A 144,179-nucleotide genomic window follows, 5' to 3' on the forward strand; every position below is an offset into this window, starting at 1 on the left:
ATCTGACTAATAGCAAGTCAGACATTGAGTGGAGCTCCTGTAAAGACCCTAATTTGGTGCTCTCAGAGTGAGTGTTAATGAATTCTGTCACAGAATTACAAGTTACCAACCTAGAGCATTTATTCAGAGATTTAAGTATTCATGGAGATAAAGTTGTTTAGCAAACAAGCTCTTACTTCCCAGCTCCCTAGGCAGCTGGAAGTCATCAGGTCAACTAAATGTTTACTCTTCAGAGTGATGATATAGGTTTGGGGCCCCTGGGAAAGACATGTGAGCAATTATACCCATAGATTGTTTCAAAGCATCTGTGGCTTCCAGTCCTAAACAACCCTTGTAATAAATAAAGAAGAGATATAATGCACACTCTCTATTTGTTTGTGATTCATAGCCTCACTCAGGTTGCAGTCCAGATAAGTGGATGTTGGAGACAAGCAAAAACGGCTAAGATAGGATGAAGTTTGATAATGATATGGGCATTTGACTAAAAGACAGTTGTCATTAGTAACTAGATAGGGAGGTGGCTTTGCCCAAGGTATTAGAGGCAGGAGAGTGTACTGATATGGAATTCAGCTCTTAACTGACATTCTGAGCATTGGACACATTTCCTTTTTGACCTACCCTGCATCTCTTCTACCCTCCTTTATTATCTCCCTGGGGCTGCAGCTTCATTGCTTCCATCCAACACTAATTCCTTGTGGGATTTTTTTGTTAATCATCTTTGGCTTAGTATTATTCTCAAACTTTTATAAAGAATACATGGATGCACTTCTAAGTTTAGGGCTCCTCAAAAGATTTGGAATTACAATCATTTGCAGTGGAATATGAATGTATCTATGCTGCTTTCTGGGCTTGCGGAAGGAGAAGAGATAACATTTCCTCAGTTTCCAGATGCTACCCCAGACTATGACAATCCACAGCAAAACATTAAAAACAATTACTTCAGAGCAAGTATTTTTTTTTTTGCCAGTTCTGGGTCTTGAACTCAGGGTATGGGCACTGTCCTTGGGCTTTCTCAAGACTAGAGCTCTACCACTTGAGACATATAGTACCATTTCTGGCTTTTTATTATGTATGTGGTATTGGGAATCAAATCCGGGTTTTTGTGCATGCTAGGCAAGCACTCTACCACTAGGCTAAACTCCTGCCCCCAGAGCAAATTTTGAAAATAATTCTATTTTAAACGACATGGATGTCCATCAATGCCTAGTTTAGAAAACAAACAGTTGTTCACATTCCTTGTACAGACACTTCCATCTTTTGCGATCAATGATGCTTTATCTAAAATTAACATTTTTTGAACAAATGTAAATATCATACCAATGAGGATTCTCTTACTCTATGAGCAGTACTTTCTTGGTGCTCTTACTACAGAGCACTTTTTTTCTGACCCATAGATACTAGAGTTTTTATTAGCATCTTGGCTAATTTCCTACTGTGAAGTTTTGCCCTGGCACTGCAATCTCAATGACACAAACCCTATGCACAACCGGTCTATTTTAATGTTCAGTCTTTCCTTCTGCTCATCTTACGTGTCATCTCAGATGTGACATTGAAACCTGAAATGGTATAAACAAACCAGTTTCCAATCCCCTAACTAACACAGTTCATCAGATAAAATCCCTTTCTAGCAACTACCTTGGCTACCCACACAGGTAGGGTGTCAGAGATGAGTATGTATAAATGTACTTTTTAAGGAAGTGGAATTTCAGAACAGTTGTTCAACAGGAGCATTTGGGCTATCTCAGATTAAAAGCTATGCTTTATCACTCACTTCGTTGGGTCAAGTTATGAACATCCTCTGAATATTTGTCTCCTTGACTGTAAAACCAATGATACAGTAGTATTTATGTCATCTTGCTGGTGTGGGAATTAAAGAGGTTTAGTTACAAAAAATAGTGAAAACTGTGCTTGACAAAAATATGCACATAAGAATATTATCTACTGTGTAACCTGTTTTCCATGAAATTGTAAAACTCAGAGAAGTGAGGAGATTTTATTAATATGTATATCTTGTCCACTACTATTCTAGAAAAACTTAGTGCCTTCAATCTGTTGTTCAGTGGACATTTAAGGAATGACTAGGACACACTGGTTATAGTTTTGTGATTGATGTGAGTGGAGAATTTCACATACACACAATATTGTTCTAAACAATTTTGAAATTCAAATATGCTTTTTGAAACTTAAGGATTTGCATAGAATTATGTATATAATCCTTTAATGCACAACTGCAACACTCATTAAGTATGATTTAATTAGGTTATTTTCTAAATGTATATAACAAAATTAATTAAAAGCTTCAGAATGACAGTATGAATTAATAATCTATCACGCAAACACACTATATCTCACAGATACAGACTTTCTTGAAAATTTAAAGAACATTCTTGTCTTAAAGAAAAGTTTCAAAGAAAGGATACCAAAAGGCTCAGCATCCAGTTAAAACAGATTGTTCTGTGGAGATCAGTCAGGCTGTGTCAGCACACAGCAAAATATTTAAAACAGAGTGATTAAGAGAATAATTCAAGAGGAAAGATTCTGGTGGGTCCCAGTGTGAGTGACAGGCACTTAACCAATCAGAAAACACACTGTTATTTCAGAAGGTAGGAAGTTTTTGAAGGTCCTCATCTCACTCACTGTGATTTTCTCCTACCATGAATGTTAGTAGGGGCTATAGAAATTTTTAAATCTAATATAAACAGCTTGGTCACATCTAATCCTCATACTAAGCAAGTTAAGGCCTGCCACAAGATGTTTTCTCCAAATGGAGAATTTCTTATACAATTGTATAATTTTCCTCCTGAATGCATTGGAGCATATTAAAAGCATATTTTCTATTGAGCTTCAAAATGTATTCTTTTTCTCAGTATGCATGAAAGGAGTCAGAATGGCAACTTTGTCTCATGTTCATAACTTCTGGGGGGAGATTGAGAGTCACTTGACAGTAGATCTGATACTTCTTAGCTAGTTACCTTTTATACCCCAAGAACAATTGTTTTGACCTATCAGCACTAGTTAACCTTGAAATATTTTCCTGGGTCAGGATTGTTTGATCAGGTACTGTGTGAACTTCTTTTCTCTACCCTTGGGTTGGTGTTGAATGCTTTGTGGCTAATACTTCCAGGCCTTGCCTTTTTCTAAAGCACACCCTTTTGGCTCAACGTTATACTTGGCTCCATGAAACAGGAACCAGTTTCTTATCTATAAACAGAGAACAATTGTTATTTTGAAGACATTTATGAAATTGGTTTATTTTCAGTAAATACCAGGAAATTTGAATTGGACATCCTCCTATAATGAAAAAAATAATAAACAATTGGTTCTACAAGAGGCTAAATCATGACTCCCAGGTGTTAGTCATTCAGATAGCTTATTAGGATACATCTCAAGAACTCAGGGTTTCCACAGTTAATATACAATTAAAGACTGCCTACTATAAATCTTGGCTAGTTTGAGAAGACTGTTTAGTTGCTTGAACTAATCTATAAGGTCGGTTTGAAATATGTTGTAGGATACTGCATTCAATAGCCAGATAGGTCACCTACATTTTTCTTGGAAGGAAATGTCATAAATTTTGTATGGCAGAAGTTTTGCATCTCTGTGGTATACTTCTATCACCAGGAAATCATTTTGTGTGGTAGGGTAAGGACCAGGTAAGTGATTAAATACGAAAAGGAATGATTCTGTTCACATAGTTAAAGGCATTATTTATTCAGGTTGAGATATTTGTAGAAGAAAAAAGGAAATACTGGAGGAAAGATAATTTATTTGAAGATTGTTATTGGAGATTTATATGCAAGTATTGTTGATCAGATGTTCCTAATAACAGGTAGATGAACTAGCTTGAATTCATGTAGAGAACTGTGATGTTTTCATCCTTTTGGGGGAAGCACCACTGGTTCTGCAAATAGCATTTTTCAAGTGTGACAAAATGCATGATTTATAAGTGATCATTAAAAAGTGGTTTGACTGGCAGACCTTGCTATTTCCAGATGCTAACCAGGTACAGTCACAAGCTAAGAAGAAGAAACAAAGTAATGGCCTTCTTGATGAATCTGCAGTCAATTAACTGGATAATGAATTAGAACTTGTTTATGTGCAACTGATTCCAGAGGCAATGTATGAAAAACTATAAATCCCTCATAATGTGAATTTTAAACATTAGCTTAAGAGGGTGCACATATCCAAATGGTGTGATGTTTCCTTAAAGAGAATTGTTCTGAAAGATAAAGGTTAAAGGGAGTCTAAGGACCTATTTCCTAGGATCTCAAGACATCGGGGCCTCTGGCCTTCATCTCTGTCCACTGAGTTGAACAGCACTGAGCATACAGTAGGTTCATCATTGAATAGCCTTTGCTGGTGACCTGTCATGGAAAACTCATGAGTTTCTCTTGGGCACATGGTGTGAATTGTAACAACAACAAAAAAACCCCAGGCAGTGGATCTGTGTATTCCAGCTGTATCAGGAAAGAGCTGGTTGTGGAAATTGTCAGTTCTATTGTCTGGGGGAAATTGCTATCCCCAATTGCATTCCTGCTGGTGTAGTATTTTGAGCCAGAAGTCCTGCTTTCATTTTCAGGGATGATGACACTGATTCCTGAGGTTATTCTTTTGTCACTGACTGACTCAGGAGTTGTCTGTGACACGTATGCTCACCAACTCATTTATGCTCACCAACTATACAGAACCTAGCAGGAATGAAAAGCAGATGGAATCATCTGATTAGGGGTGCTCAACTAGGGTTTTGGATTCCACTGTTTAGATGTTTGTATGCTTCTGCTCACATTTTTCCCCACAAATGGATGACACACAAATTGGTTAATAATATCCATATTTATTAATGTAAAAATGTTTGTAGAAAGAATAGATACTCTAAAAGAAAATTTAACTGAGAATATGGAATTGGAGGATATGTTCTCAAGAGATCTAGTAGAAGATCCTCACATTATGTATTGAATCCAACTTGCTGCTAAAGTCCAGGGAATCCTGTGAAGTCTCTGCTCTCTAGGAGATTTATTTGCTTCCTAAAATAACTGATATCATAATTGTTAATATTTCTTCAAAGCCATGCATGATGATTTTTAAAGGGTAGATATTTAGCACTAGAATTAGAATTTAGTAAAAGAACACGGACTGCAAAGAAATTCATACAATATAAAGATATACTATAAATCTATGAGATAACATTTAAAAAAATATAAAAGCTGACACACTGAAAACTTTACAGGAAGGAATAGGAGATACACTAGGCCTCCTTGGCACAGGTCAAAACTTTCTTAATAAGGACCAAGAATCACAACAAATCAGAGAAAGGCTGGATAAGTGGGACTGCATTAAACTGCAGAGCTTTTGTATGGCAAAGGACATAGCTAGTAAATTAATTAGGAAGCGTACAGAGTGGGAGAAGATCTTCAACAACCAAACAACGGACAAAGGTCTCATATCTAAAAATATATCAACAACTCAAAAAATTGAATCACTCCCAAACTAATCTCCAAAGTAACAACCATCCCATTAAAAAATGGGCCAAAGGCTTAAAGAGAATCTTCTCTGAAGAAGAAACAAAAATGGCCTATAGGCACATGAAGAAATGCTCAACATCTCTGGTCATAAAAGAAATGCAAATCAAAACAACTCTAAGATTCCACCTCACTCCAGTTAGAATGGCCAGGATCAGGAAAACGAATAATAACAGATGCTGGAGGGGATGTGGCCAGGAGGGATCAGTACTACACTGTTGGTGGGAGTGCAAACTCGTTCAACCACTATGGAAAGCAGTATGGCAGTGCCTCAAAAGGCTAAACATAGAACTCCCCTATGACCCAGCAATTCCACTACTTGGCATTTACCCAACCATCCAGAAACAAGGGCATACTAAATCCACTAGCACAACAATATGTTCATTGCAGCACTATTCACCATAGCAAAGATATGGAACCAACCTAGATGTCCCTCAGTTGATGAGTGGATCAACAAGTTGTGGTATTTGTACACAATGGAATTCTATGCTACTGTCAGAAAGAATGACATCACCCCATTTGTTAGGAAAGGGAAAGACTTAGAAAAAATCATATTAAGTGAAGTAAGCCAGACTCAAAGGAACTTAGGCTCAATGGTTTCCCTCAATCGTCATAATCAGTAGAAACCTTGGGCTCTACTAGCAGAGATCTGCAATAGAGCAAAATCTTGATACATAAGGCCATATAGTATGAAGCTAATTGAAAGGACTTCTAGGATATTGAAACAAAAGCCATATAATGAATGATTCTTGTCCTTACTGTACTATGTTATCTCTCATCTCTTTTGCTGTCCCTTGGCTATCGCATATGGTTACAGTATCTCACTTTGTTATCTGATATAATGGATATATTTGTATTTGGTTATTTGAAATTGGATAGGGAAGGGGGGAAAACCAAGATGGGGGGGTGGGGGAGAGGGTAATGGGTACCAAGACATGCGAAAGGGTATCAATGTATGTGAATTAATGCACCTTCTATCTGGCAAATATCATGTAACCCTTTTACTAATTACAATAAAAAATGCAAAAAAAAATATATGTGCTAGCATAAATACCAGCCTGGCTATGTTTGCTTACCTATCCTAAATCTGGCAATTGGTCTCTTCTTTCTTTCTCCCTCCCTCCCTCCCTCCCTCCCTCCCTCCCTTCTTTCCTTCCTTCCTTCCTTCCTTCCTTCCTTCCTTCCTTCCTTCCTTCCTTTTTTTATTCTGCAGTTTCAAGGCTTTCAAATAGGGCATAGAAAACAAAAGGTGAAATGGGATAAAGGTTTTAGAAAGTTTTTTAATTTAAAATACTTTCTTCTTCATTCACATTTTGAAAATAATAATTTTAAGTAGTTTACATGCAAGTATTTGCTGGTTAAGATCATGCAAACATTGTCACTAGAAATCCCAGAGGCACAGAAATGAAATAAGGTATTGCTTGTCTATAGAAATCATATGCATTTTACTACTAACAGGTCAAAGCTCATATGGAAATATTTCCTTTTGGTACTGTTTGTAGTGTAATTATTATCAATATTTAAATTTTGGTTACTATTATTTGTGTTATCATTATTATTATTATTACTTTTTAATGTTTTTGCCAGTAATGAGGCTTGATCTCTGGGCCTGGGTGCTATCCCTGAGCTCTTCAGCTCAAAGCTTCTTCCCTTACCCCTTGAGCCACTGCTCCACTTCCTAAGTTTTCATCAAGAGCTTTCTCAATCTAAATGGCAGCTATGAAGTATCTGCTAACAATTATGGAAACTGGAGTGGTTCCATATAGTGATTGATTTACTTTTGTTGTAGGTTTCACCAGGTTTATATGTGTTCTGGGTTACAAAACTTCTTTTAAATAAAATAATGGGTAAATGCCAAGTAGTGGAATTGCTGGGTCATAGGGAAACTTATGTTTAGTCTTTTGAGGAACGGCCATACTGCTTTCCATAGTAGTTGAACGAGTTTGCACTCCCACCAACAGTGTAGTAGTGATCCCTCCTGGCCATATCCCCTCCAGCATCTGTTGTTATTAGATTTCTTGATCCTGGCCATTCTAACTGGAGTGAGGTGGAATCTTATAGTTGTTTTAATTTGCATTTCTTTTATGGCCAAAGATGTCGAACTATAGTTGTTTAAGTATTTTAATATACACAACAAACCTATCTTGATTTATGATCTACAGTACAAACGCCTAATACACAAACGGATGCAAAGTCATCCTTACTCTATGGGGCAGGTCATATTTATCTACCCGTATCTCATCTTATTTGTTATATGCATATTTCTAGTGCTCAATACAATGTTATCTATTGTTTATCAATAAATTGATTAAAAATACATCTAACTTCTGACTGTTAAAATCAGTCTGAATGTCTATAGTAGTGACATGGAGCAACGGTTCACATCAGCCTTTTGATATTTGATCTTGTGGAAAGGTAATAAAATAATTCATGCAATGAAACCTCATCTATTTTCACCATTAGACTGTAATTATTGAAAGTATGTTCTACATTGATGAAGGCATTAAAATTGACATAGAGAAAGCAAGTGAAGAGCTGGAAAGATTAGATTACTATAGTTCAAGTTTAAAACAAAGATTGCTTTCTTCATTAGCAATTTCTAATGTTTCATTTTCAGGGGAATAGCAGAACAGAGAGTCCAGGACAAACTCAATTACTTATAGACAAATACAATGCACTTGTGTTCTATTCTCTCTAGTAGATTGTGAGAATAAGAATATATGTTTAAGACATTGACACTGAAATAACAATAAGTAAATCACTGAAATGGAGAATATTCTCCATTTAGCACATTATTTGTCCCTAGAGCTTAACCAATTGTCACAGCATCTGTAAAAGGAAGACCATCTTAGTGGTCCACAGAAAGGTCTGAGAAGCTGCCAGGGTTTCAAATACATTTATCAGTGTTGTCCTTGAAAAAGATCATATGTAGTTCTCCACAACTAGATTAAAAGTAGTGAGAACATGTTTGTGGATCTAGTTGAAACAATCACAGTAAGGAACAAATAACAGGTCTAAAATTATATCAAATATTAAGTGTACCTGCTAGGAAGTAAATGAGGGATAATCCAAGAGATATGTATAAGCAATTAAATTCAATATAAATTTTGGAATCTAGGAACAGATGGGAGAATGGAGATGAAGGGAAGTATACTCAGAAGTCGTTGAATTTTTCTGTAATCATCAGTAATTTTAAAATTGGACAGTTGTTGATGACCATTCTGACCTAGTGTATTTTCTGCTCAGGGCAGATGAAATGTGCACAGACAGTGAAAAGAGAATCACAGTTTTGTTGTCTTATTGAAAGGACAATCCCACTATGGTCTGGTCTTCTCACATCTATTTAGCCAGGTTTCTCACACTCATGCTCATTCTCTAATTCTCTAGGCCATGGCAGCAACCTGAGCTTTTACCTGGGCAGCAAGAACACAGTACACATATTAACATATTTGTGGTTGCATGTGTAGAAAGTCTATCCCTATAATAAGTTTATAGGTGCATCCTTTTAGAAGACATCAGAAGAATGACAAAGGACTCAGGAAAATTTGGCTATCAAGGTTAGATTCTTAGTTCTGTGGTAGAGTATTTGCCAACACGTGTGACTTCCTGGGTTCCATCCCCAGCACTGGAAAAGGAAGAGAAATTGATCTGAACAAGATTAAAATTTAAGATGCAAATCATAAAATTACCTTCAAAGTAAAAATGTCTAATTTTTTACAACTGTGAATATATAAGGGCTTAGGGGCAAATTGAACTTAATAACCAAATCATTTATTTTGGTATATTGAATTCTGATTGTGAATTCTAATCCTACTCCCTGTATTCACAGATATGTGCATACAAATTCACCAAATTTATTTTCTAAAATTTATATTGGTAATAATCCAAGTAAAATTTACTTTGTATTAGATACCTTTACTCACATGTAATTTATTGACAATATACATGTATGAAATTTATAGGTATAAAAAGTTACATGTGACTCTTACAAGTACAAATAGAACAAAAATGGGATAAAAACTGGCTGGGGGTTGAGAATCAAATCTCAATCAATTGAGGTAGCACAGCTCATAAATGTCACTGAAACTTTAAAACATTTGACTCATAATCCATTAGATTCTATTTGGATCCATTTGTAACCTACTCTCATCTGTGCTTTGTTGTTTCTTGGCTGTTCTTTTACCAACTCGTTCTTTCATTTTGATAATCTATTTAAGGAAGGGTTGTAAGTTTCAGTGATAAATAGCATTTGTGTATAAGTTGCCAGGGAAGCTACAAAACACACAGAGACAAGCCAGCATTGGAAATCATCAAGCAAAGACAGCCACTAATAGCTCAAGGTGTAGGTAAATGTCATCCCGAATGCTTGTGGACAACTGTCACTGCTTCTGTGATCCTCTGCTGATAATTTAAAATGTGTCCCAAGGTTTCTTTTGTTTTCTATCTAGGATTTTGCTTATGAGAATGGATTATTTAACCTGTATATTGATGAGTGTTCCTATCATGGCTATACTTCCCAAGTTTCAGTGACACTCATCTCTAGACTATTCTGTGTCAGTGAGTAGGGAATCAAAATCCAGGACTTTGGCAGTTACTTTTGTGCTTTCTATGTTTCATATTTTAACATTTGGCGGATCCAGATAAATAGATAGCTTTGGTCCTCTCAAAAGAAATAACAATGTCAACTTCACCCTCACTTTATGATGGAAAATCTTTTGCCATCAGAATTTTCAGGTGAAAGATATATTTGCCACTTCTCAAATGTCAAGTATAATAGAAAGGGGATATAAATGATGGATTTCTTTGTAGTCATCAGCCCTTTGAGGTTATGACATAATGTGGCACACATATTTGTCATGATAAAGCAAGCATTTGTACTGATTTCTTGAAGTTTGTTTTAAATGTTTCCAAGTTCTATACATAGTTTAAGTTTATTCTTTTTAAAAACCTAAAAGCAGTTGTTTGTTTTCATGATACGATAAAAATCACATCAGAAAGAAAAGATATTATATGGTAGTCTTTTTCTACCTTTAATACATTTGTTTTATTTATTATTTATTTGAGTCTAGTGTATTTTATTTGCTAATCAGGTACTCTCATTTTTGGAGCCCTGCTTCCAGTCCAGACTTATTTTGAAAACTGTAAAGCAAACACACAAGTTAAGAGAGCAGAGATTCCATAACATTAAGTTTTCCACTATTTAAAATGCACCTTTACTTGAAATGATTTCTGAAATTAATCTTATCCCTCATCCTTTGAGTCAATGCTCCTACAGGGTTTTACCAAATCCCCAACTGCCTACTAGCAAGCACATATTTTTCCATAAGAAAAGTCTACAACATAAATGCCATCATGGGGACGGGAGCACATCCTAGTGGTAGAGTGCTCAATGTCCTAGGTTCGATTCCTTGGTACCACATATTCAGAAAAAAAAGCCAGAAGTAGAGCTGTGGCTCAAGTGGCAAAGCACTATCATTGAACAAAAGTGTCCAAGGACAGTGCTCAGGCACTGAATTCAAGCCCCAGCACCTTCCTCAAATAATTAAATGTATGTGAGGCTGTAAGTACTTATGGAACTGAAGTCACTCTTCTGCAATTGTAGCTCAAGGTAATTCCATCTCCAGAGGAGCAGGAAATCACCCTCCCCTGAGGGTTCCCTTCACAATGACCAATGGCTAGCTGGCTTGCTTTAAGGAAGTAGCACCGCAGTGCTTAGAAATTCGTTAGAAAAAGATGTTCTGTTGAACAGATTGAGCTCTATTGACAGATTGACCTTTGTATTATATGAATGCATGTCAAAATACATAGCTGTCAATCGTCTATCAGTAAATATACCTGAATTTTATAGTATATGTAGACATAATAAATACCATTTAATATAAATAAGATTAGACATAATCATATTGAAGTCTACTTTAAAAATTCCGCTGGGTGCATGTGGCTCACATCTATAATCGTAGCTACTCAAGAGGCTGAGATCTAAGGACTGGTGCTCAAAGCCAGTCCCAGCGAGAAAGACTATGAAAGTCTTACATTCAATTAAGCACATAAAACCAGAAGTGCAGCTGCGGTTCAAGTGACAGAGTGCTAGTCTTGAGCTAAATAGCTCAAGGCCAGGACCCGCCATCTTTGAGTCATGATCCATTTGTAGAGAAATGTATTATATCTGTTCTTTCTATTTTCTAATTGGTTTTAATTTGAAAATAATTTACTACTAGGGTTTTCAATACTTTTAGTTTCTATTATCTTTAAGAAGTTGTATGAAGGAGCTTCAAGTCAACATGCCAGCTTACAAGAATAGTGCACCTTGATGAATGTCATCCCTCCATTATCCTGCACTTATATCCAGCATTGTGTTCTCACTGATTTGCCCTTAGTGAACCAGTGTGTATCAATTCATGAAAGATCCAAATTTTAGTAACAATATCAGCCAAAGAAGAATCTAATGGTTATATATTTTGAAATCCTAAGTCTTAATTTTCTGTAATCACTTTTTATAATAATTCCAAGTATGAAACATTACATTTGCCCCAAAGTAATAATCATTTTTATTGAGCATCTTTATGAGATGCTAGGACTTATATATTTCAACCCGTACCCTAATGTCCAAAGTAGAATATTATCACCTGCACACAAATGGGCTGTAGAACTAATATATGATTGAAATCTATGACATACCAGTCAGAGTTTGTACTGAGAACAGAGGCTCCAGCTGAGTGCCTCTTTATTTCCCAGTATGGCAAAATGTGATACAGTTCATAATCATGAGAGGTTATCATTCATCAAAGATCAGTTCAAAGGCCATGAAATGGAGACTTTGCTTGTCTTATGTTAACATTTATTGTCTTCTGGGACTCAGATGAATTTCATTTCTATTCTGTCCAAATCTGCATCATTCTCTCACATGAATATGACTTGTGCTATAATTATGGTGTTTCCCCCAACAATGCTATTTTAAAGCTATATTTTACTTGTGTTAATTTGCCTATTATGTGGAAAACTGTGGCCCTTCTGTCAAGTGCAAGATTTTAAGTCAGCTTAGACAATTAAAATGTCTTAAAATAGACTTTGATTTATGTTTGTCTTTTATATCTGCATATCAGTGAGATTATAAAAATGAAAATAGATACAAATTATTGCTATTCATTCTATCTCTGTATCACACAGTAATAATAAAGGCAAGTTTTATCTCAGAGATCTTCCTCTCAATATTGGAACTTCAATTATTATGCAAGATACATAAGCCTAGAATATATTTTTTTAAATCTGGGCATCTGGATATAGCTACTTTTTTGTTTATGGAGTTAAGAGTGGATTTATATGTTTAAAAATCTCTGACAAATGTTGGCCACCATAGAAAACTTGCACTTATTTCCATGTGTAAATATTCTTGGTAACAGTTTTCTTGTAGTTTAATTTCCATAGCAAGTGTTATAAGCAGATGGTAGAAAATATTTTTTCTCTGAATTCTCATGCTATATATCTCTGTGGTGTGCCAAAATCTATGAGAGCTTTTTGATCCTCAAAAATCAGATGTTAATTTGAATATATAAAAACTAATAAATACTTGAAGTTCACAGCACTATTTAAAGTTACTGTTAATGAATATGACTTCCTCAATTATTTGATTAAGAATGACACCATGGCTATGTATAGTTACATAAACTGCTTTTTAAAATCAAAATCATTTAAACTTGTAGATATTTCTCCCTTTCTTCAGTACTGCCTGACACCCATAATCTCAGGTAAGTTAGCCAATTCAGCCCCCATCCAAAGGGAGGAGGTGAGAGTTGTCTCCACATATCATTCATCATGTTCACAAGTTTTCTCAGGTCTTCCTGCCTTAAAGGTTCTCTATCAGCTGACAGATGTGGGGAGAATGGAGCTGTACAATAAACAAGTAACTTCAGAGTATCCCAGCAAGGCAGGAGTGCAGGTAGGTAGAGAAAAGGAAAATGTCAGAGAGGAAAGAAGCAAGCTCAGGGAGCCTCTGGCATGCTGGGATTGTGGAGACTGAATCTGGGTTGGTACAAGTGGGTGGTCTTTGGTCTCCCATGGTTGAAAAATCTGTAGAAGAAAAGGAGGCCCACTATGGAGTTTACTTTCCTTGCTCTGAGGTAAATTCAGTGCAAGTCTTCAAACATTCAGCAGAGCTCTGGAATACTTCATTAATATCTGTCTTTGGTGCTGCCTATTGTTTATTGTTTATTGTATAGAATCAGGACATGCATTCCAGTGCCATGACTATAGTCCTGTGAAACAAAAATGTGCATGTGCAGAGGACTAAAGTGATCCAGGCTTCATGACCACAAAAACAGATGCTCCAAAAAATGTCCTCAGGAATGTGAGCAGGTCTTTGAGCCTTTATGGGTCTTGAGAGGGAAATTGAGCTAGTATTTTCTAGATATGATAAATATGGCATATCTGTGCCCTTTTATTAAGGTGGAATATGACTCAGTATAGAAATCAAATGCCAAAAGATGCAATATGTCTTTCCTGGAATCTGTTTCTTAACATTCACATGCAGCTACAGGTGACAAACCTCAGTGCTTAGAAAACTGAGGCCCATAGGACACACAGAAATCATTCTGCAGACATGAGAAGCACTATTGGAGTCTACTCTGTCAACTTTAGATATCCATAAATACAATTAAATATCATAAAGTATAGACTGCAAACAGTAACAATCAAAACTACCTGCCTCCTTTGAAGATATCATAGAAGGGGAGACAAAAATTAGAAAATGAACATGTAATCCACAGTAATTCTCTACTACTACATTTGTAATGTTTTTGTTAATTTAGGTATTGTAAAATGAGTAGCTTCTTAACAGACATTGACTCTGTTGTATATATTGTCTTAAATGTAATATTGCAATTCTTTATAACTCTCTGCTTTCCTATCTAGGAAATTGTTCTACACCTCCCCACCCCAAGTAGATAAAAGAAAAACATACAGAAACTAATTTCCAAACACAGTAAACTTCTGAACAAATTAAATTCACAGCAGTCCTCACTGATTGAGGCTCCTTAAGCCTACCCAGTCCCAGGTTTAATTTCCCCACCTCTTGAGTTGGTTATTGGTCTCAATTACTCATCTTTGCTCATTTTTATTTCATTGTTACATGCATGACATGTTCATCAACTAACAGAGGGATCCTGCTGGGCTGAGAGACCTAAACTTATGAGTATCCAGTGATTTCCGAGTTAAATAGTAGATTGGTAAAATGTCAGTGGGCGCCTAATTGATTATGCAAATGTTCATATACTTGTTCAGAGTAGTTTTTGTTTCTCCTTTATTAATCTATAAAATTATTTTCCCAGTGCTTCATTATGAGAAATATAGACTGTGCTTTATGCTTGAAAATCCATGATTAGGGGTCTATGTTAAGTGTGGCATGTTTTCCTTAAGTTGGTTGTCCTCTGCCTTAGGAACACTATGGAAAAGTCACAGACCAGTAGCTCATGCCTGTAATCTTAGCTATGCAGAAGGCTGAGATCTGAGGATGTAGTTAGAAGTTAACCAACCCAGGCAGGAATATTTTAGTGTGTGGTTTCTAATTAGCAAGGCTAGTATTGGAAATGGAGATTTGGTTCAAGTGTTAGCGTACCAGCCTTTAGCAAAAAAGGCTAAGAATAAGTGTCCTGGCTTAGAGTCTAACCTCCAATAATTGCATCAAACAAACCGAAACAAAATAAAACAAAACAAAAAGCCACCCCCCCAAAAAAAACCCAAAAAAACTAGGGCTAAAGATTGTGGCTTGCCTGCTTAAAGCCCCAAATTTGATTCTTCAGTACGACATAAACAGCAAAAGCTAAATCTGATGCTGTGGCACAAATGGTAGAGTGGTAGCCTTGAGAAAGAAGAAGCTCAGGGACAGGGCCCAGGTCCAGAGTTCAAGCCCCCAAACTGGCAACAACGACAACAACAACAACAAACACAGAAATTGAGTTGTGTCCTTCATTTTCTTTACTCAATGAACCAAAGTGATACACATCACTTAAGCACTGTCCATTAGGGGACACCTCTTCCCTTACAACTGTTGGGAAAGATCATTCCTCTGTTCATCTGATGAAATGCCAAGTTCCCAAGGAGGAAGTAATCTAAACTTATATTGACCTCCAACATTCACTTCAGCCCAGCTGGTTTTCCTAGACCAGTGGCAGAGATCTGGATGCCAGGGTTTCCCGTATGGCATGGCAATCTCTGCTAACACTATTTATTATTATTATTATTATTATTATTATTGTTGTTGTTGTTGTTGTTATTATTATTGTTATTGCCAGATCTCCATGTTGAGCCCAGGGCCTGGGCACTACCCTTGACCTTTTGCTCTCAAGGCTAGATAGAACTGCAGCTTTACTTCTTGCTTTTTGGTTGTTCCTTGGAGATAACAATCTCAAAGAATTTCCTTTCTGGGTTGGCTTGGAACCATGGTACTCAGATGTCATCCTCCTGAGAAGCTAATAGGAGAGGTTTGAGTCATTGGTTCCTGGCTGACACAATTTCATTTGATCCATTTTACACACATGCAACTGTCAGACCCTTGCAACTTAAGGGTTTCAATAAGCTCCCCTCAAATATAACAGTTTAAAGTAGCAAGATAATAAGTGCACTGAAAATTTGTAGCCACCGAATTCAGGATATATTCAGAGAAGATTGTTTCAGTTTTTTCATCGGTTTGTGGCATCATATTGACAGAGGAACATGGTGATTTTAGTTAATTATGTGCCTGAATTAGCTTGTATTGGATGAGCAGAAAAGACTATCTTAATTTCTGGAACTTGTTTTAATTAAAATATTTATTACATGAATGATCATGGGTTATTTAAATGGAAAAACTCCAGCATCTCATGAGTTTTAGAAAGGAGAGGAAAGAGAGGTTTGATTTTTATATTTCAAGATATGATATGATTGATAAATCAGTATGCTCCTTACCTACTCAAATAGAGAACCTTAAAGATTTTTTTCTCACATAAAAGAATGGCATGCTTAGAAAATACAGTCAAATGCATCTTCAATGGCAGAATAAATAAGTAGCTTCACTAAGGACATAAGCTGCCTAAGATGACAGCATTCATGTGATTTTCTAATGAGGAACTGAAAACAGAAATGATTAGAATTGTAGCAAAATGTTAAACAAGTGACCACTTATAGACAACGAAGCCTGATTTACAACAATTTTTGGTCAAGTTGGTTTTGTTTTTATCATGTTCAATCTATTAAATGATTATTTAACTTCTTGAGTTTTCCCGGTAAGACAATTATAGTATACAAATCTATTACTTTTTTCATTTCTTTGTGATAGTCATAATCCCATCATTACTCATTGAAAATGTCATCTTCCAGCACTACTTAAAATCATAATGATGTTAGCATTATTAGGGAGTGCAACAATTTTAAAAAGCATTTTCTCCAAGGTTTTGCCATTGAAAACAAGAGCTCTTATTCCTTGCTATGAAAAGAAACTTCATGGAGTCCTACCACTGAAAGATTTTTGCACTGTTTTCTCGGTATAAATTTCCTAGTCCTGAAGATTGAAATCAGGGCTTTGGTATTCTTTCAGAATTTTTTGTACTCAAAGCTAATACTCTACCACTTAAATCACAGTTCTACTTTCAGCATTTTGTTAGTTAATTGGAGATAAAAGTGTCAGGTATTTTCTTGCATGGGCTGGCTTTGAACTGCAATTCTCCAATCCCAAGCTCATGAGTAGCTAGGTTTACAAGTGTGAGCCACAGATACCCAGCCAGAGAACATTTAATTGATAGAATAAGACAGTGAAATAATCAATGAAAATATACTGATTGTTTGGATGTATTATAGAGAGTCCCAAATACATCATTAGTTTGTACTCTTGGCCTGAGTCCCATTTAATACTAGTAGATCATTTTAATATAACATTAATTTAATTTTCTTGCATTTTAATACAGTGATTTTTTATAACTGTAATCCTTAATTGGGATTGATTCACAAGGGTTTACAATCAGGATTAGTATATTATTAATGTAAAGCAAAAGCCAGAATCTAAAATTACATTCTGCCTCAAGTGCACCAGTTTTCAATTTCCTTAATATTTCCTAAATTTAATATCAGGAAACAGAATATCATACTCCTATTTAGACTTGTACCATATGAAAACCTGCTTGGTCCTGAATAGTTATACATCAGCCATATCAACAAATTTATTTTTTGGATGTTTGGATGACTTTTAAAGTAGATAAAGCTCATAGAGAAAGTAATATACATTCCGATTTTCTTTTCTTCTCCTGTGAAGATTTTCACTGTTCTCAAGAGACAACACTGTTTTTGATAGTCTTGTTTCTCCATGGCACTAGGAAAGTATTTTCCCACTCTCTTGGAAACTCTTAATTCCTCTTCCTTGCATCATCTTATTGGATGAGCTTGTTTTTTTGTAGATGTGATCACCCATATGGGCTGGGATATGAGTGAGCCATGATCACAATATCATAGAATGTGATGATTTGTTGATTCATTTTTTATTATCTCTAAGTAGTTGTACAAAGGAGTTGTCATTCAACAAAGCAATTTATGAATATAGCATTAAATGAACTCACCATTCTCACACCATATAAGCCTGTTTGTCATAAAAATGAGCACCTCCTGGTTAAGTGGAAACCAGACTTGTTACTGGAGTTGTGAATCAGAAGGTTAATGCATTGTTCTTTGTGACTTGGAACTCCAGCCAGAGGTCTCACAAGCTAAGGCTTCAGAAATACAGCAGCAAAAGTTGGCAGCTTGCAGGAATCAGTGAGCTACTTGACAGAGGCAAATTCTAAAACAAGCTGACACTCTGACAGCAGAAAGAACAGCAAACAGTGCTGCTCATTTCGACTACATCTGCAGGTAACCTGCCAACTCAGAGAAGCCTGGTCGTTACAGGAGGCAAAGAATTGGCCTTTTGCTAAAGTCACTATAAGCAAACGCAGAGAAGTAGAATGGTAGGGAAAGGATTGAGGGTGGTGAATGAAGTCTCACCATTGTCACACCCTTGTATTCTTCCATGCCCAGGCAAAGACCTTGAAATTGAGGTATCTTGGCCTGTTAATGGTAACTGGTTCCTGGTTATATCTTTCTAGATGGAAATACTCCTATATTTTTTAGTTTTTACCAGTGCAATAGACTAAGAAATAAATTAAATAATTGAGAAATTGGTGATTCATGCCACCAGCTTTCTGTTTGCTCAATTATAGATCATCAATTCAGAGGCTTCAAATGGTATAGACCATGATTTGACTAACATCATTTTTTATTCTTATAAATTACAAAGGAAACAAACATGGTTTCAGCATCCTGTTGCCAGAAAAAGAAATCCTACTCCTAGCAGAGCTGAACTTATGCTTGTAAAGCTCCCAGATGATTAGTGTGTCTCAGAGGCAACAATAGTTCGTTGTCGGTGAAGTGCATCCCTTGCTCCCTGAATTACTGACCTCTCTTTGCTATCTATCATCTATTGATTTGGACTTTCTTTTTCACACTACTAAATTTGTTCGTGTAGTTGCTGGTCTGATTTTATGTATCTGTATACTATATAGCATATATACTATATATATATATACTTTATACATGTATATGTGTACAATAGAAATACATACTATAAATGTACATTATATAGTATATATAGCATACATATTTACTCACAAAAGGCTCTTTTGATTCATGTTGGTTCATCCACATACTATGTACTTATATGTATACATGTACATATATGAAGTATATGCAGTATGTATATGTATATGTGCTATATAGTATATATGCTATATCTAATTCATGTGCATTTAAATATAATATTTTCCCACTTTATCTTGGCTACAGCCCATGAAGTGAATACTATATTATCTTTACTATCTCACTTCTTGAGGCCAGAAAGCAGAGATGATAAACAACTGGCTCAAAATTCAAACTGCCTGAAAGTTTTGGGCCCATGGAGATTAAGACTTCAGAGTGAAGACAGAAGCAACTCCCCATCTCTTATCCATGTAACTATACAGGAGAAGAGCCAGTTTAGTCAGCCTGATGCTCAGTTACCATATTCACAGGCAGTAAATATCTAAGGAGTAAAGAAATATGTAAATCCATAAATCATATCTGTAATTACCATTAGTTATTATTAGGATGGATATGACAGCAATGATAGAACCAATGTAATCATTATATTTATTCAGAATAGGTCCCTGTTAGCAGTCATTACAAAGGCAGAGCCCCCAAACTGCATATCTATAAATTGATGGGCAAGACCTATGATAAAGATTTATCAGCTCTGCTTCCTTCTGTAACACACACACACACACACACACACACACACACACACACACACAGTAACTGAGAAACTTCAAATTTCCACACATCTGAAAGGAGAAAGTAAAGGGAGATGTGAGAATGGGAGTGCAGGATAGAATGAGAGGTAAACTTGCTTGAAATAACACAGTGAAAGAAGGAAGAGAAGGCCTCCCACAGGAAGGCTTGCAGGGTTCTGCGTACTACATCAATATAAAGTGTCAGAAAAACAGTCAGTGAAGACAGGAGGAACCAGTCCTGCCGAGTTCCAATGGGACTCCATTAATCAGCACAGCAGATTTAGGAGGTGTGTACCAGATCTCCTGGAAGGCCAGCATCTGGCCAGAGGATGGAAATTCTAAAAGTTGTGTAAGTACATGTTTAGTTTGCTGGAAATTGCTAGGTTTATAAAGATTTTTCCCCAGGAAAAGTTGCAAAAGTATCCCTATTATAGCCAGGAAGAAAATTAACTTTAAATACTTGGATTCTGACAACATCTTTGAACTGAAATTATAGAATTATAAAAAGCAAATTAATTTGTTGTGATTCTTGGTCCTTATTAAGAAAGTTTCTACCTGTGCCAAGGAGGCCTAGTGTATCTCCTATTCCTTCTTGTAAAGTTTTCAGTGCGTCGGCTTTTACCTTGAGGTCTTTGATCCATTTGGAGTTAATTCTAGTGCAGGGTGACAAAGAAGAATGCAACTCTAGTTTTCTTCAGGTGCTTAACCAGTTCTGCCAGCACCACTTGTTGAAGAGGCTATCCTTCTTCCATTCTATTTTTTTGGCTACCTTGTCTAAGATTAGGTGGCCATAGGTCTATGGTTTAATATCTGCGTCCTCAGTTTCTTAATAAGGACCAAGAATCACAACAAATCAGAGAAAGGCTGGATAAGTGGGACTGCATTAAACTGCAGAGCTTTTGTATGGCAAAGGACATAGCTAGTAAACTAATTAGAAAGCCTACAGAATGGGAGAAGATCTTTACCAACCATACAACGGACAAAGGCCTCATATCTAAAATATATCAACAGCTCAAAAAATTGAATCACTCCAAAACTCATCTCCAAAGAATCAACAATCCCATTAAAAGATGGGCCAAAGGCTTAAAGAGAATCTTCTCTGAAGAAGAAACAAAAATGGCCTATAGACACATGAAGAAATGCTCAACATCTCTGGTCATAAAAGAAATGCAAATCAAAACAACTCTGAGATTCCACCTCACTCCAGTTAGAATGGCCAGAATCGAGAAAACTAATAACAGACGCTGGAGGGGATGTGGCCAGGAGGGATCACTACTACACTGTTAGTGGGAGTGCAAACTCATTCAAAAGTTCCTCAAAAGACTAAACAGAGCTCCCCTATGACCCAGCAATTCCAATACTTGGCATTTACCCAATTGTCCAGAAAAAAGGACATACTAAATCCACTAGCACAACGATGTTTCTTGCAACACTATTTACCATAGCAAAGATATGGAACCAACCCAGATGTCCCTCAGTTGATGAGTGGATCAACAAGATGTGGTATTTATACACAATGGAAATCTATGATGCTATCAGAAACAATGACATCACCCCATTTGTAAGGAAATGGAAAGACTTAGGAAAAAATCATATTAAGTGAAGTAAGCCAGACTCAAAGGAACATAGGCTCAGTGGTTTCCCTCATTTGTCATAATCAGTAGAAACCTTGGGATCTCCTAACAGAGATTTGCAATAGAGCAAAACCTAGATACATAAGGCCATACATGAAAGGACCTCTAGGCTATAGAAACAAAAGCCTTAATGTACTATGTTATCTCTCATCTCTTTTGCTGTCCCTTGGTTATCTCATATTGTTACAGTATTTCACTTTGTTATTTGATATATTGGATATATTTGTATTTGGTTGTTTGAAATTGGTTAGGGAAGGGGGGAAAACAAGATGAGGGGTGGCGGGGCGGAGAAATGGGGACCAAGACGTGAGAACGGGTTATGCACCTTCTATCTGGCGAATATAATGTAACCCTTCTATTAATTACAATAAAAATATATGAAAAAAGCAAATTAAAAAACCTGACATTTCAAGAAAATACACCATACGTGTTTGTGTATCAAGGCTTTATTCATCATTCATATATGTATGTATGCATACATGAATGCATGTTTGAGTACTAGCGCTTAAACTCATAGCTTAGATGTAACTAAGATGTTTGCTCAAAAGTGGCTCAAATGGTACCTCTATCACTTGAGTCACAGCTCCACTTGAATCTTTTTGATAGTTAACTGGAGATATAAGTCTCACAGAATTTGCTGCATGTGCTGACTTCACACTGCTTCTCCATCCTCAAATTTAAGGCTCCTGAATAAGTAGGCTACAGGTGTGAGTGATCAGCGCCCAACTCTCCTGTTTATTTTAGTGAACAAATATCATGTCAAAAATGTGATAAACATACATAAAAAATATAAAATCCTATAAAACATAAAAGTCCATACTTGGGAATATGATTTTACACTATGAATTAAGAACATAAATTTCTAAGCGCTTAAGTTGTAGTGAAAGCTGATATGTAGCTTTACAACTTCGGAAATATTCCTGAGACCATGAAATGCCCAATTGATCTGTGTCTTAGTAGCCAGCCCTTGATGAATACGTGTTTCTTCCAAGGATAAAATGTTGGTATGGCTCATGGCTTCCGAAGCTTTTAATCCATGGTCATTTGTGCATATTGATTTGATCCCATGGCGAGGAGAGAGGAGGAACAGCAGAGCTAGTTATTTCCTTGTGGGTGGTAAGAAAATGGTGGAGATGGAGACAGAAGGAGTGAGAGAAGAAGGAAAAGAGCTTGAGGTCCCAATATCTCATTCAAGGGCAAATCTCCAACAACATAACTTTCTTCCACCAAGCCATAGCACCTTAACCTTTGAACCATCTCCAGGTACAGGCATGGTCTTGGGATGCAGCCTTAAAGTCTTATATTTAATGAATATACCCTAAAGAGTGAGGAATCCATAGTGCCCTGGGGAAAGTCCAAGCTGTACCATGGAAGACACAGAGCCTTATTTTAATCATGAAGGTCTGACAAGAACACTGGATAAAAGACAAAGACTGAATTTAAGAAGAACAGTACTTTTTTCTTTTGCCAGTAGTCCTGGGCTTGAGCTCCGAGCCTAAGCACTGTCCTAGGGCTTTCTCAAGGATAGAGCTCTACCACTTGCGGCTTTTTCTGTGTATATGGTATAGAGGAATCGAACTTGGGTCTTCATGCATGCTAGGCAAGCAATCTACCCCTAGGCCAAACTCCCAGCCCTAGAAACGTACTTCTGAAAAAATAAAAAAAGTTAGCATTTTCAGAAAGGGCTGGTGAGGAGAGAAAGGATTGGAGATCTTGACGAGTCAGGGCAGATGTTATGGTTTTCATAGATGTTATTGCACTGGGTTCACTTTGCAACATGTATCACACTATATACTAAATAATAGTAGTTACATAGGTTTCTCAAATAAAATCGAGTTTAAAAATTATCGGCCATATTGGCCAGGCATGCTTCAGGAATCTGAGATAGAAGGCTTATGTGTTGGAGTGTAACTTGGGCTACAGAAAAAGATTCTGCATAAAAAACAAAATAAAAGAAAAAGTTAACAAAGAATGAACTGCATAATTAGAGGAAGATGGTGGTGATTTCACATAGGCAGGCGATAGATATGAGAACCAGCTCAGGCCAGTCAGTGAGACTTTATCTCACAGCAAGTTGAACATGGTGATACAAGCCTATAATAGCAGCTACACAGTAATAAGAAGATCACAGTCTAAGGCTGGCACTTGCCCAAAATGCAAGATCATATCTGCAAAACATCCATGTTTATGTCTGCATTATTCACTCTAGACAAGTTACAGAGATAGCCTGCATGCCCTACAAGAGATGAATGAGTCAGAAAATGTGATATATATCACATATGTAAATAAGTAATAATTCATTATGAGGCATATAATTTTATGATTATATAATACACACATATACATATACACATGTATATGTATATTTACATATAATTAAAATATTATAATACCTATACATACGTATTTAAAGCACAGATATATGATCTATTATATGGTACATGCAAATATATATACCATATATATGATGCATATATGTGATGTAAATTTATGTGATTATATACTTATATATTAGGAAGAGTAATATGTTTGCAGGAAAATGGATGAAACTGGCAAAATTATGTTTAGTAGAGTAAGTAAAGTTCAGAGAGTCTAAGGTGACATATTTTCTCTTATTGTAGAAATAAATACAGAATGATATCACTTAAATGACTAAAGGGTGGTATATATATATGAGAATTCTAGTAGTGTAACTCCTTTGAGTTATACTAACAACTAATTTACAGGTCAACAAGATGAACACTAGGAAATACCACTTGAAATCTGTGTTCTGAGGGAGTGAGATGAAGGGAAAGGGAGAAGATGATTGCAGAGAGAAGGAGTTGCTATAAATGCAGTCATAATGTTCAATGTAGGGAAACTGAGGGGATGAGTTCAGCTGGAAGAGATGGGGAATATGGTGGAAAGACAGACATTGGTCAAGATGCATTGTACTCACAAATTGACAGTGATTGTACTCTGTTACAGCTATTTGATAATTTTAACAATAGACAAAGCAAAACCATTTGTAGAGGTAGTTCAAGTGGATAATATTTGACTAGTAAGCAGAAGACCCCACTTTACCAATTTTAACTAAATGAAATAAATTAAATGGAATTTACTGGGAGAGAGTAGAGTTGCCTATTTGGAGCAGAGGGCAGAAAAGAACAATATAAATAAGAAGGTAATACTGGCTTGAGGAAAAAGAAAGGGAGAAAACACCTACCCTTTCCTTCATCCCCAAGCAACATGCAGATTAAAAGAATTTATACCTGAAACAAAGGTATTAAATGTAAATGCATATCCAGAATGTTATAAGCATGCCTTCAAGCATTTGATGCATCTTCCTGTAGGTTAAAAAAATCTTTAATAAAACCACATATAAATAATTGCTTAAAAGCACACATTTTAAATGGCTTTAACTATCTTAGCTATATTTGAAATAAAAATATAGAAATACAATAAGCATGTTCTGTATAGTTTGAAGTCATAGTTGAAACTTCTTCAATTTGAGGTGAATCAGGCTATGTCTGGCATTCCACAAATGTAAAAATTTGAAATGAGATCATTTGACATTGAGAATATTCAGAATAAGTAGCCAAAGTGAAATTGCTCTTACTTTCTATTTTTATCTAATAATAGAAAAAGATAGAACATATGTTTTTCACTAGTTACACTTTAGCTTGTATATAATAAAGTTATATACTTTAGAATAAAATTACTTCCTTTATGTGTTATGTTCATGTTTCATTGGATTATTTTAGATTTTCCTTCATTGTCTCGTCATTCAACTGACAGAGTATTTTCAAATTATTCTTAGTACGTAACTAATTCTTTTTAAACGTAATTGAGATATTCTGTCTGGTACAAAGAAAGTTAAATCTTCCACAATTATTTTTTAATATTTAAATTTGAACTCAGGGCCTCATGATCAATAAATTGGTACTCTACCACTAGTGCCAGACTCCAGTCTGGTTTTTGCTGGATATATTGAAGATAGAATCTTATATACCTCTTCTACTTCAATCCTCCTGATCTCAGCCTCCTGATTAGCTAGCAATATAGATGTGAGCCACCAGCATCCAGCTTTATTTTCTTTGAACTCAATTTTCCTTCTCTCCTTTGAAATTAACTTTGAATCTATCCTTCATATTTGAATGCATATACACATAATTTTAAAACAAATATTAGCACATTATAAAATATGATTTGGAAATAGGGTCATCTTTATATTTTCTTGTACCAAAGATAGTAAGCCTATAAAATATCAGTATTAAATATGGTTCATAATGTTAATGTGTTCAAATCTTAATTAATTGGCATATTATATTATTTACATTTATTGTTCTACTATTGTCTATTGCCTTGAAAAGGTGGAAGTGTAGTTCCATATAAACAATTGAGATCAGTCACATCTTTGTTCATCTGCACATACATACATACATGTAATGTAAGATACATAAATGTGATACATGTGATTGAACTGAAGACCTCCCATTTGCTTGATATGGCCTTTACCACTTGAGCTACACACACACCATTCTTTTTCTTTATATTGGCTTATTTGTAATTTGATCCTCCTAAATCCATCAATTTAGTTGCTGGGATTACAGGCATGTGTCAATATACCCAGACATATATTTGTATCTTTAGTATAGGTTGAGTTACCTGACATTGGAGCAAGTAACAAATAGCTTAGGTCAACATTCAAAATGAACAAAAGAATTATGGAGGAGCCATGAGTTTGGCCCAGTGGTATAATGCTTGCCTAGCATATATGAAGACTCTCGGTACCACATACATTGAAAAAGCTGGAAGTGGTGCTGTGGCTCAAGTAGTAGGGTTCTAGCCTTGAGAAAACCCAAGGACATTGCTCAGGCCCTGAGGTCAAGCCCAGGACTGGCAAGATAGAGAGAGGGAGAGAGGAGAGAGAGAGAGAGAGAGAGAGAGAGAGAGAGAGAGAGAGAGAGAGAGAGAGAGAGAGAGAGAGAGATATGAATCATGCCAGATATGGTGTGCACTGTACCTGACTTTGCCTTACAGAAGTAGAAGTATTGTTGTAGCCCCACCGTGCTGATATCAGATGAAGAGGGAACCTTTCTTGACCACTGAAACAATGCTATCAACACTGAGAGGTAAAAATGCTTCTGCTAAGTTCCCCAGTTTTCTTCTGCTAGTTTGATTTTAGAGAAGGCTCCTGATGAGATAGAATGTCAAGATTAAATTTATCTCCACAGAAGAAAATTGTCCTGGAGTCATTCAAACTCTATCTAGATTTAGTATGGGGAAGAAGTGAACATTTGTGTGCCTTAATGGTCTGAGTGTGCAAAGCTCTTCAGTACTCCAGATCAAGAGAAGTAGCTTTAGGGTTTCTTTTTTCAAGAAATAACATAAGTGTTTGGACTGCTGGTTTGAGCAGACACGCTTTTTCATATATTTAAATCAGTTTGTACACAGAATCACCCACACACTCTTTTGAATCTTGTTTATTTATCTGCATAAATATGTGTGACTCTTAAGAGTGGCTTGGTCCATCTGGACATTCTATCAATGAAGAAGGCTGGTTTGGAATGAACTAATGACTCAAAATAATTTTCATTCCTATTATTTTGGTTTATGCTTAGCAGAAATGTGTAGAAGTAGAAGAAAATTGGCTCTGGAGGCAAAATATGCATGTTTCAAGTTTTGGCCACAAAATGAAACACTAAGGTTTTCCACAAGCCATCAGTATTCCCATACTCAAATACACTTTTCAATGTTGTGGTACTAGGGAAACTACCACATGCTGGTTCTGTTTTAAGGATGGGAAGTTTATTTTGATTCACAATTTTCTTTTTTTTTAATATTTTTATTGTAATTAATAAAAGGTTTACATGATATTTGCCAGATAGAAGGTGCATTAATTCACATACATTGATATCCTTTCACATGTCTTGGTCCCCATTACCCTCTCCCCCACCCCCCCATCTTGGTTTTCCCCCCTTCCCTATCCAATTTCAAATAACCAAATACAAATATATCCAATATATCAGATAACAAAGTGAGATACTGTAACCATATGCGATAACCAAGGGACAGCAAAAGAGATGAGAGATAACATAGTACAGTAAGGACAAGAATCATTCATTATATGGCTTTTGTTTCAATATCCTAGAGGTCCTTTCAATTAGCTCCATACTATATGGCCTTATGTATCAAGGTTTTGCTCTATTGCAAATCTCTGCTAGGAGAGCGCAAGGTGTCTACTGATTATGATAAATGAGGGAAACCATTGAGCCTAAGTTCCTTTGAGTCTGGCTTACTTCACTTAATATGATTTTTTCTAAGTCTTTCCATTTCCTAACAAATGGGTCGATGTCATTTTTTCTTACAGCAGCATAGAATTCCATTGTGTACAAATGCCACATCTTGTTGATCCATTCATCAACTGAGGGTCATCTAGGTTGGTTCCATATCTTTACTATGGTAAATAGTGCTGCAATGAACATTGTTGTGCTAGTGGATTTAGAATGCCCTAGATTTTGGATGGTTGGGTAAATGCCAAGTAGTGGGATTGCTGGGTCATAGGGGAGTTCTATGTTTAGCCTTTTGAGGCACTGCCACACTGCTTTCCATAGTGGTTGAACGAGTTTACACTCCCACCAACAGTGTAGTAGTGATCCCTACTGGCCACATCCCCTCCAGCATCTGTTGTTATTAGATTTCTTGATCCTGGCCATTCTAACTGGAGTGAGGTGGAATCTTAGAGTTGTTTTGATTTGCATTTCTTTTATGACCAGAGATGTTGAGCATTTCTTCATGTGTCTATAGGCCATTTTTGTTTCTTCTTCAGAGAAGTCTCTCTTTAAATCTTTGGCCCATTTTTTAATGGGATGGTTGTTACTTTGGAGATGAGTTTTGGAGTGATTCAATTGTTTGAGCTGTTGATATATTTTAGACATGAGACCTTTGTCCATTGTATGGTTGGTGAAGATCTTCTCCCACTCTGTAGGCTTCCTAATTAATGAACTAGCTCACAGTTTTCTAGGTGAATAGTAGGACCACCCTTTGAATGCCACTTTCACTGGCAGTCTCACAATGCTGGGGCAAAACAAGAGATCAATTACACACATTGTGCCTGTGCACCCCTCTTCTGCATCAGTGCTCAGACTCTAGGTATTCAGTCTGGTGACTTCATGAAATCCCAGACAGTTCCTGAGGCCCCATATCTGAACATGAGATTTGACCTAGTGCTCCCCCTTTAATCCATCACAAAAGCTTCCTAGGAGATTAACTGTGGTACAGAATCGTTAACCATGTTTTATATAAAATCAGGAGACTGTTTTTAAGCTTTGATAAATGATTTTTCTTCATTTAATGTGAAGTTATCCTTCAAGGTTTATATTTCAAATTGCAAGTTGAACGTGTGACATCAATTGCTCCTGAATGTATTCTGAGGCACTTAGACATTGTCCAGTGTCATTTTTCAGGGCCCTCGATCATGACAAACAAAACTGTGAATGCTGAAGAGCCATTCCTGTTGCCCGCTGTGCATGTGCATTCCTACCTAGGATATGAGTTATATAGGATGGGAATTAAAGTCTCAGCCCTTCTAGAGTTCAGTCTGTTATGACAAGCATTAATTAGGTAAGGAAAACTTTTGAACTGGAATAGTGGAAAGTGTTTATTCTGATATCTTATACTGAATAAAATGTTGGATCTTTGACTCACAAATAATTTCTCTATACCTGCTGAAGTGTAGTAACACTGAATGTATTATTTATATAGATACATGTACATATGCATATACATGATAGATATGCTGGCTTGCTCCTTTTACTTTCAGCATTTTTGTAAATATTTCACATAAATTTAGATCACTTTCTTTAGTAAAATGAGTTAAATTTAAGATTAAATCAATAAACTAAGTATATTTTAATATTTCAGTTAGGATTTTCTTTTAAAAGTTATATTCTTTTCACCTTCCTTCCTTCTTTCCTTCATTCCTTCGTTCCTTCCTTCGTTCCTTCCTTCTTTCCTTCCTTCCTTTCTTTCTACCTCCTCCTTCCTCTCTACCTTCTCCTTCCTCTCTCACTCTTGCTTTTCTCCTCTCTCCTTCCCTCCTCTCTCCTCTTGTCTTCTTCAATTGCTTTCTCTCTTTTTGGTTATACTGGGGCTTAAAATTCAAAGCCATGACCTAGTTACACTTGCATTCTACCTCCTGAACTGCACCCAGGTCTTTCTCCTCCAGTTTTTTGTTAAGATGGATGTTCTATTTTTTTTTGTTTGGACCATCATGGATCTCAGTGCTCCCAATTACATCTCCTGTATAATGGGAAAGACAGGTACCTGACATCTTGCCAGCTTTTGGTTCAGATAGGATCTCACTATCTTGCTGCATAGGCAGCCTCAAACTATACCCAACCCTTCAGATATTACCACCTAATTCACTGGTATTACACACATGAACAATTAGCCACTTTTGCCAGGCCATTTTTGAGTTTTAAATTCTCATCTAATCATACTGAAAACTCTATGTAATCTTCATAAAAATTTACAAAATTTTGGCTTTGAAATATTTGCTATTATGTTTAATTAATGTGGAATTTCATTCAGTGCAAATATTTTCATATAATTTACACAATACACATATGAAATTATAATTTCTCTAAGAAGCATTTCAACATAAAGCCTCTTTTTCATCAGATAGAGATGTAATAAAACAATCAGATACTAATTTGTTTTGTTACATTGTGGTTTGAACTCAGGGCATCGTGATAATTGGGCAGATGTACTATACTTGAGACACATCTTCAACTTTAAAGCTCACCTTTCTTATCAATATTTCATTGTTTATGTATTTTCTTAATAATGTAAATTCTTCAATTATATTTTATATAAGTATTATAATAATATAATATAAATATAACTTTATATAATGATATATAAGTATCATATAATATATAAGTAAACAAAAATAGAAGTATAAATAAAATATAAAAGTATTATAATAATAAAAGTATTATAATAATATAATCAATTTACCTTTTTGTATTTTTAATACCATTGGACATGCATTTTTCTTACTAATCAATGTTTTTGTAATATTTTCTAGTGTTTTGTCTATTAATTTACTTTTACTCTGTATTAATTATCATACATCATTTGCACAAGGAAGTTTCATGGTGACAATCAATACATGCATTTATCTTTCAGTATCCTTAATAAAAAGCAAGTGATGTTTTCATCTGCAGGTTTTCCTTAAATGCTCATCCGTTGGTTTAAGTTATAGTTAGTCATTAGTTTGAAAATGATTGTAATGCAGAAATGTCTTCCCTCCATACTTTTATTACATGAAATGATCTCTGTAGCAAAAGACAAATTAGCAAGAAATGGAAACTTTTGATTACAGCTTGTACCTGACTCACATAGGCAATGTTGATTTGCAAGAAGATAAAGGACTTTGCATCTCTAAGGTGTTATCTTGAATAATGAATGCAAATGAGAGTTAAAAGCTAGACCTTACCAGTCAAAGGAAATGTTTGGATGTTATATTTTAGGATAAATCAAGAAACTTTCCAGAGTTTATCCCATTCTCATATTCCTTTAACTCGACTATTCTCAGGCCATAGAGAGCTTTTTTTTGCAGTGGGATATTCTGGTTTCCATCAGTACACAGAGCATAGATTATTTTACATATTCAATTTCTTCCTCAGTATTTTCTTTGTTGTTATAAATTTCAAAATACCTTCTAACTTCCTTCTACATTATTGCTCTTGTTGCTATCCACGTGCTTTATTGAAAGGTATTACGATCACCTAAATAAAAGATTTGGGGGTACTTGAAATGATTATTTTGCTATAAGTTTCTGTATGAATTAAGTGTTATTAGAGAAATGCCTTATTGTTTTAATTTCTTAAATTCATTGTGACTTTATAACCTCGATTATGGGGAAAACTACCTCTTGTATCTTCTTAAGAACAATGTCTATTTTGTCATCACTGGAATGTCAGACCTAGCAGTTGGGCCATATCTTGAAAAAAGTTACATCATTCTCATCTTCATGTTTTGTCCATTTACTTGTCTTTTAGTGAGATACATATTAATCTTCCCTAGTACTGAACTAGGGAAGGAGAATACAGAGATCAAAGGAACATACCACACAGAGTACAGTCGATCTGTTTGTAAGAGAGAATAGAAAGCAGAGAGTAAAACAGCTAAGAAAGCTCTGCTATGGTCAAAAAAAAAAATCAGAGTGCTTTGAAATCTATTTCTTCCCAAGAACTAGAATTGCGTTGGATTCATTTGTAGAAGGATTTATTCCCGCAGAGTATTGTCGAAAACACTAGAGTAACTGGTCTGAGGTTAACAGAATTTAGCAGCTGTGTGTAATGGGAAAATAATAGAAACTAGTGTTCAACTCACCTTGTCATCCCAACAAAACAATGAGAATGTCCAAACTACCTTTGAGAAAAGATATCACACTGCAGCTCTTTCCTGGGAATATGTAATTCAATAAGCCATGCTACAAACAGTAAATGCACTAATAATAATGTGTGGTGACTGAAAGTTTTACTCCCTCAAATTTCTATTTATTATCTAAGACACTCCATTTCCAACAACAGTTGTGAGGTTATGAACGTAAAAGAAACTGTAAATCACTGGGTGTGGTGGTTAAGATCTTTAATGCTAGCTACTCAAAAGGCTGAGATCCAAAGGATCACAGTTCAAAGCTAGTGTAGGCAGAAAAACTCTTGAGACTTCCTCTTCAAAATATCCAGCAAAACAATGGTCTGGGAATAGGGTTCAAGTGGCAGAATTCAAGCAAAACAAACAAAACAAGTCAAGTAAGTATGATGCCCTGAGTCTACTTCAGTACAAACATAAATCAGTAAAACTCTGTCTCTCTTTGTGTCTCTGTGTCTGTCTCCATCTCTCTCTCTCTCTCTCTCTCTCTATATATATATATATATTATATAGTAAGAAAATTATGACCATGAAATTTGATATGGCCCATGGAGATTGGAGAAAAAGCAAGTAGCAGAAAACAACAAAATAACAGATTTAATTTTTAAAAACATAGCATGCTGGGCAACAGTGCCTTATGCTTTTAATCCTTGCTACTCAGGAGGTGGAGATCCAAGGATTGTGAGTCAATGCCCACCAGGGCATGAATGTCCTTGAGACTCATCTCCAGTGAAACAGTGGCTCACCTGGCAGAAAGACAAACAATGGCAAGCCCTAGGACAAAAACCAATTCAAAAGGAAAATTGCACGCTTTAATTTTTTAATTTTTATTAGCATGCATTAGTTGTTCAAGGAGTTGTATTATGATATTTCCATAGATACATTCAATATACACTGATCAAAATTATTCTGTATCACTCTCTTTCCTCTCTTCCCTCTTCTTAAAACAAGTGTAACATATTGCATTGCTCTCTTTTCATATATATATAAGCATATATGTACATATGTATGTATATATACATATATATGTCTAGCATATTCATCCTCTGTTTTCCTGTCCATTTTCCTTTTCATTTCCACTAATTCCAGTTGAATCCTGTTTTACATTCATTTTATATATTATTGTATATTAACTGTAGAAATGGGTTCAATAGTGAAATACTTTTTAAAATTTGCTTAAGGTTTTCACCAATATTTTCAAACTGTCAAGAGAAAGAACTATCAAATCTAAAACAGTTGGGGAGAGATAATGGAACGCAAAGCACAGAGAGAATGACAGCCAACAGAAAATGTGGTAAAACACTAAACACAGGAACATACGCATGATGAGAATTCCAGAAGCATGTTAGAAGAAAAATGAAATATTCAAAGACATAATGGCCAGATACTGCCACAACTTAACTGAAAAGCAATAATTTGCATGCCACTATACGTCAATGGATAGCAAACAATCAGGTTTAAGACACACACACACACACACACACACACACACACACACACACACACACACTGAAATGCCAGAAGTGGCTAATGATACAGAGATTTATTTGTGATGCTTGTAATTCATAGTAAACCAGAAGTGTATGTAGGAGAATAAAGATATTATTCACAGAGAATCAAAAAGGCTTCATAGGATTTTAAATATAGGGAACTAGGAAGTAGCCTTGTGCATGTGGCATGGGGTGAGAGGCTGGAGATTGAAGTCAGGGACAGGTAACTTTTACAGGTGGACTCTACCTAGCTGTCCACTAAACCTCAAGGAGAATATTTTGAAGGAAGAATGAGGGGCAAAAAAGGATATATCAATTATGATAATGCTAGTAATATCTATAGCCAAATGCTGATGAGAATCAGGATTAATGAGGTAATGTGCCTGTCAGTGCCTCATGCCTGTAATACTAACTACTCACATGGCTGAAACAAGAGGACCAGGAGTTTGAATCCAGCCTCAGATACATAGCAAGACTTGTCTCAAACAACAAAAGCAACATCAACACACAAAATGAACACATACATATAAGATACAATGGGGTAAGAATTCAGAGAATTATTTCATTGTGTCAATGAAAATAATACTGAAGTTTACCCATGAATCCAGCAAAGTACTCTTTCCAACATGAAGCAAAAATAAAAACTTTCACAGGTTAAAAAAATAAGGACTGAGACAATCCAATCATCACAGAATTATTTTGCGAGAAATATTAAAGAAAAAAATTTCAGACTAAAACTGGTTAATCTCAGGTAATATTTCAAATACACATGGACAAAGATGAACAAATATACCAGCAAATAAATTTATGTAAATATTAAATAAATTTATGTAAATATTATGTAAATATTACCTTCCACATACATAGAATTTTTAAACTATTTTGTTGACTGGTAATTCCTTTGTAAATCTAAATATTATAAAATATTCTTAAAAACTGAAAAGGCTATAAATGTGTATCTTCTATTTCTTCTAAATTCACTTTAAGCAATGAGATAAAACTATAGCTATATATTGGATTATTAGAGCTATAACATAGCAAGCTAGTATATGCCTTTTAAAATTGTATAATTCAATAAGCAAAGAGCCATGATCCAATATTTAATGACAATAATGACATAAAACATTTGGTCAAATAATAATTGTTATTAGTTTTCCTGATCCTGGCCAGGCCAGGATCAGGAAAACTAATAACAACAGATGCTGGAGGGGATGTGGCCAGTAGGGATCACTACTACACTGTTGGTGGGAGTGCAAACTCGTTCAACCACTATGGAAAGCAATATGCCTCAAAAGGCTAAACATAGAGCTCCCCTATGAGCCAGCAATTCCACTACTTGGCATTTACCCAACCATCCAGAAACTAGGCCATTCTAAATCCTCTAGCACAACAATGTTCATTGCAGCATTATTCACCATAGCAAAGATATGGAACCAAACTAGATGTCCCTCAATTGATGAATGGATCAACAAGATGTGGTATTTGTACACAATGGAATTCTATGCTGCTGTCAGAAAAAATGACATCGACCCATTTGTTAGGAAATGGAAAGACTTAGAAAAAATCATATTAAGTGAAGTAAGCCAGACTCAAAGGAACTTAGGCTCAATGGTTTCCCTCATTTATCATAATCAGTAGACATCTTGGGCTCTACTAGCAGTGATTTGCAATAGAGCAAAACCTTGATACATAAGGCCATATAGTATGGAGCTAATTGAAAGGACCTCTAGGATATTGAAACAAAATCCATATAATGAATGATTCTTGTCCTTACTGGACTATGTTATCTCTCATCTCTTTTGCTGTCCCTTGGTTATCGCATATGGTTACAGTATCTCACTTTGTTATCTGATATATTGGATATATTTGTATTTGGTTATTTGAAATTGGATAGGGAAGGGGGGGAAACCAAGATGGGGGGGTGGGGGAGAGGGTAATGGGGACCAAGACATGTGAAAGGATATCAATGTATGTGAATTAATGCACCTTTTATCTGGCAAATATCATGTAACCCTTTTATTAATTACAATATTTAAAAAATAATAATTGTTAATAATTTGTCATAATATTTTTAAACAAATGTGTGGTAATTGAAATGGTTATTATAACAAGATATGTCAAACACTGAGGTCCTTACTTAAAGCATTGTAATGAAAAATAATACTGGCTGGGCACTGGTGGCTCATGCTATTCAAAAGGCTGAAATCTGAGGATCTCAGTTCAAAGCCAGCCTGGCCACCAAAGTTCATGAGACTCTTATCTTCAGCTAATCACAGAAAACTGGAAGTACACTGTTTCTCAATGTAGTAGATAACTATCCTTGAGCTGAAAGGCTCAGGCTAGTGCCCAGGCCCAGAGTTCAAACTCCATGACTGAAAAATAGTAATAATAATAATAACATAATGTGATTTAAATACTATTTTGGAAAATAAAATTCACAATAAAAAATTACAAAGGAGTGCTTGCACAGCATCCATGAAGACCCGGGTTTGATTCCTTGTTACCACATGCATAGAAAAAAGCTAGAAGCTGTGCTGAGACCCAAGTGGTAGAGCTCTGGCCTTGAGAAAGCCCATGGACAGTGCTCAGGCCCTGAGCTCAAGTTTAGGACTGTCAAAAGAGAGAGCGAGAGAGAGAGAGCAAGAGAGAGAGAGAGGGAGGGAGGGAGGGAGGGAGGGAGGGAGGGAGAGAGAGAGAGAGAGAGAGAGAGAGAGAGAGAGAGAGAGAGAATTACAAAGGAAATAATAGTAAGTAGACAGTAAAAGGAGTTTAACCTGAGATTTATAATTAATAAAACTATAGTGATAACATGAGGTCAATTATGTGAATAATGTTGAATTAATTAATTAAGAGCATAGTTGTAATACTGTCAGACTAAGCTTACAAAAATGACCCAACTCTGTGTTGTCTATAGGATACATGCCTTACATTTGAAGGCACAATTACATTTAAAGTAAAAGAATAGAAAACCCTCTATCATGTAAACCGAAACTACAGGAAAGTTAAAGTAATGCAATGAAAATACATAAACATTTCCTTTAAAATAAAACGAAGTATATTATTAGATTTTTGGATGCATTATAAGGAAAAACAGGTCAATTCATCAGGAAAATTATGTATTTCTGTGTTTGCATATTTCCAATTACATTTTCCTTTAAAAATACAACAAAATACATTATTAGACCTCCAGAATGTTCTATAATGACAAATAGGTCAATTGATCAGAAAGGTTATGTAGTTATATATGAATTTGATGAAATCATATACCATATGAAGTAAAAACTGACATAATTTAAGAAAATAGCATATTATTTGAGAACAGTTAGACTCTTAAATACCTGACTTTCAGTAATAGGTAGACTAATAGAATTAAAAAGAAATGGGACAATGCATTAAGTCTACAAACCAACTAGAAAAAAAATGTTAATCTCTAAAATGAACATCATAACAAAAGCAAAATATACATCTCCTCATGGGCTTATTAACTATTTTCTAAGACAGCCGAGATTGACAAAACATACATAATACATAACCATGCACAATACTCAGTACGTGAAAAGTATAAAAATAATATAAGCATGTGTAGTGATCACAACAAAATCAAATAGAAAGCTGGGTGCACTTATTCCTGTAATCCTAGCTTCTCAAGAGGCTGAGCCAACTTGTCACGAAAGTCAATGAAATACTTATTTCCAGTTAACCAACAGAAAACCAGAAGTGGCACTGTGGCTAAAGGGATAGAGCTATAGTCTTGAGCTGAAGAGCTTAGGGACAGAGCCCAGGCCCAGCGTCTGAGCCCCACAACCTACAAAAAAATTGAAATAAAAAAATGGAAAAAAATTAGAAATCAATAAGGAGACATTTTGAACCCTAAGCTATGTAGAAATTAAGCAATATTTATGTTACCAAAGATTTTTTTCTTTAAAAAACAAATCAAATTAAAATTAGAAAAATGGGAAAATAAAAAAGACTACTTGTTACAAAAATACATGTGAATTAAATCATAAGTATTTAGGAACAAATATATAAATGTAAATGTCCATATTAAAATAACAGACCGGGCCAGCAGTGTGGCCTAGTGGTAGAGTGATTGCCTAGCATGAACGAAGACATGGTTCAGTTCCTTGGTACCACATAGTTAGGAAAAAATATCCAGAAGTAGTGCTTTAGCTCAAGTTGTAGAGTGCTAGCCTTAAGAAAACCCAAGGACAATGCTCAGACCCTGAGTTCAAGCCTCAAGCCTGGCAAAAAAAAAAATTTAAACAACAAAACATTTAAAACTTTCTTTCTTTTTATCCCTAATGGCAATGGCAAAAGGAAATGAAGCTAAAACTACAGTGAGTAAAAGGAAATAATTAATAAATATAATAATGAAAATTATTGAAAAAGAAGATAGATAATCAATAAGTAGGAAATTAATAAATCTGAAGAAAAATTGACAAACATAAAATAAGAATTGCTCCAGGAAAAAAGAATGGATAATCAAATTATTAGAATAATAGTAGAAACACAGTACATTACTGATATTACATACATTTAAAGACATTTTTTATTGAATACTACAAACAATTCTGTATCAGCAAAAATGATGTATTCTAGATGAATTAGAAAATTTCCAGGAAAAACCAAAGTTATAATAACAAACCTGTGAGTACATAGATAATCTGAATAGACTAATGATTGGAGACTAAATCATTCATTAAAGTCCTACCATCAAGGATAAGCCATGGCATATATGTCATCCGTATTTAATTTTCCCAAGCTTGCAAAGAAAAATACCAAACATTTGAGAAGTATTACAAAAATAGAAGAGGAAATATTTCCAATCTCATTTAACAAATCCAGTATTATGCATTTACCAAAGCCAAATAATGAAGAAAATTATAGACCAATATATCTTGCTAAAATTGATACAGTATTCATCAACAAAATGTTAGCATCTGAATCAAGCAGCAGATACAATATTTTTCTATGGTGAAATGCAGTTATCTCAGGAATGTAAGTTTAATTCAGCCTTTGAAATCAATTAGTGAATTATACCAATGGAATAAAATGAATAGCAAGTGATAACCTCAGTAAGTACAGAAAAATACATTAGGCCATAAACCAACAGTTTATATTGAAAATGCTAAAAATTGGGGCTGAGTGTGTGACCTCGTGGATGATTGCTTGTCTAGCATGCAGAAAGCTCTGGGTTTGATTCCTCCACACACACACACACACACACACACACATACACTATATACACACTATCTATCTATCTATCTATCTATCTATCTATCTATCTATCTATATATATATAGAGAGAGAGAGAGAAAGAGAGAGAGAGATGGATGTGGTATTGTGGCTCAAGTGGTATATATATATATGGATGTGGTATTGTGGCTCAAGTGGTAGAGTGCTAGTCTTGAGAAAGCTCAAGGACAGTACACGCAGATCCTGAGTTCAAATCCCAGGAGTGACAATAATAATATTTTCACTTTATATTATTATTGTTATAAAAAAGAATAAATAGTAATTTCCTATGGAAAGAATGAAATCAGGAAAGAAAAGCAGGCTTAGAGTTTTGAGTTTCAAAACACTACAAAAGACCCATAATAAAACCCAGGATAATGCTTCAGAAACCGACATATTGATCTCTCAAGTATGAGAGACTAGATATAAACTCATGGTTATATTTGTGCTCACCCAATTTTTCACAAGGGTACCACAATCTTTCAGTCAAGGTCAGAAGAAGCATTTCAATAAATGGTGCTGGGATAATGGATAGATACAATTTTTTTTTAAAAGATTAATGCAGATCTTATCTCTCTCTGTGTACAACCATAAAATAACATGGGCTAAAAACTTTGATGCCGGTGTTAAAATATAAAATGCTTAAAAAACATTTAGGTAAATTTTTATGATTCTAAGTTATAAAAAGGGTTCTGAACCATGACATCAAAATCATCATAGCAAAAGGAAAAAAATAAACAAATTAGAGTTAAGTGAAATTACAAAAGTAAAATACAAGAACACAGTCCAAAGGGGGAAAATTAACCTGTTAAATGGGAGAAAATATTTTCAAATCACATATCTTTTAAGATCTTCCCTGTAGAATACATATGATATATATATATAATAAAATGGACCCAATTGAACACTCAGAAAACATTTTTGTAGAAATAATTTCAAGACTTATATACATCTCAAAAGGCATTTGGCATGATTAACCTTCAAGAAAATTCAAGTCAGGAAAGCAATAATGTATCAAATTGCATATAATGGATGGGTGGTCTAAATTAAAGAAGCAAGCAGTGAAAAGTGTTGGTGAAAATAGAGGGTAATTAGAATATTCCTGTATTTCTGGTAATTATGTAGAATCATAATTCCAGGGTCATTTGAATGATAGTCTAGGTGTTTCTTTTCTTTTTTTTTAGCTTTGGTTCTTTTTTTTTTAATTGTAATTAATAGAAGGGTTACATTATATTTGCCAGATAGAAGGTGCATTACTTCACATATATTGATACCCTTTCCCATGTCTTGGTCCCCATTTCCCTCCCCCCACCCCCACCCTCATCTTGTTTTCCCCCCGTTTTTATCCTACTTCAAATAACCAAATATGCATTTATCCAATATATCAGATAACAAAGTAAAATACTGTAACAATATGAGATAACCAAAGGACAGCAAAAGAGATGAGAGATAACATAGTACATTAAGGACAACAATCACTCATTATATGGCTTTTGTTTCTATATCCTAGAAGTCCTTTCATTTAGCATCACACTGTATGGCCTTATGTATCTAGGTTTTGCTCTATTGCAAATCTCTGCTAGGAGATCCCAAGGTTTCTACTGATTATGACAAATGAGGGAAACCCTTGAGCCTATGTTCCTTTGAGTCTGGCTTACTTCACTTAATGTGATTTTTTCTAAGTCTTTCCATTTCCTTAGAAATCGGGGGGGGAGGGGGGAATGTCATTCTTTCTGACAGTGGCATAGAATTCCACTGTATATAAATACCACAACTTGTTGATCCACTCATCAACTGAGGGACATCTGGGTTGATTCCATATCTTTGCTATGGTAAATAGTGCTGCAATGATCATCATTGTGCTAGTGGATTTAGTATGCCCTAGTTTCTGGACAATTGGGTAAATGCCAAGTATTGGAATTGCTGGGTCATAGGGGAGCTCTATATTTAGTCTTTTGAGGAACTGCCATACTGCTTTCCATAGTGGTTGAACGAGTTTGTACTCCTACCAACAGTGTAGTGGTGATCCCTCCTGGCCACATCCCCTCCAACATATGTTGTTATTAGATTTTTTTGATCCTGGCCATTCTAACTGGAGTAAGGTGGAATCTTAGAGTTGTTTTGATTTGCATTTCTTTTATGACCAGAGATGTTGAGCATTTCTTCATGTGTCTATAGGCCATTTTTGTTTCTTCTTCAGAGAAGATTCTCTTTACGCCTTTGGCCCATCTTTTCTTGTGATGGCTGTTATTTGGGGACTAGTTTTGGAGTGATTCAATTTTTTGAGCTGTTGATACATTTTAGATATGATACCTTTGTCGGCTGTATGATTAGTGAAGATCTTCTCCCATTCTGTAGGCTTCCTATTTAATTTACTAACTATGCCTTTTGCCATACAAAAGCTCTGCAGTTTAATGCAGTCCCACTTATCCAGCCTTTCTCTGATTTGTTGTGTTTCTTGGTCCTTATTGAGAAAGTTTCGACCTGTGCCAAGGAGGCCTAGTGTGTCTCCTATTCTTTCTTGTAAAGTTTTCTGTGTGTCAGCTTTTACTCGAGGTCTTTGATCCATTTGGAGTTAATTCTAGTCCAGGGTGACAGAGAAGGATCCAACTTTAGTTTTCTGCAGGTGCTTAACCAGTTCTGCCAGCACCACTTATTGAAGAGGCTGTCTTTCTTCCATTCTATTTTTTTTGGCTCCCTTGTCAAAGAAGTCTAGGTGTTTCTTAAACAATGAAACCCAGCTATAATATGAACCAGCAAACCACTGTCTAGGCATGCATACATAACTAAGTAGGTCCTTGTTCTCTGAAACAGTAAAGAGATAAAGTCTGAGGTCATGAAAAGAGAAACTACGTTGGAAAGTAGGAGTAAGTAGAAGAAATTTCCCTCCTCCCCACCAAAGGACTAAAAGGAGTCCAGTAGAATCCTATCGGAGGCTGTTTTATAGTATGGGACTCCTCCCAGTTCTCTCTCCTAGGCTTTCTGATAATTGCTTTGGTGGCTTACAAGTGCACTGCCCAGGTTTATTCATTGATTGAGAGGGTACCCACGGCATTCTGGGAAAAAGAAGAATTTGAGCAGGAACCTGAGGCGCTGTGAGAATAAGTATCATGACCATGATGGGACACATGCTACCACCCGTGTGAGGTCTATCCTCCATGCTTTACCCACCTCGATCTAACATTAATATCCCTTTTCTCGAGTACTGTACTACAAACCGAAGAAGGAGACCCAGGGGCTGAGGGGAAAAGAACACAATCAGACAGGTGGCAGTTTGGAGCTTCTACCGCATCAGACCCTTGTAGCTAAACCTATTTTCAGACTATCTGTCCCCTCTGGCCTTTCACTCTCCCTCTCATCTTTGAAATAATCCAAAAACCTCAGCAAATACATTTTAATATGTAAACTATAACAAGCAGAAATGGGCTTTTAAAACCTTAATGATACTTAAAGTAATTATTTAGAAGTGCAGATTTCCACATTTACCCGAGATCATCAAGCCTCCAGGAGTGACTGATTGAGCCACTCTGTGCAGGCCATTTAAATGCAGTAACTTGAAAATATTCAATGAAATATGGCCTCTTTCCCTTGCAATCTATAATTAAAACGTCAATTTTATCTCAGCTATTTATGTAAATTTAGATGTAGAATGAGCAAATTAAGTTTTTCTTTATTATTATTATAGCCTTAAGTATTTATTGTCCTCTTTTATGCTTGGGCATTTTTAAGGGAAGGGGAATGTTCAGCCAGAAAGCATTGGAAACGAACCCTTGTAATTGGTAATAATGTAGCCGATGTAGTTTTCTCATCTGACCTGTAGGTGGTTATTCAAAAACATCACATTATCAGATGCAAGACAGCTTGTTTAAACAGGGAAAAGCCAATGGTGCTCTCAGAAATATACTGCCTCACTGCTGCTTGTCATTTATAAGCCATAAAGGCACCATTTGAGAAAATGAGTTAGTGGGCACTATAGATGACTAGTCAGAAGATAACAATCAGCGATGGCTTGCAAAGTAACTCCCTCTTCCTATTTAAGAATACTGTGTACATCATAGCAGCTGGGAAAACTCATTAAGTTCCTGGAAATGAGCCTAGTTTTGCCTTTATTATCAGTGCTGAGATAAAGTATCCTGGACTACCTTGGAGAATTGTTAAGGGAAGGGTTTTGTGGCACTCATTTTTCATAAAGTTGCAATATATTCTGTAATAACAAATGTTGCCATAAAAGCCAAGGTGGTTTTCATTCCCAAAGTGGTTAAAGCAAAAGGGGCTTTGACTTGTGCCTTCAAGGGAGGAATTCACATTTCCATAAAATTTGTATCTTTTAAGGAGATGCTTTATTGGGTTTGTGGGCCCTGCTTCTGTGGTTAGGGATTCTAGGCAGTCTTGCTGCCAATCACCTTTTATCTAACAGTAAACAAGGTAGAGGTGAGGAGATAGCAAGACTCTCAATCTGAGGACTCATTTCTTCTGTAAAGCAGAAGCAAAGTCATAGTGAATACAGGGGTTTGGGAAAAAGGCACTCCAATATGTAGAGTGTTTCAAGTTAGTCAGACAATTGACATGAAGGATCAGAGAAAATGCTCATACAAAATGAAGGAGGGAAAAATATGGAGTCTGGATCTAGCATAATGTACTTTATTCTAGAAAGTGTGATTGGATTAATCTCTTCATCATTTATTCTCGTGATGGACATGTAATGGAATGTAAGAGGTATCATCTCTCTTTTTTGCCTTCTTTTTTCATATATTTTTATTGTAATTAATAGAAGGGTTACACTATATTTGCCAGATAGAAGGTGCATTAATTTACTTACATTGATACCCTTTCTCATGTCTTGGTCCCCATTTCCCTCAAGTATTGAGAGCCAGTCCATACTACACCGTGATCTCCTCCATCCTTATGAGAGGAGGGACTTTCAGGTTAGTCACTGAGTCAACCTGGGTCTAAAAGCAATGTGCCCTGGTGTCATAGTTCAGCACTCTCAGTGTTGTACTATTTGTATAACAACAACTGCAAAAGTGTTTGTGTTTTGTTCAACAACAGAGTGATGGCACTTAAATCTTACCTGATTAAGAATTTGGATCCTGATGGTGTGTGTTTCTGTAAAATAATTTTAAAATGATCTGTTGGCAGGTGATGAAGAAAGCTGTATTAAATCCTGGCATGGTAGTGATACTTTTTGTTCCATAGGAATCATTTGCTAAAATTCTTGTTGCGATATCTTGGAAGGAAAATAATGTACCCAATTTATTTTTAACTTTAAAATGAGAGGTTGAACAAACAGGTGTGAGGTGATTACCCTAAGTTGTAATTGGAAAGAAATTACTGTATAACAATTTCAGAGGAGAGATAGCTGATGTATAGGAAGAATTGTCAAGAAATAGAGAAAGTCAAACACTGGAAAAACATGACAATTACATCTTTATCCTAGTAAAAATAACATGATTTAGCAATGTTGAATGGTACACAGAAGTTCTTTTGTGTATGTTTTAAAGTCGGTTGTTCACAGCAACATAAAGTAAAGCCATTTGCCCCAAGACTTTCCACTTACAAAACTAAATGAGCACATAAACAAACCTGGACAGAATTCACCTCAGTAAAACTGTGAGAAATGGAAAGAATGGGAAGAAGAAACTTGGTGCCTATGTGTCTTGGACTTGAGAAGTGACTTGGTGGAGAGTATCCTATGTTTCTCTACTTTGCTCCAAGCTAAAGGAATGGAAAAGTAGTGGGAAAAAGGAATTTTTTTGTGGGTCATGGGACATGAACTCTGGACCTGGGTGTTTTCAGCTCAAGGCTACCACCCTACCCCTGAGCCACAGACCCACTTCACATTTTGTAGTGATTAATTGGAGATAAGAGTCTCACATTCTTTAGTGCCAGGCTGTTTTTGAACCTCAGTCCTCAGATCTCAGCCTCTTGAGTAGCTAGGATTACATGCATGAGACACTGAGCCTGACGTCTTCTCTTCTTTTGGTCCAAGACTCAAACTCGTTACCTGATACTGTTGCTCAGTGGGCTAGTGTTCTACAACTGAGCCATACCTCCAACCCTGAAATGGTTTTTAATATGCATAACTCAAACTCTGAAAAAATTTCCCCTTCTGATGATTAGTCACACAAAGTGGGAGGTGATGCAGAGTGCAGGCTGCCATTCCATGGAAGTGTTGAAAGGTGATGGTCAGATTCTATCGTATGGCAGGAACTGGATAGTGCAACATAAAGATCAATATTAGTGGAAAGACTAGAAGATAAATATACATAGTATCTAAACCATCATCAGAAGATTTACAGCATAAAATTAGCAAAGATATATGAGTGGTGCTAACCCAAATAGTTTCAATACACAAAATATAGAACAGTCCAGCTAATCAGAGAAAGCAAGCCCAATAAACATTTACTCTGATCCCTAAGGAAAAATTCAAAATATCAAAAATTGCATAAAATACAGCAATAATGACAATGATGAAATAGAGAGTCCAAATGCTTTCATTCAACTGCTGGGTTGGACTTAGCTGCAGTCATCAATCCTCACCCAAGAAGATCTTTAGTCACTTTTCCCAAATGATATTTACTTCTGCACCTACCTCTGGGTGTCAACTTCCTGCTTGAACTTGATTGCTTTTCAATTAGAAACAACAAACTTTTCAGAAAGAATATGGTGAGATCAGTGAGATCTTTCAGCAGAATGTGTCAGGACCTGGAAATTGATATCTTTCTGCATACCCTACTTCAATCTCAGTCAAATCACTCAACAAACACATGAGGCTTGCTTGGCAGTCCTCCTCTCACAGACAATCAAAGAACATCAAACTGTCCCTACCTGGAAGGACTTCAGATGTCTCTAGAAGTGATTTGATTTAAAAAAAAAACCAAAAAGATATACTATGCATTTAAACTCTAATACAGTTATGTGCAGAATCCTGGCAACACGGTGAATGGAATAGGCATCTATTCAAAAGAACCCAGTTTTCAGGATATGGGTTGTCATAAAAATTCATGGAATCAAAAACAGAGTGGATTTTCCAGGAGAGAAAGCAGCAGGAAGCAGGTATTGGAGTCGCAGGCATGTTGGTATGACTAGCGAACAGGGCTATCTTGCTAAAGAGCAAAATGGAAAGTGAGTATGAAATGGACAAGTCAGATAGAGGAGGAGGACTCTGTATACTAAATGCTGAAAATTGGAAAAGCAGTGCTCTAGAAACTACCGGGAGCCAATCAGACTTAAGTAGCATTATTAATGGCTTAGCAACCTCAAACCTGGAAGCTGATGTCATTTAAAACATATTGATTCCAATTTCTTCCCCACAGAAGCTTCCTTTTGAGAGAAGCGGAGAGGCTGACAAAGGAGGAGAATTTCCAAAGGGCAGTCTGCAGTGCTGCCAGATACACAGAGAGGGATTATGGAAAGGCACCATGGCACCAGTGGAGGGGGCTTACAGAGTAGAAGTAAAATGTAGCAGGCCTTGAAATTTCTTTTTCTTTTCCTTTCTTTTTTTCTTTCTGTTTCTGGTCAGTGATAGAGTTTGAACTCTGGCCCTGGGTGTTGTTCCTGAGCTCTTCAGCTGAAGGCTACCATCCTACCCCTTGAGCCACAGTGCCATTTCTGGTTTTCTGGTGGTTAATTGGAGATAAAAGTCTCACTGACTTTAGTGCCTGGTCTGTCTTTGTACCGCAATCCTCAGATCTCAGCCTCCTAATTAGGTAGGATTACAGGCAGGAGCCACCACACCTGTCTCCCCCTCTCTCCGTCTCTCTGTCTCTGTCTCTGTCTCTGTCTCTGTCTCTGTCTCTGTCTCTGTCTCTCTCTCTCTCTCTCTCTCTCTCTCTCTCTCTCTCTCTTCTCTCTAAAATTTTACTATTGGGGTGATATACAGAGAGTTATAGTTACATATGTAAGGTGGTGAGTACATTTCTTGTTGGACATTGTCACCTCCTCCCATGTTTTCCTCCTACTTTCCCTTCCCCCGTGGGCTCCCTCACATGTAGAGGTTATTTCTAACATATTGTCTTGTGTGTATCACTGTTAACCTTGGTTCATACTTTGTCCTTTGTATATCACACTTTAGGAAGGAGCTGTGCTGAGTATTCCCTGGATCCAAAGCTACCTTAAATAGCCTCAGTTTAACCAAAGTACCCTTGACTTTTAGGGGAAGTTGTTTCTCCATGAAAGTTTGAAGAATTCTGTTCTTATCTTTGAAGTTTAATCACCAGTGCATAACATCCAGAATTGAAGTATGTGTTTAGAGTAATAGGTAGGTCCTTTTTGATTTTTATGTTTTACATCTAATGATTCCATTATTTAAGAGAAAAATATCTGTATTGTATTGTAAAAATCTATTATCTCTCATTTGATGCTATATATATGCAGTGAATTTTTTCTCTTAAAGTGTTCCCCAAGTTATTAATTTTCTGTTTTATTTATTTTTTGTTTTCCTTTTTTCAATTTAATTTTACTGTCAAGATGATGTACAGAGAGGTTACAGTTACATAAGAAAGGTAATGAGTACATTTCTTGTCGAACATTTTTACCCCTCCCCCATTTTTCTCCCATTATCCCTCCCTCTCTTCCCCACCCCTCACTGCAACTTATAAAGTTCATTTCCAACATACTGTCTTGTGAATGTCATTATGGAATTGGTTCACCCTTTGACCTTTGTCTCACTATTATGTTGTTCCCATTCTCTTCCCCAAATCAGATAAATGTATATCTGAAACACAGGGTATCAAAATCAAATATAGTGACAACTTGGGATAAACTGAAGAAAAAAAATGAAAGAAAAAAGAAACAACTTCACATAATACATTAAGATTTAACAACAATAACAAAAAACTTCTTGTTTCTAAATATTGGAGTTCATTTAGATTAGCGTCATCTTATATGGTCATTTGTACATTGCTATTGAACTATTGTGATACTCTGCTAGGACTATCCTAGACATATATTAAATATCGTTACAAATGAGGAAAACCAGTTGAATTAATTATATCTACAAGAGTAATTCACTCTTTAGCTTGTCTTTTTCATGGATGAAACTTTATAGAACAAACTCACAGTGAGTTTTATTCCTTAAAGTATATTCTCAGAAATCTGATGTCTTTTTAAATTTTCCTTAGGCTGCTTTATCCTTGTTTTTTATTTAATTCAAGTATTTTTAAATACTTCTGCACAAGGATTTATTTGAGAACTTTTCTCCTTTAGTGCTCATATTTTAGAGAATGGATTTGAGGCTTATTGCATATCTACTAATTTTTCCTTGGGACTCAAATATATGTGTATAATTATGAAGGTATTTCCCTTCATCTCATCTCATTCTGGTTTTTTGTTGGTTCATTTTTGATTACCTTTTTATAGGTGATATGCAAATTAGCATGCCTTCCTCTTGTTTGTCAACATTAATTCTTCTCTCAACTTTGGCTTTGAGTCTTTCCATAAATATAATGGGAGTAGAGCTTGGCCAAGTTTTTCCATCGAGATTCACAAGAGTCCAAGTTGGCTGCCCCCGTGGCTCACGCCTGTAATCCTAGCTACTCAGGAGGCTAAGATCTGAGGATCACGGTTCAAAGCCAGCCCCAGCACAAACAGACCTGAGATTCTTTTCTCCAATTAACCTTTAGAAAATGGGAAGTCTGGCTTAGTTCAACGGTAAGGTAGCCTTTCACTGAAGAGATCATGGACAATGCCAAGGCTCAAAGGTAGGGTAGTAGCCTTGAGCACAAGAACTCAGGGAAAACATCCAGGCCCAGAGGTAAAGCATTAGCCTTGAGCTGAAGAGCTCAGGGACAGCACCCAGGCTGAATTCAAGCGTCAAGACCCCCCCCCTAAAAAAAGAGTCCAAAGTTTTTTATGAGCTCTATACTAATTTTCCTTGATGTGTGTATGTTTCCATTCAGTCTGCTTCTCTTTCTCTTAAAGTATATGAATGAGAAATCTTAAATACTGACTTCACAAGGAATGGTCCCAAGACTGGCAGCTGAATATTTGGTTTCTTTCATCAAGTAAAGAGTGGGGGGCGAAGGTTTATCTTAGGGCTGTGTGTTTGCTTTGTGTTGCTGTGACAAAATTCAGGGAAAATTAACTTAAAAGAGGGGGAGATTTATGGGTGCTCACTACTTCTGAGATTCCAGTTCATAGCTGTATGGATCCACTGTTATAAAGGCAATGGCCAGACAGAAATTCTAACAGGGGAGTGTGGTTCAGGAGATCTGTTCACATACTGGCAGAAAGGAAGTGAAAATAAAGGGAGATGAAGGGAACAATCTTCCAACTTTCCCATTAAATTCACATCTTAGTCATTTAATTCTTTTTTTTTCTCTCCTAGATCCAATCACTTAAAAGTTTCAACAGTGCCGTTATCTGGGGTCTAGACCTTCAACACATAAGCCTTGTGGTATATTTAACATCCAAACCATAACAGACTGACATAGGAATGGACATTAACAGTGTCAGGAATAAATGACAATGTTGAACAGGCTCATGAGTCTCATGCTATGCTGAGATGAGATGGGAGAATTCTCTTGATGATATTTCATTGTAAATTAGTTTTTTGGGTTTTTGTTGTTGTTAGAACATTCTCTGCATTTTGGATTCTTCTTTTCCAAGAGTCTTTTGTGGGTTGTGTTGTACATTGAAATCTCAGCCTTTGGCACTCACAATTATATCCTTATTTGGAAATAGAGCATGTGTGTACTGATCAAATCAAGGTAAAATGAGATCATGTGAGACATCAGTGGACCTAAAGTGCAATAACGGCTGTCATCATAAGAAGAGAGAGATTCGGAGAACTATGGGGGAAATCATTAAGTAAAAGCTGAGACAGAGATCACTGCTGCCACTAATAAAGAATTCCCTGGAGCCCCTGATTCTGGTGGACCGGACAAGGTGAGCTGCTTTCCTAGAAACCATTGGAGGCACCCTGCTGGCACCCTAATTTTTGGATTTGTATCTAAAAGAAGTAGAAGTAGATGAGTTTGATATTTGTGAAGTTGCCCAATTTTTGGTGGCTAGCATGGAATCTGCTCTGGTAACCCAGTGGTTTGCTATGAATAAGTCATGTTTTAAATCTTAATAAGGTCGATATACATACATTTGGTCCTGTTGTTGTTGTTGTTATTGTTGTGTGTGTGTGTGCGTGCACATGCACGCACGTGCATATGCTTCTGTGCACATGCACATGTGCCAATAGTGAGGCTATAACTCAGGGCATCATGCTCTCATATTTTTTTCTCTGAAATCTTGTGCTGTACGACTTTAGTCAAAGCTCTGCTTCTAGGTTTTTATTTGCTAATTGGAGATAAGAGTCTCATAGACAGCTCAGATTGGGCTGGCTTTGAACCATTATCCTCAGATCTTAATATCATATGTAGCTAGAATTACAAAGATGTCCCACAACAACCGGCAATCCTGCTATTCTTCAGTAAGTAAATATAGCCATTATTTAGGATCAATGGAGAAAGGGTACCAGGCCCCTATAGATGCCAAGATTTTCAATTCATTTGTTTGAATGACATAGTATTCACACAGTCCATTCACCTCAATTATATACTTAAAAATCTTCTATTACTTATAATGCCTTATATGAAACAATTACTAAATGTCCTTAATGGTGATTTGCAGTTATGAATGAGGAAAAGGCTGTACCTATTTAGTATAGGCACAATTTGCCTTTCTGGGTATTGTCAATCTTCGTTAGTTGGTATCCATGGATGCAAAAGGACAATTGTGTCAGAATAATCAGCATGTTTTCTTGAAGGCTGTTTCTACAAAGTGAGACTTGTCAGTCTTGGTCATGACTCCTTGAGAGAATCTATATGAAGTGACCAGTGTTGTGTGTGTTCCCCTCCAATAAATACTGCAGGGAGTTAGCCACATGACTCCCCACAATTGCTGAGAAAGTTAAAGGAGATAGATGCAAAGAATGTTGGTAGTAGATAGTAGTTTTGCATCTCTCTATTTTGTTTCTTCATCTCTAAAATTACAATTGGGGTTTTATTTTTTCTTGCTCATTAAATGGCACTTTCTGAGTACCTCTGAGCCCACCACTATCCTGTGCCCTCGGGATGAAGTAGTGTATTCCATAGGTACAGCCTACTCCCACCACATAAGGGACAGCTAAAGAAGAGCACATTTATCACACCTTGTAAAACATAACCCCTTGCTATAATAAAGGAAGAATAAATGATGATACCAGACTTCAATGTTAATAGCTGGGGATGGATCAGAAAATAGCCAGGAGAAGGACTATGTGGCAAATGTTGGAGATGCAAGTGAGGAGCTTGCAATGGAAGAGAAGAGGCAGCTGAAGACACATCAAACAAGAGGAAACTAGCACTGAGATGGTGAGTAGAAGTTGTGGATTTCATCAAAAGTCACCTAATGTGGGATTCTAAATAGCCACAAAGACCTGCATTTTAAGCCAAACATGGTGTTTCAGGCTTTTAATCCCAGAAGTCAGAAAGCTGAGGCAAGGGAATTCTGGATTTAGGTCAAGATCAGGCAATTTAATACAGTCCTATCTCAAAATAAATAAATAAATAAATAACAATATTTTTGTGGAATCAAATTTATAAATATAATGCTCCTTGAAAGTTGGAAACATAAGCATCATGGTCCAAGTAGGTTGGAGAAAGATGCAAGAAAAAAAAAACCTTAATCCAGGATTAAAAAAAATAATGGTCACTGCTCATCAAGAGTTGGTTGGAATAATCAGAAAATGGGATAACAGATGCATTTGAAATAGCTGGACTGAGACAAGTAGATACCTAGAGTTTTAAGTTTAAATAACTGAGGTTAGGGAGAGTGTTGCTTTTCCTGAGAACTGAGTTAGGGAATATTGACATAAGATATGTTTAGGATGAGGCTTAGCACAAAATTATCTTTGGGGAATGTTATATTTTGATCATTCAAGAAGATATGTCAAATAGAATCTGGAAATAGAGAAGAAGGAGAATTAAGATCCTCAATATAAAACTCTACATAGTCAAGAGAATCAGCAGGATAGAATGCCACAGGAGAGATGATTAAAGCTTTGACTTGGACAAATGAATGTAGCTACATTTAGCAGGAAGGTGCAAGCACCAGGAGGAGAAATCAAACCAAGAAGTTGGAGAGAATTCAGGAAAATGTCTCTCCAGGGGAACCAGTAAGGATAGCTCTTGTTAACTCCATTGACATTGTGGAGGGTGTAGAAGGGAAGACTGTGGACTGCAGACCCTGTTATAAATCAGAGACACGCATGTTGACTGAAGAGTAGTTCCCGTTTGAAAATGAATTAATTAGGGATTTCAGTAAAATGCTGGTGCTCATATCTTTAAACATAGCTATGCAGAAAGCTGAGATCTGCAAGATCACAGTTCAAGGCCAGGCAGAAGAGAAAATTTTATTAGATACCAAATTTAATATAAACAGCACAAATCTGGGCACAAATGGCTCAAATGGTAGAAGCACCAGCAGAATAAGTGCAAGGTCATGGTTCAACCACCATCCAAAAGCTAAATTACCTAATAAAGTAATTAATGTAAAGAGAAAGGGTAGAGTTCTCCGATTTGGGGGCTGTTGTCTCTAATGCTTCTTCCCCCTCCCCATCCTGCACAAAAGGGCTTTGCCTCATTGATTCTGACACTTCCAGTGACAATTTTTACGGTAAGCATCACATGATTTTTAGCATCTTTGATCAAATGTCACACTAAGTGAGCCCCTTTGGTGCTCTATAATTAAAATATGCTTCAGAACTCTTTGTTCCTATTCTCTGGTGGAACCTGAGCCAAGTGCAGTCTTTGTGTATCTCTTCAGGCAAATTAACCATGTTTATTTTTCTATGCAATGATTTGTTTTCACTCTAACTTCTGGGTAAAATGCAGATATCAAAAGGCCAATTCTCTCCTGATTTTGCTTACTTTAAATTCCTAGTGATGACATTATTCATTATAAGTTAAAAATGTCCAAAAAGGCTTCAACTGTACAAATAAGATTATGAATATAATGTATATTGGTCAATATCAATTCTCCTTCCTCTTACTTCATTCACCTTCTCAATCCCATTCATACCCTCAACTTTTATATTCATTGTTTATATTATGTATGTTGAATATAATAACTGTATTTGCCTAGCTTTCCTCTCCCTTCTTTTGTGGCAGCCTTGTTCTTCCTTCCCAGACAAAACATGTTTCGGTTTCCTGGTATTCATTTTGTTCAAGTATTGGTTAGTAGTTCAGCTCCTCCACAGGCTTCCATAAAACCCTTCCCCTTCTCCTCAAGCTCTGCAATCATTTCTGTACTGTTTTACACATTTGGGAGTAGCATGTCGGTGTAGCCACACCCATGAGTCTTTGGTGATCCTGCAGCAATTCCCTAGACACACAGAAACAGTATTCCTGCTCCAAAGGACACTTCATGCTCAGAATTTAGATGACAGAAACCCATGCCTTAAGGACGTCCAGGTGATCCAGCAAAGCTGATTGCTGCTATGCACAAGCATCAGTATTTACAATATGCAGCCCTGGATCCATGGCCTCTGGCAGGGCAGGGCAGGGCAATGGGTTTTTCTCCTGGGGAGGATGAGTGAGTCAACCTCTTGCTGACTGCTGGATGCTCAAATTCCTAGGAGGCCAATTTCTATCCAATGGGATGATTAAGTAAAGGAGTATTCACCAGTATGGCACCATATTCAAAGCCTAGTTTACCAGCAATTTATCTAACTTGGTCAATATATCCCCAAGAATCATACCCACACAGATGGCACTCTTCTTTTTAGCTCATGTGTGAGTGGACCACCTGTGTTTCCCACCTCTGGAACTGTTGTTAGGCTTAACACACGAGATAATGTTAACACCACCAGAAGAGGCAGTACCTAGAGTCTGAACCACATTCCCAAGCATCTTACCTGTCCTTCAGGTCCTAGCAGGGGCTGTTTCATTTTATACCTGACTTTAGAAATTATATGGTGTGCTATTCTGTACATTCACTTAGACAGACTGTGGTTTCAAGCCAGGACCATCTTATGGTGGGCACGCTGGGTCTCACAATACTTGAGGATTCCATGATTGGCCTAGTCTTCTAAAACCAAGTAACAAGCTGGGAGTTGGTTTTCAAGGAAGAACTGCAGTCAGCATGGGAATCAAATTCTGACCACCAAATCCTCAAGCTGCATGGGCTTTTTCTTCTGAATATTCAGAGACTTCACATAGCCTTTGTGTCAGTGGCAGACTCTGTTCATACCATTAGTTCTGCAGGGCCTGAGGTCTAGGTGCCATCCTGACGTGCTGTAGAGTCCTCCATTATTCTGCTTTTCCTTCTCAACACTGATAGTATTGCCGCTGGTTTGTCTATATGCCAAGGTCAGGACACAATTATTCACAAATCTTGTCTGTTGTTCATTCAAAAAATGTGGAGCATATGGGGTAAACTCATATGTCCTTCACTTGATGATAATCACAATCCCATTTGCCTAATCTCCATCACTCCAGAAAGCAAAGAATAATGAGCTCTAAGGATGAGGTGGGTGTAAGCACTCTCCAGCAAATACATCTGAAGTGCAGTCTTTGTGGTCTTCCCTATCGATGTAGTGTACAAGGATCTATGGCCACAGTCAGGCTATGCTAAAAATCTTGGTTTCCGGGGTCTAGTTGGGATAATCAGAATGTGGTAAGCATTTGTCTTTAAGAGAGTATTAATGTATAAAAATTCCCCAGTGATGAAGTTTTGCATTTGGTTAATCATATTCCTGTAGTAGAAGGCTGTTTGTTAATGCTCACCACAATTTTCATATGGGGAAGCTAGTCAATACAGGGTATGGTATGTGAGTATATGTAAATGTATAAATGGAAACATGGTAGATTCAAGGGAGAACTCAAATGGTGTAATTCTTTAGGAAGGTAAAGTCAATGTTAAAATGAAGACCCAAAAAGGGGGTACTTGAAAGTGGTACTTGAAAGAGGGGAGAGACATAGACAAAGAAATGAAGGAGGGAATACAGTCAAGAATTCAATGTTCATCCTACAAAATTAGAAAAGTGAGGGAAGTATGAGTGAGAATATTGAAGGGGTTGGAACAACTCAAGATGCATTATACTTATAAACTTCTGTTGAATGTAGCTCCTTTGTATAAGTACTTAAAGACAGTGGGAAAAAAACAATTTACAAAAAAAGACGTACTTAGTGTCAAAATTTCTGAAGTTTTAGAGTACAGTCAGGGAGGAGCCATGACTTCAGGTAACATATCTTGCCAGGGAATAATTGGTGAAGGAAAGTGTTTCTTAGATGCCCTTGACAAGAGAGAAGGCAGAAAGGTTCAACAATTGTCATTCCAGGCCAGGCCCTGAATAACCTAGGCCTTCTCAGTAAGTGTTTACCATCTCCAGCAGTGCTACAGGGGAGGAAACCTTCTCATGTGTGATCCTTTGGTCTGCTGTTTTCATACTTAGGGTACAATTCCTGCATAGCTCTGTAGGCATGTTAATACTCAAAGAAGGTCAGTTTGAAAACTGATAATGCCTTATTTTTCCTATCCCTCTTCAAGGCTGAATGTCACAGAGATAGCAATCACTAAGACAATTTACCACCAGCTTCTACCATGTTCTTAGGCACTCCAGAGGCTGAAATGCTTGCCTTCCACCTACCCCAATTGGCCATTTGATTAAAACTTTTTCCTGCTATTTCAATAATAAAGGCATTTGTGGTTTGTATAGAGATCAAATTTTATTGGTCATCTTGTCCTGTTCTTTCCAACAGTTGGACTGCAGTACAAGTTTGAGTTTCTCTCCATGGTTGTCTTCTCAAGTCCTCTAGTCATCTTATGGTATTTCCATGGGATCTGTGCCAGATTTCCTCTTGAGGACTTAGTCAAGACATTAAGATGGTCATAGAAATCAGTATTAAGAAGTTATCAAGTGCCAGATGTGTTGGCTCACACCTGTAATCCTAGTTATTCAGGAGGCTGGGATCTGAGAATCGCTGTTCAAAGCCAGCCCAGGACTGAAGACCGTGAGACTCTTCTCTCCAATTAACCACTAGAAAACTAGAAGTGGTGCTGTGGCTCCAGGGGTAGGGTGGTAACCTTTAGCTGAAGCGCTCAGGACAGTACCCAGGCCCAGAGTCCAAGCCACACAACTAAAAAAAAAAGTTATCTGGCACCTCTTAGGATATTTCATCATTCATTCTATAAAAGTGTTAGGGAAAGGGTGGGTAGGGGAGGAATGGGTGAGAATGATGAAAGGGGTGAGATTGATAAAGATATAATATGTTTATAAACTGTTAAATAGCAACTCTTCTGCACATCTACTTAAAGATAATATAATATATTTTAAGAAATTAAAAGTTACCTTGCTTCAGAGAACGAGCATGCTTCATCTACTCCAAGTGGTAGGAAGAAGACATTGAGCCAGGAGTGGGTGGCTCACACCTCTATTCCTAGATACTCTAGAGGCTGAGATATGAGTATCACAGTCGAAAGCCAGCCCAAACAGGAAGTTCTGTGAGACACTTATACCCAATAAACTACCAAAAAGGCCAGAAGTAGAGATTAAAGTGCTATCTTTGAGCAGAAAAGCTCAGGGACAGGACCTAGGCCCTAAGTTCAAACCCCAGGACCAGGAATGGCAACAAAATCAAAGGTAAAAGCCCAGCATAGTAGTAGCTCATGCCTGTAATCCTAGCTACTCAGGAGGCTAAGATCTGACTATTACTGTTCAAAGCCAGCCTGGGCACTAAAGTCTGTGAAACTTTTAAGTCCAATTAACCACTAGAAAACTGGAAATGGCCTTATGGCTCAAGGGGTAGAGCAGTAGCCTTGAGCTGAAGAGCTCAGGTACAGAGCCCAGGCCCAGAGTTCAAGTCCAATGGCTGACAAAAACAAACAAACAACAACAACAACAAAACAGAACAGCAGCAGCAACAACAATAAGAACAATGGAAAGTTAGGCAGCCTTAAGGAAGCTCAAGTCCTTTTCACCAGCACACATTCAGATCAATGAGACACTTGTTTCCACACTGCATGTCAGGAAATATCTTCCTTACCCCCCTCCCCAGGAAATTGTATATGAGGATCATAAATTATTCAAGATTTTCCACCAGAATATAGATTGAGTATGGTTACTCACCAACACAGTCACCTCCTTCTCAGATACATAGCTTGTCAGACTGCTGTCATTGTGTTCTTCATGTAAAAGTAGCTCATATTTCCTATAAAAATTTTATGTCAGGAATTGGAAAGAAAAGCATTTGGTTTCAAATAGAAATATTGTAACCAATATAATTTCTAAAATCAGCTCATTTTACTTTCCTCCTGTGACATTTGTATTTTTGTCAAAAGTTGAAAAAGTGATACATATGGAGGAAACCTGTTTTACCCTAGAGGATAAAGGGTCCTGATCAATATTCAAGGGAAATCATCACTGAATTGCAAAATGTTATGATACGGGAAGTCTGCAAACATATATGCCAGTTAATTCAATGAGTAACTTTTGATAATTCTTAGAATAACAAAATAGTCAATATATTATTATTACTAATTTACAAGGCTCATTTTTCCTATACAATTTGTAAATAAATTGAGGAGTAGAGTGACTGACGAGAAATGCCATGTTGATGCATGAGTCTAATAATAGAAGCAAATTTTGGAGAGTACAGTCAAACACACTGGCTATAGGATGTCCATTTTCCTGAGAAGTAAAAGTGGCAGGATATTTGTGCCCAGATTTTCTAGCTAGGTCTGCTAATGTGCTATTAGATTTTTTTTTAATCAAGGGTCCTTCTTTCTCCTCCTCTCTTACTCTTTCTGAGAGGCTGACATGAATGGAGTGGACCTTTCTTAACTCTGGTTAACCAATGAACGACCTTATTAGGAATTCTGAGAAGAAAGAAAGTGTGGGGGGGAGAAGGTGGGAGGGAGAGAGAGAGCGCAGAGTATTTATAATCCTGTCCACTTCCTTGCTCAGCTTGGGAGTCAGTATTTGATTGTGGCCTTTGCACTTAATGAGATGAATAATTATGCAGGACTCTGTTAGCTAGGGCTGTCCAGAGAAACAGAAAATATATTTGTGGATACCCAGTCACACTAAAATACAATTATGATAAACAATGTGTACATTAAATGATATATACTGTAAATGTATACATATTGTATAAAGTGTTTGTATAAAAATAATACATTTGAATATATAATTTATACATAAATTGTGGGAGACACATGTTATTTATAGAATATAGTATGAAAAATGTATATCAAATTATTATATACATTTATGATATAACAGTGAGTGGTAGAATGTTATTTCATATTGGTTAATATGTAATCCATTAACTATAATTAAATGTTAATATATTGAATACTGAAGGTGATATAGCATAATGTATAAATACATTAAGTATGTATATACTATAGAATTCATTAATATTAGGAATAAATAAAGGAATAAGTAATATTATGTAAGATATAAAACAGTCTGTGAGAGGTAGGGGATTTAGTGATTCCTGATCTCTGATGGTCATAGCTAAATTTGTCACTGTGATAGAATGGGATAAAGTTCAGGTGAAGGTCAAGGTGAGATGGCTGAAATGGATGTCTTACTTGGTTAATAAGGAAAGAATGGAAAAAAGAGAAAATGGAAAAAATTCACACAATACTCATCTCCAAGGTGGCTTAGAATGTATTACTGGCAAATATGACTAAAAATATGCCCAGAAGCTGAATGTGTCCATTTCTTCAATTTTCTTAAAATATGCATGCTATGGAATGGTGACACAATTTCATCTATATTCCAAAAACACTCAAGTCAACGCACAAATGCACTAATATTATCATGAACCATCTAGGACAAGATGGTTAGAAAGAAAAATTACCAAACTAATCTAGCAGAGCAAATCCATGAGGAGCAGAGTATAGTCATACCTATGGATATGGAGTGTTCATCCATCATGATCAGACTCTTTCTTTAGCCATCTCTGAACTTGGAGAGAGTTTCATAAGAACAACAGCATCTGCTAATGTGAGTCCATACCCTTTATGTAAGAAGGCAGAGCCAGGCAAATACAGAAGCCTCCTTGTGGAAATTAACATGGGACCAGGTCGAGACAATAGCCGATCACCTTTTCTGTTGGGTATGAGGGTATATACCTGGTGTGCAGATGGAATTCTGTAGTGTCCAGGCACCCATTACCTAGAAAATAGCACAAAAATGGGGAAAGACTTTGAGAAAGATAGAGGGTGCATTTTCCACTTTGTTTACCTGTCACCCCGAAGATCAAAGTAAAGTTGCACAAGAGTCTTGATCTGATGAAAAGAGAGCTGTTTTAGTCTTAATATGCAATTTAATGCTTTGTTAGGATCCAAGAACATAATTTAGCTGATGAGACCTAGAATTCAAAATGCATTACCAAAACAAATCATAAATCACAGAGTAGCAGAGGAGAAAATTGATTAACCAATCTGTTCTTGAAAAATAGCAAGTAAACTCCTTTAAAGATAATCTCTGAAGTTCCAGTGAAAAAAGTTTGGATGAATAAATGTTCTTCCCACCACTTTTTTTAAAAGGAAAGTCTGAGTTTTTTGGTTTGCTTTTTGTATAATTTAATAGCTTTCAAGATGTCATGCACATGTTCACTATCTTCTCTCTCTCATCCAAGTACCATGTAGGGTTTATGTTTGTTTATTCTAATAATTAAAGAATGAAAGGATAAGGAAAAAATTTAAAGGATAGAATAGATTTATTTAAAGGCTAAAAACAGCAAAAGACATTGATTTCAGCTCTCTCTCTCTCCCTACCCCCCCCTCTCTTTCTCTCTCTCCATCTAGCTACATGCATAAATATGCATATAGTTTTATTGAGGTTTGGTCTGAGGACTTCATGCTTGCATACTTCCTAGACAGGTTCTCTACTAGTTGAAACATGACTCCATTCCATTTTACTAGGATTATTTCTGAGATAGGGTATTTCTTATTTTCCAGGCTGGCCTGGATTTCAATCCTCCTATACCTATATCTGTCAGTGGATATAGAGCTTCAAGAACTGTAATTCTTCTGATCTCAGCCTTCTGCTGGATAGCATTATAGAAGCTAGCCAATGTGCCTAGCTAGGAAGTTTTAAAGTTACAAGCCAGGATAGTTATTATATTTTTCCCCTAAATCACTTACTTACAGTTATTTTCCAGAATGCTGCCATCCAAAGGTGAACAATGCAAATCAGAACATTAACAATATTGGTAAAATAACCCAAGAACATAATATATCATCTAAATAACTCCTGCCACATTAATAGTATCATAAATTAAGCTACCACAGTGCTGTTGTTTCTGGCAGTCTATATAGAGGTACTGACTAATGGCCTCCCACCAGGCATTGTGTTTAATGAGGGATCATGGATTCCTAGGATACAATCCATAAATCCTTCCTATGAAACATGTCAAATGGCATTAAAATAATGCCACATTTAATCACCTAAATATGACACCAGAAAGTAAGGGAACAACTTCCATTTTTAAGAAAAAGCTGAACAGGGAAAGTTCTCTGTGTTATGCCAAAGTGAATGTCAGGAAATAGCAAGTGTGTTGACAGAATGATGGAAATCACTGGTATTTGAGAGGACCAGGAGATGAGGAGGAAGGAGGGAAAGCTTCCATTCCATAGGGCATGTGTTGCAGCACCACAGATGTAAAGTCACATACTAGGTCAGCCAAGATAATTTCAGTTCCTTTCTCCTGTGTCCTTTCTGGAAGCAGGTGTCTAAACAATTCATTACATCATTACACAATGTGGGTCTGTTCATTCTCATTATAGAAATTCTGTCAGAAATACTGTACTGTCATTTGGCTTCACAGTTTTTTTTAAAGGCATTATTTAAGTGTAGAAGAAAGGAGAATGGTTTCCCTCCATGCTTATAACTCAAAGTCTTGTCACATTTCTTCTAGGTACAGTACATAATCACCTATACACACTTCCTTAAAATATAAGAAGTAATATAATTTTAACTCACTCGACAAATGTCATGGGTTTCTAAAAGATTCTATTTGGTGGGAAATCCTCCTGGCTCTTCTTAACCAGGATAGGCCACTAAAAAATGGCAAATATAACATTGGAAAACCTGGGGATTACCAGTGATGTTTAGGAGAAGGCTTCTAAATGTGCAAGAAAATGATTTTGGATTCGCAGCCATTCTGATGTCCTTTCAGGGCAGCCCAGCTGTTGCAAACCACTTTAGAGGCGGTCTGATGAGAGTGAACTGTCAAGTTGCTACAGCTCCTTTTCATGTATTATGTCAGAAAATATCTCCCTACACAGCAGCTGAAGAGGATGCCTGGGGATGGAGACTAACAGAAAATCAGGGGCTGCTATCATCTTGGGCATTTTAATTGCATCCCTTTATGGTGTCTGGCTCCTGATTCATTTCTTTCCCAGACAACTACAGTCACCTTCTCTCTTTCTGTTTTACCTCCAGATAAAAGCCCTCAGTTTTCTCCCTTTTACCTATAAAATGTGCAATCTCTTCCTCAGTCCAAATTAAGAGTCCCTTCCTTGATAGTTTTAGAAGCTACAAAAATTTAGTGCTTAACATGTTTCAACTCTTGAAATAATCTTGAAAAAATAAGTAAGCTACCAATTATTTTCTACATTCAAATGTCATGCTTAGAAAGAAATATGCATATGGATACACAGCTGGTAATTGAGTATACTTTTTAAAATATATTTTATTCTATTATTTAAAAAGAGTTGAGCTACAATTAAATGTAAGAATTCATGTAGAATTTGTAGGGTACCCGCTTACCTTTCCAAAAGACTATTGAAAAAGGATATATTTATTAATTAATTGTTATAGTTAGAGGACTCAGTTTCCAAAATTTATATCCATTTTTAAAAGACTGATTACATCTGTGGCATTCTTTATTTAAACAAAATAGGGTCATGTTTGAAAATAAAGATTCAGACTCCAGGTCAAAATTCCCTGCCCAAACAGGGGGTCTACACATGAGGCCTGGCCATCCACCCCTATATGCTAAATAATAAACCGTGATGAACAGCAGAGAAAGATTTATAATGTAACATGCATATGACAAGAAGAAAGTACTTCAGCTCATCTTTGGCAATCTTCTGGGTACAGATGTGAGCAATAGGTTTAAATAAACAAAATACTGGACATTGGGGTGAGGAGGGGAGAAAAGGTATGAATAATATTTGTTTATATGGTTCCAGGCCCAGCTGTAAGCTAGTTGACCATCATCTCAGTCTTTGTCTCTCAAGTTCTGAAGAAGTTATTCCAAGGCCTTATTGCTATCATTTGTCATCACTTGAGGGGATTGACAAATAACTATTGCTCATGAGTAGGTGTCTTGAGTTTTGGCTGCTCTGTTCCTTTCAGGGGCTTTTACTCCACGCTTTCTTGTAAATATGTTATCCAGGATAAGTCCTGTTATTCTGTGAACCCCAAATGACCACAAAGTGATTGCAGAAGAAAAGGTCCCAGATCAAGGGATAGGCGTACCCAGATTTTACTTTTTCTCTTGTTAATTCATGAGCAACAGTAAGTATAGTGTTTTGCATCAAAAGTAGTTTAAGTGCCTGTTACCAATTATCTGAGACCAGTTGATGTTTAAAATAATCTGAGGGATACTAATTGTGTCTGAATCAAAGCCCGGACAAGATGCAACATCTCAACAATGTTTCTTTCTATCTTTTAATCTTGAATTATTAAAATCAAAATGATCCCTAGTCAAGTCCCTTCCTAAATATATTGTACATTGTCTGAGAATTTCTAGTAAGTATGACTTTGAACTCATTAACTCTTAACTGAAGTCATGAATCTCTCTCATCCAATCTATACCAACAATTCAATGCTGATGTTCGTTTCCTATGTGAACGAACTCTCCAGGATGGATGGATCTCTCAGACAGATGACAGACAATAGCTTGTGCCAGCTAATGCAGAAGAGATCAGGGCAGAAATGTCTTCTCTTTGGACTTCCAATATGTTTTTTTTTTCTTGGAAAAGTCATCTAAACCTTATCCACATCTTGTTCTAGTTCTTGTTCTGTGTTTTTACTCCCTCAGTCTAGTGGGGTTTGATGAGTGGAGGACTGAGAGCTGAACTTGTTTCTCCTTTTTACTGTAGGCTGTGCCAGGACAGAATGATTGGCATGTTTTTCTACCAGTGTTTTTATCTATATTAACCCCCAGACTCAGGCTACTAATCAACAGTCATTAAAGTATTTACGTGCTACTTAGAGCTAATTGCAAACATGAAACAGATGCTGCTTGAACCCTCCATTCCTATCATTCTGGCTGCGTACTACCGATTTTCTGCTTGGGTGATGCCCAGTCCTTGGCCAGTGCTGGTCCTGGTAGCTGGACATAGCATCACCTGACTGTGAGCCAACAAAATAGGCATGAATACAGACTCAGTTCATACTGGCCCAGGTCTCTAGTATATGAATTCCAGTAGCAAATGTTATAATTTCTCTGGTGGTCACTTGATGCTTCAGGAATTTCCCCTATTTGTTTCTAGTATACTGCCTCTAAAATGGCAGCCAAATAATTTAACCAAACTTAATGGCCAAGCTTTTAAAATAAAACACATGTAATACAAACCAAGGTGGAAACAACAATAATACAAAGTCACCTTCACTTTTCTCCTGAGTACTGTCAATTGCAAATGAGGAACATGTCCCAAACAGAGCCTCTGGGCTTAGGAATTCTTGGTCCAAAGTGATATAGAAGAATAAACTACACTCAGCTGATCTTTGCTGCTGGTCTACAAGGCACCTTTAGGCTATTTACTCTGTAGACTATTGACTAGAAGACAGGAACACACATTTTGTGGTAGATGTATCTAGATATCTAAGTGGATCTCTCCATGGGTAACTTGAAACACTGATGAATTATTACGATTTACAATCAAGAAATTTCTAAAATACATAGAGTCAATTCTACTCAAACGTGATACATTACTCACACAAAACAAATTAAGACTTCTATAATGTACAATGTGGCAACAAGCACAAGGAACAATACAGACTTAAAAGAAAAACTACTGAGTAAATCAGCCAATTATCAACCTGGTAATGGGAATGAGAAAGGTGAAGAGGCCAGATTTTATAAATCAATGTTTGTGTAGTGGGCTGAATGAAGAGGTGAAGGCATTTTTGCCAGAGGAAATACAAGTGTGAGTTGAATGAATATCTTGATATTAGAGGATAATTAATATTCTGGACAGAGCTAGGAGGCAAACTTTGTAAGGATTGAATTGAGAGAGATTGAAGAGTTGGATTCTGAGCTTTGCCTACAATCCTGAGTTTGAAGGAAAGACATTGAGGAACTGTGGTCTGTAAATTGACTAAAAACATGTTTCATGAAACTCACTTTTATTGCTGCTTTGAGACTAGATTGCAGGTATACTAAGTGGAATTGAGAGAGGTTAGCTCAGAGGATGACCACAAGAATTCAGGGGAGGAGAATGATTGGCAGACTGCAGATTCTGCCTCTCTTGACTGGCCGGAGTGTTCAGATAGCAAGACCACTGTCTCTGGCAAACATTTAGAAACTGAGTTTGCTCTTGATGGCATTGATGTTGAATGAGAAAGGAACAATGGAACAAGAAGAAATCTGTGGGTAAAATAGAGATGAAGGGAAGAACAGGCTGTTAGTGTGATTCATGTTGAGTTGAAGTTACTCTTCATGGAGATGAAAATGTCTTGGGGGCAAGGGAGTAGAGGGAGACAGTTGTTCTTAAGCTGGATCTGTGTTGGAATGCACCTGCATCACTGGTAGATAGACAGATGGAGGTAGCCTCTAGGGAATTCCACATTTTAGAGAGTGATAAATGCAAAGACTTAACTCAGCAAGCACAGGAAGTAAAATAGGAAAAAAGTACTTAAAGAATGTGCTATCTTGAGGGCTGGGAGTTTGGCCCAGTGGTAGAGTGCTTGCCTAGCATGCATGAAGACCTAGGTTTGATTCCTCAGTACCACATACATATAAAAAAGCCAGAAGTGGTGCTGTCACTCAAGTGGTAGAGCCCTAGCCTTGAGAAAATCCAGGGACAGTGTGCAGGCCCTGAGTTCAGTCCCCAGGACTGCCAAAAAAAAAAAAAAGAAGAAGAAGGATGTGGTATCTTGAAAGAATTGTGGAAAAGGTGTTTTCAAAAAGAGGGGCTGATCAACTCTGATGGTAGAAATCTAGGGAGATCAGATCCTGCTTGTGAAAAGAGGAAATTGAGAAGGATGAACAAGAAAAGAGGAAGAGAAAGATGTGTGAGGACAGAGAGAGAGAGAGAGAGAGAGAGAGAGAGAGAGAGAGAGAGAGAGAGAGAGAGAGAGAGAGAGAGAGAGAGAGAGAGAGGAGAGAGAGGGAGAGAACACAAGAACTGTGGTCAGAAAGCTTGTCTGAATACAGCCATCTACTACCAAGTGGCTATCTTCTATCATTAAAAGGCACTTGTACAAAGAATGGATTCAACTTCCCACCATGATAAACAACAGGAAAGCTTTGAGGGTAGATTGTTTTCATGCAAAGTGAAACCTTTGTACATTAATACTATATGGTCTGCAACTTAATGTGTAAAAGATCAAGTGCTCTCTAGAAAAACATCTGATGCTTTTGGTTAAAGTTTTGTGATTCAGCTTATCCTTTGAAACTAATTGGCTGAAATCTTGCAGCATGTCAGAACCTTGGCTTGGTTTAAGTTGAAATATAGAAGAAAGAAGGTTAGGCTGGTTTAGGAACCTGCTGGTTTTTCAAAAAAAAAATAGCTGTTTTTTTTTTTCTTTGCTAAGGAGTTCATTTGCTCAGTGGGCCACTTGACACTCTGGACAGGAAAAAACAACAACATGGCATTTCAAAGGCTTCTCCAAGATTAGGCCACCCTTTTCACTTTCTCTGTGTGATGGTGCCTCAGTAGAGATAAGGAGGAAGCTGAGCTTGTCTGTGGTCTTCCTGAGGCTTTCATGGCTGAGTTCTGTATATGCTATCTAGTGCTCCCCTGCCTTTGTCACATGCTCAGCTGCTTTAGAAACACACTCTCCAATGTATTTAGACAGGACAAACCTTGGGGCACTCACACACACTCACAAGCGAGTGGACAAAGAATCCTGTCTTTACGCTGTGCTGTTTTGCAAATTTTTGTCAACAGACCATATAATAAGCCTTTGCTCATTCCATTTTCAGCACATAACTATTATTTAACCTTACAGTATTACTCCCCAGTAAGATTCCTTGCTTGAAGAAACCATTTGTTCGTGCCATTTCTTTTAGTACCTAATATTCAAGTTCTCTCTAAGGCATTGACACCAGGAAAATTTAGAGGTGGGTCCTATTGACCTTGCAATGTGTATCCTCCTTCATCAACTAAACAGGGAAAAAAATACCTTCCTCATCTTTATTCGCCTCCAGTTAGAGCTCAATTTGAAAGCCCTGGTCTGGCAATCCGTAGCCATAAAATGTCTGAGTATCTTTAGCGAAGTCAAGTGATTTGAAAATACTTCAGTTGCTGGCTCTCCAGTGTCTGATTTAACTTGCACTTAAATTTAGTTTCTTAAGTATCTTCTTCAGGGGAAGTAGCGCAGAAAAGCCAAATAAAATTGAAGTGCCTATTCTCATCGAGTTGTAAGATCATCTACTCCCTTTATTCCATTCCTTCTTTTCCTTTCTCATGAATCCTAAGGTGTTTTTCATCTGGATCTCCTAGGAAATCATAGCAAACTTTGGACAAGTGCCATCTTCCCCTGTATGATGGATGTTGCTTTGACTTTCACCATGGTATTGTAAATGAGATGAGAAATCATTTCTTGGATGTGTTTTCTTTGCCTACCTTCTGCAGTGCAAGAGGATGAATACAGCATGCATGGAGATGGTGTCCCCAGGGCCTCTGCAGTCCACTACAGAGATGAAAATGTCACCATCATCACAGCCAGTACACCCTAAGTAAGTGGCTGAGCATCCCTTTAAGTGCTTTGCTTATGTAACACTTTAATCATCACAATAATCTTAGGAAACCACCACTATCATTATCTACTTATGAAGATATGGAAACTGGTAAACAAGGTCCGAGTTCTCCTCTTAGTTTGTTTTGTGTTTTTATTATAAAATGGCCAAGGCCGGATAATTCATAAAGACAAGATTCCCCCCTCCCCCCTCTCTCTCTCTCCACACAATATTTCTAGAGATTCAAGAGTCTAGTGCCAGAATCTTCTCAGCTCTAGTTAGGGGCTCAGGGTAAAGGGAAGAAGACACAAATGAGAGGAGCAATGCAATGCACAAGATACATGAAGAACAGATATCAGATTTAATCCTATCAGCTCAGGTCTTCTGGAAACTAATCTAGTATCAGGAGACAGAGCCTACTTTCTTGAAGTCACACAGATTTATTCATGAGATTGTGGATCCCAGGACCTAATTACAATCTAGTAGACCACTTATCTTGTATAGATTCTATCACTTCAACACCAACACAGTATAAACTAAGCATCCAGTACATAAGCCTTTGGGAGATAAATCATATCTATACAATAGCAACCTAAACAGAAAAGTCAGGTTAATAAAAGGCTGAAGTGGGATAAAGACTTTGAGTATTCTGGTTAAACACCTTTGATCATTTGGGGATGGTAGCTAAAGCCTATAATCCTAGCTGTTCAGGAGGCTGAGACTTCAGGATCAAGTTTCAAAGCCAACTCGGGTAGGAAAATTCCAGGGACTTTATTCCATTTAAGCAGCTCAAATGCCTGAAGGTAGGGGTGGTTCAAGTGCCAGAATGGTAGCATGGAACAAAAAGCCTAGAAAGAGTTCAGGATCCTAAATTCAAGTCCCTATAAAGATGAAGGAATGGAAGGAGGGAGGAAAGGAGGAAGGGAGGAAGGAAGGAAGGAAGGAAGGAAGGAAGGAAGGAAAGAAAAGAAGAGAGAAAGAAAGAGAATAAAAGGATGGAGGTAAGAAAGGAAGGAAGAGAGAAAATTAAAAATGAAAGAGAAAGATAGGCAAACCTTGATTTTTTGCCACTATAGCATTCTGTCCACAAATAAGAGTTGCCCATGCAATGTCTGCTGGCACACACCATATGATTTTACCATTAGGATATGTCAGTGTTCATTTACCAACTTCAATACTGAGTATGTCCTCTAGCAACTTCCAATGGAGAGCCTCTGCTCTTAGCTGAATCATTTAGCTTCCTTACATCAATGCCAAGGTAGCTCATAGCCTGTGCAGTCTCCTTCAGCCCAACCAATCACACATTTCTCCATCTTTCTACCACAAGGGAAGTCGTTTCTCTTCCTTCATACATCTTTGGGAAAATACTCCCAGGGGAACAACTTTTTTTTTCCTTTTCCTTCTAGCAACCCTTAACATCATTCAAATCAATTTGTCTTGAGGCAAGCTATATTTTGACATGAAAACCGTTGTATGGAAGGCATTAAAATCAAGGTGACAGCATTTAAGTTTAATCAGCTATTTAACAGAACACTTTCTTGGGGTCAAGGGAACTGTCAGGGAAATTTGAAGTAGTTTAACTGTTTCAGGGCCATTAATCTGGCAGGAAATGGGCAAATGGGTTTCAGGAACAACCTTAATGGTGCCAGAGTTGCTTTGTAAAGGAATTCTTTTAATGCAATTAAAGCAAAGAAGCAAAGGAATTGGTATAAGAAAGCCTGTAGAACTACCAAGCAGATTATTTCAGACATGCAAGTGCAAATATCTCTTATCTGTGCCCCAGGAATTTACCACTGATCTGTGAGAGAAAGCTGACATGCCCATGGATGTTCTAAGCTTTTCCCCAGATCTCATTTTAGTGTCCATTTTTTCCCAGACTCCTATCAATCTATTTTGCAACTGTGACCTTCTGGATAGATCATCTTATTTCTTCTCTTGCTCTATCTTCTCAGGTCTGAGGAACAGAATGCTCACATCTCTGCCCAGTTTTTATTTTAAGGGCGGTTTCTAGACTTGGAGAGTAGAATAGAATGACTGAATACTTGAGAAAGTGCTAACTAACCAATAGAGGGGAGAAAGTATGAAGTTCAGCCTCAGGCTGAGAAGAGGGGAAAAAACAAGGGAGTGGCAAGAGTCTGTTGAATGCTTGGTGCCAGTAGCTCACACCTATAATTATTCTAGCTATAAAGGACACTGAGATTTGAGAACTAAGATTTGAAGCCAACTAGCAAGAAAGTCCTTGAGACTCTTATCTCTAATCAGTAAAATGCTGGAAATAGAAACATGGTTCAATTGGTAGAACGAAAATAAAAGCTAAGAAAGAGCACACACACACACACACACACACACACACACACACACACAGATTATCTTGGATAATCTGGCTGAAGAACTGCCTTATGTTTCCATGGAAAAGATTCCAAACCTCTCCCTCTCTCACAATATTTCAACTCCTCTTCAGGTGAGTGAGACTTGGGGCAAGAGAAGACACATTGTCTCTAAAATACAAAAGAATCTGTCAAAGTGTCACTTATGACCATAGCAGTGTGGCTCAGCATGGTAGAAAGTTTTCACAGACTTCATGCTTGAGAGAGAGAATTCTGGATAACATGTGCAGAAGTCTGAGAATTCAACAGTTTGATGAAGTGGGAGAGGCTCAATTTGCTGTACTTCTTCCTTATTATATACATTGATGACCAGTTTAGGGAAAGAAAATTTTCGATATGAATTTAATTTAGTATTAGAAATATAGTATCCTATTTTCCACCCTCACTTGTCAACAGTTTCACACCTTCTATGTGCAGAAACATTCAAAAAGAAAATAGCACTGTGTTTTCAACCATTTCAAAGTAACCATTTTTCTGTTGACACATAGCGTTCTCTCAGCTCTTTCATAGTTTACAGGGTGACAATGAAGTACACAGAGGTGGATGTTCAATGATCTCTGAAAAGCCCCTTGGGGTGAGTAGTGAGCAATGCCTCAGGGGAAAAGGTTTCACCACACAACTTGGGAACTCCTCCCTAGTATGTTCTAAAAAGAACAACAAAGGGAATTTCCAGTTCCTGGACATTTCTGGTACAGATTCGAGGGTAATTACAAGGAAAATCAAAACATGTCTCCATTAAAAATCTTACTGGAGATGAGAAATCACCACTGAGAATTTTCAAGAAGACTCCAAAAAATTCAAAGAACACAATTGTAACTGGGTTTGTATCTTGCTTTAATACAACCTCTCTAAAACTGATGAAATAATGAATGGAGGCAATTTTACTGTCATATTTTACTCTTTGCCAGTTCTCTAAGTCACGAGACACAGAGTTAGTTCAAGGAATTCAGAAAATAGTAAGAAAGTGAGTGAGTAAGTCAGGGTGACAGATGCTAGATAGATAGATAGATAGATAGATAGATAGATAGATAGATAGATGATAGATTGATCAATAGACGATATGTATATTATATAGATAGGTAATAGTCATTCAATGTATATCAAACTTGCATTTTTCTTTGATTAATTTTGTTTTCTTTTAAAAATGATACCCTAAACATCATATATAAATAGCATTGACTGCTTGCCTTACGAGAGCCTCACTCATTCAGCCAATCATACTTGAGGAAGTAATTTCTAGGTAATTTCTTGGTTGGGATTTATAGAGTCAATCTTGTCTTTAGTGGATACTGAAGTGGAAAGATCTCTCCCCAGCTGCTTGTGGCATGCATTTTCCAACAGCAAAAGGGACCTGGACTTATGCTGCCCTCAATTTCTCTTGGGAGAGAAGGAAATGTCAAATGCTTGCTTCTGTGCTGACATCTGAACCAATCAGTCACTCTGACCACGTGGCCAGCTTCACTGAGCAAATCTTATTGCACAGTGGGAATTAGGGAATTACATACCAGGATTATGTTTCTGCCCTGTATTCATGAAGGCAATAGTTCAGCACCTTTATTTCTATTATTTCTACTTGATAGATGTTACTTGACAGATATTCTCGCTATGGAAATTTTAGAGTTAAACACCTGCTATGTATAAAATATTTTCATAATTTGGGGTCTAAGTCATGATAATTTATCAAAACTCATTGCCTATAAGATGGCATCCTTCAAAATGCTTTAGTAATTAGTGCTACATATAAATCTCTTTGGTATTAATGTCCTTTCATATTTGGTTATGGTCTTAATCTCCTTCAACATTTCACTTTTTTCATATTTGTTTATGTGCTTAATCTCATTCGATATTTTTTCATATGTTTGATTGGATTTATTTAATTTTTACCCACTTTATCTTATATTAAACATTAGCAATTGGTTGTAAGTTTTGTGTTTCTTACTTTGTGAAAGAAGTTTTAACTTCTAGTTTGCTTCATTTCTTCTGTTTTTCTGCAATATTTTTATTATAGTTATGACATATTTAAAACTCCAGGTCAACTTTTATTTCACATTGATAAAATATTCTTGATGGTGAGATTACACTGGCTTGATCTTTTTCATATATATGTATATTTCTGAATTATAAAGCTTCATATATATATTTTAAATTCTAAATTTAATTTAATTTCTCTACATATTTCAAAATGCTAAATAGTTTCATATATATATATAAATTTTAAAGAGTAGGAATATAGACTTACAAAATTAAAAAGCTCCTACTTTCTAGTTCCTTAATCCTAGAATCTCAGCTCCTTTTCCTGTTTATAAGTCATGTTTATAAGTTACCCCATTGCACTTTGATTTCACTGTACTAAAGTTGATTATTGTATTGCCCATTTGAGAAAACAATTAGCTGAACCTTGGTTTCAATCATAGAATATTGCCGTAGGCTTTCAGTATCTAGCTATACTTCTTGTTTGTGTTTCAGAAGGCCACAAACGATGAAAAAAAAATGTTGGTTTTGTTTTAGGTAGTTTTCTGGCCACTTTTTTTTTTTTGCCAGGTGGGGGCTTGAACTCAGGACCTGAGCACTATTGTTGGCCTATTCTCAGGGCCAGAGCTCTAACACTGGAGCTGCAGTATCACGTCCAGCTTTTTTCTATGTATGTGGTACCTAAGGGTTCAAACCTGGGTCTTCATGCATGCTAGGCAAGCACTCTACCACTCGGCACTAGGCCAAACTCCTGGGCTTGAGCTCAGAGCCTGAGCCCTGTCCTTGGACTTTCTCAAGGCTAGAGCTCTACTATTTGAGCCACAGCAGCACTTCTGGCTTTTTTTCTATGCTTGTGATACCAAGAAATCGAACCCCAGTCCTCGTGCATGCTAGGCAAGCACTCTACCACTAGACCAAACTCCCGGCCCCTGTTTTCTTAATAGATTTGTTGTCATTACTTTTGCTGTTTTTACATGGTGTCAATAATTTTACTTCTATAACATTCATTTTGAAATTTTCTGCATGAATTTCCCTTATTGGAACCTGTTTATGTGGTGGTTTATATAGCTCCTTCTTGTCTTATTTTTCAATGTGTGGATTTGAGATGGAACTTCCGGAATGGCCCTGTCATTAGAATATTATTTGTTTAAAAGTAGTGATATAAACTTATTATGTTGCTATTAGCATAAAGTAAAAGGATGCTAATGAGTGTGAAAGACATTGAAAATCCATTTTTGGTGGTTGGGGTGGGAGCTCACATATATAATCATAGCCACGGAGGAAGCAGATATGTAGAGAATTTCTAGGAAGCCCATCCAGACAGAAAAATCCCCAAGAATCCCATTCCAAAGTTCCCAGTGAAAAATTAAACTTGTTTTATGGCTTAAGTGGTAGAGCATCAGCCAGGCAAGAAGCCAAGCAAGCCTAAGGTCCTGAGGTCAACCCCTAGTACCTATGAAAGAATTCATAGGTGACACACTTTAAAAGTAAGACTATATTAGCAAAAGGAAGGAACAAGACTTTTGAAGGCTGTGGTACAAGATGAACAGAGTCCAAGACTATAGGTAGTAGAAAGGGAAAACATGCATGCCTTCAGAAAGAGACTAACATGCAACAGGTGGCATATTTCATTGCAAGTGGACAGTGCAGTTCTCACAGGAAGCAGAAAAGGTGTTTGTGTTCCTCAGACCCCATCTCCTACCACTGACAGTCCTAATGTCACATGCTTTCATAACTTGCCATCTTCTATCAAAACAACTCATATGCAAACCCAACTGGGGAGTGAATTGCTCATGGAGTTTTGTAAGTGAAGAGCAGCAGGAGTTCTTATTAGAGTCATGATGGGCATAGCATGCAGACTTTGATTACCAGGCAACAATGTTTCAGTCCTTCTTTCTCTAGAGTTGAAAAATCAGAAAAATAATGGCACGTCTTTGATACTGGTTTCTATATGTTATTCTCTGTGCTCCAAGTGTCCTCATTAACTGGCAACACTTAAACTTCTTTACTGGATTAGCCCTTAAATAACCATACTTGCTTTGATAGTTAATAAATAGTGAATATCAATTAATATCTATATAGTAAATAAATCTACTCTTAGCACCACTCCTTGAGGTAATGTGTATATTCACATTTTTTGAAATAGAGCCAGTTCATATTTATAAGCATTCTCCAGCATGAGCCACACTTTGGCAGTGTCTTTTCTGTCATTTGAATATTATCACTCCATATAAATAAAGCATTTCTGTTGTGCTGCAGAAAGAAGAAGACATCCATGACACTTTTGCCTAGCAAGTGATGGAGTCTATTTTATTTTTCTCAGAACATAAAGCCTGTGTTCCTTTAAAGCTCATGTTGAAATTTCTCTGTGGTGAATCTGGAGACAGAGACATGATTAATGATTGATAATTAAGAAGGATTAGTGCCTTTCTTTTGAGAGTGAGTTTATGAAGTACAGATGAATACAACGCAAAGCATCCACTCTTGTTCTCTTCCCCAGAAAATCATTTGACATTTTCTCATGACAACCTCCAAAAAAAGCTAGCTAGGTAGAAGCTGTTTGTTCAAAAATTTCCAGCCTCCACTATTTTCTTAGAGCAGCTGAACATAAACTAAGACAGCATGCTCTGTGGACATCTTGCTGCACTGAAATTAACAAAATATGATTACCAGTTCACTGACCTAGACCTTCTTATAAGCAGGAATGTCTATTATAAATTATTATTTTAAGATAATAAAGAAAGAAATGTTCTCATTACCTACTTATGTAATTGTAACTCTTCTGTACATCATCTTTACAATTTATAATAAAAAATATATAATCCTAGTTAGGAACTCTTGAACTCACCTACACAGTTGAAGCCTTCCTCTAGTTTACATGCCCTTGATCATCCATCTCTGTTCAACAAGACTCCGCCATCACATTCTTCTCCCAGGCTTCTAGACATACACATACAAACACACACATAACGTACTTTTTTTTGTCTGTGTAGCTACCAATAGTTTCAATGTATTAAAATTCCTCATTAATCACTACATAATGGAAGAGTAGGTGCACATGGAATGCCTTTATGGGAAACAAACAAACATGTAGACATTTCAAGTGAGGGTGATGATCTCTTCTAGTGTTTTAGCTTAGACTAAGATGCTAGCATCTGCCTAGCAACTTTTGAATTCTATCTGTAGCACTGCAAGTAAACAAGACAAATGAATAAATATACAGACATTAAAAATAGATCTGATTTAAGGAACAGGTGTCAATGGATGTATCTGTTGTGCTGCGGTAATTCTTAGCCATGAAGTGTCCCAAAGGAGTCTTGATAGTTTCCTGGAGGATCAAAAGCATACAAAAGCCTTTTAAGCCTTCCAAATAGTGGAGTTTTGGAAGAGTGATTTTTATCCTGCAAATCTGTCAAATGTATGAATAATAATTAATCCAATAATTTAAAAAATCAGTAGCAACACTAATAGCCTATTAACTGAAATAGAAATCAAGAAATCAATATCATTTATAATAGCTACAAAATAAGAACACATCTATAAATAAGTTTAATTGAAGAGGTAAAATGTTTTTACAATGAAAATTATAAAACATTGATGAAAACCACAAAAGAGGATATATACATCATATACCCACACACATTAGAAATAATCTATGTTCAGGGGCTGGAAGAATCAATATTGTCATTTGTCCATACTACACAAAGCAATTTTCAGATCCAGTGAGATCTCTATCAATGTACCAATGACATTATTCACAAAATTAAACGAGATAATCTAAAAGTATTATAAAATGACAAAATACCAAATATCCAAACAATCCTCAGCAAAAGAGTAGGAAACATGATACATTCTCTTCAAAATAGAATGCAATTGTACAGTAATAAAAATAATTTGTTACTGGCACAAAAAGTCACTTAGACCAATGAAATAGAATGACAAGTCTAGATGTAAACCTGTGCATTTATAACCACCTGAATTTTGAAAAAAAAAAAAACAGTGCTAAGAACATGTATTTGAGAAAGGAGAGACCTTAGTAAATGATGCTGAGAAAATTGGAAAGCCACATGTGTAAGAACAAAATTAGATACTTATCTGTCACCAGTTACAAAGATCAAGTTAAGATAAATTGAAGACTTAAACATCAGTCTTAAAATGATCAGCTTCTAAAAGAAAATGTAGGGTGACACTGGGTGAAAAGGGGAAAACTTGAACAAAACCTAAAGCACAAGAAACAAAAGTACACAGACTATGTCACACTAAAATCCTTCTGCCCAGCAAAAGAAACAAACAGCAAAGTTAAGAGACATCTTAAAAATTAGAAATTGTTCATAATTTACTATGTTGTTTCTCATCTCTTTTGTTGTCCCTGGGTTATTCTCATATTGTTAAACTATCTTACCTTGTAATCTGGTTTATTGTGTATAAATTTATTTGTTTATTTGAAATAGAAAGGGAAGGGGGAAACAAGATGAGGGGAGGAGGTGGGGACAAAAATATGAGAAGGGGTACCAATGTGTGTGAAGTAATGCTCCTTGTATCTGATGAATATAATTGTAACCTCTCTATTTGAAAAAACAGAAACCACAAAACTATTATTTTATAAATATTTAACATTAATTTATAAATGATTTATTAATAAAATTAATATGTTTTACATATGAAGTATAGCTATTATGGACTATAATACAGTTTGGGGACAGATATTTACTCTAAATTACATATGCATTTAAAAATTCTGAATATATAGTCTTCAATTAGCAACAGTTATGTTACTGTTAACAGCCAGTTTTTGTGGAATGTCTTCACACCAACAAGTGTGTAATAGCCACACAGCACAATACAAGTCTGAGAAAAAGAGAATGCTAAAGAATCTTCCTAGTAATATTGTTCACATATTGTAGTTGAAGAAATGCAAAATTGCCGTATCTCACATTAATATATTTCCTGAAATTTGTTTTCAAACAGCATAGAGAAGAATGACTTTCTATTTGAGAACTTTCTTGGATGAAATATGAAGACTGGAAAGGAATCTTAGGATATTTCTTTGTTTCTTTCTTTTTTATTGTGAAGGAGATTTACAGAGGGCTTATAGTTAAGTAAGGTAATGAGTGCATTTCTTTTCTTTCTTTTTTCTTTTTTTTTCTTGTGAGTCCTGGGGCTTTATCTCTGTGCTGTCCCTGAGCTCTTCAGTTCAAGGCTACCTCCCTACACCTAGAAACACAGCCCGATTTCCCGTGTTCTAGTGATTAACTGGAGATAAGAGTCTCAAGGTGTTTTGTATCTGGCCTGACTTTGAACAGAGATCCTCAGATCTCAGTGTCATGTTTAGCTAAGATTATAGGTGTGATGAGTGCTTTAATGAGTGCATTTCTTTTTGAAGTGTCAACTCTTGCTTACTTTTCTCCCCGTTTTTTGCCTCCTTCTCCTCTCCTCAAGTCTTATAGTTCATTTTCAACACAGTTTCTAGTGAGTATCACTGCTGCATTTATTTACACTTTGTCCCACCATTTTTGTGCTTCCTTCTTCTTACTTTCACCCAAAGAGATAAACTTACATACAAGACAAAAAAAATACAGAAATCAAAAACAGCAGCAAAGGAGGAAAAAAACCAAGTAGCAAAATAGTATAAAATTTCTTGTTTCCATTTCATGGAGTTCATTTCGATAAATATTTTATATGATCATATGCCCATAGCTATTGAACTTTTCTCTCCTAAGACTATTCTCCTTTAGTCTGTATGAATGTCTAGAGTCCTGTACAATTTATCATGCCTAATAGTATATATTTTTTGTCTTTTACTATGCAGCGTGTTTACCTTCAGATTTATAAGTATACTCAAGTTACAGCAAATGAGGGAAACCGTGCAACCTCTATTTCTTTGGGTCTGCCTTAATTTGCTTAATATGATGTTTTCCATCTTTCCATTTCCTTACAAATTACACAATATTCTTTCTGACACAAATATGGAATTCCATTGTGTAAATATACCACATTTCCTCTATCCATTTGGAGCTCCCATATCAGCAATCTGGTTGCCAATTTTGCTGCTAAAATCCCTGTCCTAAAAAGTATACACCATGGGCTCAACTGTCTACCCAGCTTACTTCATCACCACCCCATTCAGCCCTGGATATATTACTGTAACAGCTCATGTTTGACATTTGGAGGGACCATTATCAAGACAGACAACAGATGTGTTTCAACAAATGTAAATATCACTCTCAATTCAGAGATATTTGTCCTTGGGCTGCTATGTGATTCTCTGAAAAGCTGTTGCTTTTCAGAGCTCTTTAGTTGCACCCAGTCCTCACTTGAAAGCCATCATTTTGTTCAGGGTCCTCTGGAGGTCTAGCTAGCAGGAAACTCTCTCAGCTCATCAATGTTTTTATCACTTTTATCACCAGTGTGTTTGCAAACAAAAAGGCAGCCCAGATCAGGGAAAAATAAATAATAAGTTGGAAAAAATTTTTGTAAATCTTTCATCCTATAAATGGATCTTAGCCTCCTTCTTTCTTTACACAGAATAATGTAATATTTCTTGGAGATATTAATGAGGTCACAAATATACACATGCATACAAAGACACACCAAGTACACCTTAACACACACATATACACACACATGCACATGCACCATGAAAGATAAATTTTTGAAGCTGCCTCTTGTTATCTGCTTATTTCTTGTAGTTTCTACTCTCTTGAATCTTCTGAAAATTTTTACAGTATAGAAACAGTGTTAATTTTTTTTTGCCAGTCCTGGGCACTGTCCTTGGGCATTCCTCTACCACTTAAGCCACAGCACCACTTCTGGCTTTTCTCTGTATACGGTACTGAGGAATCATGCTAAGCAAACACTCTACCATTAGGCCAAACTCCCAGCCCCTTAATTTAATTTTTTCAAATTTAGTTTTCAAAATTTATTAGAACACTTGATGAAGGCACAGCGGATAGAAATGTATGCATATATATTAGCTATTATGCTGAAAAAAATCACCACATATCACCAGAAGTTTCCTGTAGTATGAAGGTATCACCCAAATGCCCCCAAGAGAGGTGTTTACCAAGAGACCTGTGGTCACTACTAACTTACCTCCCTGTGTGTCCAGCCCAGGTGGAGGCTCAATTTCAGTCACAGCAATTTTTTTTTTGCCAGTCCTGGGCTTGGGCTCACAGCCTGAGCACAGTCCCTGGATTTTTCTCAAGGCTAGGGCTCTACCACTTGAGCCACAGCACCACTTCTGGCTTTTTGCTAGTAAGTGGTACTGAGGAATCGAACCCAGGTCTTCGTGCATGCTAGGCAAGAACTCTACCACTAGGCCAAACTCCTGGCCCACACAGCCATTTTTAAGTCTTCCTTCCTTAAAACAACTTGGAAAAACTCATGAACATTTATAGTCACTTCTCACGGCTTTATAGAGCTTGGGAATATGTTTGCCAAATGCAGACTTTACTGGGAAGAGTTCAAAGGCATTTTGGAAGAAGTTTGCAAGGGTTCAGTCACAGAGATGGGAAGCTTAGTGACAGTGCAGAGTACCTTTCCTCTCTGAACTGCCTCATCTCATATAAACTGCTCTGATTGGGCCCCTAGGATCCTGTGAAGGAACAAGGATGGCACAGGCCCAGCTACAGGAGCTGGGCACCACGGGCTTGGGCCTCTCCTTGATTTTTGTCAAGGACCAGGCACAACTCTAGCTCTGTGGAGATGGGCTAAGCCCCTGAGAGACACTTCTTATTTACTGTGTCAGCTGTTTCCTGTCTTTCAGAATTATTGTTGCAAGAGCAATTGATCCTTTCACACATCATAAATTCTCTCTGGAGAAAAGAAAAGAAACAAATCTGAGAAATCAACCACTCTCGCCTTTATTTTTATTAGCTAACAATATGAGTCTCCATATTATTTAATACTATGTATTATCATACCTTGTTATAGACTTCATATAATCGACAATACTATTGTTAGAAAGAGGATTGGTCAATATTCCCTACTTGAAAGAGATTTTGAAGAAAGCTGTTTTGATTGGGTGTGTTGGACCATGCTGGCAATCTCAGCTAATTTGGAAGTGGAGATCCGGTGTAGTGTGCAGCTAGATCAGGAACAAATTAATGAGATATTGCAACCAGTAAGCTGGGCGTGACAGAGCATATATATGCACCCAAATACACAGGAGGCAAGAAGTTGGCATGGCAAAATGCAAGACTACAAAATGAAAAATAACTGAAGTGTGGAAAGGATGGATATTTGGCTCAGTTGTTAGAATATCTGCCTGACAAGCATGAGGTTCAAAAAAAGATGATACATTTTATCATTCTGAAAAGCTTACCTGTCACCTTCAAACATCCATTCTATTTTATTTCAATCCATATAATACTTTTCATTATATCTATTATATCTATGATTAAAATTAATGTATGGTATAAATGTGTTCTGTCAAGATACAAGTTTATACAAGCCAACTCTCTCTAAATACCACTGTTTTCAAAGAGAAACAGTTCAGCAGAATTATATGGTATAATAAAGGTTAGGTGGACTGAAGTCTGGCTGCTCTGGACAAAGGACAAAGGGATATGGATTCTCATCTTTGAATATCCTCTCCTGAGAGAGTGTTTCTCTGCCTTTCTTTCACTCTCAATAAACTTAGTCTGCCTGCTTTAAATTCTTTATCACCTTTTAATTCTTTGCTTTGTGGTATTGAATGAACTGACTGTCAGTGTTATCATTATTGTGATCAGATGTGAATAATTTAACCATATAATGTTTATTATGCATATTCCTTTACACAACTGAAGAATAAAGACTAATATGACATATGCTGTTATCACTAATATAACAAGGTTTGAACACATATTTTAAAATGTTTAACTTCTTTTTTATCCAGAGGTAGAGCAAGTTGTAGTTGTATTGTTTGGTCAGAAAAAGATTCCAGATTAGGCAAAATTAAGCTACCACACACATTTACACACACACACACACACACACACACGCGCGCACACACACACACACACACACACACACATATGTTTTCCTCATACAAGTCAAGTATGAGAACCAGCAGTCTTCTCTGGAAGAGGTAGCTCATCATGAAATGTAACTGACAAACTTAGGGCAGGGTGGTGGAATGGAGCCCGCTATTCCATTTATGTGATCAATCTTGCTTTTGTCTTCCTCACAAGCCTATGTCCAAATTTATTGGCAAATTGTCCAACTTTGGCTGAAGTAATAGAATAAGGATGGATTTTTAATATAGAGATAACAGGATTGAAGCTGTCTCCATGCTGTCTGAGCATGGAAAGCTTTCAAATTGGTGTCTTTATATCCTGTGGTCCCCACCTACAGCTCAGTGCATGCACTGCCTCTCTCCCGTAGCATTAGCAAAAGTACCCTCCACACAGCCAAGCCCTGCCCCAGAGAAGCTGTCTGATTAGTATTCTAGAGATTTCTACTGTGTGCAGCATGGTCCTCTGCATCTCACAAGCTCAGTCTGGACCAGGTCAGAGGCTCCTTACAAGTTTGGGAAATTGATATCTGGTAGGAAAGAAGGGATGAGGGGGTGGTAGAGATAAATAATGAAGAAATAAGTCATGTTATGGCTTTGATTAGGAGCATTTAGACAAAACATTTGGTGTTGTAAGAAAAAAGAACAGACCTCCTAGATAATAGGCCCAAAGGCTTTTATTCTTCAGGCTTCTGCCCCCCCCCCCTTAGGGCATATACAAAGTAAGAGCTTGCCTTGTGTATTTATTTCCCCCTTCAGGAACTCTAACAAATTAAAAAGCAAATGTAATCCCATAATTTTAAGTCCACAAAGAAATATTATTCTTGTTTTCTATCAAAATTTAGGTAGTTTGGGTTAATGCCTTAGGAGTTGTTTAAACTTATGAAATACGATTTTAGGCAATAAAGGAAGTATTAAATGCTTTATACTATTCATTAATTCATTCACAAATACTTATTATTCTGGTCTGAAAACACAAGAACAAAAAGCTGTTCTTTGCCATCTGCCTTCACTGTGTTTCAGAACTCAGAACAAATTTTAGTGATTACAAGTGAAATCATTTTGCCAATTAAACAAGGGCAGTGGTAAGATGGCAATGATTCCAGATTCAGAGGAACTGTCAGGCTGTAGCAAATAGAGAAGACACAGGGTTTGCTGCAAAAACTAAGAACCTTGCTTCTCACTTGATAGATATAATCCAAACAGGAAGCCATTTCCCCTTCTTTGAGGTTTCAGGTTAGATTAGCAAGAGGCGGCTGTTCCCTAATCACTCAGAAGCAAAGACTGGTCTGAGTCTGAGTGTCACAGAAGATCCTATGGTATGACTTTCATTCTCCAGGTTGGTGGGTACATACTGCTTGTGTTCACAGTCTTCTGCTAAGAAGAAGAGAACAGACCCCAGAGGGCAGAAATTCCGAGTTTAGGGTGCCCGGAGTCCTCTGAAGGGAGACAGCAAGAGGCCAGTAATGATCACCAGGGAAACACTGCTCCTCATTCACAGATTAATTTCCCTATAATCTATGACCCTTCATCTCTCCTGTTCAGACATTATTAAAATCCATTACAAATAGGAAATGTGTTTCTGGGCCAAAATGGCACTTACTTGTTATCTCTTTAATCACTTTATTACACACATACATATATGTATATCTACATGCATATATGTATAGATGTATATGTACGTATGTAAATATGTACATATACATGTATGTGTGTAATTTCCTTCACATCTGTGCAGCATTTGGCCCTCAGTAAACAAATGAGCTGGAGACAGGGAGTACATAGTGACAAAATTGCATCCTGCAAAGGAAGTGACCAGACCAAATGATTCTATAAGAGAGAAGAGGAAAGAACAGCTGGGTACTGCCAAGGAATGCCTCTTCCTCAAGGTAAAGCTCATTCGACAACCACAAGATGACCGAGTGGTTCTGTAGGAAGACCAAGTTCAAGAATCAGGGTGTATTGCACACACAGACTGCAAGCATGGCACTGAGCTGCCTCAAGAGAGGATGAAAGGCTGTGATATACGCGACATGGCAGGAGGGTGCGATTCCTGCTGATGTGTTTTTTTTCTTGCCCAGCATGGCTGCCCTACCCATTTAAATTACATTGCTGTTTTAGCAAATAATGCAAATGTCTTTCATTGATGGAAGAATGGTTTCATAAAGGATGCTACATTCTCTGAAATGCTTCTTGTCCAGTTAAGGAGATTCAATAGAACTAAATATTCTCAAATGAAACAACTTCAAGACCTGAAGATCAAGGAAACGAACAAATATCTAGCAATGTTCATAACCTTGGCTGAAAAGGAGAATGTGTTTATAATTTTATAAAGAGTCTAAAAAATGGGAAACCATTATCACCTTTATAAAGGAAAATACATATGACTTTTAAGCATGCAAATGAGTTAGACACGCACACATGTGCACATACATACATACATACATACATTCACACATATGGAATCATTCTTATTTCTCTTTCTCAGAGCTTTGAATATACTAGGCAACTTTTCCATTATATATATATATATATATATATATTTTTTTTTTTTTTTTGCCAGTCCTGGGCTTGAGCTCAGAGTTTGAGCACTGTCCTTGGACTTTCTCAAGGCTAGAGCTCTACCACTTGAGCCTCAGCACCACTTCTGGCTTTTTGCTATGTATGTGGGGTACCAAGGATTTGAACCTGGGTCTTCGTGCATGGTGGGCAAACCCTCTACCACTAGGCCAAACTCCCGGCCCTCCATTATTTTTTATTCATTGGTCCAAGTACCCTAAACACTTTATCAATGTCTCAGAACCTCAATATCTTCTATAGATAGCATATATGATTTTAGAATCCATGCTACAAATAAAATTTGTAGAAATTATGTATAACTTATGGAGAAAGAAATAAGGCAGACATTGTGAATGAGTTATGCAAAGATTGAAAAAATAAATTTTCTTCACCTAACTTTAAAATTACTCAAAATTCAAAACATGGAATAATATCCATTGGTAGCTAGACTTTAAGTAAATGATCAAATTTTTAGTGGAAGTATATAAAATGTATGTATATAAGTATACATAATATACCTATAAATATAATATATATATCTTATGTTAGTAAATGAATATATTTTAAAACTACTATGTTAATGTTGTTTCCTTTGGACACTCTGCTAATAGGAATTTTGATACTTTTAGCACAAGAATTTAACTTCACTTTTGATGGTCTTGGGTAATTAACATTTTGAATAAATTGAAAATGTCATTCCCTTGCCCCGATGGAATGCAGGCAAAGATGGTCTTTAGCAGATCAAGTAGGGCTGCTGGCAATTTTCCTGCAGACCAGATGTGACTGAGCACCTCTATGGAGTATTGTTCTGCATACCACATGTATTATCTCTTAATTAATAGTAGGAAGAGCCTTGTCCAGTCTCTATTTTATATGTTTATTTGCAATTCCATTTGGAGGCTATTCACATGTAATCATGTAAATAAACAAACAAACAAAGAAAGAATTTAAAATATAAGGCCAGGACAGAAACTTGAATAACCAAGTTTTATCTTTCACATTACATTTTTGACATGGATTGATATGTAGCTACATCACGTGCCATACTGAATTGTTTCTTTAAATCTTTTGTAGAATTCAAGATTTATTTAAGCCTATTTGATATATGTTATCCTTTGTGGATGCTTTGTTATTTCAATATTTTTTCTATGAATTTTATTTCCTTCCAATATGTTTAATTACTTTTAATCTATGATAGTATCTGATATGTGGTAAGATCTTTAGTCCCTCATTACATTTCTTTTTTATTTCAGAATATATTAAGCAGTCTTTCTCATTTATATTTTTTAATGAATTTCAGAATCAGTTTGTCAGGTTTCATAAAGTATCTCATTAGGCTTTTAATTGGAAATCTGTTAAATCTATAACTCTACTTGAAAAGAGTTGTCAGATGTTCAGATGTTCATGTATCCCTTCAAGATACAATTAGACAATCATAGATTTTCTTGCTTGTAGGAGACCATGAAGAATTTCCTTCTTTAATGCCCATGTCTTCCAACAAGGAGCACAAACTACAAACTAATTGTACTATATAACACTTTATTGCTGTTTTACATTGTATTTAAATATTGTGTTTTTATTTTCAGGTGACAAAATCACAGTGGGACTTAGAAGAAGTGAAACCAGATGGAAGAGCTGTTATATGGGCATAAATATGTATACATGTGTAGGAAAGACTTTCTTTATAAAAACTTGTAAAACATGGAATAGAAAGCAAAAGCTTGAAAACTTTCAGCATAGCTTTAAGTTTCTAATTATTGCATATTACAAATTGGGATGCACTTCTGAAGGCTCAGTCAAATCCCTTCACGTCTGTGGAAAGTATTATTCCTAAGTGCTTCTCACAACATGGCAAAAGATTGACAGAAGCATACTCAACTTGGATCTGCAAGCTTCCTGTGCTGAAATGTGAGGTGCATTTTAGAACTTCACTCTCTGTCTTTAATGCACATGCTCACATAGGTCTTATAGACTCTCCCCAGCCCATCCTTTGCTCAGAGCAGGTGCTGAGGTCCTTTGACAAGATCAAGGCCTGACTGCTGCCATATTAGTTTGCTTTCCTTAAATCTCTTAAGAAATTCTGTGCTTTCTGTAAGATTTTATTATTTCTCTTTACTATTGTTTTGAGAAATAGGTGTTTTTTTTCACCCTGTGGCATGTTTATCTGATTTTAAATAGTAATGCTGTACTTTAGGATTTGAGTTTTACATGTTCAGGACTTCTTTTTGTTTAGAATTTTAAAATAATTAACCACTTACATAATATATCTACATGATTCTTCAAAAATATTTCCACAGTTTTTCTTTTCTTTTTTCATCTTTATTTTTTCTTTTCTCATTTTGCCAGTCCTGAGACTTGAACTCAGGGCCTGCATGCTGTTCCTGAGCTTGTTTATACACAAGGCTAGTGCTCTACCACTTTAGCTACAGCTCCACTTGCCTTCCCAAAGTTTTTAAGATCGTGAAAACATAGGAGCTTTTAAAAATATTTTACTATACAAAAAATACTTCTCCTGGGTTTTGGAGCATATCACATCAGGGAAATAGAAACCTATGTGTAGAAAAGGAGGCCTAACTCGTGGTCCAGTGCTTGCTTCCTGGTCTTGGGACCGCACCTGGATAAGATGCCACCTGTTGCCTGGTCGGAAGGTGTTGCACTGGATTGTGATGTAAATTAAGGCCACCTATGGGATAGGCCCTGAACCCTTCTGCCCTTGTGGACAGCACATGATTCCCCTTCTTTACTTATATAGAGAGTAAACATGTGGACTTCCCCTACCCTGCTAACTTTTATTCCGAGAGACTCCTGCACCCTATATTAACTGAATGTACTTCTTCAATAAAGGAGCTCCTGCCTTGACTGGTCTCCCTGACGTGTCTGATTGTCCTCCATTGAAGGGAGGGCTGGGTACGGCCAGTCAGTTGGCCCTCTCCTTTCTCAGCTTATCCAAGTCCGGTCGTGTTCTCTCTATCCTTCCTGCAGGTCAGAGGGACCCAGGACTAAAAACCGTGACACTGGGCAATCTTTAATATGTTTTACATTTACATGTCTGTAGGAATTTTTAATTTTTTTACTTTGTCTTTAATATTTTTGTTGCATCATGATGCCTTATCTACTTGACAATATGTACAAAATATGAAAAATTCAGAAATAGTACCATCTTTGCAACATTTTTTATAAATCTAAAGTTTTTCCAAGACTTAAAATTTATCTAAAGTGATAATTTTGAAACTTCATGTTGGCAATAAATTTAAATAATTTGTCCTGATTATCAGGTTTAACCAGGTAATTTATTTCTCAAAAGTATGTAACAAACAAATCCTCCTGATTTTAATTTTTTTAGAAAAAGAGTAAGATAGATTTCTAAAGTTAATGGAAACCTATGCATACTGTTATTTTAAACCAGACCTATCTTTTGAACCAAGTTGGATAAGGGCTTGCAACTCTTGTACTGAGAACAGTTGAGCTGTGCATATGAAAACTACATCCTGTTTGTAGCAGAGACACACAATAGCAGGTCAAAGCTAGAAAACTGATCACTTTTACACTTGATATCTTCCTCCAAATAGATTGAGGGTTTTTCTTTTTGTATGCCAATCATATTCACAGCTAAGCAGATGTGGCTTTACTCTTCATAACAAATCTCAGACATATGAACATTAAAATCAGGAAAAACTGGATGCTGATGATTAATGCCTTTGATTTTAGCTACATAGGAGACTGAGCTTTACAAGATCTGGATTCAAAGATAACTTGGAAAGAAAGGTCTTCAAGACTTCATCTCCAAAATGACTGAGCAAAAAGCTGAGTTTGAAGTGTGGCTCATGTGACAGAGCACCAATCCAGCTAATGAGCCAAATAAGCTAAGGGACGTCAAAAACTGTTAACACAGCTGGGAGTTTGGCCTAGTAGTAGAATGTTTACCTAGCCCAGAATTGGCAAAAAAAAACCCAAAACCAAAACCAAAACAAAAACAAAAGAACCAAAAATAAACCAAACTGTTAACAAAAAAATTCAGATATCGATCTAGCTTTCAGAAGCTGGGTCCTAGAGGATAATGAAATAAGCAGACTGGAGGAAGTGCCAACTGAGAGGTCAAAGTGCAGGAGTGTATCTTTGAACCTGCCCTGGGACTGTGGTCAGAAGACATTTGTCAAAGTCAGGTGGCAGTGGCACTCAACAGAGCACTATTTTCTTCCAACATTGTTTAATCATCCACACTACTGACAACTGCCCTTGTAACATTTGCTGCTTACACATACTCTCCACAGAAAGCCTGGCTGGACCTCTCAGAGCTCAGACACTTGTCACGGGTAAAATTGGAAACAAGGACTCCTCAGTGTGTTACAGAATCGACACGTTTTCACGGAAGAAAAAAACTGGATAAGTGTCAACCACTGTGTGTGCTCAGTTACTTTGCTGGATGTATTTTTTATTATTGTCATTGTTTTCACTGAATATGGATCTCATATTTAGATGGAGGTATGCAGTCTATATCAGCAGCTTATATTGCCAGTTTCTTTTAAGTTTTCAACCTCCAAACAGGTCCCAGCAGCCTATATTACCTGTCATTCTATATTGTTTTGTCATCTGGATAAATGTTTCCAAAGATTGGTTATTACAAGCCAAAGTCTTCACCCCAAACTCTAGCTTTCAGTCTTATCAAAACAGCAAAAGCTATTTATATAAATGTATAACCAGTTTTCTATTATTTTCTCAGTATGAAAAAAACATGGGGACCTGAATTCTACATTTTGATAATAATGATGATAGTAGTGGGAGGAAGAGGAAGAAGAAGGAGAAGGAGAAGGAAAAGGAGGAGGAGGAGGAGGCAGAGGAGGAGGAGGAAGAGGAAAAGAAAGAGGAGGAGGAAAAAGGAGAAGGAGAAGGAAAAGAAGGAGGAGGAGGAGGAGAAGAAGAAGAAGAAGGAGGAGGAGGAGGAGAAGAAGAAGGAGAAAAGATGAGACGACGATAATGACGACAAGCCATTTAACACCACTAGATCAATACACCAAATTGTTTTCAGTGTAGCAGTTGATATGAGCCAACCTCTTCCCAGACTACATACTCATGCTTTGTGGCCAGCACTGTCAGATGATTGGCAGAGGTCAATGATGTAGTCTGCAGCTCAAAACTTGAGGATAGCCCTGTATGAAACTAATGAGTTCTGTGGGAGAGATGAGGCTGGGGCACCATAGCCTGACCTCCAGTTGAATTATTCCAATACACTGACATTCTCACTAATGATTTAGCAACATGATAATTATGGAAAGATCTTGACAAGTTTTTTTCATATATTTTTATTGTAATTAATAGAAGGGTTACATGATATTTGCCAGATAGATAGTGCATTAATTCCCATACATTGATACCCTTTCACAAGTCTTGGTCCCCATTTCCCTCCCCCCCACCCCCACCTCTCATCTTGTTTTCCCCCCTTCCCTATCCAATTTCAAATAACCAAATACAAATATATACAGATATATCAGGTAACAAAGTGAGATACTGTAACAATATGCGATAACCAAGGGACAGCAAAAGAGATGAGAGATAACATAGTACCTTCAGAACAACAACCATTCATTATATGGCTTATGTTTCTATATCCTAGAGATCCTTTCATTTAGCATCATACTATATGGCCTTTTGTATCAAGGTTTTGCTCTATTGCAAATCTCTGCTAAGTTTTAAACTCTCTCCTAGACATGTATTTATATACTTACATAACATATACAAATATATGAAACTCTTTTTAATGGGCTACATGCTACACAAGCACATGGAAGGAAATCTTCAAAAAAGTGTAAAAGTAATATTATCATGTATAAAGATGGCATGAATTAAATCTCAGACTATTAATTTACATATTTTGTATTGTTTATCAACAAGTAAATATATTAACCTGGCCCCATGTACCTATAGAATTTATTTTCCATTTGTTCCATAAGACTTTAAAGTAAGTAAAAGTAGACTCATATATGCCAAAGAGTGAAGCATTTTACAATAATTAAAATAACCCTGTATTTTTAGAGGAATGTTCTTGGCAAACCTGATGCTTGTGACTGAGGGAGACCAAAGGTACTAACATTGAGTTATATCTGCCTCTGGCACACACAGCACTCTCAAATCAAGAGTTTCACTCTCTTCAACTTTGAAATTAATTACATTTAATGCTTTATTGAATTTTTCAATTAGTGGTCATTCCTGGCCAAATTCTGCTTTGAATTTTCAGTATACTGTTTCTAAATGAGGAGGAATTAGCGCCTGCTTTTTTTCCCCTCTGTTAATTTGAATGAGAAGTTGATGTCACTAATGTGGAATTAAATTCACTTTGGAAAATAACATGCAGCTTTGCTGTACGCTCGAACTTTAAATTTTGTAAAATACTGAGATCTAAGAAAACCAGTTTTAACTGGCATTGAATATATATATATAGAGAGAGATATATATATATCATGTCTTGGTGAATTTAGAAACCAATTAAGCAACTTTGATATAAACTGAAGAACACAATTCAATGCTATCATCTGTTTAATTATCTGCTGATGCATGTAGTAGGTTTTCTAGATGACACTAAGTATTTGTTAATTGTTAATATCTGGATATTGAAAAAGAAGCTAAAGCAACAGTAAAATCACTGTATATGCCAGACATATATATGTAATACCTGTGACCTATACTATATTTTAATCCAAAAGTTCATAGTCCCATTTTTCTTACTTGGCTATTTTAATTTGAGATTTCTGAGTCATTGAAAGTTGGAAGATTTAATTAGGTACTACATAATTAATAAATGACATTAAATTTTTCTAACATGCTTCTATGTAGTTCAAGAAAACCATTAATAATCCAGGTACCCAGCGCTCACTTCTGTAATTCTATCTACCTAGAAGGCTGAGATTGGAGAATCATGGTTAGAAGCCAGCTAAGGAAGAAAATCCCAATGAGATTCTTATGTCCAAATAACCACTCAAAAACCAGGAATGGGGCTGTGACTTAAGTAGTAGAGCACTAGCCTTGAGCAAATGAGCTCCAAGGACATTGTCCAGGCCCTGAGTTCAAGCCCCATAGCAGACCAAAAAATGTAAAAAGGCTATTACTCTAGTGTCTCATTCTGTAACAGTTAATTCCAAGCCAAACCATAAAATCCATACGATCACATGAATATGTAATACACAAAAATATCTTCGTTGATTTTCATGGGAACAGTGTTGTTCTGAACAAAAAAATAGAGATTTTTAGTGCTAATTAGCAAATTTCATTGGGGGGGTAACATCAAAGTTAAGAAAACTACATTTTTTTAGTCTTGTTTTATTTTCCAGTGAAAATATCCTTTAAAGGTCATGAAACACTTGGGGGATTGTTATTCCTGCCTTTATTTTAGAAGTGGGGAACATGAGACTTGGGAAACTTAATTTTCCTAATACTATATGGTTAATTCATTTTAAATATTACTCTAGCCAAAGAAACTTTCTATGTATAATTTTATCTGGTCCTGTCTCAATTTTCCTGGGTCTCTGTATTTCATTTATTTTTTAAATATATTTTCATTATCTTTATTTGAACATAGAGGTTGCCATTCACAAAAAAAGTATTGCTGGATCTATTTGAGTACTGTGTATTCTTTTTTTAATTAAAGAATTTATTAACATTGATATTTCAAATGAAATGCTTAACAAACAAGTATTCAAGAAGGGAATCTCTATATACAATCACTGGCACTTAGTTTTTAGAACATAATCAAAATTAGGCTAAGGGTATATATATCATAGATACATATTAATTTATGAAATAAAACATTCTGTCTATAGAGTCATAGGTTTTTATGTCTATGTAGCTATGTTTATATTTCCAATAACATATCCACAACATTAGGTATGCAAATATTGAGTCCTCACTTTTGTACTGTTTGGATGTAATAGCCACATATTAAGGATACCATACACATTTTGTTTCTTTGGACTTGACTTGTCTCACTCAACATGATACGCTCTTGATTCATCCACATCCCTGCAAATGCCATTATTTTATCTTGTCTGTTGGCTATGTAGAATTCCATTGTATAGATATACCACATATTCTGTATCCATTCACCTGCAGTAGGGAATCTGGATTGTTTCCATCACCTGGCTATTGTGAAGAGTGAACATAAATGAGCAGGTGTCCTTATAATATCTTGAGTCATGATGTTCAGGATAGATATCCAGAAGTGGTATGGATGGATCATAGGGAAGGTCCACACTGCTTTCCAGAGTGGCTGAACTAGTTTACAATCCCACCAGCAGTATAGCTGAGTTCCTTTTTCTCCACAAACCCACCAGCAATTTTCATTGTCTGAGTTCAAAATCTTGGCCATTCTTGTTGGAGTAAGGTAGTATCTTAGGGTTATTTTTATTTGCATTTCCTTTATGACCATCGATGATGAATATTTTCTCATATGCTTTTCTGCCATTTTAATCTCCTCTCCTGATAAGTCTCTCTTTAGTTCCCTTGCCCATTTAGTCAATGATTTATTGAGTTTGGGGGGGATTAGTTTCTTGAGTTCCCTGTAGATACTGGATATTAAGCATTTGTCAGATGTATTATTGGTAAATATCTTTTCCCAGTTGGTTGGCTGTCTCTCTACTTTTGTGACTATGCTTTTATCTGTGCAGAAATTTTTATTTTTAGGTAGTCCCATTTATTGAGTCTCTCTCCAATCTATTGTGACCCTGGGATTCTGTTCAGGAATCTTTTGCCTGTGCCTGAGTTCCAGTGTCTCTCCTACTTTATCATGTAGCAGTTTCACGGTTTTCGGTCTGACGTTGAGGTCTTTGATCCACTTTGAGTTAACGCTTGTGCATGGCAAAAGGCTAGGGTCAATTTTTAGTTTTCTGCATGTGGCTGCCCAGTTTTTCCAGCACCAATAATTGAATAGGCTGTGTTTGTTCCACTGTATATCTTTGGCTCCTTTGTCAAATACAAGTTGCCTATAGGTATGTGGTTCTATTTCTGGGTCTTCTATTCTGTTCCACTGATCTTCTGGTCTGTTTTTGTGCCAATAACAAGCAGTTTTTGTTATTATAGCTCTATAGTAGAGTTTGAAGTCTGGTATTGTAATACCACCAGCATTGCTCTTTTTGCCTAGAATTGTTTTGGCTATTCTAGGTCTTTTCTTGTTCCATATGAATCTTTGGATTATATCTTCTATTTCTGTAAAGAATGTCTTTGGGATTTTGATGGGGATTGCATTGAATTTGTATATCAATTTTGGCAGTATAGCCATTTTCACTATGTTGGTTCTCCCTAGCCATGAGCATGGGATGTCTTTCCATTTCCTAGTGTCCTCTTTAATTTCTTTCATTAGGCTTTTATAGTTTTCATTGAATAGTTCCTTTACATCTTTGCTTAAGTATATTCCTAAGTATTTTATTCTCTTGGGGGCTATTGCGAATGGGATCATTTTCTTGATTTGGCCTTCTGTTTGTGTATTGTGGGTGTACAAGAAGGCTACTGATTTCTGAAGGTTAATTTTGTACCCTGCCACTTTGCTAAAGTAGTTTATTAATTCTAGAAGTTTGGGAATGGAGTTTGTTGGGTCACTCAAGTAGAGGATCATGTCATCTGCGAATAGGGATAGTTTAATTTCTTCTTTCCCTATGTGGATTCCTTTGATGTCCTTTTCTTGCCTTATTGCTCTGGCTAAGGGTTCCAGCACTATATTGAAGAGAAGTAGAGAGAGCATTCCTGTCTAGTTCCTGATTTTAAGGTGAATGTTCCAGTCTTTCACCATTTAGCATAACATTGGCTGTTGTTTTTTCATATATGGATTTAATTATTTTAAGGAATGTACCTCTTACTCCTATTTTTTCTAGTGCTTTAAACCTAAGTGGATGTTGTATTTTGGCCTTCTCTGCATCCAGAGAAATTATCATATGATTATTTTCCTTAGCTTTATTGATGTGATGTATTACATTGATTGATTTGCGAATGTTAAATCAGCCTTGCATATGTGGGATGAAGCCTACTTGATCATACTGTATAATTTTTAAATTTGTTTCTGGATTCTGTTGGCTAATATTTTATTGAGGAGTTTTGCGTCTGTGTTCATTAGAGAGGTAGGTCTGTAGTTTTCTTTTTTGTTGGGTCTTTCCCCAGTTTAGGGATGAGAGTAATATTAACTTCATAAAATGAGTTTGCTTCTATTTCTCAGAAGAGTTTCAAGAGCATAGGTGTTATTTCATGTTTAAATGTTGTGTAGAATTATCAATGAAACCATCTGAACCTGGGCTCTTTTTGGTTGGCATTTCCCTGATAGCTTCCAAAATTTCATTGTAAGAGATTTGTTTGTTTAATTTGTTTACATCTTCATTGTTCAGTGTAGATAGCCTATATTTATTTAAGAAATCATGCATTTCTATTAGATTTTCTTATTTCTTTGAATACTACCCCTGGCAGTATTTATTCATTATGGAGTGAATTTCTTGGATATCAGTTGTGATTTTTCCCATGGGGTCTCTAATCTTGTTTATTTGAGTCTCCCCTCTCCTTTTTTTGATTAATCTTGCCAGAGGTCTGTCTGTTTTCTTCACTCTTTCAAAGAACCAACTTTTTGATTTATTAATTTTGTATATAGTAGATCTTATTTCAATCTCTGATATTCCTGATTTTATTTTTGTTATTTCTGTCCTTATAGTTGTTTTAATATTAACTTTTTCTTTCTCTTCTAGGTGTTTCAGTTTTTTTTTATGGTATTTATATGCTCTTCTTCTGTCTTTTTAATATATACTCCTAGTGTGATAAATTTGCCCCTTAGAACTGCCTTTGCTGTGTCCCATAAGTTCCTTTGTGATGTCTCTTGATTGTCATTACATTCAAGGAAGTTTTGAATTTTTTTCTGTTTTGATCTGTAACCCAAGAGTTATTCAGAAGTGTGTTGTTCAGCTTCCAGGTGTTTGAATGCTTTTTGACTTGTACTGCATTGTTCAGAATTAGTTGACTCCATTGTGGTCAGATGGAATGCATGGGATTATGTCAGTCCTCCTGTATCTGCTTAAGTTTTCAGTATGAACTATTATATGATCTATTTTGGAGTGTGTTCCATGTGCTTCTGAGAAAAATGTAAAAAGTTTCGCCATTGGGTGGAAGACTGTATATCTGTTAAGCCCAGCTAGGCTATGGTGTCATTTAAGTCGATGGTGTCTTTGCTTAAGTTTTGTTGCGTTTACCTGTCATTTATTGAGAGTGGCGCATTGAGGTCTCCCACTATGATTGTGTTTGAGTCTATCTTGTTCTGTAATTGTTCTGTAATTCTAAGAGAATTTGTTTGACATATTTGGGTGCTCCCATGTTGGGGGAGTAAATGTCTATAACTGTAATAATGTGGGTATGGATTGTAACCTTTACTAATATGTAGTGGCCATCTATATCTTTATGTACTGATTTTACTGAGAAGTTAATTTTGCTGGAGATTAAGATTGCTACTCTTGCTTTTTTTTTGCCAGTCCTAGGCCTTGAACTCAGGGCTTGAGCACTGTCCTGGGACTTTCTCAAGGCTAGCACTCTACCACTTGAGTCTAGCACCACTTCTGGCTTTTTCTCTGTATGTGGTACAGAGAAATTGAAACCGGGGCTTCGTGCATGCTAGGCGAGCACTCTGCCACTAGGCAAAACTCCCAGCCCCTACTCCTGCTTTTATGCAAGGTGCATTGGAGTGGAAAATTTGTTTCCATCCTTTCACTTGGAATTTGTTCCTGTCTTTGACAGTGAAGTGGGTCTCTTGGAGGCAACATATGGATGGGCTGTGTTTCTTAATCCAGTCTGCTGCTCTGTGTCTTTTGATTGGATTGTTCAGCTTGTTCACATTTAGGGAAATTATGGAGAAGTGGTCAGTGTCTATTGTCATTATTTTTTTTTTACTTCTAAGTTTCTTTCTCTCTCTCTTCTCCCCTTTTGTTTTTAGTGAATTATAGAGCCTTTCTGGCTCTCAGGCTTCCAGCTCAACCCCTGCTGTTCTGCCCTTCAGTTCCCTGCTGTGTTTCTTTGACTCCTTGGGGGGGCCCCTTGGTGCTGTCTTTCTGGAGACTCTCAGCAGGAGGGTGCCTCCTTTAGGTTTGGGTCAGTCAGATGCTGGCTCCAAGACTCTCATACACCCCACCCACTGTTGGAAGGCAGTGTCTCAGTGCCCCTCGGTCTCCAGTTTCAGTGGCCTGGGAGAGGAGGCTGTTGGGCATGTGGGAGTAGGGACACCTCCGCCCCCTTTGGTGGGGTGCTGGGTCTTAGCTCCCACCTGTCAGTCTCCAGTCAATGTCGTGGGGGAGGGGGCTGTTGGCAGAAGGGACAGGATTCTGAATTCCTTGCCCCCCCTGCACTTGCCAGTCTTCTTGGGTGGGGTGGAGGGGTCTGGGTTAAGTTCTCTAGCTTGCCACCAGCTCTGCTTTCCCGATACGTTTGGGGGAACGAGCTGGGCTACTTACTGACCGAGTTAGATGTGAGCTGCTCCACGCTGTTAGTGGTTGTTCGCTTCCCCTCTGGTCGCTGCCATCTGTGCTGTACATGCTCGGTCTGTGCTGGTTCCTGCTTCTGGAATACAACGCTTGCTGGCATTGCTAGAGTTCTGGGCTTCCTGGGCCGGTGCCCTCTGCTTTGTGGCTTGGAGGCAGCAGGAAGGGGTGGGGGAGGGGCCCTTGCATTTCAGATTCTTTGAGAATGTTGGCTATAAGCTTTATCTGGATTTCTTTTCCAGTTTGTATACTTATCTCTTAAATTTATTATTGTGGATTTCTTAAGGTAGTTGGCTCATGGGATTCCCTGATTCTCTCTTTTTGTGGGAGAGAGCTAGACTGGGTCCCTATTGTCTCGGTGCCATCTTCCAACTCTGTATGATGTATTCTTAAGATAACAATAAGAAGAAGTATTCTCTCTGGGAAAATAGTCAAATATAGATCATTAAGACAAAAATACTAGAATTTGTGCAGGTTACTGATTTTAAGCATTTAATAGATTTTTTTTTCCTTGCTGGATCTATTTCCTAAGTCTTATAATTGGCTCTTGATTCCTTTGAACAAGCAATAGAGGAAATAAAACTCAAAATCTTATAAATATGCTCATTTTATAATTGAAAGATCAGTAAAATTTTATGCCTCTCTGGGTTTCCATGTTATTAATGTTTACTGAACTTAGAATACTTATATTTTTGTGGAGTGATTTGGAGTTGTAATGGAGTCATTAATTATAAGAAAAATTGGAAGAGTGATATAAGCTTTTAATTTATATTTTAATAACTATGTTGGTAATTTCACTGTTATTAAGCATTGGACTAAGGTATTTATTCACCTATGGAGACTGAAGCACACTGATCTGCAAACATGCTTTCAGTTCCAGAGTATGCTAATTCACGGTCATATCAAAGGAAAAAAGTATTAACAGAGCATTTTATTAATAGAGATCTTCAAAATTATTTTTAATTTGATGATTTGTACTTGCTCCTATAGTTGCAACAAATAAAAGATTTCACATAACTTCCATCCAGTTACTACCGAGGCAACATTTTGTATAATTTTCTAAAGAGGAAATTCATTTTGAATAGCTCTCCCTCCCCTCATAGATTGTACCTTTTCCCCCAGCACCTTGATGTGTGTGTGTGTGTGTGTGTGTGTGTGTGTGTGTGTGTGTGTGTGTAAGCTTCATTTTAGACATTAAGTTTTATGCCAGATACATAGATTATTTTAACTGTCTCTTCAATCAGGATACAGAGAGCTTCCATCACCAAAGGATGGGCCTTGTTCTCTTAAAGCCATAGATGCTACCTTCTGTAATCCTAGAGACATGTCATCTCTTCTCCTTCACCTATACTCCCCTTATTCTAAGGCTGTTATATAAACAGAACAACAAAATACATAACGTTTCTGGAACTGGTACCTTTTTCTTACTGAGTGTAATTGCCTTAAAATACATTATTGTGTCTATCAATAGTTCTTAGTTTTTGTTGCTGTGTAGAGAACCTCTGTCTAATCACTTCTTCAGTGTAGGATATGGGAGCCATTTTTTTTATTTGGGGCTACTGAAAATATAGCTGTTAGGGACCTGGTCTAGTGTTTTGCATCATTGCAAGTTTCACTAGGGCAAGTGCCCAAAAGCCAGTTACTAGACTGAGGTTTTCTTTGTCTTAGAATTGGGAGCGGGGAGGATATGAACTGGTACAGGGCCTGAGGCTTGAACTCAAGGTCTGCTCTCCATCACTGAGCTTTTGTGGTACAGTGCTAGCCACAACTCCACTTCAAATTTTTATTTTTATTTTTTGTGATTGATTGGAAAACAAGAGTCTCACTGACTTCTTTTGCTGGGGTTAACTTTAAATCATGATCCTCAGATCATGGCATTCTGAATAATGTGATTATGGGCACCTAGGTATATGCATTTTATTTTAATGTCTGCAAGCAATTTACTTTTCAACCTTTTAGAGGTTCTCAAAATCCTTGCCAGCATCTTCAAATTTTTATGAAAATACTTACTGGTTCTCCCAATCTGTTTAGGTAAATTATGTTAGCTCACAGTGATTTCAACTTGCATTTTACTAATATTGAATGATTTGGGAAAATTTTTTTGTGTTTTTTTTGCCTTTTTATAGCCTTTGTGGTGAAAAGTTACTTAGGAGCTATTTTTAATAAAAAAATTTAATATTTTAACTATTAAATACTTTTAAAATATTTAATTTTTTACTGTTGAGGGAATACTCACTGGCATTTCACTTTATATATATTTATTTAAATAACACAATGTTTTATTTATTAAATTAATATTTATTTATTTATTTAATGGATTATTCTTTTGCTAGTCCTGGGGCTTGAACTCTGGACCTGGGTACCCTCCTTAAGCCTCTTTTTGTTCCAGGCTAATGCTCTACCACTTGAGCCACAGTACCACCTCCAGCTTTTTCTGATTAGTTTACTGGATGTGAGTGTCATGGGTTGGTTTTGAACCACCATGCTGAGATCTCAGCCTCTTGAATAGCCACTGGTGCCCATCCTGCCTGTTTTTATTTTTTAGAGTAAAAAATGTACAGCAAATGCTGTACATTTAACATTTAATATTTAACATATTAAATTTAACGTACCAATATTTAACATGTTCTTACCTTTTTTTTATTGTAATTAGTAAAAGGGTTACATGACATTTGCCAGATAGAAGGTGCATTAATTCACATACATTGATACCCTTTCACATGTCTTGGTACCCGTTTCCCTCCCCCCCCACACCCCTCACCCATCCTGGTTTTCCCCCCTTCCCTATCAAATTTCAAATATCCAAATACAAATAAATTCAATTTATCAGATAACAAGGTGAGATACTATACCAATATGAGATAACCAAGGGACAGCAAAGGAGATGAGAGACAACATAGTACATTAACGACAAGAATCATTCATTATATGGCTTTGTTTTACTATCCTGGAGGTCCTTTCAATTAGCTTCACATTATATGTCCTTATGTATCAAGATTTTGCTCTATTGCAAATCTCTGCTAGTAGAGCCCAAGGTTTCTACTGATTATGACAAATGAGGGAAACCATTGAGCCTAAGTTCCTTTGAGTCTGGCTTACTTCACTTAATATGATTTTTTCTAAGTCTTTCCATTTCCTAACAAATGGGGCGATGTCATTCTTTCTGACAGCAGCATAGAATTCCATTGTGTACAAATACCACAACTTGTTGATCCACTCATCAACTGAGGGACATCTAGGTTGGTTCCATATCTTTGCTATGGTGAATAGTGCTGCAATGAACATTGTTGTGCTAGTGGGTTTAGTATGTCCTTGTTTCTGGGTGGTTGGGTAAATGCCAAGTAGTGGAATTGCTGGGTCATAGGGGAGTTCTATGTTTAGCCTTTTGAGGCATATTGCTTTCCATAGTGGTTGAACGAGTTTGCACTCCCACCAACAGTGTAGTAGTGATCCCTCCTGGCCACATCCCCTCCAGCATCTGTTGTCATTCGTTTTCCTGATCCTGGCCATTCTAGCTGGAGTGAGGTGGAATCTTAGAGTTGTTTTGATTTGCATTTCTTTTATGACCAGAGATGTTGAGCATTTCTTCATGTGTCTATAGGCCATTTTTGTTTCTTCTTCAGAGAAGACTCTCTTTAAGTCTTTGGCCCATTTTTTAATGGGATGGTTGTTACTTTGGAGGTTAGTTTTGGAGTGATACAATTTTTTGAGTTGTTGATATATTTTAGATATGAGGCCTTTGTCCGTTGTTTGGTTGGTGAAGATCTTCTCCCACTCTGTAGGCTTCCTGATTAGTTTACTAGCTATGTCCTTTGCCATACAAAAGCTCTGCAGTTTAATGCAGTCCCACTTATCCAGCCTTTCTCTGATTTGTTGTGATTCTTGGTTATTAAGAAAGTTTCAACCTGTGCCAAGGAGGCCTAGTGTATCTCCTATTCCTTCCTGTAGAGTTTTCAGTGTGTCAGCTTTTACCTCCAGGTCTTTGATCCATTTGTAGTTAATTCTAGTGCAAGGTGACAAAGAAGGATCCAGCTTTAGTTTTCTGCAGGTGCTTAACCAGTTCTGCCAGCACAACTTGTTGAAGAGGCTGTCTTTCTTCCATTCTATTGTTTTGGCTCCCTTGTCAAAGATTAGGTGGCCATAGGTCTGTGGTTTAATATCTGGGTCCTCAGTTCTATTCCATTGGTCTTCAGGCCTGTTTCTGTGCCAGTACCAAGCTGTTTTGAGAATTATAGCTCTGTAATAGAGTCTAAAGTTTGGAATTGAAATTCCTCCAGCACTGTTCTTTCTGCTAAGAAGTGTTTTTGCTATATGGGGTCTTTTATTATTCCGTATGAAATTTTGGATTGCCTCTTCTATTTCTTTAAAGAATGACATTGGTATGTTGATGGGTATTGCATTGAATTTGTAGATAGCTCTTGGCAAGATTGTCATTTTCACAATGTTGATTCTTCCAATCCAGGAGCATGGGAGGTTTTTCCATTTCCTTAGTTCTGCTTTAATTCCCTTTTTTAGGGTTTTAAAGTTTTCGTCAAAAAGGTCCTTTACATTCTTAGTTAAGCTAATTCCTAGGTACTTTATTTTCTTTGAGGCTATTGTGAAAGGAGTTTCTTTCCTGATTATTGCCTCGTTCCTCTCACTGTTGGCTTAAAGGAAGGCAGTTGATTTTTGAGGGTTGATTTTATAGCCTGCTATTCTTCCAAAGTTTTGAATCACCTCAAGGAGCTTGGGAGTAGAGTCTATAGGATTCTTTAAATACAGAATCATGTCATCTGCAAAGAGGGATAGTTTTATTTCCTCTTTCCCTACTTGGATCCCCTTTATGCTTGCTTCTTGCCTTATTGCACTGGCTAGGAATTCTAGTACTATGTTAAAGAGGAGTGGAGAGAGTGGGCATCCTTGTCTCATTCCTGATTTTAGAGGGAATGGCTTTAGATTTTCACCATTAAGTGTAATACTAGCAGTAGGTTTCTCATACACAGCCTTTATTACATTGAGGAATGTTCCATGGATTCCTAGTTTCTCCAGAGCTTTTAACATAAAGGGGTGTTGGATCTTGTCAAATGCCTTTTCCGCGTCTATTGAGACAATCATGTGATTTTTGTCCTTGCTCCTGTTGATGTGTTGAATTATATTAATTGATTTGCGTATGTTGAACCAGCTTTGCCTTCCTGTGATGAATCCAGTTTGATCATAGTGTATAATTTTTTTGATGAGTTGTTGTAGACGGTTGGCCGGTATTTTGTTGAGAAGTTTTGCATCGATGTTCATCAAAGATATAGATCTATAGTTCTCTTTCTTTGATGAATCTCTCTCTGGTTTGGGGATGAGGGTTATACTGGCTTCATAGAATGAGTTTGGTAAGGAACCTTCATTTTCAATTTCGTTGAAGAGCTTGAGGAGTATTGGTGTGAGCTCTGCTTTGAAGACCTTATAGAATTCAGCTGTGAATCCATCTGGCCCTGGGCTTTTCTTAGGTGGAAGTTCTCTAATTGCCATTTCTATTTCAGAGCTTGAAATAGGCCTTTTGCGTTGGCTTAGTTCTTCTTGGTTCCGTGTGGGTATGTTAATATTGGCTAGGAATTCATCCATTTCATCTAGATTCTCAAATTTGTTGGCGTAAAGGTTTGAGAAGTATTCCCTCATGATATTCTGGATCTTGGTAATTTCTGTCGTGATACTACCATTTTCATCTGCGATTTTGTTTATTTCAATATGCTCCCTTCTTTTTTTGGTAAGATTTGCTAAGGGCTTGTCAATTTTGTTAATTCTTTCAAAGAACCAACTCCTTGTTTTGTTGATTCTTTCTATAGTTTTTTTGGATTCCAAATCATTTAATTCTGCTTTGATTTTAATTATTTGCTTTCTTCTACTGGGATTAGGGTTGGTTTGTTGCTCCTTTTCCAGGAGCTTAAGGTGAGACATTAACTTGTTGGTTTGCAATTTTTCCAACTTGTTGTTGTAGGCACTCAGCGCTATAAATTTTCCTCTGAGTACTGCCTTTGCTGTGTCCCAAAGGAGTTGGTATTTTGTGTGCTCCTTACTGTTAAATTTCATAAACTGTTGGATTTCTGTTCTGATCTCTTCGATGACCCATTGGTGATTCAACAATGTGTTGTTCAGTCTCCATGAGTTACAGGGTTTTCGTTGGTGGAGATGTGTGTTCAGTTCCAGTTTGATGCCTTTCCCCAGACCTGAGGCTTGAACTCAAGGCCTGAGCAGTGTCCTGGGGCTTTCTCAAGGCTAGAACTCTACCCTTTGAGCCACAGCACCACTTCTGGCTTTTGCTCTGTATGTGGTAACAAGGAATCGAACCCAGTTCTTCATGAATGGTAGGCAAGCACTCTACCACTAGGCCAGACTCCCGGGTCAGTTTTCTTAATTTTGTAGTACACAAAGTAGATTCTTGACTGTGCTCTACTTCCCTGCCCCACTCATCTACCCCTCGCTCTTTGGCTCCATACCCCATCGTGCATTTCCTGATATGTATTTTTATGTCTTTCTAAATAATTACACTATTTTAGATCTCCACAGGATCTATTATACCTGTTAATATATTTGTATGCTCTTACTTACTATTGAACTTGTTTGCATATTGATTTATATGCACAATCTAGCTTATATAAATAAGGAAAACGATGCAAACTTTGTTTCTCTGGGTCTCAGTTCACTTCACTTGATGTAATTTTTACAACTCTTTCCCTTACAATGTAATTTTTTCTGGCGGATGAGTAACATTTCATTGTGAGTGTGTGTGTGTGTGTGTGTGTGTGTGTGTGTGTTTATGAATGTACATATGGATATCTGTGTGTGTATCACATTTTCGTGACTACCTGCCACTCAATGGATGAATGACATTTCACATTAACTGCAATTATTTCTTGAGTTTATGGGATCAATTTCCTTATAAGTTTACAATTTAGTGTATAATTTACCAAGCTAAATAATCCTTCTAAAAATAAATCCTGAAAAATGATAATTTGTAGGTTGTATTGTATGTGATATATAGTATTGTTTTTTTCTAATCATTTCATTCGTCCCAACATTTTTATAGGTTTTCTTTGATAAACATTTTTCCCAAATAACATATAAAAATTTGATAGATAAAAATTGCATGCTTCTATTGAGATTTGTAGTATAGATTTTCATTCATGTATTCTTCTATAATGATATACCCAGACAAAAATCATCCCCATCTACATTTTTCAGTAGTTAAGATTCCTATGAAATAGCATGATCTTAATTACTTTTTTCTGCCATAGCTTTACTCATTATACTAAACACTGAATGTGAGTCATATCCCTAATTTGATATTTAGTGTAACTTAAAAAATGCAATTACAGATTTGCATGCAATTGTAAGAAATTACACAGAGAGAACTTAGGTATTCCTCATCCAACTGATGCATAATTGTCTAAATGCTATTACCATCTATAAATACAGTCAGATTTGCTTTTCTTTTCTACAGTCTGATGACTTTTAAAGTATTAATTGGATGCTGATCACAGATTGTATGAACTTCTTATAGAGATATGACAATTATCTATATAGCAAGCTATAATCAACCACCTGCGAGAATCAAGGAGAAACAAGGTCAATGTATTTGCTACGTCTGAATATTTTTGGAATGCTATGGAATGTAACATGACTTTCTTTCTCTTAATGACACTGGATAATGCGAAAAAGAAATAGGTTGTCCCAGGGATTTTAAGTGTAAGCTCAAGCATCTTACATCTCATTGAGATGTCCTTCTGGAGATCTCTAAAACCTACATTTCTAATGGCTTAATTTTAAGATTTACTCACATCTCTCTTACTCGCTCTTGGTTGCGTAGGTGTTTTGTTAATATTTAATCATTTAGTATATTTAATGATATCTAATGTTTATACTTCTAAATACAGATAAACTTTGGGTCAAGGCAAAGATACTGGTCAAATTTTAGTTTTGTTGTGTGATTTTTTCTAACAATATTGTGATTTTTCATTTTACAGCAAAACACAGGATTGGATTGTGTTTATTTTTTGAGTTATGTAAAGTTCAAATCAAGTTACTTAGATTTTTTATGTTTAAGAATACGTAAAAAGCCTGACCACCTGTTTCTATCACACTTTAGCCTCACCAAAGTTATCTGCATACCTACTTGTATGATTTGTTGTCTCTCTTCTCTTCCTTTCATAAACATGGGTCTATTCCTCTATTTTTTCACATATGACATTTTCATTGTTCCTAGGATGATAATAATCCTTCACTAAAATGATTGTTCTGAAAATTGTAGTGCATGTAGCTCCTTATGGAAACTTAGAACTGATATTCATTTTTATGTACACACAAGTATATGTTGGAAGTTTAGTGGTATTTGTATCGACTCTACACATTTAGTTGGGGACAATTACTATCTTTATTATGTTACTTTTCCAAGATATCTGGTAATGTGTATCTTAATTTATTTTAGGCCTTACTTGATTTTTGTAATCTCTATTTCATCATTTTCAGAACACAAATATTCACATGTGTTTTTAGAATTGTGCTAACCACTATATTCTCTTGGGAGCAATAGGGCATTTTATTTTTTTAGAGCACAATGGTATTGTGCCGTTAATTTCTGTATACACATATTCAAGGCTTGTGTATGCATACAAAATTGATTGTGCACATTAGATAATTTTTAAATGTTATTGTGGTGATGTATAGAGGGGTTATAGCTACATTGATCAGGTAGTGGGACTATTACTTCCTGAACACTGACACCGCTTCCCATGTTTTTCTCCCACTTTCCCTCCCACTCATCTTGTTTTTCCCTTGCCTTTCCTTTTTCATATAGACAAATAAACATATATACAATATATACTAGGCAAAAAAGTCATATACTGTATCTAAATGTAATAAACCATAAGGGGAAAAGAAGAGAAAAAATAGCTTCACATAATACACTAAGAACAACAATCACAAAGATAAACCTCTTGTTTCCATATCCTGGAGTTCATTTCACTTAGTTTCATCCTGTACTTAGCATTTGAGCTACTATGATCCACTGTTAGGATAATCTTAGAAGTATACTAGTTGTTACAAATCAGGGAAACCATGGAGCTTATGTTTCTTTGGTCTGGGTTACTTCACTTAATATGATTTTTTTCCAAGTCTTTCCATTTCCTTACAAATGAAGCAATGACATTCTTTCTGATGGCAAAATATAATTCCATGGTGTAAATACCACATTTTATTCATCCATTCATCTATTGAGGGGCATTTGGGTTGGTTCCAAATCTTTGCTAGGGTGAATAACACTGGAATGATCATGATTGTGCTAGTGGTTTTACTAGCACTTGTTTCTGGACCACTGGGTAAATGCCAAGTAGTGGAATTTCTGGGTCATAGGGGAGTTCTATGTTTAGTCTTTTGAGGAACTGCCACACTGTTTTCCATAGTGGATGAACGAGTTTACACTCCCACCAACAGTTCAGTAGCAATCCCTTCTGGCTACATCCTGCAAGCATCTGGTGTTATTAGATTTCTTGATCATGGCCATTCTCACTGGAGTGAGGTGGAATCTTAGAGTTGTTTTGATTTGCATTTCTTTTATTGCCAGAGATGTTGCACATTTTTTCATAGTGCACATTGATTTTATATTTTTCAGTCTTTTTGCTCTCTTGTTAACTCTGGAAAGGATTTGACTGTTTTAGAGGCTTATTGCAAATTCTACATGGATCATCATATTATCTACAAATGAAAACATGTAAATATGTACTTCAGTTTTATGCTTTACTTGCATAAAAACATTTTTGCTTTCATTTTTAATATATTTATATGTTGAATTACATTAATTTTTAAATAGCACGAACTATAATAACTTATGATTTTATGTTATGTAACATCTTCTCTATTGCCAATTGCTAATGTATTTTAATGCTGTCTTAAAAAAAATTTAAGTCCATGAGCAAAATCCTTCTGTAGTTTTAATTGTATTGTGATTGTCTGTTTCTAGCATCAGGAGAACATTATCTTTATAATTGAATTATAGAAGTTATCCTCTTTTGTGTTTTAGAAGTGATTGTGGTAATTAGATATTAAAATTCCCACACAATTTTGGTTGGATTCCCATGAAAAACAGACCTTGAAATTACCATTAAAGGAGGATGTTAATTAACAATTCAGTTTCTTTAATCACTACATAAACTTAATATTTTGTCTTCCCTATCTTAGTTAAGTATTGGTAGTTTGTGGATTTTGAAGAATTGATTGATCTTACTAAATGGAAAAATTATTAGCGTCTAAGAACAAAGTTGTTTGTAGTTCTTACTTTGATTTTAGTGGCAAAAGAATTCAGTTAAGACCTCCAGATTTTCTGAAAGTAGTAATTACGTCTTTGTTTCATCTTAATCAGACTTTCTATAGGTTTATTTATTTTATTAATGATTTTATTAACTACCTTTATAGCATAGTGACTTCCCTTTTTTCTCATTTTTATTCTACTGTTCCACATTGAGTTTATTTTAGGATTTCTTTTTTGAATGACATTTATTTCTATCCACTATTCATAGATTACTAGGACAAGAGCAAATCTTACTTTCTTGAAGTGATTCTTCTTTGCTTATTTAAGAATTTGCTGCAGCAAATTTTCTATTAAATTTATTTATCTATGTCATAAATATTTGCATGTGCTGCAAATAATTTAAACTTTGAGACTGTTTCTTTAACACTTAGTTTTTAAAATTTTTTTCTCAAACACATTTATTTTTATACAGAAAACAGGCAGAGCTATATTTTTCTGCAATTTCATAACTTAACAATTTGTTATGCTCTTGCCACTGATACTAGAGTGCATTAGGCTTCAGTTAATAAAAGATGGTATTCTGTGGCAATTCTTCAAATATCAACATATATCAAATGAAACTCAGATAGGCAATGGCACTAAAACTGTTTAAGTGAGTGTCTCAGTTTTACTCATGATTCATATGTGGGACAGGTAATGACATTGTTGTGCAAAACAATTGTCATAAGATATTATGTTGTTCACAAGGAAAGAAAATACAAGAAATGACACTGTTAGAGCACTAAAAGAACTTTGGAAGACAAATATGGCACAACATTATTTTCTCATTATAATTAAATATGTTAGTAACTGATTAATTTAAATTAAGGATAAGATACATGGTTATTAAATTTTTAAACTGGAAACAGAATCCAGTGTTTGTGAGTACATGCCCCAGGGAGTAAGAAAGAGCCAGCTCTAGAGAAAGGACAATTCATAGCTGCTACCTTTAGGCAGGAAGGGGCACAGAGGGTCCAGTTTACATTTACTGTTTTCCTACTTCAGTTCAATGCATATAATACCAAGTTTATTATAAAGGTGATGTACAGAGGAGTTACAGTTACATAAGTCAGGTAATGAGTACATTTCTTATTTTATTTTATTTTTTATTGTAATGTATAGATAGGTTAATGTTATATTTGCCAGATAGGAGGTGCATTATTTCCAACACATTAATATCCCTTCTCATGTTTTCGTCCCTATTTCCCTTCCCCACTCTTTTCCAATCATCTTATTTCCCCCCTTCCCTTTCCTATTTCAAATAAACAAATAAACACATATACAGTATGCCAGGTAACAAAGTCAAATACAGTAACAATATGAGATTAACCAAAGGGTTACAAAAGAAAAGAGAAATAACATAGTACATTAAGAACAACAATCACACAAGATAAAGCTATTGTTCCCATATCCTGGAGAGCCTTTCATTTAGGCTCTTCCTATGTGACCTTATGTGTCTAGGTTTTGCACTATTGTAATTCTCTGATAGAAGAGTCCTAGGTGTGTACTAATTATTATAAACGAGGTAAACCATTGAGCTTATGTTTCTTTGGGCCTGGGTTACTTCACTTAATCTGTTTTTTTTTCCAAGTTTTTCAATTTCTTCACAAATGGGGCAATGCCATTCTTTCTGATGGCAGAATGGAATTGCAGTGTGTGTGTGTGTGTGTGTGTGTGTGTGTGTGTTTGTTGTCCTGGGGCTTGAACTCAGGGTCTAGGCATTGTCCTTGGGCTTTCTCAAGGTTAGAGTTCTTACTACTTGAACCACAGCATCATTTCCATTTTTTTTTTCTGTGTATGTAATGCAGAGGAATCAAACCCAGGGCTTCGTGCATTCTAGGTGATCACTGTACCACTAGGCCAAATGCCTGGCCCCAACACTTAGGTTTTTTAAGTTATTTACATGTAATGATTTTTGTTTGTTTATTTCATAATTGATCTCTAGTGTTATTTTAGATGGTCAGAGAATATATTTTTATGAGCTATTGGTTTTCAAAATTCATAGAGGCTTATTTTGTAATCTAGGGTAGATATATCTTACACTAGCCTTTAAAAATAAGTACGATTGTGAGAGTGCTTTTAAGTATATTTAAACTCTTTGGTTCATTGAAAAGTCAGTATTAAAATCTCATTGATTTCTAAATATTGAAGTACTAATAAAATGAAATTTCTTACTCATCTATTCTGATATATTTGCTTTTTAAATATTTTATTTTGACAACAGCCATATAAGGTATGACTGTAGTTCTTAATGTACTATGTTATTTCTCATCTCTTTTGTTGTCCCTTGGTTATCTCATATTGTTACAGTATGTTACCTTGTTATCTGATATATTGCATATACGTTCATTTGTTTATTTAAATTAGGATAGGGAAGGGGAAAAACAAGATGAGGGGAGGGGGGTGGGGAGGGAAATGGGGACAAAAACATGAGAAGGGTAGCAATGATTATTAAGCAATGCACCTTCTATATGGTAAATATAATATAACCATTATATTAATTACAGTAAAAAATAAAAAAAAATATTGATTTTATTTTGAGGCTCTAAAGTTAGTAGTAAAGACAAGTTACATCATTACAAATTCTTGCTGGACTCGTCTCTTTGAAATAATATAGGGTCCTTCATTTACTTTGTTTAGCTTATGTTATACCCTCACTTGTAATTCTAACGTGTGTATGCTAAATTTTTGTTAACATGTTCCTTGTACATTATGTCATTCTACTTTGAGTTTCTTAGAGTCAGTACATAGTTTTCCACTTTTCAATTTGTTCTTCTAATACATATCTTTTAATACACGTGGTTAAGCAATTTACATGTGATATATTTCTTAATATATGATGACTTCATTTTGTCTTCCCATGTATTTCTTGAAAATATTTTAAGGTCTAAGTACATATATGAATTTTTAAAAAGCATAATATATGTGCTTCTTAGTAGTTGCTTTAGTATATCTATACAACTTTTCACCATTTATCTGTACTATATACTTTTGCATGCAAATTGTAGAAATTTTACTTCCTTTCATCACCTGTCTCACATTTTATCTTTATGTCTATTGAGAATCCATTAGTTATTGATGTTTCTTCAACCACCACTTTAAAGGTTTCTGTGCGGCATAAGCTTACATTGTTACTCCAAATTCTATATAGTCTTCTATTCTTCTTCTTTCTTTGAACATTAAAGCATTAGGCTGATAATGTTTTCTCCTATTATAAAAAAACCATTTACAGCCAGCTACAAAGTATAAATTTGTTAAAAAGTAGTTAATGTTAATTTCTTTGAGAAAATATTAATTTCCTACTTGTACTTTTGTTGTTGGTTTGTGCTAGCTGGGATTTGAACACAGAATCTCATTAATATTAGTATTTTATAATTTTAGTCACGCTTCCAGTCCAGTATTTTTTGCCTGAATGTATTTAGATGATATCTATCTTCAAATTTGTTTCCATAGTTTCATATGTGCCACATACAGAAATGGTGGTGACACGATGAATGTAGTTAAAAACATAAAGGTAGGATTTTTAATGAGTAGCTCTCCTCATTTGGACAAAGTTTGATTTTCTATAAGCTTTACATTAATAGTTGAATTTGAAGTATGAGATTTATTTAACTAGTCTTTGTGTCTTCATTTTTAGTTTTTTTCTGTTGTTGTTTATATTATTTATTTATTTATTTTGGTGTTATTCCTAGAGCTTAAAATTTGGTCCTTGGTGTTGGTTCTGAGCTCTTATTCTTAATGATATTGCTCTGCCACCTGAGTCTGGCTTTTTGTTGGTTAGTTGGAGGTAAAAGTCTCATAGACTTTCATGCACAGGCTAGTTTTGAACCATGATCCTCAGATCTCAGCCTGTTAAAGAGCTAGGATTAGAGGCATGAGCCACTTTCCATCCCAGCTTTTTAAAGATTTTTTAGGTTGCTACATAATGTTGCAGCTTTTTCTGGAATGGAATGTTTTTATTGTTCCCTCAGTTATGAACGAGAGCTAAGTTGGGTACAGTATTCTTGGTTGGTAGTTATTTCACTTAAGGGCTTGACATATATGTTTCCAATCTCTTCTTGCTTACATGGTCTCTGCTGAGAAATCTGAGCGTCTGTATAGCAAAGGACATAGCTAGTAAATTAATTAGGAAGCCTACTGAATGGGAGAAGATCTTCACTAACCATACAATGGACATATCTAAAATATATCACCAGCTCAAAAAATTGAATCTCTCCAAAACTAATCTTCAAAAAAATCAACCATCCCATGAAAAGATGGGCCAAAGACTTAAAGAGAGTCTTCTCTGAAGAAGAAACAAAAATGGCTTATAAACACATGAAGACATGCTCGACATCTCTGGTCATAAAAGAAATGCAAATCAAAACAACTCTAAGATTCCACCTCACTCCAGTTAGAATGGCCAGGATCAAGAAAACTAATAACAATAGATGCTGGAGGGGATGTGGCCAGGATGGATCACTACTACACTGTTGGTGGGAGTGCAAACTTGTTCAACCACTATGGAAAACAGTATGGCAGTTCCTCAAAAGACTAAACATAGAGCTCCCCTATGACCCAGCAATTCCAATACTTGGCATTTACCCCATCATCCAGAAACAAGGGCATACTAAATCCACTAGCACAACAATGTTCATTGCAGCACTATTTACCATAGCAAAGATATGGAAACAGCCCAGATGTCCCTCAGTTGATGAGTGGATCAACAAGATGTGGTATTTATACACAGTGGAATTCTATGCTGCCATCAGAAAGAATGACATCTCCCCATTTGTAACGAAATGGAAAGACTTAGAAAAAATCATATTAAGTGAAGTAAGCCAGACTCAAAGGAACATAGGCTCAGTGGTTTCCCTCATTTGTCATAATCAGTAGAAACCTTGGACTATTCTAGGAGAGATTTGCAATAGAGCAAAACCCAGATACATAAGGCCATATAGTATGATGCTAAATGAAAGGACCTCTAGGATATAGAAACAAAAGCCATATAATGAGTGATTGTTGTCCTTAATGTACTATGTTATCTCTCATCTCTTTTGCTGTCCTTTGGTTATCTCATATTGTTACAGTATTTCACTTCGTTATCTGATATATTGGATATATGCATATTTGGTTATTTGAAATTGGATAAGATGAGGGTGGGGGTGGGGGGAAGTGAAATGGGGACCAAGACAAGCGAAAGGGTATCAATGTATGTGAAGTAATGCACCTTCCATCTGGTGAATGTAATGTAACCCTTCTATTAATTACAATAAAAATATATGGAAAAATGCGAAAAAAGGAAACCTGTCATAAGCTGAAAAAAAAGATTTTTTATTATTGTGATGATGATGTAGGAATGGGTTACAGTTACATAATCCAGGTAAACAGTGCATTTCTTTTCAGACAATGTTCCACCTCTCTTCACTTTCTCACAGTTTTTCCTTTCCCAGACCACCTACAAATTACACGGTATCTAGGCAGAACCACTGCTGCATTTCTTTCCTTTGTCACTACATTTCTGTGCCATTCCTTACACTTCCAAAGACATATAAATGATTAAACAAGATTAAAAGTAAATGAAAATGACAACAAAGAAAAAAGATCTCCTGTTTCTATTTCCTAGAGTTCATTTTGATTAATACTATTTTTTTGTGATCAGATGCACTTTAGGTTTTAGTAGTTTGGAAATGGGATTCTATGGATATAGTTTGCCATGTTCTCTACAAACTGCAATTCTACAAACCTCAGCTTCCTGAGTGTCTAGGAAAATAATTATGAGATATCAATGCCTGGTTAATTCTTTATATTACTGTTGTTGGAGAGAGTCTTGATGTTTATGAGGATGGCTTTGACTCATAATTTTTCCAAATTGACATCACATCATGTTGATGACACATATCCACATGCCCAGCTTCTCGTCATTTTGAATGAGTATTGATGTCAAATATCAGCTTGTGTGTTTCACCCTTTCTCTTAATTGAAATACTGAACTATTTTTTTGTTATACTTTGTTTAAGGAATTAGTTTTCAGTTGGCTCTTTGGTGTGGAACATCAGAAAATTGTTTATGAGATTTTAAGTATCTGGGCTCTATTGATAGATGTGTATTTATACACAATGGAATTCTATGCTGCCATCAGAAAAAAATGACTTTGCACCATTTGTAAGGAAATAGAAAAATTTGTAAAAAATCATATTAAGTGAAGTAAGCCATACCCAAAGGAACACAGACTCAATGGTTTCCCTCATCTGTAATAATTAGTACAGGTCTAGAACTCTTCTAGCAGAAGATTGCAATAGCTCAAACCCTAGATACATAAGGCCATATAGGATGAGGCCAAATTAATTGACCTCAGGATATGGAATCAAGAGCTTCATTATAAGTGACTGTTATTTTTTATCTATTATGTTTTTCTCTCTTCTCCTGTGTTGCCCTTTGGTTAATCTCATATTGTTACAGTATCCCACTTTGTTACCTGGTATATTCCATAGATGTGTACATCAATGTGTGAGTAGTAATGCACCTTCTATCTGGTGAATATAACTGTAACCCCTCTATGCATTGAAATAAAAAATATTAAAAAAGATACACTAAGTTCACAAACTAATATGGTAAATTGAAATCCCTTTGGTACAACTCCTTAAGTATAATAACAATTAAATGATACAAAATAAATACATCTTGAAAAGAAATAATCTCCAAAGAAACACAAAGCACAGGGATTTGAGCTCCAGTCCATTTTCAGGTGGAAGCCATTCTTTTGGAAAAGCCATTTGTCCTGGTACTGTAGATAGAAGTTTTCTTCTTTGGAAGATGACTTAAGTTCAAACAAATTTTAGACATTTTTTATTTATGTGTTTCCTTAAAATGGCTTTGTACATTTTAAAATTGACTATATTAGTGTTTAATTTTCCTGGAGAAGAAAGAATCCAGTAATATAGTCACATTTAATTTCTATAATAATGGTGAAAAATAACTCATGATTAATTTCTATAATGGTGAAAAGTAATCCTAACACTACCTTGTTTCCATATGGTTCCCTAGTATATTACTTCTTCAGAAAATCTGAAGGGAAAACCTTTTTTTTAATTTTTGATAATGAGACTGAGAATATTCCAATAACAAAATTTTAGTTCTTTGATATATCTGATTGATGAAAATATTTCCCCTTGTAATGAAGGAGAAATAGATGAGCACCAGTGAGGGATGAATTTTGGTTGTCATAGTTGAAGGAGTCACAAGTTACACCTTCACTTAATGGAGCCTAAAAGTTCAAGGTTATATTGTCATTTTAGTGGCTCAGTTCTCTGTATACCTTAAGTTGAGATTAATGCATGATGCAGAGCATTAATTTTTGTGTTGGTTTATTTTTAGTGCAATTCGCTGATACTGAAGCAGTCAATACTTACTCAACTTTTTTTCTGATGACAGGCACTTTATCTGCTGAACTATGCCTCCACTTCTGGATTTTTGGTGATTAATTGGATGAGAGAATCTTTCCAAATTTTTTGCTCTGTCTGATTTCCTGTTGTGATCCTCAGAGCCTCATGAGTAGCTATGATTGTAGGACTGAGCTACTGTTGCCAGAATGCAATGATGTTTTTGAATAATTCACAAGGTATTAATGGTGATAGCAGAAAAGAAAGGCTAGATTTATTCCAATCATGAAGAAAAGATGAAGAGTTACTGATGGTTTGTTTTTATTCTCTAATATCAGAGCTATATAAACAGCATAGAACTGTTCAATGAGACAACTGGTTCTCAGATTCTTGTCCTCAATACTTCTCTTATATGTTAGTGAGAGGTGATCTACGTAATAGAGATTTTCAGTAAAGTTTGTAAAATTTCTCAACTATACTGATTTCCATCTTGGATGATTGATTGTACACAGACCTATGTAAAGAGGTTACATCAATATTATTGTTAAGTTCACAAGTCTGATGTTTCTGAGAGAATATGCTTTATTTGCAGGTGTAATTATTTATTGACACAAATACATCATTTATTAATCCGTACCTGGTAAATGGATTAGCAAAGGAATATTATGTTCATTTACTTCAGGATCTTTTTCTAGTTTTAAAAATTGTATTTCATTGTTGAATTGATGTATAGAGGAGTTACACTTAACATTCATCAGGTAAGTAGGTACATTACTTCTTGAACATGGATACCACTTCTCATGTTTTTCTCCTTCTTTTCCTCCCCCAACCCCCTCCCTGTCATCTTGTTTTCCATTTCCCTTCCCTATTTCAAATAAACATATGTACAATATAGCAGGTACTAAAGTCAGATACAGTAACAACATGAGATAAACCATAGGAGGAAACAATAGAGAACAAAACCACTTCACCTAGTACCCTAAGAACAACAATCACAAGGATAAACCCCTTGTTTCCTATATGGCCATAACTACATGGCTTTTGAGCTATTGTGATCCTCTTCTAGAAGAAACCTAGACATTACAAATGAGGGAAACCATGAATCAGGATTATCTCTTGACAAGTGTAGAAAGTAGTTACAGAACCCATTCTTTATTTTTAGAGGAGATTAGAATTTGTGCCTATTTGTACAAGAAGATTGGAACTAGTCTCCAAGATGCGGTGTCCACTTTTACTCTGCTGCTTTTCCTCTCTACCTCTAGATTTTTCTTGGATTTCATTTTCATTTTCTCTCTCTTTCTCTCTCTCTGTCTCCTGCTCTGTCTTGCTGTCTCTGTCTCTCTGTGTCTGTGTCTCTTTTTGTCTCTTTCTCTCTTTGTCTCTATCTGTCTCTCAGCTTTCTCCTTCTCCTATTCAGACTCCCTCTCCTCTCCTCCCCATTACCTCCTTTTCCTTCTCCCTGTCCCTCTCCACTTCCCCTTCCCTCCATCTGAGTTTTCTTATAAAATCTAACATCAATGCGGTTCTGGCAGTAATGAACTATATGTTTTCATTGATAATCTGAAGTCTTTTGTAAATATTTTTATGGCTTGTTACATAGCAGAAAAACTTTTACATAATCTTTCAGCTCAGAGCAAGAGCAAGGCCATAAAATTCCCAGAGGAAATTGGCCTCTGTTATAAGGGAAGTAATAAAAAGATCCATTGATCTTAGTGTTCCTGGTTGAGCTAAAGGAAAATGTAGATCTGAATGATGGTATAAAAAAAACTGATATACATGGGAATTAGAATAAGGAAGAGTACCTAAATTCCACTAATTTCAATTATCATATAGTGTTTTCCAGTAGGGATACAGATTGTTAAGGATCTTCTTGTCTTGGCTGGCTCTGAACAATTCTCAGCATTCTGAGATCTTTCTAAGAAAACTGAGAGATCTCAGCTTTCTGAGTAGTTAGAATTACATGTGTTAGCCATCAGTGCTTGGCAGAGATGGTATTTCTAATGGCACCAGAATCTGGTCATTTCTATTATCAAATGTTATTTTCTTCAGGATTGGATGAATTGATCATAAATTGGAGCTAAATAAACAGCTAATAAATCTGGAAAACAAATCTGTGTGTGTGTGTGTCTGTCAGTCTGTCTGTGTATTCATGTGTATGTATGTATGTATGTATGCATGTATGCATTATGCATGCATATATGTATATATGCATGTGTTTGTTCTAATGGGTTCAATGAAATATTAGAAAACAATTTTCTGAAACAGAAATAAAATATCTTCTCAAATTAAAGGCAAAACAATGGAAGAAGTAAGTAATAAAACAGGTACAGCTAAATAAACTTCTTCCCTAATTTACAAAAAGATAGTTGACATATCAAGAGAAACATCAAGGAATATGTGGAAATTGAATGAGCTATAGATGAGGAACCAATTTTTCTGTGATGCTAAATCCAACCAGATAAGGCAAGGCCTAGAAAACATTCCAAGGTAGACCTAGATGTGAAATTTTGTAACACCAACTATCCACATCCTAAGTATTCTTGGAGACAGAAACTGGCTATATATAGTTAAGCATGAATTCAGGAGTGATTTCTTGTTATAACATATAATTAGGACATGCTATTTCTAAAAAATATTATACTAGGCCTACAAGATAATAAAAAGCAAGATATAAACTCTCCATCTATGAATCTCTCTTGGATTACTTGGATTTCTTTATATGTGTGTATATATATAATTGTAATTAATAGAAGGGTTACATTATATTCCCCAGATAGAAAGTGCATTACTTAAAAATCATTGCTACCCTTCTCATGTTTCTGTCCCCATTTCCCTGCCCCACCACCTCCCCTCATCTTGTTTCCCCCCTTCCATATCCTATTTCAAATAAACAAATAAACATATATACAATATATCAGAAAACATTTGATTCCCTCAGATTCCAGGAATTGAATGGCAAGGCTTAAGAGCCAGTAGCCAGTACTATAATCTTAGCTATTTGTGAGGCTGGGAATGAAAAAGTCCATTTTGTGTCTAGCCTGTACAGAAAAGTTGACAAAACCCTATGCAACTCATTGCCGTGTGCAGTGGCTTCTGCCTGTCATCTCAAGACACATGGAAGGCTGAGGTTGGAAATATCTCACCTTTTCTGGCCAGTGTGTTCCACCAACATGAAGATCTAACACAGAAAAATGTTCTTCCTCTTATTTTCATCCTTCCAAAGTTCTTTGTTCTAATAGTTTGAAGAAAGGTAAGCTTTATATTCCTATATTCCAGTAACAGTAGGGGAATTTTATTTCACTAGTTATTGAGTCATGCAAATGCTACTGGAACACTTAACATTACTCTGTTTTTCTTCTAAGCATAGTTCATCTGATTAAATCTGCAGTGTTATTTACTATTGACATGATAAGAAATGTAGCTATTCAAATATCCAATTAGAGTCAGGACATCAATGCATGCAATTATTCAATGTGTTCCACACACCAAATACATTGCCTAACAATTTAGGTCAGCTAAACAGCTTTGGTCCTGTGTCTGATAAAAGAATTCAAGCAAAACCCAAGCAGAAGTAAAGTTGATAGAGAAATTATTAGAATATAAATGCAACCAAGAAAGAGAGCACATAGCATAGATTTGCCAAAGACAATACAGCCTTTATGCCCAGATCAGCCATCTTGGTTTCTTTATCATTGCAGAGCTCAACTGCTGGTTAATTATAATTGGACTGATGGCTTTTTAATTGGTGAGTCTTCTTTATGTTTCCTGTAAAGGTCACACCCCAAGGATGTACTGCCTATATGTATTTCCTCATTATTTTCCTTCTTTTTTCCCTGTCTCCTGTCCCTATTTCATTGCCAAACTGGTTTTAGTTAATCAGTTTATACTGTCATCGGTAAACTGTAAATGAATGCTTTTCTATTAACCTGTTCAAAAATACTACATGAAACATGATATTAAATTAAACCATAATTAGCCTATAAGTAAATACATCTGTGTTTTGATTAAGGATGGATGTATATTAAAATCTAGGTAATAACAAGATCATAGGATTACTTAGGAGATTTTGACTTATGAGAAAAGAAGTCAGGTGACAAGAATTTAAAATTTCTTCCTTTTTAAAAAAAACTTATTGTCATGGTGATGTATAGAGGGGTTGCAATTACATTCATATGAAGCAAGTACATTTCAAATGTATTGTCTTGTCAATACTAGAGAATGTACATATGTATTCTTTTTCATGAAAAAGAGGCGCCGATTAAAAGATGACAAAATGTGCACATTATTTAATGATAATTATAATATGAGAAATTTGATATAAATGAAATTAAAATATGTAAGAACTGATTTATTTTTTCCAGGTGAAGAAAATTATGTCTATTAGAAAATATTTCTAATATTTAATAATTGATGAGATAATGTGTAAATCCTAATCAAACCATTTGCCCCAGAAATAAAATTAGGACAATAGTAGAATCTATAATAGATTCTACACACATGTGAAGATTTAATAAAAGAAAATAAATTATTCCCCAATTCCCCTTTGTGATGAATCAGTTTTTACTAAATACCAATAAATTGGACTGAATTCCCAAGATGTATATTTTGTTTTTTTTTTTCCTACGGAGGGAAAGTTTTACTTTATCTGAAACTGTCATAATAAGATAAATCAATGGCATAACACAAATGTTAGCTAAGCCACCCTGTTCTTTGAAATTTAAATCAAATTGGCTCTATTACAAAATTCCTCTGGAGCTTGTATGTTTCTTTGTCATGTCTGACTGTCCCTTATTCCCGTTTGAATTGACCTCTTAATCTCACTCTCTCTTGATTTCAGCTGGCTGCCAATTCTCTTTTACTTTATGATGCAGAGAAATCTAGCTCTTTGTACTTGTATTGTGTCTGTCTTTGTATATCAAAAGACTCTTTAAGGTTCTGTTAAGACAAAGGACTGTGGCTTTGGTTCTAACTTTGGAGCTACACAGAAGTAATATCAATAGCTTTGAAATATAGAACTTTTATAATCTTTATTCACTCTTGGGTCTGTAAGTAGAAATTCCAGTCTTAAAGGTAACTTCAGAAAGTATGAAATTATGCCACTCTTCCCAACTAAGTCTAAGAAAAGTAAAGGAAGCAACTGTGTTTCTTTTTTCAATATGTATTTTTTGGGTAAATTGGTCAATCTTTTTATACACAAGAAAACCTTTACTGTCAGCATGACTTGCATATGTATCAAAGTGAGATAGCATGACAATAGCATAATCAAATGAAAACAATGTGTGTTTAGGTAAATCTGATGATCTGATTTTGTAGATGCTGAGCAGACCTCTATATACATGTATAGATCAAGGGGAGAAGAAAACTAAATCAGCTTGACCTATTGGGAAATTTTGCTCCCTCTTACTATTACTTTTGGCATGTAATTACTGACTTAACCGAGATAAGACATGGACTTATTATCTCGGGACTGAACTCTCCCTCTGGTTTAATTCTGAACTAGCCTGGAAGGTTTAAACATGAGTAAAGTGAAGTTCTGAGAGAGGTATTGAGTTTGGCATCCAGAAAAGTACATCTAAGCCACTCCTCAGGAAAGTAGACAGCTTTGTTTCTTAGATGCTCTGTCTCAATGGTGCTAATAGAAAGATGCAAATGGAGAATGTGTGAATAAATAAATACATACATATATATTTATATATGTGGAAACAGATACTTGAAAGGGATAGTTGAGGTCAAGGGAAAGGGCTAGAAGAATGAAGAGGAGAAGAGGGGAAAATGCAGAAAAGAACCCATTGCATAGCCTATGAATGAGGGATGTGGTTTTTAAGGGAGGGGTAGATGAAAACATTGAAATTGTTGACAATGATCAAAATATATTGTGCTTGTAAACTGCTTGGTTAAATGATAACTACTTTGTACAGATAGTTAAAGATAATCACTATATTGTCAGAAATAGCAAAAAATAAGGAAGAATCACATTCAAAATGGACTTGGTAGGTTGTTATGCTTCTGTGTGATGATGGCACAGAACTGTAATCCTATCTACTCCGGAGGCTGAGATCTGAGGATCACAGTTCAAAATCCAGCATGGGCAGACAAATTGGTGGGACTCTTATGTCCAGTTAACCAAATAAACTAAAGCTACAAGTGGAGATGTGACTCAAATGGTAGATTGCCATCCTTGAATATAAAAACAAGGCAGGAGTGTAAGGTCTTGAGTTCAAGTCCCAGTACCAGCACAATCAAATTTATGTGAGTTTTAATTTAGTGTTTTGCAAATATGAATTGAATTAATTTTATCCTTCGATTGCAGATATCTGGAAAACCAAGGCAATTACACTCAAGGTTAGCAGGCTCTTGATTCGTGGACATTTCCTATATGGAGATGCATTCTTTATCATCTACCAATTTCATCTCTTGTTTTATTTAGCCCTCTTAAGTTTAAGGGATGTGTCTGGCAATGTAGTGTTTACTTCCTTACAGTGAATATGTATTGTTTGCCTATAAAATCCCCATTTCGCTTACTTTCTTTCATACACTCATTCACAAGTTTCTATGAAGTTACTTCCTAAAGTACAAATCCCAAACCTCCAAATAAATGTCTTTTACATATATAGTTCTGGTGTTTAAACTTCTTGGCCACTATGGTACTTCCATATGAAATTTAGAACTGTATTTGTCTACTCCTTTCAAAATAAGTCACAGACACTGATGTCGGTTAGTAAGTGAGATGCGTATAGCTTTATCCTTTCTTCTGTGGGTCTTTCTTAGTTCAGTATGAAGACTCAATACTATACCAATCAACATTTGTTGGACTAATAAATTAGTGACCTTATATAAGATAACAATTCAAATGACAATAATAACAAAATGTGTTCAGAATATAATCAAAACTAAAGCAAATAAGGACTGAAGCATAATCTAAGTCATATACTAACAGCTGTTGGTGGTTTTAATCCCAGTGTCACTGCCACACACATATACAAACAAGTAAAGCAAAATAAAGTTAATTAAACAAAAATTCTACAGTGTCAAATGGTAATAATTTATTATCTTTCTAGAAATAACTGATGCAAATACTCCTGAATAAATGATAAGAAATTAATGCCAGGCACTGTGGCTCACACATGTAATCCTAGCTACTCAAGAGGCTGAGATCTGAGGATCGTGGTTCAAAGCCAACCTGGGCACAAAGATCCCTGAAACACTTATCTCCAATTAACCAGAGAAAATGGGAAGTGGGGCTGTGGCTCCAGGGTAGGGTGGTAGCTTTGAGTTGAAGAACTCAGGGATAGGCCCAGCCCAGAGTTCAAGCCTCAAGATCTATCAAAAAAAAAAAAAGAAACAAAGAAAGAAACAAAGAATGAAAGAAACAAAGAAAGAAAGAAAGAAAGAGAAAGAAGCACAGACTCTATTCTTGGAAAAAACACATTACTTTTTAAATTCAGTTAAGTAATGAAAAGATTCAGTGGACTTTCCTATTTTAAAAGCCAATTTTTTCTATCTGAAGCATGTATGCTTTTCTTAAAAATTATAATCAGTGATTTAAGACAATGCAGAAGAGAAGGGGGTATGCAGTCAAAAATCCAATGTATATCCTACAAAATAGAGAAGGATAAGAGAAGAGGTGAGCAAGGGAGAAATGAGTGAGAATGTTGACAGGTGACATTAGTCCAGATAAATTATATTCATAAATTGCATTGTTAAATGCCAACTCCTTTAAATAACTACTCAAAGCTGATAAAAAAGTGAAACATTAATAGAATTACAGAGCAAGAAGTTTCAATAGAACTGTCAAAATTATGAGTTTTATTTACCATGAACAGTTATTTAGCACGAATTGGCTTGAAATATTAAGACATTGGGCATATGTCTAGCAGTGCCAAATTAAAAAAAAAACTTGTATGCAATCTGTTCATATGAATAGTCAGTTGAAGTATTTTGTGTGATTCTGTGTGTTTAATTGACAGTGAATTTTAGTGTGCTTTACTTAGCATGAAAAGTACAGAGATGAGAGATCTGGGCATGAGAAACAGACACATTTCTGGAGCTCGATAGAGAGCTGATTCCTTTACCAAATTCCATCTGTCCTTCTAAACTGTGGCATTATGGAGGATGTTTCCTTGTTAGTCTTTATCCAAAAATCCTGTATAGTCACGTGGAAATGAAAACGAACCATGAGACTTCCTTATTATATACAAAATAATCACACAAAAAGATACTTTTACCTTATCTAAGCTAGTAAACCCTCAATTCATCTTTCAATGATTAGCTTTGTTTCAAGCAGCTTATTTTGGATCTTCCACTGTTTATTTTGAATAGCAACAAAAATATGTGGAAAGAGTACAACAAATTGGGGTTTTGATCCTTCAGTAGCTGAATGATTTGGTGTGAGCTAGCTTACCTTTCTGACAAGGCCAAGGCATTTGTAAATTGAAGACTTCATGATCTTTGAGCCTTATTTGAAGTTTTGAATTTGATTGTCATGATGTTGTCGGAGTCTAGAGATTATTTCACTCATATAAGTTTATTTACCTAAGAATGAGGTCTGTGTGTCCATCCATAGTCAAGGAACCAACAGCGATATTATGCATTTCTAATAAATTATATTTAATGTGAAGCAGAAAGGTTGGAGCAGAGGAGGCCAGGGTCTTTAATGGCTACGTACGCTGCATCAGGTAATCAGAGGGTCAAAAAATTAGGGGCAGCAGATTGCTGTTGGGTGATCCCATCTGTATAGGCATGAGGAAACATAAAATACTTGCTTTTCCCTCTTTTTCTTCCTAAAGAATAGAAATTCTACTGTGGTAGGGGCATGGGAAATAGGGTTTGCAGTTCCCCAAATCAGCCTAATACTGATCAGTAGAGTGTGGTTAATACTGAGAAAAATTAGACAAACTTTCCTATAAGGAGAGAGACATGCATTTACTTCCATGAGTCTGTCTAATAGTTAAAGTCCTAAATACTGGAGTCTGGATATTACCTAATGTCCTGTATGAAAATGATTAAATCAATTGACAAATTAACAAGAGAGAGAGAGAAAAAAGAACTTCACCATAAATTGGTCTGTTGTACTACAAGGCCAGACCAGTATGCTAATCTGAACTTCCCTGCAATTATAAGCCTGTAAGCAGGCTTTTGTGTTTGTATTGTACAGTATCCCATGTAGCAAAAGCTGGCCTTAACATTAGAGGCCTCCAGTCTCAGCTTTCTAAGTGCTGGGATTAGAGGTATAGGTTAATACAACTTCAAAATCCAGCAGTATTTGAGCTTCAATAATTATTTAATTATACTTGGGGATTAATATCCTCAAGTATAATTGAGGATACTGCTGCCTTTGTCCTGCAGCCTGCATCAAAATATCCTTTTTAGAGCAAAATAATATTCCTTTTTGTATAACTATGCCGACCTTTGTTTATGCATTCATCAAATGTTTTTTCCTACATATAGTTATTTTGCTTAAAATATCTCATATACTTTTACAAAATAAGATACACTATATGATGGGATCTTGGCCTAGTGATAGAGTGCTTGCCTCACAAGCATGAAGCCCCAGGTTGATTCCTCAAGACCACATGCAGAGACAAAGCTAGAAGTAGTGCTGTGACTCAAGTGGAATTTCTTGAGAAATTCTAAGAGCAGTGCCCAGGCTCTGAGTGGCAAAAGAAGAAGGAGGAGGAGGAGGAGGAGGAAGAGGAAGAGGAAGAAGGAGAAGGAGAAGGAGAAGGAGAAGGAGAAGAAGAAGAAGAAGAAGAAGAAGAAGAAGAAGAAGAAGAAGAAGAAGAAGAAGAGAAAGAGTAAAAAGATGCAATACATTGGAAAGTTTTCAAAAGCTCAATTTCTGATGAATCATATCTCCTAATGATAATTGTTAGGTGTTCTCTTCTGGAAAATTCATTTTTACACATTCCAGATACATAGTTTTGATTAACATGATATTATATTATACAATACTGCTTTTTAATTCTCTTATTTAGTTTGACTTATATTAATTTATAAAGACACAGTTCAAAAATCTACTTCATTTACTAAGATACCCATGCCCACTAGAATCTAGGGTAAAACATCTTTGATTTCTTATTTCATTTTTCCAAGAAATACATCTGGTCCTCAGATAAAGCTTGTGACATCAGTCCTTTAGCAACTTTATTTACAAATTCATAACAGACCCCCCCAAGCCCTGCTTTGCAATACCAATCAGCTCATTGTATTTCTAATTAAATTCTGTGCCTAGCATAGACTTCTCTTTGCCAGATTTCACTCTCCACATACCTCAATTGGACCTATCATTTCTCCTCTGAAATATTTTTGGGTCTCTTGTTACTCTCCTTCTTTCTCCTCCTTTTCTGCCTCTTTCTGCCTCTGATGTACCAAGAACAGACCTGTACAAAGCACTGAGCTAAAGGCCCATCTATCTCTTCTACCTATAAGACTAAGAACTTTTGTAAGGCAAAAGCCATGTCCACCCCATTTTTCAAGTAGAGCATCCTTTATCACTGGCACTGTTCCTTTTTCCCTCTAACACTTAACAGGGAAAATCAGATTGCCTAATTCCAGACATTGGCAACACATTTTGAAGAAGCAATGTTATTTGTGCCATGGTGGTGACTCAGAATGAAAATTAGGGAGTGCCTCTGCACTAACGATTGCAATAAATACTTTTTGTGATGGACGGGCGAGAAACACATGGTTTCTTAAAGACCTTAGAATATATAGAGAAATGAATTAACTTCACTGCTGATTGGAATGTGCAGTGGAAATCTACGTCTATATAGCTAAGCTATCTATGAGAAAGAAAATAGAAAACAAGAACATATTTCCTTGTTAAGTTGTTTAGGACAGAGTGGTGTGGAAAGCCCCTGAGCAGGAGGCTAACGACTGACTTCTAATAGAACCAGTGGTCATGATCTTGAAGGGGATGCAGTAGATATTTCAAGAATGAGATGGGAGATTCAGTAAGTGTTAGGAAAAGGCAGAGGCTCAATTAGTAGAATCTGTAGTCTGTGCATGAAGGCTCATGGCATCATGTAGGAGGACTAGCTTTCCTATTAATAGAAGTACTGAAAAAAAAAAAGTTTCAAGAAGAGAGTGACAGGCCAGAGTGATGAAGTGTTATGTAGGTAACATCTTGCCAGTCAGTTCTCGCCAACTATTCATCTGTCAACACTGGAGAACTGGGACTTTTTGAGAAGCTTGAAGAAGTACTGGGAGTGTTATTGTGAAGAAGGATAGTTCAGTGTGAATACGGGAGCTATGCTGTATCCCCTAGCAACTCTATAGCATTCAACCTGAGAGAGCAATGGCTATTTACCAGAATCCTTTGGAATGTTTCTACATGTCTGTATTGAAATTCATCTGCTAAAGAGAGGAGAAGGGCAGAAACTAACTCAGTGGGATGGAAAAAGATGATATATTCATAGATAGATTGATAAACAAATCACCAGATATCTAATAAAAGGATGGAGGGATTGATGAGAGATATGGGGGGGGGGCAAAGTGTCAGAGATTAAGATTGAAAGACACACAGACAGACAGACAGACAGACAGACTAAGAAACAGATAGACAGACAAATGAAGGCCTGGCTAGAAAGGGCTGTGGACCTGGAGATCATTTGGGGATTTGAAGACGTTAGTACTATTATTTGATTTCTTCCCACTGCCTTCAGTTGTCCTCATTTTTTTTTGTCGTTTATGGGTCTTGAGCTTTGGGTCTGGGCTTTTTTCTGAGCTCTTCAGCTCAAGGCTATTGCTCTACCACTTGAGCCACAGAACCAATTCCTTGTCCTCATTTCTAAGACTGTTTTTGTATGCTCTGTGTGTTATTCACATGCCCGTTTCGATAGCTTAGCTGGTTTCTCAGTTCTTGGCTCTATTCCAAGTTGCAGCTCTCTTCCCTTTAATCAATGACTACTTTTTATAAGTCTCAATTGCTTATCTACCCTGGGAAATTGGTGACTAATGAAACAACTAATAAGCTCCTTTAGTGCTCTTTAATAGAAATTACCTGGAATATATTGAAGCACAGGGCCAGGAATATAAAACAATTTAACTGACAATCAGAAGTGGCAGTGAGATATCATAAGAGCTTGTGTTTATAGATAGAAATATTGTACAATGATTAGTGGGTATTCATGACATATTTTTAATATTATATTTTATTCTGATTATTCATTTTCATGAGATTATTCATTTATTCATGAGAATATTAACATAAAATAGACTAACAAAGAAATATAGTTCAAACTGATTCAACTCAGTAAAATTCAATTCAACAATTGTATATTTGACTTCCAGCCCAATATCAGAAATTTATTAACCATAGACCTATATAGTCTTCTCAGTTCTGGAAAATGCCCTAAACAACAGTAGATCATTTGTTTAGCCAGGATTTGTTCGCACTTGCAACTTACATTTTCCCAATAATTACAATAGGAACAATGAAAAGTCTCATACACGAAAAACAAAATGGAACTACAAAGAGAAAGTAAAAAGAAACAAGAAAGGAAGGAAAGGGAGAAAGGACAGTGGAGGCAAGGGATTAAGATTACAGGTCTAGAACAGCAATCAGGAGAGAATAAAGCGAAAGAAGAGATTGTCGAAGCTGTGTCCCTGTTTCAGTTAGGTTTTTCAATATAAAATAATTATATGTGAGCAGCAGAACAATTGAAAATTAGGCTTGAGATTTTAATTAATCATACTTTGTGAGTGATTCAATAGCTGTCTGAAATAGGATAATTCTGAGATATTCCAAAGATTTCTCTTATTGAAATTTACAACTTCAGAAGGTATATAAATAGATGAAAACAGGGCAAAATGTTGAATGGAGATCCATATAATAAAGAGAAAACAGAATACTTCAAGAACAAAACAAGACGTTATATCATGATGGATTTTTGTGAACTTTCTTTGAGCTTATTTTGTACAAGGCTAGTGTTTGACCACTTTTGCCACAGCTCCACTTCCAAATTTTTGGTGTTTTTTTGGTGTTTAATTGAAGATAAGAGTTATGCAGACTTTCCTTCCCAGGCTAGCTGAAAAATGAGATCCTCAGATCTCAGTTTCCTGAGTTGCTAGGATTAGAGGCAGTACCTGGAAAGAAAAGATTGGTAATAAATTTTTTTAAGATTAAATTTTTGATTAAGTTTTTAATGTTAAGATATATATATATATATATAAACATGATGGGTCTTATCAAGGAGGTTTTTGATCTTCTGTCTAGTGGACTTATAGTAATCAGCAACAATCCTTATAACATTTTTAAAACTTATTAAATAACTTCATATATAAAGAAGAGCTGTGGCCAGGCATGGTGGCTCACGCCTGTAATCCTAGCTACTCAAGAGGCTCAATGCCAGCCCAGGTACTAAAGACCATGAGACTCTTATCTCCAATTAACCACTAGAAAATGGGAAATGGGGCTGTGAGTTCAAGGGGTAGGGTGGTAACTTTTAGCTGAAGAGCTCAGGGACAGTGCTCAGCCCCAGAGTTCAAGCCCCATGAACCACAAAAGGAAAAAAAAAAAGAAGAACTGCTGCAAAGATGGTACCAAGAGGCCTTGTATATGCCTCATGCCTCACTTCTTTTATTCTCATATTAGGCCATTAATATGCCATGGTAAATTTATGAAAATTAAGAAATCGGCATTAATGAAATATTGTTAATATTGCTCAGGAATGAATTCAAATTTTAATTTTTCCATTAATATTGAAAATAAAATTAAGATAGCATTGGGTTGTAATGCATCAATTAAAATAAAAACATGCATTTAGTATTGAGTATTATTAAATGCTTCAGGATCCTCTCTGTATCATACCTGCTATGTATATAATATATATATTTACATATATCATGAAATAACATTATATACATGCTATATAATATATAACATATCTATGTTTTTTCTAGACTATCTCAAGTACAATAATATATGTATTATAAATTATATAATATGTTTTTGTATATTATCATCTATAATAATATATCCCTCTATTGTGTATTATATGATATCTAGCATAACACTATGTATCATATAAGGCATGTCGTTAGTCTTGTTCTGTATGCGAAAGGATCTCAGTTTTCCCTTGCTTCTCCTGACTTAGGCAATTGTACAGAGCATAATCCATGTATTTTCTAGCATGTCATCAATCTACTTTTGTCTTATAGTTGCACGTGGTTTGTCAGAAATTACCACAGAACATAACTAATATTCAGGTAGATATATTCTTAAGTTCTGTCATTTTTTATTTCTTCTTAAAACTACACCAACTTCCTGTGGTACTATTTATGGCTTTGTGCAGAAATCTCATACTGATTTGCTGTTTGTCTCTTTCTTATTTGTCTGTTTACTTATTTTTGTCAGTCGCAGGGCCTTGGCTTCATTTCTGAATATTTTTGCTCAAGTCTAGTGCTCTACCATTTTGAGCCATAGCTCCATTTCTGGTTTTTCATGGTTAATTGAAGCTTTGTCATGGTTAATTGAGCTTCAATTTCCTGCCAAATCTCAGCCTCCTGAATAGCTAGGACTATAGGAGTGAACTCACATTTGAAGCTTTCAAAAAATATTTTTTGCCACTACTTTCTGTTTCCTTCCTCAAACACTAAATAATACTCAATACTAAATGCATCTTTTTATTTTAATGGATGCATTATAACACAATGCTCTTTACTTTTAAATTAATTTTATAGTTTTGCTTGCCATAGAATCTTTATAATGTATCCATGCAAGTTTTAACTTGCTTTTCAAATTTGCAAAAAGTAAAAAAAGAAAAATAATACAAGAGCTCAGAGGCATTTTAGGATGGCAGATTATGTGAGATGCAGATATCTAGAAATCTATATCTTTAATGCAGAGAGGTGGACAGACATTGTCACAAATAGCTTGATTGTTAGGGTCAAACATTAAAACAGTATGTTTAAAAGCAAAGTTGTTACTGTCTGCATCTTCATAAATACTTTCTTTAGAAACCAGGAACCAATATGACTTTGTTCTCTCTCTCTTATCTCTAGCTATTTTCATTTCCCAACTTTTCCCTCAGCCATGTCTTACCTGTGTTATTGACACACACTGAATTCCAGGAGATTGAAGGTTAGACACATGTATGGTAAGTTAAAACAGATATTTTTAGTACTGCATGAAATAATATTAAGCAAGTTAATATAAAATTACTCCAGAAGGAAGCTAAACAAAGAGTATTCTTTGACAGAACTGTCATGTAATGAGAAACCATGCAGGAAATGGGGACAAGATGGAAAATCCTTCTCTTCGAGTACGTAATCCTGAGCCAAATTCTAAGAGTATTGCTCACTAAATTTCAGCCTTGCCTGTTCCACCAAGCAAGTGGATAGGAGCATAACTAGTGTTTGTTGGACTATTAGAAACGGGAACACATGGTTGAAGTAATTTAATTTCTCAACTTGTAGGAGTGCTCAATTGTCAGCAGAAGAGGGAGGCAAGGTATCTGCAAGAGGAATGGCAGGGCCTGCTCCAGTCCCCTCCCACTGAAGTTCTGTGACTAAGTTAATAGAAGGAACTGTTAGTTCATATGCAGCTCAGCCACGGTTTCTCTCTGAGAGAATCCTCTTTAAGCAGTGAAGTTGGATTCCTGGATTCTGGGCTGCAGCAGACCTGCCCTGGGCTCCTACCCAATATGATAGAATTCAATTAGGTTTGAGGCAATCTGCTTGCTTGATTAAATTATTCATAGGAAGGTGTTAATTTCAAAAGATGAGCTTGTCAAAAGATGTGACTTAATTGGAAGAATATCTTTGGAGATATTTTGAGCCTACGTGCTTATTTATATAAACTCAGACTATGTAACACCTCATTCTGTTTCTTTCAGGTCCCTTCAGTGGTACCATATGAAGGGAAGTGGCAAGAACTTCCAAAATTTTTAACAAAATCTTCTTTACGTATGGTTTCTAACCTCAGTTATTAAAATATTTTATGTTCTAATGGTTATGATTTGTAAAACTCTGGATTTAAAGATGATACTCATGATAGGTAAAATAAATTTGCTACAGGGGCACATTGTTATAATCTTTCATTGTGCCCCCAAAGTACATACAATATCTGTGACAATTACAATTTCTTTTAAAATGTGGCAGAAACACCTTGGAGGTATGCGGATTGAGTAGCTGTTATGATTTGTCAATTATTTATGAAGATGGCTATGAAAGGTAAGAAGAGAATCAGATTAATGGGAGCCAAAGACTGGGTGATGAGAGTTTGCATGCAATTCATAGCAGAGAGGCCTCGGGAGAGATGACGTGACTTCTAACCCAAAAAGTGTCCTCAAGATGTCCTCAAGACACCACAGCAGATAGGTCCAAATACAAATACTGCCATACTGGGAGTTCTATTTTTTCCTGAATAAGCATTCATATGCTACATGCCTACAGATAGTTCTTCACTAACTGTGTCAGAAAGTATCTCCTTCCTTCATATTTATTCAAATAAAATAATGCAAGTTCACTCTATTTGCTTTTGGACAGTCATTATATTTGAGCAAAGTGATGATTATACAACTGTATATATACAGAGTATATATATATTACTATTAATATATTATACATAATATATAATACATATATATAAATAATATATAATTAGTATATTTTATGATATATATAAATATATATCTTGGAGGTACATGGGGGTGGAGAGAAAAGTGAGTGAACAATATGTAGTTACAGCATCTTTGCAAAGATTTGATTGTGGAGAAAAGAAAGATCCAGGGAGACTTTATTAAAAATAAATATTTACATATATTTATTAAAGGTATTATAGATAATGTTTAGTGTATTATGCATAAGTCAAAATCCTAATGTAATACATACATTTTAGAATATAAATATATAAATATATTATAACTTATTTTATATAATGTATATATAATATGCATTATATAATACATAATACTATATATTAATAATATTTTATAGCATATATTATATAAAAAGGGAAAGATTAACCAGAAAAATTGTTGTCAGAGTCTATAATGTGTTGTATTTCAGAACATGGAAACTTGAAAACTTAAATTTTTCATGCCATGAGAAAGAAGAAAAATTGATTTTTCTTCCATGGTATCCTATGGGAAGTTATCAGATTTTATATGGAACTTTAAAACCAAAGTTCCAGAAGTGGGAAATTCATTTATAATACCACCTTGAAGAAGGTAAGCAGCTAGGATAATAAGTTTATTTTTAATATGTTCATTATTTAACATTAGCATAACAAATAGAGATATCCTGAAATCCACAACACACTCCTAGCTTAGCGACTCAACAGCTATTCCTACAAATAAGCAAAGAACAATTAAGATAACACCTTGGAGGTACATAGCAGTGGAGAGATATGTAAGTGAACAACATGTGATTATAGTATCTTTGTGAAGATTTGATTATGGAGAAAGGAAAGATCCAGGGAGCCTTTATTTTAAAAATAAATATTTATATGTACTTACTATAGATATTATTGAAAATATTTTATGTATTATACATGGCTCAAACTCTTAATGTATTATATGTATTTTAGAATATATATACAATATTGTATACTTTAATACATGCCTGTATGCACATATATGTTCAATAACATGCATATTTAATATACAGTATTGCAAACACACACATATGTAGTGATTTATGATGAGAAACAGGCTAAAACATAATAGAGCTGAAAAGTTCATGAACTGTTGTCTGCCAAGATGCATATCCTAAAAAGCCAGTGGTATAATTCCATGCCTTTGAAGGTCAAAGAAACAAGTAGGCTCAGATATATAGTCCATCCATCCAAGGGTTGAGGAGCTGACAATTTTACTTTCCTGAACTTACACCATGATAATTTGCTTGAAGTGATATTAAGGCTTCTGAAATTGTTTTAACCAAGTGATAGAGTATTGCTTGTCCTGGGAGGAAGAATAAGTGGATATGATGTCTAAAGTGGGATTTAAGGCAAGAGTTCTACCACTTGAGCCACAGCATCACTCTTGGATTTTTCTGCCTCGGTGATAACAAGGAATCAAATTCAAGGTCTTTGTTCATGCTGGGCAAGCATTCTACCACCGGGCCAAATTCCCTGCTTAGAATTTTACTCTTATATCAGAAAAATAACATCACTTCATTTGGAGGGAAATAGCTGGACTTAGAAAAAAATATGTGAAGTCAGTTCCAGAGAGACAAAGGATACATGTTTTCTCTCACATGTGGAAATTGGATCTAAGTTATATAGATGTAGACATATACTGGGTCATGTTCATATATATACACAAAAATTTACTGAAGTTTGGCATGTGCAGGTGATGATTCCAATGATGTAACTCCTTGAAACAACCAACATGTATTTTAAAAAAAGAAAGCCAGGAAGCTGGCAAATCATGTGTGTTGTGGGGGTAAGCCTGAAAGTCAAAGGAAGGACAAGCAAATGAATAGACTACAAGGGTAGGTAAATAAGATTCAATATATGTATCTGCAAATGGAATTAAATAAATGGTGGGGTGGAGTTGGGAGAGATGGGGGGAAAAGATGGGTGAGGTTACATTCATTAAGATGCATTGTACTCACAAAATGTCATGTTAAACTGAAAGTCCTCTGTACAACTAATTAAGGATAATAGAAAATTCAAAATAAAAAGAGTCATATTATAAGAACACTTGATAACAAAAATAAGAAATTTAAAGATAAATAATTCATATTAAAAAGTTCAAATATCTAGGAGCAAAAGTGTTAAGAAGTTTTACAAGGTACCGATTATGGTGTTAGTGAAATTAGATGTCTCAGATATATTAGATAAAATGATACCAATTCTGATCATAGGAATTAACAATTCATACTTTCTTTTTGAAGAGTTTCATAGATTATCTTACCCATTTAACCTCCTTTGCAAAGCTGAGATAATAAGGATAATGTTCAGGAAATTCAAACGACTGAAAATTCAACTTCAAATGGTGAATGTCATATACAACTAAGTCCCACCTATAATGAGAAATTAGCTACGTATGTTTCCATATTGATATGAAGAGTATGTTGAAGTAAAAACATGCATCAATATAAATTGTATTTAATATATAAATAATTACAGTCGCATTTTGTATGGATGTGTATGCACACATCTGTCTGTGTGTGAAGTGCAATTTATTCTAAGGTGTTCTGTCATTTATGGACAAAATTCATTTAAGTATTGAACTAATAATATGTAATGTTTCAGATCCTAACTTTAAATGACTTAAGTAATTCAATTCTAAGTACACTCTAGTTCAAGTTAAAAGAACTGTCAGCAGGTGAGGTAGGAAGTCCTCACTTTGTGCTTCTTAAACCAAGAAAAGGACAGTGGCCAGTGTGAACCAATTCCAGGTGATCTTACTCTCAGGAGGTCTTCAGGGGCTATTAAAGTATCAGTCAATGTCAAAAAGTCTTTACGGCACTGACCCACAGGTCATTTTATTACCTGATTCCAGGGGTTGTAGCCATATATAGTGTTGTTGGCCTGAAGGCACTAAATGGGAAATTGCATTGTAGGGAATGAAGAGTCAAGACCATCACTGAACTAAGCGCCAGTGCAATTGTTAGCAAAAAAACACCCAAAGTCAAATGGAAAATTTAACATTACTGCCATAAAATGTTCAGTTCAATCAGACACAGCTTGAACAGTAGGCTTAAAAGTTGGATGAGACGCCTGTGCATCTGCTACCATTGCCACTGTGTAGATGAAAATACTGAGCCATTATCATTCATTCCTAGGTTGGATGATCTTAGCTTTCACAGCTTATATATAAATGGCTTGGAGGGAAAAAGAGTTGTGGCTGACTACTTAGTTATAATTAAGAATCTCGGGAAAAGGATTTATTTGGATACGGTTGGTTGTATGTTATATTTAGGGTACAAGAATACTCACTTCCATAAAATATGTTTCAAACACATTTACCATATGACTAGATGAATGAACCACCTTCAACTTGTACAATGGGGGAACATCCATATAAATATTCATATGTCTGTGGGGAGATAGATGATAGGTAGACAGGTATAAGTTAATAAATGACAGCTAGATTAGAAATATAAATATGCAGCTAGATCAGTGATAGATGACTATAGATGCAACTGTAAAGATGTTACAGATGTGTACTCTTTTTCTTGGCAATATTAATTTGGTTTTTCATAAATTACCAAAATTACTAATGCACATTGGATTAGATTTTTTTATTAGAACTCTACCTTTAAATATTCAGTTGCTAGTAGTCTGCTAAATATTAACAGAGATAAGTCATAATTTAAATAGATGGTTGATCTTAAAATATGGATGTTGTTTTGTTTCAAAAGGAATAAAATAACATAATAGTGCAAAACATAAGATAACGTAACAGAAAGTAAAGAAGTGAGGAACAGAGGTTTTTAATAATAAAGGAAGGTCATTTGACTACAGACCTAAGGAACAAGGGACGGCTAGCCAGAGACAAATGAAAGTGGAATCCTTCTGAGTTGTAGAGAACTGCATGAGGCAAGAACAGGCATGGCCAAGAAGTTCACCAGGAACCTCTGACCAAGCACCATTCTGTTTACAGACCTATCAACATTTAAAAGAGTTTACATTTTGTACTAAAAACTGTGGATGAGTTAAGCAGATCCACTTTCTATGGTAAGATCCCTTTGGCTGTTGTGTAAATTGATTACTGGGAAGCTAGATTAAAAGGGGAATGAACACTGAGCAGTAGCAAAAGTGACCAGTGATCCTGGTTAGAGGGGTAGAGATTACAAAGAGAAGGAAGCAGGAAGAACAGCAATACTCCCTGGAAAGAAGGAGTTGGATGACAGATCTGATATTGTTGTTGGATTTGAAAATCAAAGCTGGTGCTTATGTGATGCCAGCAACATTCAGACTAATGTAGGGGTTTCTAGAGACAAAGGTGCTTAGATAAGATTGGAAGAAGGCTGGTAGGTAGAGGTGTAGAGGGAAGTAGTCACATCTAATCCAAAATAACACTAAGATATCCAAGTATCAGGAAAAGTTTTAAGTTCTAAGTGGAAGTTAAATTAACCCCATTGCCTTTCTTTTTTTTTGCCAGCTGGGGAGCTTGAACTCAAATCTAGACAATGTCCTTTAGTTTTGCTCAAGGCTTGTGCTCCACCACTTTGAGCCACAGCACCACTTCCAGTTTTGAATAGTTGGGGGATATGAGGCTCATGGGGATTTTTCTGTGTAGGCTGGCTTTGAACTGCTACGCTCAGATGTCAGCCTCCTGAATAGTTGAACACGTATTCCGGAAGAGCTCTCTGGGCCAAAGCAGCCATTTAAACACAAGTATAAAATTTTTGGAAAATTAGATACATCGTATATAAAATTCTTACAAAAATTCCTTTTAAATTGAGAGACAGGAAAGTGCTATGCTTAAATACTTGCAGAATTACAAAATATACACAAACAGGTGAAATTAGCAGTCTAAGAAGAAAAAGCTTAAACAAACCCAAGACAGTTAAGAGGAAGTCTGTGATAAAATTCTCTATCATGTTCCCTGTTGTGTCTTCCCCAAGTGTCTATATATATGCACATATATGCATACATGTACATACTTACACAGATGTATATATGTGTATATATGTATATGCATGCATATATGTGTATACATATATATATGTATCTATATATACATATACATATACACATGTATATGTACATATATACGCATACACACATGTGTATATATACACACGTGTATATATGTATATACACATATGTATGTGTATGTATATGTATATATTTATATGTACATGTATGGTGAAGGTTAATTCACTTCAGAAAAAAAGACACAGTGCTTTCAACTAATTTGGATCATCACAACATTTCTTATAACAACTGGTTAGCAACCACTCGTAAGGCTTTTCTTAAATTCCAAGTATGACAAAACAATCAAGAGAAAGACATTGGAAAATGACTTAATATATGACTTAATCTTCACTTCTTGAATCACAGGATAAAATGAATTTCAAAAGACATTCATTTCTTCACCCCAATGGGGCTAAGTTCTCTCCAAAAACCTGAGGTTAGCCACAAACTCATCAGGTAGTAGCTACATTACTTCTTGAACAGTGATACCCTTTCCCATGTTTTTTTCCCGCTTTCCCTTCCCTGACAGCCTCCCACTCTTTTGTTTTGGACACCCATCACAAACTGGAAGGTAAATTTTTTTACCATCCATTCTGTGATTAGACAAAATAATGACAATCATCTTACTGTCCCTCAGAATGCAACAAAAATCCATGAATTTTTTTTTTTTAGAAAATGTAGGCTCTATATAATGAGCAATTGTTGTCCTTAATGTACTATGTTATGTCTCATCTCTTTTGCTGTCCCTTGGTTATCTCATATTGTTACAGTATTTCACCTGATTATCTGATATATTGTATATATGCACATTTGGTTATTTTAAGTCATATAGGGAAGGGAGGAAAACAAGATGAGGGGTGGGGTGGAGGGAAGGAAATGGGGACCAAGACATGAGAAAGGTTGTCAGTGAATGTGATGTAATGCACCTTCTATGTAGTGAATATAATGTAACCCTTCTATTAATTACAATAAAAATATATGAAAAAAAGAAAATGTAGGCTCACACTTGATGTGAATTTTTATCCGAGTGCTGCCATAAGAGTTATATAAAATGTTACATAAAGAGGAAAAAGAGACAACACACAAAAGAAACCTTCCATGCCCTACATACAGATGGCAGAATTCCCCACTCACACCACCACCTCCATCTACCTGACCCCTCACCATGATTATATTCCACTACTTTCTTCTTCCCCACTTTTCCTGCCAAACCAATCAGAAGAGCTGCTGTTTGTTTCCACTTCTCATTAGATTAGCTTATCCTGCCTACCATAACCTTCTACCAAATTTTGTACCCCTGTTTTAGTATTAATCACAGTTTTGAACATTATCTTAAAGACTGAACATAATCCTAAAGGTTAATCATAACCTTAAAGATAATCTTCAAGATGGATTGTGAAAGCAAACAGCAGGCATATAATTATCATCGCTTAATATGGTTGACTGCACAAACACAAGATATTTCAGGATTCAATTTTCCTTTTTCTAGGCTCCAAAGTATTGCCCCTTGTGTCCTTCAGTGGAAGCTGTTTTTGAGTTATATTTGAGGAACTTCCTGAATTATATGGTGCCACCTTGTCATGTCATCTGGATTTCTTCAGATCTGTTTATTTGACTCACTGGACTTCCCTCATTCCCAAGAATCTATTTCGTCCTCTCTATTCATGTGTTATAATTGAAATTGATAGATGAGTTGAAAGTGCATTCATTTTGCCTTCACATTTTTTTTCTATATGGAGATACTATTTTAGTCTTCTATTTAAAGACCTTCTTTAATCAACCTCTGGTGAACTATAAGCCTGTACAAGCCTGATTTGCACTGTTTGACTGTTTGCTGCTTTTGCTTAGGTGATTGTGTCCCCCTTCCCTGCCCCCATCTGGAGACTCTCTCTGTTTCTCCCTCTCTCCCTCTGTCTCTGTCTCTCTGTCTCTCTCTCTGTCTCTGTGTCTGTATCTCTCTGTCTCTCTCTGTCTCTCTGTCTCTCTGTCTCTCTGTCTCTCTCTCTCTCTCTCTCTCTCTCTCTCTCTCTCTCTCTCTCTCTCTCTCTCTCTCTCTCTCTCTCTCTCTCTCCTCTCTCTCTCTCCCTCCCCCCTCTGCCAGTCCTAGAGCTTGAACTCAGGACCTGGGCACTGCCCTTGAGCTTTCTCAAGGCTATCTTCCTATCACTTCAGCCATAGCACCACTTCTGGCCTTATCGGTGTGTGTACTACTGAGGAATCACACCCAGTGCTTCATGTATGCTAAATAAGCACTCTACCACCAGGCCACACTCCTGGCCCTTCCCTCTGGATTCTTTTATGCTATATTATAATTAGGACTTGTGGATATAGTTGTGGATGCCTTTCCACTAATTGTGCAGGGTACGTGTTGCATCCATATGGCCTGACAACAGTATTGTCTTTAATAATACTGTCATCATCTTTTGGATCCTTTCCCTGTTCTTTTGTATTTGTGTTATTTATCTCCCATTCATTCACTTTATTTTGCTTAGTTCCTAAACTTAATTTTCAAAGTCTTTTATTGAATTAAATTGATACACACATACATATAAATATATAAATGTCCCAGATTTCTCTGTAAACATATAAATCCAAAGGGTATTAAGTTGATTTTCCTCTGGTTTCATCTGGTTGTTGCTTATTTCTTCTTTGAGCCCTGAATCTGAATCATTATTTTCTTTTTAGGTTTATTACCTTCAACTTTTATCATTTTTGTAAAAACAGTTTTTTATTTTCAAATGCTGGCTTTTATCAAGATAATGTCAATCATCGGGTATGCTTAATATATAACAAATTCATCCAAACTTCTGACCTAAGAAATAGCGACAGACATGTTTCTGTTTCTGCTGTACATTTGGTTACACTGTAGGCTGGTTTTTCAGAGGTGAAGTACCATTAAAATCTCCTCTCTTGTGTAAACAATAGTCATATTATTCATGTACATATGCATATGAGCCTATATATGTTTCCCTGTATGTTTATAATTTGACCTAATGTCCATATATTAGAGACCACATATACCATTTACCTCCTTTGTACAATTACTCAGAGATATTTTTTAAATAAAAATAAAAAGAGAGTAATTGTAACCCCTCTATATATTTCCTCGGTATTAAAAATAAAATGAAAAAAAAAGAGATCTGGCTAAATTCTAGCCATTCTTTAGTTGAATGTGATAATGCTCAACAAGAAAGCTCAATACCAGGAGAAATTGTTACTTATATCAGCCAAACTTTCAATTCCCTCAAGGAGCATTTATTTTTGAAAATTTTCAGTTGTTAGCCCTTCCTTTGCCCCTTTGAAAGGTAAATCTTTTACCAGTAAATATTGTTTCCTCAGAGCTCATGAGTCACCTCTGTCAACAAAAAATACTGAAGAAACAATGATCAGTCTCTGTCCCCCTGGGAAGGTAAACATTAATTCCTTGGGCAACTCTCTAGTATGTAGTATAACTACTGTTTGCTAAGAAGATTGAAAGCTGTTTCTCACCTATAAAAGCATTAGTTAGAAAATTTAAATGGCAGGCCCGGGAATTTGGCCTTAGTGGTAGAGTGCTTGCCTAGTATGCCCAAAGACCCAGGTTCGATTCCTAGTTAGCACATATATAGAAAAAAAAAACTGGAAGCAGTGCTGAGGCTCAAGTGGTAGAGCTCTAGCCTTGAGAAAAAAGTACAAGACAGTGCTCAGGCCCTGAGTTCAAGTCCCATGACTGACCAATAAAAAAAAAAGAAAATTTAAATGACTCTATTGCTTCTCAGGAAAATTTAAGCGACTCTATTGCTTCTCAGGACTATTTATTTAAAGAACATGTCCTATCCAGTATTTTAGTAGGATTAAACTGATATTCCACTGGGTGAGTGTTTGCCTCTATGGAAATATTTATTACTGAATGAACTCTTGCTTTACTACCTGTACATAGTGTGTGGATTCTGCTGTCTTTAAAAGTGAAAATTTTATTTGGTATACTAGTATATCTGTCATAGTACTCTCTGTAAGAATTGATTCAATTTCTTTGTAGAACATATTTCATTGTATAAGTACTAAAGCACCTCCCTGACAATCTGTTCCATTTTGGAGACACTGGAGTTGGAGCCAGATCTGACCTTTGCATGTGCTGTATTGAGTTTCTATCAAGTTGCTTTTTATGCTCCCGAGCTTTGTTCATACCTTCACCTCAAGTTCCATCTCTTCACTGCAGTTGAAAGTTCTCTTCGCCCGTCTTCTAAACTGCAGACAGGTGCTCTGCCATGTGCCCTCCAGGGAAATGTGTCTCTCCTGCTTTGTAAATGATGACTTTTTCTTTGTTTTTGTCCTTTGCAACCTTGTGAAATTCTCCCACCCACTTATAAAATTACTTTGATTACTTTTAGCATACATTTTATTCCTTTTAGGTAGGATTACTAGTATTGTTTTTATCTTTTTTTCTTTGCACTGCTGACTTTGGAATGTGTGAATTATTAACTACTTAGGCTATCAATCTACCACTATGCTCTTTTTGTAGCCAGCTTATTTTACTTTAAAGAGATGGAATGGAAATTATTGGATGCTTCTAAAATTGAAAATGTTCTATACATTTCTGTAACAAATAACATTAGCAATACAGACTTCTAAAGATTTGCTTCAGCAAACTATGAAAAATAAGAGACAGTTACATACAAAAAATGTAGACTTTACATGTTTACAAATTAAGAAACTTGACAAAACAGTTTATTTTTATACCAGGATTTGAACATAGGGCTTCAGTTTTTCTCAGCTTCCTTTGCTTGTGCAATGCTCTTGAGCCTTACCTTCAAGCGAGCTTTTTGCAGGTGATTTCATAGACAAGCATCCCCTGGACACTTTTATTCAACCTGGCTCACACAAAGATTATAGTTATATGCCACAAACATTGGACTTGACAATACACTTTTATAGAATTAATGATTATATGCTATCATAATGATAATTTCAGGACACAAACTCATCTTGAGACTAAGAAAAGAAATGAGTAATCTCCAAATATGATGTTGAAAACTGTTAATGCTAGGTTATTTTATTGCAATAACAAAACTTATTCTAGCTACGTTTTCTTGTGGATAAAGCATTTGTACTTTTCCATTTCTTTATCTCAAAGATATGTCTTAGACATGTATAAATGAATGAAATATGAGCTGGTTCCCTGGAAACAAAATCATATTTTAGATAAAATAGTATAATTTAAATGTACAAATCATCAAAACTTTAAGAATGAGTAAATGAGTGCAAATTTAAAGGACAAGGGTTAGCTGCTTTGGGACTGGAATTAAAACATTTCTAAAATATAATTAAAAACATGTTTGAATAGGTCAGTTTCCTATTAAAATAAACCTAGTAAACGCTATACCTGAAATATCAAACTGAATCAAAAAAGGGATATTATCAGGAAAAACAATTTACAAAATGTTAACCGTATTTCTCAGATGAATTAAAGCCATATGGTCTTAATGTTTTCTAGATTTCTCTGATGTATGGGAAGACACATGCTCTCTTCTTATTTCAGGTGTTTCGGGTGACAGAAGACTTAATCTTACTAAGAAAGCTAGTGGAAACTCTACTAAGATCCCGGTATTAACCAATGATCAAAAATTATACCTGGGTGATGAATAAGTTTCAGACCCCCAACCTCTTTTTTGTGTCACCATGAATCAGTTGTAAAATCTTAACGGTAAAGCTGCAAAGTAATGCAGATGACTTAGTGAACTCTGGTGGGGGGTTGGTAGCAGCAAAAGTTGGGGTGGGGGAACAAAAATAAAAATAAAAACAAAGAAGAACCTCTCTGATCTTTTTTTTTTGCAGTTGTCCTAGTACACAGGAAATAGGGAATTCAATGTACTTCCAGAACCCTAACATATTCCTGGCCCAGTGGATACAAGTAAACATGGCTACCCTTGAGGAAAAGCTGCCAATTGGAAGTAATCAAATATCCACACACTTGTGCCTGTTATAGGGCTCAAGAAAAATCCACTCAGTGACCATGCCTTTGAAATGTCATGGGAGAGGCTTGCCAAACTTCCTAGCAGCTACCAGATGCCTAGTAATACTGCCTAGATGAGTAAGTATGTGGTCAAAGCAGCTGCACAGGAGGGACTTTTAGCAGAATGCACTGAACAATGGTTTACACAATTGGATTCATCTATGGTTTGTCAAAACGGCTTGGCAGTTCTAACATCAGGGGACTCGGGAAAAGAAATAGTTGGACACATTTCCCTTTGATCCCCAGAGCTCTAACACCAATCAATCAGAATGGTAGAAACAAAGCACATAACTGCCCACTTGGGTTTTGGCTAGAACAGGACCTTCTTGTACATCAGTGGAGCAGCAATCTCTGGTCTAGAGCTTAATTGATAAAGGAAAACCACACCCAGTGGTTTGCTTGGTTGTACAACTTACTCCTTCATTACTTCTTTCTTCAACACTTTTACTTTTACTACCCAATTGTTAATCTCCTTCACACTGTTGTACCCTACAAGACTACTAGTTTCATTCATATACCACATGATTGATAGTACACAAGATACTGAGAATGCTCTCTTACTTACCTAAATATTTGGTTTGATACTTTTGTTATTTCTGAGTTATACACCTACATCAAAGATGAGAAATGGAGCATAAATTCTGCCACTACTCAGTCTTCATTGGCTATAAAGTATTTCATTTGAAAGCTGTTAGGTGACCTAAGTTTTCAAAATTTATATTGACTTCAGATGAACAAAATCTCAATGAAGACACACCTAAAATATGGAGAAGAAAGGAAGAAAACAATAGAGAAAGGGACAAATAGTAGGAAAACATTAAAATCACTACAAAAATAATGAATTAGTAGGTATTACTAATTAAAATCCCAGACAGACGTCACCATAATAAGACATCAATATCATTTATATAGCTTTATTATTTACACAGTATTGCATATAACACACAAATTATGTATGTTATATATAACATGTATATATGACACATGTTTTATATGCTATTATATATTACATGAGATATATTTATTTATTCAATTTATATAATGTATATAGAATACAGATGCATTTATTATCTTCAAATAGTTGCTTTAATTTAATAGGTCCATTTACATGTACAATGCATCTGTTAAAAGTAATAGAACATATTTAAGTGTTTATGAAGTTACCAGTGAAATTTAAAACAAAAATCAAGAATACTTTCAGATACAAATATGGACAAAAGACTATCAGTCAACATTTCACAAATAAAGCCAGTCTTGTAAAATTTGTGTGTGTGTGTGTTTGTATGCACGTGTATACATGTGTATGCATATGTGTGTGCACCAGTATGGGGTATTGAATTAAGAGCCTTGATGCTGTTCAACTGTCCAGGTCTTTTTCACAAAAGCCCAGCCTGTTGATGGCTAATTGGAAATGAGAGTCTCACAGCTTTCCTTCCTGGGTTTCTTTCAAATTTCAATCCCAGACCTCTGTCTCCTGAATTGCTAAGATTACAGGTTTCAGACACTTCCCCTGGCTCTTTTCATATTATTGATGTAAGGTGTATGACCATGAATGTAAATTATCTCTAGTGACAAATACTTTGAAATTAACTATCAAATTGTTAAAATGTTATTTCCTCTGACTCAAGTAGTTTTTTTTTCTGGAAAGCACTTGTAACTTGCCCTCTGAGTAATGATATAGATTTATCTGATTAAGCTTTCTATGCATTACACAATAGTTTGTCTGTTTTAAATAATAATCCAAATATTAAAAGCATTAATGATTATTCTAAAATTAATATGTACTGTTAGTGTCAAGATGAACTCAAATGTACAAAATATATATCAAAACAGAGTTTTATTACTTTTGCAGAGAAAATTATGGTGATGTCTTTTTTTGAATAGGTTTTAAACATTAAATTCTTAGCATGATAAGTAGCAGAAAATAAGAAACAAATTTCTATAAAAGTCCTTATTAATTGGTATAGATAAAATAAAACTTTTTCTCCCCAATGTACATATATATCTGCATTAATACTTTCATTTGTGACAAATTATAAAGCTAAAAATTAAGCAAATATTTTGCTTTCTAAATGGCAGTCATAAGTTTTAATTCTTTCAATTATTTGAAAATACCCCAGTAATTAAATTTACAAGTCATACTACTAGGATTTATCCTTACTGCTTTTATTCTTATTGCAACAAATTCCACAAGTAGATACAGATTCTTTCTTATACTCTCAACACTGAGAAGACACTCACGTGATTTATTATTGTAAAATAGTATCATGAAACTGAAACTGTTTCTATATTCTGTTTTCATAGGCTTGTCTACTTCATACAAGCTATTACACTGAAGGATAAAGGACACAGGGTCGGGCACCTGTGGCTCGTGTTTGTGATCATAGCTATTCAGGAGTCTGCGATGTGAGAATCATGGTTCAAAGCCAGTGTGAACAATTAAATTTATGAGAAGCTGCTGTCCAATTGACTAGCAAAAAAACCTGGAAGTAGAGGTGTGGCTCTAGTGGCAGAATTCTAATATTGATGGCACCCTTGAAAACTCAGAAACAACACCACAGCCTCGAGTTCCAGCCCCAAGATAGGCACAGAAATAAAACACAATAATAACAATAACAACAATAATGAAAGTATATAGAAAATTGTGTTAGTCTATAAAGGAAAGGACTAGCCTTGAGAAAGGAGAGCATTAGCCTTGAGAAAGCCAAAGGACAGTGGCCAGGCCCTGAGTTCAAACCCCAGGACTGTCAAAAAAAAAACCCTAAAGTTTCTTATGAAGGGAGACTTAAACAAGCTCTGTCAGTCTTCTCTAAGTCACTTTTTAGTCTGGCATCACTAAACACAATTAATAGTTGCCTCAAATACTTAGCGTTTTATTCAATGACACTACTTTTTTTTTTTTTTGCCAATCCTGGGGCTTGAACTCAGGACCTGGGGCTTTCTCAAATCTAGAGCTCCACCACTTGATCCATAGTAGCACCATTTCTGGCTTTTTTTCTATGTATATAGTACAGAGGAGTTGATTCTGGTTCTTTGTGCATGCTAGACAAGCACTCTACCAAATTCTCAGCCCCAATAATGCTAGTTTTTGAAGTCAAATTAGCTTTAAGTTTTTGATTCCTTATGTTCCAAACTAGTTTTCTACTGCTAATTACTTCCAGCTTTGGGACTTAAAAGAAAATACATGTACTGTCTCATAATTGTTTGAAGCAGAGGTCAGACGCTGGGTAATTTTCAAGGTGGGGGAGGAAGACTAACAGCCCATCTGCTGCTTCTTTGTATCCTGTGCTTTCTCCTTTCCTTGGCATATATTACAGGCTTAAAGTCTTCTCTCTGGCTCTCTTATTTTCTTTCTTTCTTTTGTAAGGATATTTTAAATATAGTAAACATACCTGATAATCAAGAATAATGTGGGTGGGGTTGAGTATGTTGGTTGGGATTGAACTCAAGACCTCGTGTTTCTCCTTTGTATTTTCAACTCAAGGTTATTGGACTCCTGATTGACCCACATTTCCAGTTTTGGCTTTTGCTGGTTAGTTGGAGGTAAAAGTCACTTAGACTTTTCTGCTGGGACTCACTTCAAATCATGAATTTTACATCTTACACTCCTGAGTAGCTAAGATCATAGGTATGAGCCACTAATGCCTGACTTCATTTTAACATCAGTTGATTAGTATTCTTAGTTTTATGCACATACTGAATTCACTTTAACCATCTATGCTAACAAAGCCAACGACCCCAAATATTGGGTAGTAATGACTGGAGAGAAGTGTTCTGTATGTTCTGTACATGATCTAATATAAGTTCTTCCTTTCCTTTCTTCATCATTGATCTTCCGGCATTGTATTTCTAGAGATTTGATAGAACTGTGTAACAGCATGCACATATACAAAGAAAAACATGCTATTGGTCATTTTAAGATATGACTACTTTTTGAGAATAGAAAAGTTTTGAGAACACAATGTGTTGAAATATATATTGCAAAAAAGAAGAAAGTAAGAA

The sequence above is a fragment of the Megascapheus bottae genome, chromosome 5 (genome assembly GCF_031878675.1).
Source record: "Megascapheus bottae isolate mThoBot1 chromosome 5, mThoBot2.hap1, whole genome shotgun sequence".
In the NCBI taxonomy this organism is placed as follows: Eukaryota; Metazoa; Chordata; class Mammalia; order Rodentia; family Geomyidae; genus Megascapheus; species Megascapheus bottae.